Source organism: Coffea arabica, chromosome 11e (assembly GCF_036785885.1).
Source record: "Coffea arabica cultivar ET-39 chromosome 11e, Coffea Arabica ET-39 HiFi, whole genome shotgun sequence".
Lineage (NCBI taxonomy): Eukaryota > Viridiplantae > Streptophyta > Magnoliopsida > Gentianales > Rubiaceae > Coffea > Coffea arabica.
Genome location: NC_092331.1, coordinates 55,411,626 through 55,552,768, shown reverse-complemented (window position 1 = coordinate 55,552,768; position 141,143 = coordinate 55,411,626). Strand labels below are relative to the sequence as shown.

At 36.9% G+C, this 141,143-nt stretch overlaps 13 protein-coding genes across 21 annotated transcripts; 9 read left to right on the top strand and 4 right to left on the bottom strand.

Moving 5' to 3' along the window:
• Nucleotides 1–1,797: 1,797 nt before the first annotated feature.
• On the bottom strand, nt 1,798–10,969 carry LOC113719272 (ABC transporter G family member 7). Its single transcript, XM_027244447.2, has 12 exons — nt 10,565–10,969; nt 9,427–9,617; nt 9,194–9,344; nt 8,825–8,957; nt 8,330–8,531; nt 7,275–7,548; nt 5,968–6,099; nt 4,622–4,842; nt 3,202–3,414; nt 2,983–3,067; nt 2,270–2,507; nt 1,798–2,135 (listed from the first exon to the last, which is right to left on the bottom strand). The coding sequence occupies exons 1-12, from the start codon at nt 10,814–10,816 to the stop codon at nt 2,083–2,085; spliced, it is 2,145 nt and encodes a 714-aa protein (XP_027100248.1). The 5' UTR covers nt 10,817–10,969; the 3' UTR covers nt 1,798–2,082.
• A 12,776-nt stretch (nt 10,970–23,745) lies between these two features.
• On the top strand, nt 23,746–27,977 carry LOC113719604 (beta-glucuronosyltransferase GlcAT14A). The gene is made up of 4 exons (XM_027244846.2): nt 23,746–24,680; nt 26,635–26,710; nt 26,801–26,916; nt 27,011–27,977. Exons 1-4 carry the CDS (start codon nt 24,173–24,175, stop codon nt 27,523–27,525), a joined length of 1,215 nt encoding a protein of 404 aa, XP_027100647.1. The 5' UTR covers nt 23,746–24,172; the 3' UTR covers nt 27,526–27,977.
• Nucleotides 27,978–39,086: 11,109 nt separating this feature from the next.
• On the top strand, nt 39,087–41,799 carry LOC113717897 (isoeugenol synthase 1-like). Its single transcript, XM_027242740.2, has 5 exons — nt 39,087–39,416; nt 39,904–40,038; nt 40,173–40,401; nt 40,900–41,103; nt 41,362–41,799. Exons 1-5 carry the CDS (start codon nt 39,228–39,230, stop codon nt 41,559–41,561), a joined length of 957 nt encoding a protein of 318 aa, XP_027098541.1. The 5' UTR covers nt 39,087–39,227; the 3' UTR covers nt 41,562–41,799.
• A 1,315-nt stretch (nt 41,800–43,114) lies between these two features.
• On the bottom strand, nt 43,115–44,218 carry LOC113718567 (putative fasciclin-like arabinogalactan protein 20). Its single transcript, XM_027243463.2, has one exon. It carries the CDS (start codon nt 44,216–44,218, stop codon nt 43,115–43,117), a length of 1,104 nt encoding a protein of 367 aa, XP_027099264.1.
• A 9,248-nt stretch (nt 44,219–53,466) lies between these two features.
• LOC113718709 (uncharacterized) lies at nt 53,467–57,955 on the top strand. 6 transcript variants are annotated; one of them, XM_027243608.2, is made up of 5 exons: nt 53,467–53,688; nt 53,877–54,093; nt 54,621–54,715; nt 55,939–56,213; nt 56,810–57,955. In XM_027243608.2, exons 2-5 carry the CDS (start codon nt 54,064–54,066, stop codon nt 57,619–57,621), a joined length of 1,212 nt encoding a protein of 403 aa, XP_027099409.1. In that variant the 5' UTR covers nt 53,467–53,688; nt 53,877–54,063; the 3' UTR covers nt 57,622–57,955. The 6 variants fall into 6 exon arrangements, with proteins under 6 accessions (XP_027099409.1, XP_027099410.1, XP_027099411.1 ...); XM_027243609.2 differs by having other exon boundaries at nt 53,859–54,093; XM_027243610.2 differs by lacking the exon at nt 53,877–54,093 and adding an exon at nt 55,150–55,296 and having other exon boundaries at nt 53,468–53,688.
• A 7,833-nt stretch (nt 57,956–65,788) lies between these two features.
• LOC113717581 (heavy metal-associated isoprenylated plant protein 21-like) lies at nt 65,789–67,617 on the top strand. The gene is made up of 3 exons (XM_027242333.2): nt 65,789–66,014; nt 66,206–66,281; nt 66,920–67,617. Exons 1-3 carry the CDS (start codon nt 65,925–65,927, stop codon nt 67,210–67,212), a joined length of 459 nt encoding a protein of 152 aa, XP_027098134.1. The 5' UTR covers nt 65,789–65,924; the 3' UTR covers nt 67,213–67,617.
• An 11,219-nt stretch (nt 67,618–78,836) lies between these two features.
• Nucleotides 78,837–81,296, top strand: LOC113717725 (heavy metal-associated isoprenylated plant protein 37-like). The gene is made up of 4 exons (XM_027242521.2): nt 78,837–79,145; nt 79,244–79,317; nt 79,464–79,539; nt 79,966–81,296. The coding sequence occupies exons 2-4, from the start codon at nt 79,279–79,281 to the stop codon at nt 81,099–81,101; spliced, it is 1,251 nt and encodes a 416-aa protein (XP_027098322.1). The 5' UTR covers nt 78,837–79,145; nt 79,244–79,278; the 3' UTR covers nt 81,102–81,296.
• A 5,798-nt stretch (nt 81,297–87,094) lies between these two features.
• On the top strand, nt 87,095–92,645 carry LOC113717721 (multicopper oxidase LPR2-like). Its single transcript, XM_027242518.2, has 4 exons — nt 87,095–87,506; nt 89,856–91,313; nt 91,667–91,733; nt 92,461–92,645. The coding sequence occupies exons 1-3, from the start codon at nt 87,228–87,230 to the stop codon at nt 91,718–91,720; spliced, it is 1,791 nt and encodes a 596-aa protein (XP_027098319.1). The 5' UTR covers nt 87,095–87,227; the 3' UTR covers nt 91,721–91,733; nt 92,461–92,645.
• A 1,495-nt stretch (nt 92,646–94,140) lies between these two features.
• LOC113718029 (uncharacterized) lies at nt 94,141–100,919 on the top strand. Of its 4 annotated transcripts, XM_072071597.1 has the most exons (10): nt 94,161–94,371; nt 94,547–94,686; nt 95,425–95,541; nt 95,708–95,836; nt 96,336–96,512; nt 97,116–97,256; nt 98,362–98,547; nt 99,402–99,473; nt 99,988–100,074; nt 100,448–100,919. In XM_072071597.1, the coding sequence occupies exons 1-10, from the start codon at nt 94,323–94,325 to the stop codon at nt 100,643–100,645; spliced, it is 1,296 nt and encodes a 431-aa protein (XP_071927698.1). In that variant the 5' UTR covers nt 94,161–94,322; the 3' UTR covers nt 100,646–100,919. The 4 variants fall into 4 exon arrangements, with proteins under 4 accessions (XP_027098733.1, XP_071927698.1, XP_071927699.1 ...); XM_027242932.2 differs by lacking the exon at nt 100,448–100,919 and having other exon boundaries at nt 94,141–94,371; nt 94,552–94,686; nt 99,988–100,385; XM_072071598.1 differs by lacking the exon at nt 94,161–94,371 and having other exon boundaries at nt 94,546–94,686; nt 95,438–95,541.
• Nucleotides 100,920–104,820: 3,901 nt separating this feature from the next.
• LOC113718795 (transcription factor MYB3) lies at nt 104,821–107,031 on the bottom strand. Its single transcript, XM_027243709.2, has 3 exons — nt 106,805–107,031; nt 106,424–106,553; nt 104,821–105,538 (listed from the first exon to the last, which is right to left on the bottom strand). Exons 1-3 carry the CDS (start codon nt 106,932–106,934, stop codon nt 105,151–105,153), a joined length of 648 nt encoding a protein of 215 aa, XP_027099510.1. The 5' UTR covers nt 106,935–107,031; the 3' UTR covers nt 104,821–105,150.
• A 3,583-nt stretch (nt 107,032–110,614) lies between these two features.
• On the bottom strand, nt 110,615–112,343 carry LOC113718870 (transcription factor MYB3-like). The gene is made up of 3 exons (XM_027243795.2): nt 112,105–112,343; nt 111,671–111,800; nt 110,615–111,337 (listed from the first exon to the last, which is right to left on the bottom strand). Exons 1-3 carry the CDS (start codon nt 112,232–112,234, stop codon nt 110,851–110,853), a joined length of 747 nt encoding a protein of 248 aa, XP_027099596.1. The 5' UTR covers nt 112,235–112,343; the 3' UTR covers nt 110,615–110,850.
• Nucleotides 112,344–131,551: 19,208 nt separating this feature from the next.
• Nucleotides 131,552–135,132, top strand: LOC113719130 (U-box domain-containing protein 11-like). The gene is made up of 4 exons (XM_027244199.2): nt 131,552–131,981; nt 132,923–133,039; nt 133,115–133,573; nt 133,729–135,132. The coding sequence occupies exons 1-4, from the start codon at nt 131,658–131,660 to the stop codon at nt 134,797–134,799; spliced, it is 1,971 nt and encodes a 656-aa protein (XP_027100000.1). The 5' UTR covers nt 131,552–131,657; the 3' UTR covers nt 134,800–135,132.
• Nucleotides 135,133–137,287: 2,155 nt separating this feature from the next.
• Nucleotides 137,288–140,822, top strand: LOC113718786 (uncharacterized protein At1g66480-like). Its single transcript, XM_027243700.2, has 2 exons — nt 137,288–138,022; nt 140,523–140,822. The coding sequence occupies exons 1-2, from the start codon at nt 137,417–137,419 to the stop codon at nt 140,577–140,579; spliced, it is 663 nt and encodes a 220-aa protein (XP_027099501.1). The 5' UTR covers nt 137,288–137,416; the 3' UTR covers nt 140,580–140,822.
• The last annotated feature ends 321 nt before the right edge of the window (nt 140,823–141,143 follow it).

The window sequence follows — 141,143 nt, the reverse complement described above, 5'->3', positions numbered from 1 at the left end:
TTTGGACAAAGAGAATTGCAGCGCGCCATTGATGAATAAACTTGGACAGTAACATCTTTCAATTTGTTTTAGTTTATTTTGTTTTGTGTATCTCATTTCTCCGAAGAAATGGAAAAAGGACGCCACTCTCGTCGTATTTAACTTTCAAAAGTGGAGAATGATGTATCAATATAACTTTCAATTAATTAAAATTTCAAAGAAGAGGGAGCAAAAGAATTTGTAGAATTAAATGTCACTTATAGAAATTTATTTTGGAGAAAGGCGATATCAAAATCGAGCATTTTCTCAGGAAGGATTAAATTGGATGATAAGTTGAGAAGAACTATAAATAATAAGATATTGTTGATTTAAAACCTTCCACTTACCTTAAAAAAAAAAAAGGAGCATTTTCTTAAAAGAGCTAAAAGACTCTCTAGGCTTTGCATTTTCTGTTGATACAAGGATATATGGTTTCCTTTTTTCTATCATACGGGTTCTATCATATTTCACATCTACGGCTGCAGACACATGGACAAGCTGTTAAGAAAAGCAGAAGATCATATCTCCTAGGCTTCGGTTCCCCTATGATTGTGGCCGTTGAGATTGGCTCGACTGATTACGAGGACGGCGCATAGTTTAATCTCTATGCCTATTGTTTACGTTTTGGACAGTTGGGCGTAGCTGCAATCCTCTTCTAAGAATCAGACTTGGCTTATTACATGGAATTATTCAAGAAACGGTGCCACAAATACAGGAGAAGTCCTGCCAATCTCAGGACTGAACATTTTTTTTTTTTTTTTTATTGGTAGGAGGCTGAGTTGATTGTAGAAGCAATCCAGGAATTTCAGTAACGTGACAACAGCTTAATGTTAGTTGTGAAGCCATCGATAATCTCGGCTGTCAAAAGGAGAGAGGGGAAGTGAGACATTGCTTCTCCAAAACTTACAAATTGTTGGAGAGCATGCAGGAAAAAGTAGATGGTGAAAGAAATTTCTCCACTTAAATTTTGGAGGGTAGAGATTGATTCTTGGATAAATATTTTGACCAATTTAAAAGGTCTACAATTGTACAAACACACTCGTATTGTTGTATTAATGTCTAAATCTATTTGGGTATTTGCTTCTAAATTGTGCTTTCACAATTTAGAAGTTGGCAATATGGACATGGAATCTAGCTTTACCATATCCCAGGATGCTTTTATAGATGCCATGCATTAATCTCCTAATCCTATCAAATACTTGGTATGTAGTCAAAGCCCATCATTTTCACCTCTTTTCAAGAAAATTATGCTACTGACAGCTTAAGCTATTGACAGCACTTGCCGTGCCGTTGTCAAAGTGGATTAGCAGGTTTTTACACTTTGATGAACTTGGAACGTAATTAATTTGACATGTGTCAAAAATACTTGGGTTCATTTTTCTTTATATTTTTTTTTCTGTTTCCTTGTAAAGATTGTAAGGAGACTGTGTCCGGAAACGTTTAAAATTGGTAAGTATCAAAGGACTCGTTACTCAAGGCACCTTAAACAGCCAACAAATGGAACTGGTCAGGTTCTTTCATCACAGATGGAGGAGATTCTCAAGAAAGGAACAACATGGAGATTCCTTCTTGTTTTTGTGTTGGGCTCAATAGTTCCAAGCGTTAGTTTTGTTCAATCATATACCTGTGGGCCATAGTCATCAACCTCGTATTCTCAGGTTCTAACATCCTTTGCCATGAAGCTTGAACCAGAGACTTTCAATAAGAAAGCATCCACAGCAAAGACTGAGTGGTAGTAACAAATATGCAATGTCACAGAAGTAAATCAAGCGCAAAAGATTGTAAAATGCGCAAGCTACTGCATAAAATATTAAAGATAACTTTTCTTTCGTAGAGCCTTACATTCCATCCAATGAAGTCACTCGGGAAGTTAAAGAACACATCCATGAAAGAAATGCACAACTGGAAACATCATTTTGACACAGTAGATCTCAAAACGTATCCGATCTCCTAAAATTTGGAGCTCTTTGAACTATGAGGCCAGCCATTTGCATTGAATTTGTTGGCTATGAGCATTAAAAGTACAATAGCAACCACATTCTGTGTTATAATTAGCTGATTATGTCAAAATAAGCATGACCTCCTCCATGGCAGAGTCATCCCCTTAAGATTAGTACCTGTATGAGATAAATCAATAAAAATTTCCACACCTTATATTAACACCATGAATGTCCAAGTAACTAGAAACCTTCTAGTTCAAACATATTTAGAGGGCCAGGAGAAGAAGATTCTAGCCCCTGGTCGGGTATACCTTGGTCTAGAAGAGGAGATTCAATTTGCTCATATTGTTCTTCTGGATCACTGTCAAGTGGCTCTAGCTTTGGCTGTTTCTCAGTTTGATCCGCAGGTGGCTGCTCAAGTTGCTGGTATTTAGGTTTGTTTCTCTCGAGGAGAAGGTAAGTTGTATAATACCAAAATAGAAGTATTCTACTTTGAGCCACTACTGTTTCCTTGATAGTGCTGCCTCCAAAGGAGAATCGCTCCAGCGCCTGCATATTGGAATAAAAAAGTATTTAAGATTCAGCATTACATTTGGAGTACTCTTCTTTCCTTTTTCTCTTTTAAAGGAGGAATCGAGGTTTGTGACGTTACAGCTTTTGCTTTAGCAGCAGTAAACAAACATATGAAAACCAAGGAGGCATATGGAGGGAAACATAGATAGGACTCGATAACAAGTCATGGCCTCTTTTTATCAAGTAGATAGGTTCCTCCTGGCGCTTGACTTGTCAATCAGAGCTGCACTTGGTGCCCGTCTTACAACGTTACCACAAAATGAAAGTGATGGTTTAAGCACTTATAAAATAGGAGAAAATTCACAATCTGGCCTATTCATGAGACTCCTTATCAAGTAGTGAAAATCGCTTTCTTGGTTCAATCACGAACCTTTCACAATTCTGAAGCTCTTGTTGTTATACCTTTCGAAGATAGAACAGTGCTACAATATAGCAAAGAGAATTCACTCACTTGTTCACCAGATTGGATGTCAAATGGCTGCTGATGATCAAATGGAAGGCCTCTAAATTCATTGATGCATAGACCTTGAAATGCCCTGAAATTGATACACTACAAGTGTTACCATGGTTTGACAACCTAGGCACTGGGAAAACATTACATTTTCTATGATGTTTAACTTTCAGAAATCATAAAAGACATTAACACTCGATTGATATGACATGTTTTTACCATCTTATGAGAGAAACTCGAGGAATCCATCGAAACACGATTGGTGTATTCTTGGCGTTCACATAGTAACCTCCAAATACGAGAAAAACTGTCATAAGAGATGGCCCCAATGCCATTGCAGCTTCAGTTGTTGGAACCATGGCCCCCACTGTCAAACCCATGGCAGAAGCAGAAAAGGACTCCACAGTTACAATGCCACAGAACTTACCAAATCTACAAAGAATTAAGTTGTCAATCAGTGCACAGAACAATTTGAATAGGTATATTGGAACTTTTATAAGATCATTCTCTTCAATCATGTTCAAAGATGCAATAGATGAACTGGAACAGCACAGACTAGATTCTTCCATCAATGAGCATAACCAGATTCCAAAGATAAAAGATAAGTCCTAACATTTTGCAGCAACTCAAAGTGTATTGGTGCTTGGCTTGGTCCCTCCAGTGGCTATGGCTCTATGACTTCCTTTTATTTGAAATAAAAATCTTTGAAGCCAGAGTATGGAGGAAAAGTTATTATCATATTGTTGTAGTGACTCATACGATCTTCATCTTGGATCACTCTCTTGAACAAAGAACATGATCTATAGGAACTGATGTTTGGCATGTATAAGTGCCATGTCGTATTAACAAATAAAAGTAAAGTTTTGCCCCCCCCCCCTTGCTCCCCTTCTTGGGCTATAGGTCAAAATCAGATCAAGGGATTGAAGTTTCAGAATCCATTCTTTTATATGACCTTGAAGGATATTTAAGGAAAGATTCAGTTTTTCCCAACTTGTTTCCACAGTATAATGGAAAAGCAGAAAGAAAGCCACTTCCAGTGAACATCTGCCAGAAATCAGACAAAAAGATTTCTACTACCGCTCTAAAAGTTCTGTAGATTTTTATCTATCCTGTTACTTGTGCATGTGCACAGCTTCAGACCTTGATGCCTGTCAACAAATCTCATTTATAAGAACTTACGTAAATTGTGTCATGTTATGCAGCTTTGATTTTATTTATTCTTTCTCATTCTGCTATTACTCCAGGCAATTTGTCGAGAACGGCCATTTTTTAAACATCAATAAATTCTCAAAGTCCAAACAAATAATGATTTACACCCAGATCTTTCAAGAAAACAGAAATTGGTTCAATGCAGTCAGAACGGAGAACAAAAAGGGGTTCTTGCATTGTTCAGATTCTTAATATGGTTAACAACAAAAGCATTTTCTCAACCATTTCACTAGGTGCTGAGGAGATCCAACAAAAACTTCTCATCATTACGGTGAATCTTCCCAACAAAATAAAAAATTGTATCAAATAAGAACATACTTCAACTTTCTTGTGCTAAAACTTTGGCCTGAAAAAGCAAAATTCTGTGCATGCTCTCTTGGAAGAATTAGGATTACAGTTACAGTATAAATACTGGAAGCTAACAACTTACCTGGATAAAGTTGGATGCAGGCCAGCCATGGGGTATAGAATTGCACCAAATAGCAATGGAAATGAAGCCCCAACAGGAATCTCTGCCAACAACTTTGAAAGCAAATATGGCCCTAGTCCATAAGACCCCTTGGCACGCTCTCTATCAACAATTGCACGTTCCTTGGGGAATACGCCAACAGTTTTTGTGAGTGCAGCCATAGCAGTGTTTATTGCAGCAACCTGAGCAAGAGATGAGAGAGAAAAGAACTCAACTTAGAAATCCAGATACACACTCATTGCATTTTTTTACTAATCGCCATGTAACTGAAAGCTAATTTCCAATCTAACTATAAAATTCAAACTTTATTAGGGTAAATAAAACCATGACTAATAAAACAGAGTAGAAGCCGCAAAAACAAATGGCAATTTCTACAGATTACAGGAAAGTTTCTGAGAAATTCAGTTAAGTAAAATTTGCATGATCAGATGGAAGCCCCACATTCAAAAGAGAGACATTGAAGTTGTAGATCAGCATTCCCCTCTTTCCCAAATCTCCCCCCCAACCTAAATTATGAGGACAAGTAAAATTAAAAAAGAAGATAAGATGGACATGCATGTACAAGCTCCTTATAGAGAGATTAAAATTACAAAAGATGTATCCAGACTCTTAAAAGAATGTATCAAGAAACAGCGTAAAAAATGCATGTAAATCCCAACTTAAATCGTGTTGGACAAGAAAATCATGTGCGAAAGGAGGGACAACTGATAAAAACAAAAATTTACATGAAACAGAAAGAAAACCAAGGAAGTAGAATATCTATAACAAGTGAGGCCGTCAAAAAAAGTTACACAAGCAAGTATAAAATTTAGTTAGCCTGATAAAGTTATCGCTCCAGATTCAGTGGCAGAAAATGACATTATCTCAATTGTCAACTATTGATCAACATACTGATCTAACTTCTAGATCATCTTCATCCAAGAAAATTAGCTACAACCTGATACTCTGATACTAGATCACATTCAAGCTCTCAAATTTATATTTAAAGCAGAACCAGGAATAAGGGGTCTTAAAGAAAGCCACATGGATATCTAAACAGCACAGGCAGACTTCAATTCTAATGCACACATAATTCTTCAAATGCATGGTGCCCATAAAAACAATACATGTTTGAAAAACCAAATTTTTAAAGGGCTTTATGATCTTTTGTTCTTCTTCATAGGCTCCAATTATACAAATTTGAGAAAAACTAAGAAATCAACTATTCTACTCTTATCTCAAAAAAAAAAATTCACACATGGCTGCCTAATAAACAAATTTAAGATTTACAGAATATGAAAATTCCAGCCGAAAACAAAATTTAATACCTGAAGCAATCCCATTCTATCTTGAATTGATGTCTGTGATCGTCCCATCCTCCAGAAAACAGAACCAAAGATAACTGCTGATGCAATTGACATTCTTGCTCGAACTTTGTTTGTTGGGCCATCTCGCGAGGCCTGTTAACAAGTTTACAGTTATCAAACAACCAATATAAGAAAGAAATTTTTATCCCCTAGCTATGAGAAACAATTCTATGCATAAGTGCCACAATGCAACGGTCACAATTTTGAGGAGAGTAAGATGTCACATCAATCTCCTGAATCGTGTGCCATATGTAGGAAATTGAATTTCTAAACAAGAATGTTTTCTTAAGAAAAGTTCAGATATTAAGAAGTTTGATCCTAAAAGGTACATTCACCACAACAAATTCAGAAGCAAAAGCACCTAAAAGACCAGATGAAAGTGCAGATTGCATGTATAAATAAACTTTGACTGCCAGTTAGACAATGAGAAGCAAACAGGAGAGACCATCTAGACAATTTCGTTTGAGAGGTTTCAACCAATTCCAACCATAGTATTACACATGAACAATTTGATTTGCAAGGAAGTTCACTATCAGTTTGCATTCAAAAGAAGTAGAACAGGTTGCATTGGAAATAGATTTTTCTATAATAATAATCTTGTCTATCATGGACATCAGATCCCCCCCCTGATATAGAGTAAATGCATTGCCACGAAAGGAATTTTGAAAAGTCTTTATAAAAAGTCTATTAGATATGTACCAAGGCATGTCACATTAAAAGCTACAATGGACTGTAGTAATAAGAGTTCAATATCATATCACCATAAATCCTTATGGTTGAGGTATTTTTATTCAGGAGAGCAACCCAGGGCAGTAGAAGGCTGAAAATCAGCTTACAGAACAACTGTCAATTTCTACATATACATTTATATTTACCATTATTTTTTAAGAATAGAGATAATTTACAACTGCTTAGAATATGTGTATCAAGAGTGTATTCTCAAAGCAACTTTACAATCAAGCTGCACAATCCACTTTGATTACTATTCAAGTACACATTTGACATTCGTTACATATTAAAATATTCAAAGGCAAAACCAGCAAGTAAAGGTGCACTTGATTGATGCACTTCTTTTCAATAGGAATCATGTATTCTACCAAATATATAAACCCCAGCTATATGTCAAGCCAAAGAGAAAGTGTTAAGCCATATTATAAATCTACAACATCTGGACAAATAGCTCCTAAACCATATTTCAATATGAAACGAGGGATGCTGATAAAGTAGTAAGTTAGTGAAACAAGTAATAAGATGATTTAAGGAGTTACCTGCATCCATGCCCGCTTAAAGAGTAAACAAAACTGCCTCCACCAACCAACTTTTCTTTTAACTACAGATTTCTTCCTAATGTATGTGCTGCTCTTGTAGCCTTCACGTGTAAGAGGAGTCGCAGAAAGTGTCGATGATATCTGTTGGGAAAAAGACTCAACTAGAGCATCTACCCTTTTCTGGGAAGCAAAAACGCTCTTAGAGGAGCTATAATCTACAGATATCAGATCAGCCAGAAATTCAGCAGGATTTACATGATCTGGGCACAGATACCTATCATCACACAATCAGATCAGTCAGTAAAATACACAATATCAGTTCTAGAGGATCCTTTCAACGTAAAGTAAGTTCCGAGAAAAGAGAAGCATGTTGTCAATGCATGGAAGTCACTTTATGTTAAGCTATGTGCTTCTGCTGTTTAAGCATCTAATTTGTATGAATCATCTTTTATTCAGTTTTATGCAGAGACACATAAGAAACCAGACCTAGAGAAATTCATAATTGTGTGTATCAGGAAAATGCTTCAAGAGTCAACTTCTAATCTGTTGAACAAAATGCATCCATTTGTTCAAGAACCAGAGCAATTAGCATTGCATTTACCTTTTAATACAAAGCAACCATAGGCTAAAATTAAATGACTGGAATAATAAAATCAATCAGGCTTATCTTCTTGACTTCTTGAATGGTCGTTGTATGACTTTCAGTACAAAAAAAAAAAGAAAAGAAAGAAAGAAGGGCAAACAGATTTTTCATTGCTACTCACAGAAGCAGTTCAGAATCATCAAACATGGATGCGTGCACTTTAAAAATCTAAAAGAGCTTGCAAAATAAACCAAATCATCTGGAGTCAATCTTGCATTTATATGCATCTTTTGCTTTTCTTAGGTATTAATAACAAAGGATACTGGGGGAACAAACAATGCCTATACAGACTAAACAAGAAAAGGTATTGCATGCTTTAGCATTTAGAGTAATCATATGAAGTAGACAGTAATATCTCGATATTCTATTATCTAATTCTGAAATTCATAAGATCTTGTAAGTACCAACTGACCCAAATTTAGAGAAATAATCCAACACTGTCTCTTGTGCTGGACCAGCGTAAACAAGTGCACCTTCTGCCAGAAGAACAATGTCATCAAATTTTCCATACACTGATCCTCTTGGTTGGTGTATGGAGCAGATCACAGTATGTCCGTCTAGTGCAAGTTCTCGTAGAGTTTCCATAACTTTTTCTGCTTGGAAAGCATCAAGTCCTGAAGCACCAGCATGTTACCCACAGTAAGAGTTAGAAGTTATCTATCTCCATAGAAGATGAGAAAAAACCAGCCCGACAGAGGGGTATCAGTGAGAAAAAGCTCCCAATGTGAGTTAAATACCAAATAATCTAAGGAAGCACTATATCAGATGCCATTGAGCTCGGGGGAAAAAAATTTAGGAATCAGACAGGGAAAGCAGAAGAACCAAATAGTCACATGGAGCCCATTAGGATTTCACAAGGTCAGGAGTATGTCTTAATAAGAGACAATGGTCCAGATATGAAGAATACCAGTTGTTGGTTCATCAGCAAATATGACAGATGGACTGGCGATAAGCTCACAGGCTAGTGACAAACGCTTCTTTTCTCCACCACTGATTCCACGAACTTTTGCATCCCCCACACGGGAATCAGCACAACTGACCTTTTAAGAAAAGCTCATACAAACCATCAGAAGGTATCAAAGAAATTTGGTTCAAACCAAAGACAACTTTCAATTATTTCGGACAAGCATATTGACAATGTACACCACAATATAATTCATCCCAAATCACATTTAGAAATATGCAATTAGGTGTCACTTTTCACATATATGGATGTAAATATATGCATACCAGAGCACGTAAATTTATAAAGTATGGAAAAAAATGGCAGCCTTACCAAGCCTAGTTTGAATAACAGATTATTCACGTATTCATCTCTCTCCTCGACTGAGGATATCTCCTCCAGCTGCATTTCAGCTGCAAGAGACAATGTTTCTCGAACTGTCAACTGTGAAAAGAAAAGGTCTTCCTGCCTGATATAAGCAAACCTGTAACAGGAGATTCTTATTTAACATAATCTGAAACCAAATATATAAGTTACAGTGTCAAAAGGTTTTATGGCATGCTTACTTATAGGTTCTCTTTGAGATTTTCTGTCCATTAACCTCCAAAAGGCCAGACAAATGCAACCGAGGTGAAGCCATCACCTGACCCGCAAGTATGTTGAGTAGGGTTGTCTTTCCTGACCCAGAGGGACCCATTATTGCAAGGAGTCTACCAGGTCGTGCTTCTCCACTCGCACCTTTAAGTAAAAACCGTACCTGAAGTTCAGAAAAGAATGATAAGAGAAGAAGAATATGATGAACTCAACTACAAATAATGAATTAAAAGCAACAAATGATACGCCACTATTTCCAAGATATCTAGAAGCATCGAATGGCTTCATTGTTTTTGTATAATAATATTAAAGATCAAAGATATAGACAGCCATCTAAAAACCATAAGACACTGCAACGGTAACAGAGCACAATGTGTCGAAACTTCAAAATTGAAAACCAGTAAGGTGTCAAAGAGGCAGAATATTAGTTCTTAATCCCATATTAAACACAAGACCATGAAATGAAATAGGGTTACTAGGATGGTGAAAACATATTAGCAATAGTTCACTGCTCCTAAAGGTTTTTGCTCACTCAATTTGGGACGCAAATAAATGGTCCCTCAAGATAATGTTGGTTACATGTGGAAACTGGTGATTCCTTCAGCATTAATAATTTTATTTTCAAATTAATCTCACATGAATTCAAATCAAAAGTCAATACTGAAAATACATATACAGAAAATGAAAAGGAGAACAAAAAAAAAGGAAGAAGACCTTGTCACTTTCTCACTAGAGCAAGCACAAACTTCGAATTTCCGAAAGTTCTTGAGTAGACCACAGCTTCAAGTGCTTACACCTTACAAAAGGTACAAATACTGACGCACGTGGTACAATCACTTACAACCATGGTCTACTCGTTCACCCAAGATTTTTCCAATACAGTAAAACCATTAATTGGTGACAGTAAATGTTCCCTGCCTCTAAAAGCTGGAGGTAATCTACCTTGCTTCCCAGCTCCCATTATACTTAACAAAAAGGGACAAGTAAAATTAAGCTATCAATTACGGGAAAGAACTAATTGAGGTTAATAGTTCATTAATTAGTGCTAAAATCATCAATTAATTAATTATAAGGGTCATCTAAAGTAGCAACAAAAGTACAGGAAATTACTGATTTTGAAGCTTTATTGGAGAGAGAGCAGGTGATATTCGTCCACTTGATAGTAACTGGCGGAACTTTCCCAGTCACCGGAGCATCATCTTCTTCAGCATCCCCATTTTGCTCCTGGTCATCATCAAACTCACATTCCGGTAAGAGCTCAGGTCCAGGGGAGGATAACAAGCGGAGCAGCAAGGCCGCCGCCACCGCCACCAAAAGCTGGCCCACTCCACCGCCACCCTTCCCGCCAATTTTCAGCACCATTTCTTCTACTTCTTCTCAGTCTTCACTCTTCTTCGTAGATGAGAAGATATTTTATTATTTATCTTTTAAGGGGTGGAGGGATATAAAAGGAAGTGAGTGTCGGAGATACGGTGACGTTTTACTGAGGAAAGTGAAATGGACGGGTCGAATATAAAAAGGACCGTTTTGCAGAAAAGGAGAAAATTTACGGTTGAGAACTTGTGGTTAGTTGAAGTTTCATGTTTACTATTGCTTGGGTTGGTTTGGCTGTGCACACGTGTCCCCGGTGAGGATAAGATAAGGGGACTTCTACGCGGGACTTTTGGGCTGTGAGGTAGACTTTTTTGGGCTATTGGGTTGGACTTTTGAAGTACCAGGCATCACCTAGTAATCGTAGGGGTGATTGTTAGATCCCGAGCTAAGGGGCTGGTGCAATTTACTACATTGTCTCAATTTTAGCAAGAATGATAACGAGATTAGGGTTGAAAATGAATTAAATTACTCGATATTCGAATCGAATTCAGTTTAATAAGAATGATTGATTACGGATAATGTGATGGCAGCTATTGAGATGTTCCACTGGCTGGAGCATAGGAAAGAGAGACAAGATAGGTTTCTGACACTAAAACTCGATATGAGTAAAGCATATGATCGTGTTGAATGGAAGTTTCTTGAATATATGTTACATGCTACCGGTTTTCCTCAACATTGGTGGCATTTAATCATGGAGTGTGTATGCTCTGTTTCTTACTCGATTATCATTAATGGTAGCCAGACGGATTTCTTTGAGCCGAGGAGAGGATTGCGGTAGGGCGATCCCCTCTCACCTTACCTTTTTATTTTGTGTGCAGAAGGGCTCTCGTCACTTATCCGGAAGATAGAGAGGCAGGGCTTATGGAGTGGGATCCAAATGGGAAGAGCAGGCCCTTTAATTTCTCATCTTTTGTTCGCAGATGATAGCCTATTCTTTGCTAAAGCAGACGAGAGGAGTATCCAAGTTATCATGGAAGTATTGGAAATTTATGGGAAAGCATCAGGACCAAAGGTGAATTTTCAAAAATTCCAATTATACTGCAGTAGCAACATGTCCCAAGTAATACAAAGACGGATATGTGATCTGTTAGGGGTGCAAGTTGATGATGGGAAAGGGCTTTACTTGGGTTTACTATACATGATTGGTAGGTCCAAATCTGAGATTTTTGGTTTTGTTAAAGAAAGAGTTTGGAAGAAACTTAAAGGGTGGAAGGAAAAAACTTTAACACAAGCCGGGAAGGAGGTCCTAATCAAGGCAGTAGCCCAGGCTATCCCGACTTATGTGATGTCTTGCTTCAAACTCCCAAAATCACTATGCACTGACATTCAGTTCTTAATTCGAAACTTTTGGTGGGGCCAGAAAGGGAATAAAAGGAAGCTATGCTGGATGAAATGGGATCAATTATGTAAAAGGAAATCCAAAGGAGGACTGGGTTTTAGAGATATAGAGGCCTTTAATCTTGCTTTATTAGCAAAACAAGTTTGGAGGATAATAAAAAATCCTGCTTCGTTGGCAGCCAGAGTTTTAAAGGCCAAGTATTTTCCCAAAACAGATTTCTGGAACGCGAAATTAGGGAGCAATCCGTCTTATCTATGGAGAAGCATACTAGCTGGAAGAAGCTTATTGCAAAGAGGCATTGTATGGCGAGTGGGTGATGGTTCGGACATAAGGGTATGGAATGACCCTTGGCTACCCTGCCCCCCATCCTTCTGGGTGTCACAGTGCTCGAGGACGTTGTGGCCAGAGGCTATAGTATCTGATTTAATAGACGCTCAGTCTGGTGAATGGCGACTGGACATGCTTCACATCCTATTCTTGAAGCATGAGGTACAAATTATTTTGAAAATCCCTCGACCTTCATGGTGGGCTAAGGATGAGATCATATGGTTCTATACTAAAAATGGGACTTTTGACGTCCGATCCGCGTACCATTTGGCCAAAACACTGCAGAGGATGGAGGAAGGTAGGGAGGGAGCATCTTCCGATCGTAAGGAGAAGTCTTACTGGCTCAAAATCTGGAACTTAAACATTCCACCAAAGGTCAGAATTTTTGTTTGGCGTGCATGCTCCGGTATCTTGCCTACGGGGCAGAATTTATCACAGCGGATTCAAAAAGAGGAACTGAGGTGCAACTGGTGTGGTTGTGATAAAGAGACTGATAAGCATATATTTTTCAATTGTGGCTTTGCTCGGGAAGTTTGGGAGAGTATGGGGATGCTGAAAATGATTTGCAGGCCTGCTACATCAAATTTTAAGGACAGGTTTGATTGCTTTTTGAATGCTCATGGCAACGAGCTAACAGAACTCATTGTGGTGACCATGTGGATGATTTGAAAAAGCAGGAACCAGTCTTTATTCGCAGGCAAAGCTGGAGATGCAACTCAGGTGGGTGATTACGCTAAGGCATTCTTGCAAGAGTACTGGCATATCCATAAGAGGCAAGCATCACGTCATTGTAAGGAGCAAACCAAATGGGTAGCACCTGATGAGGGTTATCTAAAACTTAACGTCGACGGAGCTTTCGATGCAGACGCAGCTGGTGTTGGTGTGGTGGTGAGGAATCACTTGGGTCAAGTGGAGGCTGCAATGGCTTCAAGGGTTGAAAGAGCATGCAGTGTTGAACACGTAGAATGCGTGGCTTTTCTCACAGCTTGGAGTTTGCAAGAGACTTTGGCATCTCGCACTTCTTACTCGAAGGGGACGCTCTAAATATTGTACAAAAGATTAACAGCAGGGAACCCGACTTGTCGTTGATAGGCAACCTAATCCATGGCATAAGATCTAAGTTGCATACTTTTGATTTTGTCAAAGTCAGTCATGTATGGAAGACCAATAACGTCCCCGCCCACATCATGTCAAAGGTGGCGTTAACTCTTGAGGGAAGTAGCGTCTGATTTGTAAATTTCCCCAAACCTGTTGCGGATGCTGCTTTTGTTGACTTGCAATGATTGGAGGTTCACTTTTTCAAAAAAAAAAAAGAATTCATCCAAACTTGGTTCACCAACTTAGTCAAACTAAACTTGAACAGTATTTTATGTATAATAACTTTCAAACTCAATAAAAAGCTCATTCAAACTAGGTTCGATTTGATCTAGTAAAAGTTCATTCGAACTTGGTTTACAACCTAGTTAAGCTAAACTTGAATAGTATTTTATATTCGATAACTTTCAAACTCAATAAAACAAAGGGATAATTGCAGAAACCTCCCCTGAGGTTTCTGATATTTGCACTGACCTCCCCTGTGGTTTGAAAAATTACACTGACCTCCCTTGAGGTTACTAATCCTTTACAAATTTAGTCCAAACGATTAAAATATTATTTTTAGGAGTGAAATTAGAATTTTGTACCAGATTTGCCCTTTGTGCTACATATCCAATGAATGACAAAGTACTATAAATCAATTAATAATTAATAAATTTTAAGGAGTATAATTTATGGGTAAAAACGCATTACTCATTTAAAGTACCAGTTCTTTACGAGTATTTTACTTTCAAATATTTAATTTATGATAAATATATCAATATTTGTAAGTAAAATTCAAAAATTGTTATAGTAATATTCTTGCAAAAAGGAAATCGAAAGGTTATTTATTTAATTTTTTTAAAAAAATAAATGACCCATAGTATTAATTTTTTATGACTTTCATCCATTACACGAGTAAAGTATTCGCTCTTTATGTGCATTTTATTCTGAATCATTTAATTTATGTTAAATACATAAATGTTTGTAACTAAAATTGAAAAAGTGTTATATTAATATTTTTACGGAAGAGAGATTGGTAGGTTTTGTATTTAACAAAAATTAAATATTTGAAAGTAAATACAAATCTGTATTTGAGCGTAAACATTTGTATTAAATTAAATGTTTGAAAGTAAAATACCCTTAAAGAACCGGTACTTTAAATAGTTACCGACTCTTTATAGGCAAACACGTATTACTCATTTAAAGTATCGGTTTTTTACGGATATTTTACTTTCAAACATTTAATTTATGATAAATATATCAATGTTTGTTAGTAAATTTCAAAAAGTGTTACAGTAATATTCTTGCAAAAAGGAAATCGGTAGGTTATTTATTTAATATAAATTAAATATTTTTTTTAATAATGACCCATAAAGTATTAATTCTTTATGGCTTTCATCCATTACATGAGTAAAGTATTGGCTCTTTATGGATATTTTATTCTGAATCATTTAATTTATGTTAAATACATAAATGTTTGTAACTAAAATTGAAAAAGTATTATATTAATATTTTTACGGAAAAGAGATTGATAGTTTTTGTATTTAACAAAAATTAAATATTTGAAAGTAAATACAAATAAGTATTTGAGCGTAAATATTTGTATTAAATTAAATGTTTGAAAGTAAAATACCCATAAAGAGCCGGCACTTTAAATAGGTAATGCATATTTGCCTATAAACTATACTCCTTAAAATTTATTAATTGTTAATTGATTTGTAGTATTTTGTCATTCATTGGACATGTAGTACAAAGGACAAATTTGGTAAAAAATTCTAATTTCACTCCCTAAAACAATAGTTTAATCATTTGGACTGAATTTGCAAAGGATTAGTAACCTCATGGGAGGTCAGTGTAATTTTTCAAACTACAGGAGAGGTCAGTGCAAATGTCAGAACCCTCAGGGGTGATTTATGCAATTATCCCTAAAAAAAACTCATTCAAAACTCGGTTGGATAAATAAATACACCAAACTCGAATAAAATTTCAAGTTTGTTAAAATAATCAAATATATTTTGATTAAACTTTTAAATTTTTTTTTAATTAGGAAATTTTGAATCCAATATCTCTTACTAACAATCTCTCCCATCTTACCATCCAATCTAACCCTTCTCTAACTTGTTTACTCCCCCAAATGAGGTTTAGAATAATAACAACATTGAAGTAATTATACGATAATTATTATTTCCACAAGTAAACAACTACAGTATTAAAAATGAAATTAGTGTAGATTATACACACTTTTTTCATACCAACGATTGTAAAAATTCTTTTTTTTTTTGTTTTTAACCAGTACTTGATTTTCATTTTGAATATGTCATTATATAGTAGGCGATAACTGTAAGCTGTGCGATAATTATAAACTTCAAGAGCCTTAGAGGCAATGTAAAGGAAAAAGGAAAATTTAGAAATTTTAAAGGGTGCAATTATAGTGCAAGATTCCTTGTCTGGATTGTGGTTTCTGCAGAAATTTTTTTTACTTTTTCCATGAACATATTTTTTAATCACCTTTTTATCTCGTATACATCAAATTGTTAAAGTGCATTTTTCTATAAAAACTCCTAAAAGTAGCAATCCAAATGAAAAATTTTTCAAACCAATTTTAAGAGTTCTTTAAAGTTGTGGGGTTGAATGTGGCTTAGCCTGTGAGAACCCGTAACTTTTTCATTTTCTAGGTTTTATTATTTTTCTTGGTTTGTTTTCTGCATTTTCGTGATTAGGAAAAATTCTAGATACTTTTAAGGAGCAGATATAGTTTTTAGATGATTTTTCTAATATCGAATAGATTTTGAGAAATTAAGAGCGTATACCGGACGTGGGACCCACTAGTGCGAAAAGTTCAGAAAAATTCGGCCAACTAGGTTAAGTTTTGGATACTGTAATTAATTTATCGGGTGTTAAGAGATAAGTAGAGGATGCTAAGTGGATTGGTATGAGGGAGACAAAAGTTAGGCAAACATTAAATGAGGTGACAAGTGTCACCATAGGATTGGTTCTTACATAAGACCACTATTCACCTTTTTCTATTTGACCAAATAAATCACAAAATTAACCAAAATTTCACCATTTTCTCTTCTCTAGTGGCCGGCTCTTACTCTCAAGAAAGAAAGAAAGAAAACTCTCCAAGTTGCTTTAATCTTTGCTCCAATCTTCTAAATCAACCATTAGATTTTGTTTTTGCTCCATAGAAACACTTAAGGAAGTGATAGTGAGGTGTTGTGTGGAGTTATTTGGCAAGCTAAGAGGACTACTTGCTCTCTCTCTCTTGTTTCTAAGGTGAGTTGTGAAGAACCACCCTCCTCCCTTTATTGATGCTTAAATCATGATTAGTGGTAGCATGAGATGCAAGTTTATGGATTATTTCTTGATTTGTGATTGAAGTGATGAAGTTTTATTATTTTTTGGGATTTTCTGTTTTAATATGAACATGATTGTGTGGCTATATATGATGATTGGAAATGGTATATAATGACTCTAGAAGGTGGAAAAAGTGGATAATTGCAACCAATTTTTGATTTGGAAGAAATTGTAGAAAGTTAGGGTTTTATTGGGAACATTCTGCCCGGTTTTGTAGGAATGAGATTTTAGAGGTGCCTGCAAAATTTCAGGTCAATCGGAGTAGCGTAGCTTGAGAAAAGTCGAAATTACCCTTACTGTTTTGGTTTTACCCGAATTTGGGAATTGCTTCTGTAATTGGTTATTTTGGCTAGGAATGCTTCCGAATTGGTTGTCGAGGTCTTCTGATGAAATGTAGCCTTGTTTCTTAGCTTTCAGTTGGTTTGGGAATTTCTGGATTTGGACTTGGATAGCCTGATTTATGATGTTTCCGTTAGAATGCGTTCTGTGAATCTATTTTTGTGATTCTGGTGTAGTATCTTGCATTTTTGACCTGGTTACACTCGAAATTGGGTTGAGTGACCTTCTGTAATGTTGTAGCCCTATCTCTTAGCTTCGAAACGGTGGGTCTTGCACCTTCATCCGATAATCGTAGTGTCTTTGGTGCCATTATCGCAAAATGAGGTCGAAAACTATTTTTTTCAGGGTTACAACTAGTTTCATTTCCGGATTTTCTGGTTTTCCCTAATGCTTGTATATGCTTATGGAACCCTATTGGAGTAGTATTTGGCATTGGTTTATGATTTGTAATCGAGTCTTATTGTGTGTATTTGAATAGTTTAGGGCTCGACTTTCATATCCGGTTATTTCCTAGCTAAATTTTGTACTTGAATGCCATTAAGCCTAGTGAACGGCTTTTGGGAATGAGATTATTTTTGTACGAGATGTTGGGACTGATTTGAGGAAATAATGAAGCCATGATGGCTGGAAAATAGGTAAACACAAGGGATATGCTGCCGAAATTTTACTTGAAGGCTAGTTGGATTTACTTGTGATTTGAGTGAAGGGCTTTTGGGTTGTTTGAGCCTAGGTCTTCATGTTACCTTTTCGTTTCCAAAAAATCATGTTTTGCACCCTTGCTTTAGTAATTATTTGGCGAGGTATACGACTGGTAGTCAAGCCTCACATATACTCGATTTTTTAAAGTGGAACCTTCAATTGTTTTCCTTGGATTATTTTAGGGTTTCTTGGTGATTAAAACTCTCTTTTGGGAGGTATCTGTACTGACCCCGGTGAGTGTTCCACTACCTGCTACCCGTTATGTGAAATATCTGAATATCTGAAATACTTGATTTATGATTGTTGGAGCCAAATACTGTTTTGATAAAAGGGAGGCGAGGGTGTACTTTATCACACTCGTTCTCTTGTCTGTTCATATGCCAATTTTGAACGCGTATCTGAATCTGCTATATGTATCTGTATCTGTTATCTGTATCTGTTATCTGTATCTGTATCTGTTATCTGTATCTGTTATCTGTATCTGTTCTGACGTCGTTTGGAAGCTTGTATCCAACGACCTTTCTGTGACCTCTGAACTCAACACCTGTGGCCAGTTACTCGAGTCGGGCCGGCAAGGGCCTGGTCGATTAGATAACGAACCACGGTAGTCTGTTTTGGGATCTTTGGGTATTGAGACCCTTGATTCCGGTATACTCGAGTATTACCAATTCTGATCTGATTGGATTTCGGGCCCGGTGGGGGTATGTGAGGTGGAAGGAGTCGAAGAAAGTGGAGTCTACGGTATTGGTTACTTCTGTAACGTTGACGGAGTGTCAACTGTTATTTCGATCAAGTTTCGGTGAAGCGAATGGGAATTTGGCTCCTGAGAGCCACCCGTATCCTTTCTGTCTATGGTGTTGGTTCACTTCTTTATTTGATGCACATATATGATTAATTGAATATGAAGTTCCATGTTTCTTACCGCTATATGTCTGGTACCTCATTGAGCGCAAGCTCACCCCTTTCCGTTCTTTTTTGTTTTCCTTACAGGAAAATAAATACTTTTGGACTGGATTTGACAATTGGTTGCCGAATTGAGCTAGTTGGACATATCTTTTGTATAGCTCATTGATTGAAACCCTAAATGTATTTCTGGGTCCGTTTCCCTTTTGATTTGGCAAACCATACTTGTATCCACTTTTGAATCACTTTGGTATGCCACTTTGGATTGTATCTGCTAAATTTCAACATGTAAATATTTGTTTGATATTTGGTTGGATTTTGACGTGTCGGTTACTATTCATGACCGACTCCGGTTTCATTTTTTTTTATTTTGACATTTTGACTTGTTTACGCGCGTTTGTATGTTCCGGAACGTATTAGATCGCTTTAAACTGAAAGACTGAATCCCGGCGAGAGTTGGGCAGGCGGTCCGCCGAACCCTTTGGTTCGCCTTAAGGTGAGGTGGGGCTGTCACATAGCCACTGCTCCTAAGTGTGGTACTATATTGTTATGCCTGTCAATGGGTCGGGTTTGGGTCGGAATTGAAAATTTCGGATCTAAATCCGTTTTAATGTAGTAGGCCCGAATCCAACCCATATATCCGACGAGTCTTGAGGTTAAAGTCTTGAAACCGGATCCAACGTGTCCCAGATCGGGTCTAGGTCTACCCGAAAAGAAAAGCCCAAATAAAAATAAGATCCGGACCTACCTACATATTAAGAAGTTTGCAAAAATGAATTACAATCATTCCAAAATCAATCACAAATCAAATAACAAAACTAAATCACAAATAATTTGCAATAGTCATCCAAAATTAACCACAAATCAATTTACAAAGTCATTACTAAATTGTTAATTTGGTAAAAGAATGTATTTAGAAATATTTATATCTTACGATTATTAATATATTGTCCGGATACAAGTCACAATTCTATATTCCATATCCTACCCGCTATTTTGTTAGAGAAAATGGGGTACGGGTTCGAATTCGGGTATCAAAATTATTTTTTAACCTGTACCCAGAAAAAATTATCGAGCCGGGTTGGGTCCGGATCCAAACCTGATTTGTTGACAGCCCTATATATTTCCGGTGTAGGCAATGGTGAAATTCTGTCTGCACTATTCAAGTGAACAAATCAATATAAGGGAATTTTAGTTCTACTTCCGAGATCAACAATTTTGTACTCCTAAGTACTAATTCTCTGAGGTCCGATGCTACTCAACATTTTGGGCAACTAAGAATTTGCCAAAAGTTCTAATCTGAATTCCAACTGTAGGAACTGGATGATGCGGACCATTTTTGTGCAGAAAGTGAAAACTTGGTATTTGTCAGACACCTGTAGTAAAGAATACACTTGTTGTTTACGGATCCAAAGTTTGTTGTTCCATTATTGGTATTGTTTTGTATTGATTGACAACTATTGAGGTGCCTCTCCATACTAATCATATTTATCGCATGGCTTGAATGAGTAGTTCGAACACTTCAAGTAATATTTTCATGGATATTCTGAAACAAGACACGCAAGAAAGAAGACACTTCTGCAATATTTAGATACTTGAAGCGTGAAAGTTGGAATAAATGGGGTATGCAGATGAGTTCTTTCGTTTATTTAACTACACACATGCACAATATTCTTTTTCATTTTTTGTTTTTTGGTTAAGCACAATTAATCTCTTTAAAGTATATCTCATTTTCAATTTACTTCCTAATCTTTTTTCTATCTCGTTTTATTTCCTATTGGACAAAATTACCCTCTATTATTCTAAATTCTTAACTTTTGTTTTTTCTTTCCTTTTTGTCCCTCTTTTATTTTCTTTGTCTCTTTTTTCTTTGTTTACTTCTTCTTCGTTCCTGCAAGAAATTTCATTTTAGTTATTGAAACTAAAAAAGAGGGATTGTAAAGATTTATGTTTTCCTCAAATGATCACAAAATATTAAAACCCTTTCGTCAAAGTACCATTTTTTGACCCTTCAATTCTTTTGCTTTTTCCCTTCCTATCCCAGTTTCTCATTTTTTTTCAAGAAAACAGCACAAGATGAAATTATAACCTGATTAATGATCATTAATTACAATTTACGATACATGACATCATACAAAGATCGAAATTAGTTTTTAATGCCTTTTAAAGTTTCATGTAGAAACCCAATTACAAACTTTAGATAAAGTTTTCTATTTGGAAGCATGGGAGAGAGAAGAAAATAGAAAGAGAAAAAGAAATAATGGAGGGGAAAAAATGGAAAGAAAAAATCAATGAAAAGTCAAAATAACGGAAGGATAATTTTGTCCGAAAGGAAGTTAAGTGACAAAATTTTAAGGTTAGGGGTTAAGGTGAAAAATAGGATATATCTTAAGGGGATTATTTGTAATTAACTTCTTTTTTTTTTTACAAAATAAAGAAAAATTCTCAAGAGTAGTTTACTTCAAAAGATGGCTGTGAGAGTTTTATCCTTATTTTCCCACAAGGGAAAACATTTCAGTTTTATTTTCTTTATATACAAATAAGGAAATCACATAATTTGTATTCCCTACTCAAATTGTAATTGTTTTGTGTAAATCCATATGTAAGGCCATATGGCTATTCCACCCCTGTGCTACATAAAACACTCATTTTGTGTATATTATTGTATTGAAAATTACGTTTTACATATTTTGGATTTCATGGTGAGGTATGTTAAACTCTATGTGAGGATATTAACTTGTAAGATTAAGCACTCTTCCAATTATTATTATTTTTTTAAAAAATAAAATCAATGCGTTCTTCTGGTTTTAAAAATTAAGAGGTAATGTAAAAGTATTTAACAAAATACCGTTTTGATTTTTTAAGAATTCGAATCCTTTAATTATACACTAACAAATTATGTATCGATTAAGTCGTTCTTCAATGATAAAATTCTTTTCTAGATGGCTTATTCTGTTATCGGATAGTTTTACAACTTCATTTCAATCTTCAGTATGCTTCACAAAAAGTTAAAAAAATATATATATATCTTTAGCTCTACTAAAATAAGCGATTTGTTCACTATAGTCTACATGGTAACATGTAAGGAAAAAATGACTTCAAGTTTTCATTCAGGCACGAAAATTATAGAGCAAGAAATTCCTGTACTTCTGTTAAATTAATTTTTTAGAAAAATTGAAAGATTTTTTGTTCAAAATTTCTAGAAAATCTTTTATTTTTCTTGGTAGGAATCCAGAAAACTTTTGGTCTCTTTTCCTGTAAGAGAAAAATTGGAGAGTTCTGACTGATGGCGTTTAATCTTTGTCAAGTTTGAAAGGCCCAAAGAAATCATCCCGCTATGGTAGACCTAGTCAGCTTGCACTGCTGTATTTATCAATTTTATATATTATTTTTATTACTATTTTTTAGAGTTTTTTGATATATATAATATAAAAAAATAATTAAAATATATTCACTAAAAACTTAAAAAGTTTTGAATAAAAAAAATTAGAAAATTGAATTCTAAACTCATAATTAGAACCCATCATGAATTAATAGCTCTTCGCCAGTCTTGGTAAGCTATTGTGCTCATATAACATCGAACCCATGGTTAAATATGGATTTCTTGCTCCAATAACTAAGCAATTACGTCAAGAAAATATAACTTATCTTTGCTTCGATCATTGGTGAGATCAGAACATTTGGTATTAGTACATTATAGCAATAGAAAAGGATTATTATGGAAGATTGTGGGGACATAAATCTCGTTGTCCTCGTAAACCTAACATGCATTTAATCCAAAATCTACCTGGCACATGACCTCCCAACAGATTAAGAAATATTTTATCCAGATTAATCTTGATTAATGCTTTAAAATATAGGATTTTGGCAGGGAAGAATATTCCCTAAGGATGTTACACAACGTGAAATCAACACAAAAAACAAAATTCACTTTGCTTCAGAAATTTCTTTGGTGGAAAATGATAAGTAAACTGTGCCTGAAGAAATGGCATAATAGAGAGTTAATTATTTTGGGATTAGTTAGGACCTCAAAGTTTACACTTAAATAAACCTAGCTCCGGTACTTATCACTTATAACTACTTAAACATCTTTGAGTAGTAGTATTTTTAACGTAAGATTAGATATCACATTTCCTTGGTAATGGAAACTTGCCACTTTAATACGTTAAGAAAACATGCTACCAGGTAAAAAAAGAGTTCAACTTAGGATGGTCAGTTGGCTTTAGTGGAAAAGCATTTTTTGGGTAAATTTCTCCTTTTGGCAAATCTAATCCCTATCTTATTCTTAGAGGGGTGCTAAAATTTCATTAATTGGTAGTATTAATTTTCAACATAAAAACTCTTACTTTTCAAACATAGTGAAGATGAAATTCTTCTCTCTCGTCATAATCTTGAATGTTGGTGACACAAAAGAGGATTCCAAATCATTGACTTGCAAGGTTTTCAACTTTTATAGCTACTTATAGCAACATATGGCCCAACTTGTATCCTTTTTCTTTTTAAACCTCATAATCCTTTATTTTGAAGGGTTTTGTATATTAGTGTTTAACGAACGCTCGTTTAATACACCTAAATAACATCTAATTTATCATATAAATTCACACGTCCATAATTATCATCCTATCTTGCATTTTTACGCTTTCCTTAATTAACAACATTACGTCCAATGTTAATCTTATGATCCATATTAACCGCATTAATAGTTGCTTTTGAAAGAATATTTTTACTCTCTCTTTTTGCATATGTCCAAAACTTTTAATCCTTAAATCAATAATTATGCTGGCTTGGGACAAAAACTATAATACAGTCTTTGTAAAGTGTGAGTGAATGTGAAAACATTAATAAGTAGGTGCTTCCCCACAAGTAGTAAAGTTTCCGTTTTTATTACAAAACACGGTCACTCTTGCAAAATGCACAGATTTGGTGTGTTCATCTCTCCAACCACCTAAACTAAATCCCACCGCCAGCTCTGCTGCTCTCCTTCAAAGTTCAAACCCTAACCATTTACTTCTTCTTCAGAATCACACAGTAATCTACCCAGAAAAACACACACTACATTCCACGGGATCAGATTCCAAAAACTTAAAAATAGCACATCAGAATTCAAGGAGATCCTGCCCAAAAATGACATTCATGTCCTTAAAAATCCAAACTTTACCATCCCAGATTATAAAAATCCAATCTTTATCATCGCAGATAATCAAAATCCAATCCTTTTGCATTTCTGCTTAGCAATTCTCATCATCTCATTCCATGCTCCAAAGGGTTCTTCCAGATCTTTTTGACAGTTTTGTAGAATTATTATGGGTGTGGGGGCGGAAAAGAAATGGCTTTTTGCACTGTTTTCTGCTGCATTCCTATCATTCCTCATATTTATCTCATCAATTTGCGGTCTAAGCTCATCTTTCTACTCATATTCCTCTCAGAAACCTTATACTTTATCAGTCGACCGTGGCCCCGGCCATCCGCCTGCTTTTGCTTATTATATCTCCGGTGGCCGAGGCGATGCGAATCGGATTTTTAGGCTTTTTTTAGCTGTTTATCATCCCAGGAATAGGTACTTATTGCACATTGGTGCAGATGGGTCGGATATTGAAAGGAAAAAATTAGGGGCAATGGTGAATTCTGTTCCTGCTGTCAGGGCGTTTGGGAATGTAGATGTAATTGGGAAGCCTGATCCTGTTACTTACATGGGGTCTAGTAATATAGCTGCTGTTTTACGGGCTGCTGCGATTTTGTTGAAGGTGGATAAGGGATGGGATTGGTTTATTACCCTCAGTGCCTTGGATTATCCATTGATTACTCAAGATGGTATGATTTAGTTTTGCATTTCCGAATGCGTTTCATATTTGGCTTTTTCTTTTTTTGTTTGTCGAAAGATTTTTTGTTTTATTTCTTTGATTGGTAATGCTATGTTTGAATGAAAGGTGTGGTGAATTTTGCTATCTGTAGCTCAATAGGGATTCGTATCTGTTTGATCTGCTTGTAAACTCAAGGAAGTAACGGTTCCTTTGGGATAGAACTAGTTTTTGTTGTTGTAGTACAGTATGCTCAAATTGCAGAGCGACATTGTTTATAAATATCCCGAGGTTATGCTTTACATTGCTGGCCTGTTCGTATGGAACTTTGCTTGTACTTTAGTATCTAGGTCTAACAAGTTGTGATCTTTTTCTACTGCTCTTTTGTCTATCTGGACTTGCCTATGCCTTGATTATTTTTGAATTTGCTGTATATGATCTAACCTTGTAATAGATTCAAACATTGTGCATAAATGTCGAATGATCAGTGAGGTTACGAATTGGAGACAAATATTTTAATACATGGCTTGTCAGGATGGTTAGAATTTGTACTTGCTATTGCCTTCTTTTCTTTCTCATATTTTTTATGGTGCGGATAAATGAGACATGAATATTGAAATCGCTTTGTTTTTCAATGACGTTTAAACAATTGTCTATACTTGAACGGTTACAAAATTTAGGACATATAGATGTAGGCTTTTTGGATAACTGTTGATGCTAGAGAGTCGCATTTTTTTGGGTGAGATGAGCAGAATAATGCCATTTTTGCTTAAAGTGTAACTATGGGTTAGTCTGGACAAGTTGCTATTTTGCTTTGGCCTTTGTGGCAGTATGGACTTTTACACTTCTTAGGTGATCAGTTTTCCACTTGGTTTGCGTATCTGGTGCACAACTGATACATGAAGATTACTTTCTAAATTGGTCGTACCATGACCTGCTGTTACTTTCTAAATTGGTCGTACCATGACCTGCTGCTATGCCTCTTATACCATATCATACCTTTTGCATTTGGTTAATGTTCTTAGCTGCTGATTTAGATTATAACAACTTATATCACTGATTTAGTTTCAGATATATTTTTGGTGCTAGCATGAGGTAAGATGCATGTGGTGTATGCCATTCCTTTGCACTTTGGACTGAATTTGGAGTAGCTTCGTGATGATGCTGAAATGTATTAATTTAGTGATGATGGAATGGAAAAACCCATGCATTCAGTTGAGCCTTTTCTTTTGTCTTGATTGTCCTTTTTTTCACCCCTCCTGTTTTATTGTTATCTCTCTCTCTGTCTCTCTTTTGGGGTGGGGGTGAATGGCAAGCTTGGTGCTATTATAGCATAAGCCAGAAACCAGTGTGATTATTCATATAGGATGTGATGAGGGCTGTCCAAAGTGCTGCTCTGCATCTTGTTTTTCACTGGTGAAGGCTGTTATGCATGAGAGATGATGACTACCACTTGTGTAGAAGTTGGAAGCATTTTTGGACCTTCATGGTCCAATAGTATCTGGGTTATGGAGTGAAGATTTAGAAAGAAACAGATCAAGCATTGGGTACTTGTGCAGCAGGATAAAAGGCCCCTGCAGTTCTAACTGAGGACTTAGTGGTAGACATATTATGCTCTATATCTGATTGAAGTCCTAGTAATAGAGTTTCATTGTGACTGATAAGTCAGTCCTAGATGTCAAGAAAACTGCTGAGTACTAGCATGATAAAGTTGTTGCTGCTCTTTAGTTCCTTAGTGTCGTTGATTAGATGAAGTCCTGCTCCTGCACTTTGCTCTATGTCTTCTCTGGATGTTTGGTATTATTATTAATCATCTTCTTGGTCATAAATATCTTGATTGTCTTCATAACACCTTTTTACATGGTTATCAGGAATACCTTATCTTCTTATTTGCTTGTTCATTGTAGTAGGTTGTGTTTCTATTTACCTTGTGCTGATTATCAAATGCTTTTCTAATGTGCTTTCAGACTTATCCCATGTGTTCTCATCTGTTAGGAGAGACCTGAATTTCATTGACCACACCAGTGACCTCGGGTGGAAAGGGTAGGCAAACCCTTGTTGCTGTTTTTAGTCGTGAGAATATATTCGTTCCAACCAATGCCTAAACAATGTTTTTCAATGATGTTATCATAGGGGTCAAAGAATTGAGCCAATTGTGGTTGATCCAGGGATATACTTGGCAAGAAGGACACAGATCTTCCATGCAACCGAAAAGCGGCCAATGCCTGATGCTTTCCGAGTTTTTACAGGCAAGTTGCTGCTTGTGCATTTAATGGATAATGAGATTTCATAAAGAATGTAGATAGTAATCAATTACTCATTTAAAGCTCTTTTGTTTTCCAGGTTCACCATGGGTCATGTTGAGCAGATCTTTCCTTGAGTTCTGCATTTTTGGTTGGGATAATCTCCCTCGGACCATTTTAATGTATGTTACGAATACAATGTTGTCTGAAGAAGTCTACTTCCATACAGTTATTTGCAACTCACATGAATTCAAGAACACGACTGTCAATGGTGACCTAAGATATTTTGTTTGGGATGACCCACCTAAAATGGAGCCCCACTTCCTCAGCACATCAGATTATGAGGGGATGGTTCAGAGTGGTGCTGCTTTCGCCAGACAGTTTGCAAAAGATGACCCGGTGTTGGACATGGTTGATGAGAAGATCCTCAAACGTGGCAGTAACCGACCTACGCCTGGGGCGTGGTGCACAGGGCGGAACAAATGGTTGACGGATCCTTGCTCTCAATGGGGTAATGTCAATGTTTTGAAGCCAGGTCCTCATTTCAAGAAGCTATCAAAGTCTTTAAGTAAGCTTCTTGAAGAATGGAAATCAGAGTCAAATCAGTGCAGATAGCAGCATACGGGAAGGAAAACAATTGAAATTGACTAATCTTCAAATCCATCGGTTCAGAAGGAACCTTTATCTTCCTCATTTTTTGGGGATTCTTCTGATCAAAGGTTTCTTCATTGGTTATAGTGAGGGATAAAGATGAAGCAGACAGGCTAGCCAAATTCTTTCCTTAGTTTTAGGGCTCAGTTACAACTTTGGTGCCAGTTATGCCACAATGACAGAGTCACGCCAAAGTCCTTTGATCCATAAGAGGAATCCCCCAGTCTATTATCCATATATATCATGTTGTAACTTCTGCTAATTTTTGTCGGAATTTTGCAAGGGTCGAGGCACCAAACAAATTCATCATCTGAGCCATGTAATCTGTATGCTGTTTTTAGTTGGATTGCCTTAGTATCATAATGTTGAGCATAATCTTTATATTGCAATGAGAAAGTGACACCGGAATTCTGTTAGCAGATTGTATGGAACATTACGAGTTCAGTGCTGGGATGTTCATTTTAGTGAGTTTTTCTAGCATTAGTCCTTCATGCCTTCGATGTCGTGAGAATGAAGAATCAAAATTTCGTATCAAGAAATTGGAAATGATCAGATTCCACCGAGACAAAAGTTAGAAGCGAGGAGAAAAAGAATGTGTGCATACATTTGTCTTGCGAAAATAAGTAGCAGACATGTTGGTAAATCATATGCAGAAAGGCTCTCTAAAATAGCATTGAAGGTTGGGTATTCGCAATATGTGGAATCATTTACTACTAAACAGTTGCTTTGTGAAAGAGAGAGAACTTGCCGGACAAGAAATCCTTGTTTCAGTGCTCCGACAGGTAGGCATCATCAACCAATTTCCTCTAGAGGAGTTGGCCACCGCATAGATTTTGGAGGTAGAAGATTAAGGGTTTAAATCCTACCTCTCGTCAATGTGTCAGTATATGTGACTTCTTCTAAATTCATACGAGTGCGTGGGCCAAAGTTTTAATTTCGTCAAGTAGAATTTAGATCTAAATGTTAGATCCAAACTAAATATTAGTCGAATTTGGGTTTATTAGAGTCAGGTTCGATTAAGACTCCACCTGTATATGAATATAATTCTATAAATAAAATATATACTAATATTTATAATAATAATAAGTATACATATTATAATATAAAATGTTAATCATTTATATATAAATTTATAGTAATTCATAATTATTAAATATACATTATACATAATTATATATTTAATTATGAATTTGAATCGAGAGCGATTTAAGCCCAAAATTCATATAATAGTATGAGTTAAGGTTGAGCCTGTTAATTTAAGCTCAAAGTCCGAAAGTTCGAAACTCAAAAATTTGTATAATTTGTGAGCCTATAACTGAACTTGCCAAAATCCGACTCAGAAAGTGCAATTGATACTCCCGCCCTGAACATCTTTAACAATTCACACTAATTGATGTCATTAAAGTGGCAGGCAACACCAAGGCAACCAAAAACACTTACATGCTACTGTAGATTGTACGTGCTCAAGCACATAAATTTCTGTCCTCAATGGCCAATTTACCTTTGTTATTTGTCTTTTGCTCAGACAAAAAGTTTAAGACGACAGGAGACTTGTTCAAGGTCAAGCATGTCATCAATGCACTAGTCGACTCACCGTCACTTTTACCAGAGGAAACTTTTTGGCAGGCCCCTAAACTATTTATTTTGTGCGGCTTTGATTCCTCAATTATAAATTGTTGCAAATGAGCCCTTGAATAAAAAAAAAAAAAAGAGTTTAGTTTAAGTATTTTCGTCAATTTTAGGCATTAAATGTAATGGAATTAGGGGCAAAACTTACCAAGCAGACAAATCAATCCAGGAATTGATTAAAGATCAATTATATTAAGTCAACCAATTATATTAGGTCTAATCCCAATTTGATGAAATAATCAGCCAATGAAGCCTTGTAGGCTATTTTTGTAGGTTATTTTTTGTTTGGTCGACGTCACTTCTAATGGCCAAAAATGACGGAAATCTTTAAAGTAAGCATTTTGTTTTAATTTAAGAAGATTATTTGTGACAATTGATGGTTGAGGAGCCAAAACCGTACCGAAGGCGATAGTTCAGAGGCCTTGCAGAAAGTTTCCTCTTTTTACAATTTTCTCACCAATGGCCCATTTTATCTTGATGCAATTTGAAAATGACCAATAAGAGAGATGATTTTGACTGGCTGCGACTCGTGATCACATATTCACATTGTATTGGGTGGTACTCACGATATCAAACTTTCCTTTCTTGAAATCCAATGGAGGCTCTTTATTTTTTTTAATTTTAAATTTTTAAAAATATCATACCTAGACAGTTGACACATTTAATGCGTACTATTTCATATCATTTTTGCCTTTGCCGATAGATCGATGTAGATCATTTTCCATTACCCATGTTAATTTCACGTTCCCTAAAATAAGGTATTGATGTCAAGATCTCACGGAATTCTTTTGGGTTCTACAAAATTAAATCCACCAATCAAAACATTTATTTTCTTCCTTTTTCTTAGCTTTCCAGAGAATTGTTCCTTCAAAAATTGGAAATGAAGTTTCACTATTCGAAGCTACCGCTTGACAACAGGAGTTAGGTAGAAGAGGGCAACTCTCTTGACCTTTTCTAACAGAAGTTAGAAATTCGACTTTTATAAATTTAGATCCCAGAAGAAATCTCAAAAGTGCCGGTCCTCCCAGGGACTTATAAACCCAAACCCCCCACTCCCAGAACCGATCTAGGATGGCAACCTCACAAGGGCAAGCTAGTAGGCCCGCTGCTACTAAGAAGTAAAGACCCCCACGATACCCAGTATGCTACCCTTGCGGGAATTTGCCTCTTGACCTTTTCTAACAGAAGTTAGAAATTCGGCTTTTATAAACCTAGATCCGAGAAGAAACCTTAAAAGCCGGTACTTTTGAGATCCTCCCAGGGACTTATAAACCCAAACCCAAATCCCCCCAGAACCGATGTTATTATGGCAACCCCACGAGGGCAGGTAAAAGAGGGCAACTGAAGCGGCTGGAATATTGATTCGCACGTATGTTATGACTTGGTTTAAGGTCCGTGGGAGCATCCTCCTGTCACCAATTGGCTGGATGGATGTTTCTCGTGGATCCCACCTTAGATTGCTCGTTTGGGCCGGTGTGTTCGGTGTTACCTCTGCGTTCGTGTTAAATTAAGTGTGCGTGAGTTTATTCTGTCTATGGAAAAAACGTATGTTATGACTTGGTTCATCCCCATCATCTGTGGAAGTGGTCAAACAACTACTACAGATTAGAGTTTGTATCTATCTAGGATTAGACTTTTTCCTTAACAACAAATCTCCAATGATGAAAGCATATATTACAAGAAAATGCTTGGCACTTGGCAGACATATTAAATCACTAGTCGACTTTGACCAATCAAGAAAAGAGCCTCATTAAAGACAAATAGTATACACAATATGAATGACGTTGATTGTTAAAAGTCTAAGGTGGCAATAAGATTCGTAAGGCACACTTCTGAGTTAATGATGAATTGAATGACTATATCTATATGTATATCAAATTAATGCAGCTGTGTTGAACCATGCGAAGGATGTTCCAACCTATACTGCTGGTTCATTCTATTAAAATCACTTGGTCCACATTTTCTGTTATCAATCCTCAGAGAGAAAAATCCAAGGAATCAAAGAGATTTAACCACAGCTTTATTCTTCTAATTAATGCAGCTAATTGCTGGATATTATACTTGCCGGGCCTTGCAAGTTGCAGAGGTTGTGGCGGCTAGGCAAAACTCAAAAGTCGTTCGGCTGTTGTTGAACTGTAATGTCTATGCAGGAACTCAACCAATCCACAGGACCAACAGCATAAACAAGTCTCGCACTCAAGAGGTAACTTGGCGGCGGCAAAATGTATAAACAAACAAGTGGCGGCGCGGCTTAAGAAAGAAACGAAGAAAAACAAAAGTTTCAGGAGGCAAACTTCTCAATTCTTTATGTCTCACAACCTCTCGTCAATTCTTTATATCTCACAAACTCTCGGCACTTTCTCTACGTGTTTTTTTTTTTTTGGGTTGGGGTGGGGTGGTTTAAAACCCTGCCTAGTGCATGACAAGAAAGCACAATACTTCCTTGTTTATGAAAAATTCGGAGACATAGTGTAGAAGTAGGATAGGATGGATCGTTGTCATTACCCAAAAAAAGGAAAAAAAAAAAAAAGAGTACAGACATTGATCTATTTAACGGGTGTTCATTGAATACTTTGTAAGATATATTTCAGGTGTCATATATTTGAAAATATAAAATTAATTAGAAAAACTAAATAAATACAAAAGATAATTGTACTAATACGTGCATATACATGGTAGATTACGTAAATTTTAAATGTGTCAATGAGTGCCCTTACGTATATTAATAAGAGTAAATATTATATACACCGACGCTGTATACACAATCATCGTTTGATACCTAACTTGCCTGATACCTAAACATTGGACATCGAATTATGGAAAAGATAACACAATTGGACTTGGACATTTAACCAACGTAAGCGGAAGGAAACTAGCAAATATGACTTGGACGCCACCCCACTAATTTTGGACATTGAACTAAATAATTAAATAAGACTGGTTTAACTTCCTACAGTATCTCCCCTAAATCAAGATCTTCAAACTTCAATTTCAAAAAAAAATCTAATGTCAATCCCAAATCTGTCATCTCAAAATTGATTGATCATGGTCTCCCTAAATTCAGAAATTAATTTGAAATTGTTGCTTGTAAATATTAAGTCATTCACATGCAAGTATACAATAAGAACATCTCCTCCAAAGTTGAATTTGATGTACAAACTATGTCATATGGGTTGCCGCATGTAAAAATGGAATTAAAGACCAATTACAAGTTGGTGTTCCACATTGTTTGTACAGCGATTAAGTTTTCCATGGAAACTCGAGATCGAGATTGCATTAGACATGACCACAATGAAGATTTTAGTTTGACAACGGCAATGATGGAATTAAACTAAACTATTCTATTTGCTTATTTCCTAATTCTTTTTTTTTTTTTGGTTGTGGTTCCTATTTGTTTAGATTCCATATTAGAGTAGGAAATCTCAAATCAATTCCAAATAAGTTTTGGTTTGCAAATGTGTTTTGTTTAGGAAATTTTGCAATCTATAAATACTAGTAGTGTAGTGAGTCGTTATTTGAAAAATTGAATCGAGTCGAGTCTTGAAAAGTAGGCATGAGAGAAAGTCTCTAAGTTGAGATTTGTGAGTTATGAAAGGTTACGACTTAATATTTTTATTATTGAGTTTTAAATTAATAAAATTGTTGAGTATTTATTGTACATTTATTCTCTTCCTCTTCCCATACTTCTCATATAATTTTTAATATGCAATGAAATAACTTTTGCTCTGCGCTTTTTTTTTTTTTTCCAACAGTCTGTACATGGGTTTGTCTTCGTATAGCATGTACATACTATAAGTAACTTTTTTTTTTTTTTTTCATTTTTTTAGTAGAGAAGAGATAAAGTTAAAAAAACGAAAATGGGGAAGAAGACTTGAACCCAAAATCTTTAATTGCTTGGATTTTAACCTTAATCATTACACTAAAACCTCTTTGGTAATACGAATAAGTATTTACTCAACCGACACATGATTATACTTCAATTCAGCAGGCCTGAATAATTAATCAGATGCTTTATTTTTTGGGAGGAGTTCGGTTTAAACCAAAAAAAAAAAAAAATTTGGAGGGATGGAACTAAGTGGAAAGCCAATATAGTGAAGTTTTGACTTCTACTGAGTAAGCATCTTGAAACAAAGTGAAAGACAAAATAATGAAACCAAAAAATGATTTAAAAAGCACATGTGGAGGGATGTGATTCCATCCTCCATGTGAATAGATGCTACTTTGTTTCCTCACCTAATAAACATTTTGCTGTCAATATTGTCCCCTTTCGGTTTGAAGGTTTTTATTTTCGCATTGTTGCAACTTGCAATGCACTAATATAAGAGATTGTACTTTATGCATCATTACCTTTTCCAACGTACCTACCAATTACCATCCTCTATTCTTCATAATATTATCATCAAAGGTGATCAAGTGAGTTTTAAGTTAAAAACTGATGATTTGTTAGTATTCAAGCTCTGTCATGATCACAAGTTGGCTGCATTTTTTTTTCGCAACCATAGAATTCCTATAATTTAATATAACCTAATTTAAGGGAGAGGGAGAGGGAGAGGGGAGGGGGATTCGATGTGAGTACAAACTCCATCGAAAGAAACCAATTAAGACCGTCACATATTGTGGCAAATTTTAGTGGGGTGACCACCGGCCAAAGGCCTAGTGGCCAAGTTGGCTGCATTTGCCTAGCTAGAATTCGCTGTATCCCAATCTTTAATTTGATAGTTCTTTTTTTAGCTTTGCTTATTTGTTCTTCTTTTTCCTTATTTATGCTAAGTAATTATTTGGTATCAGATTTGTATCATGATAGAGGGCACTGAAAACGAAAGTAGAATTTGTACACAAATTATGTGTTCAGTCGCTTTTTCTATTTTATTTGCTTTTGATTTATGGTGGTTGAAACGCAATAAAGATAGTCATATGTGTAATGGTACAAGCCTAGTCTTGTTTTCAAAGCTTATGATAATGGAAGTAACGAGAAGAGAAGAGGGGGAGAGGGGAGCGGGGGGGGGGGTGGGGATGGTGGTGGGCAACATTACGGTCAAAACCTCAAAACCTTATCCTCTATGTCTGTAAACATTTTCAGCAAACACAAGATGAGTAAAATTCAGTGCAATTTTTATTCTACTTAAAATTATATCCTTACATATACATAAGAAGCACTTTGTGTTTCTACGGTGGAGCTATTTTCAAGTGCAACTTTGCTTCCATGTGTTGTACTTTTGAGTGCTCAAATTCTTGGTAAAGCTCTTGTACCTTGAGGTCGGCGTTCAAGTGCACTGGACCTTTTTTTCTTTTTTTGGATTGTGTTTTTTGCTCCTGGCACTTATGTGATGCGATTTTTCATTTGCAACAAAGCTATCGTTTATGCTGAAGCTTTTGCTTATATCTTTTATTGAATAGCTGTAATATAATATGTAAATATATACGTATATATGTGATATATCTATATATAGATATATAAAATAGAGATATATGTAAGATCAAACAATTCAATCACATGTTCCCCTAATCCTTTATGTTATTTTCTTTATATATAAAATTTAACTGAAATTTAACTACAATTTAACTAAAATTCAATTACTGTTTAACTAAAATTTAAGTAAGTACGTAGGTATACAAAAAAATATATACATGTAAGATAAAAAATTCAATTACATGTTCTCCTAATCCTTTATTATTTTATTTTCTTCATATTTTTTAATCCTCAAATTTGAGTAAGTGCGCAGGTTCCTTGTCATCATCTCAAAAGATACGTGTCATTTAACATTCAACTCTTGCTTACAATTGATGGCCAGCTTTTATTAATTGTCGGCCATTAACCTTTGTTATTTACCAAATTCTTTCGGGAGATATCTCTTTTGTGCACCACTCCATGCCACCGCTTGGCTGTATTTGTAATTCCGCGTTTCTTTCATTGACTTCTAAGATGCAAACAGTCTTCATGCAAAATCGACTGCGGACTCCACTTCTCAGTTGTATGTAAACCTTCTTCTCAGTTGTTGTGAATCCAGAAACTCATACACAAGGTATTTTTGTATTATCTGATATTTGATATTCGATGAAAATCTGTTCCCTTCTCTGTTATCATCTTATGCTTACTGCCTTAACATCTTTTATTCAGGTTTCCAACAGATTTGCTGCACTGGTTTCTGTCTTACCCATCGATGGAGATATTATTTTGCTGCACTGATTTAGTTGATAGTTTGTCTCTATCGTCTTTCCTGTTGTTGCTATCAGTGTTCTTTGCTTATTACGCTTAGGAAGCTTCTGTTTTATCTACTGTGTAATTATATTAAAAAAATCTCCTGGGTTATAATACGGACAACATGAGTTCCTCTGAGTAACATCCACCTGACAATGCTCTGAATGTTCGGGAGAAAAAAAAATGAGAGGAATTGAAAAAAAAAAAAAAAAAGAGAACAATTTGCTGCTCTTTCGGTAGAACAAAAAGAGGCTCATCGAAGGAAAAATAGAGATGCGCATCACAAAAGAAAGTTAACGAAACTCTTGTCCAAGCCTCTTGGTGAACAATCTCAGCGGATTTCTGAACTATCAGATTCTTTAGGCTCTGTTATACTGGCTACTTCTAACAATTGTGCTGCTGGTACGTATCCATTGCACAATTTTTGCTTTCTCATTTATTCATAACCTTTCTAAGTATACCCCTGCAGCTGTTAAATATACTGTTGTTTTATGTTTCTGTTATTAGTCATGACCGAGGCTTGAACACTTCTTACTTTGTAGCTTTTGGCAGTAAAAAATTTTAGCAGTGCAGTAAACTGTTGCCACAGACGAAAATGTTAATGTCACAATTAACGAAACAGGGTCCACTTGTGATATGTATGTTTTGCAGCCTTCATTCATCCTTTTTTTTGATCCTGTTGTGTGCACCCTGACTTTCTATCTACCGTGTATTGCAGCTGAAAAAGTTCATGAAAATACACTTGCTCAGACAGTTGATGCATGTGTCAACAGAGCTACCTCTTCTAACCCTCGGCTATCTGCATGCAACCATCAGTGTGACAATGGTAAAGTTAAATGAAGTATTACTATTCGTCATTATTTTATTACAGATTTCTTTTCTATGCTTTCCAACGGTTATCTGACTGTTTGTCTTACAATCTCTTGATGCCGGCTCCCAGTTATTTGGCTTCAAATGTGCTCCGTCTCTCCTGCTTTCCATATACATCAAATCATCTTCGACATTCGCACATTTCATCGCTTGACTATGCCACCATACGTGATTATGGTAGATGCCTAATGCCTATACTTACTACTATGAGGAACTGCCACAATTGTTTGTTTGTTTTGATTGGTGTCCTCAACTCTGTGTTTCTGTGTACTTAGTAGAGAATGAGGTTCCTATACCTGACGCTGTATGAAGATTGAAGAATGGTGTCTCCTACTTTTCCACTTCTGAACAAGGTCTTTGTTCATGTTACTTTTATACAAGTATTACTATCATTAACATAACTGTTGCTTCAGAATACCATTGTATTGTTCTAAATTTCTTCAACCGCAGGTAGTTGGTCAGGCACCATCCACAAGCATGCCTGCTCACATTATACTACTCCATATACTGCAGGTCTACTACTACTTCAACTAACTTTGTATTAAATATTTCCACGTTTTATTCATCATAGAAATCTATTTTCCAACATGTGACTCCCTACCACATTCTTCATACTTATCCATTTATTGTTTATCTTAAATCAACAGTTGACTCACTTGTCTGTATGAGTTGCTACAACTTATTTCCAGAAAGTATTGAACAAGTTCCAGGTATTTGATATTTCAGTATCGTCATACATGGTGTTTCTTGTTAAATTACATTAAATTTGTGTACTGTAACTGACACAAGGGGTACCTCTTTATAGAACTGTCATCACTTGTTACACGATATCAGGCTACTCGACAGTTCCTAGGATCTACTGCTAACAAAAATGGAGGAATAACTTATCCCCTGTTACCAACTTTTATTATTGTAATAGCCACTATACCATCAATGTATTTCTCAACGTTCACAATGTCTTCTTAACAAATGTACAGCCAAAAGAAAATCAATGCTGCAAAAAGCTTAGACCGTTCATAAGACAACTAAGAGACCAAAAGGTATTGTGAACATAGTTCACTGTACACCCACAGTTTTGTTCTAAACTTCTATTATTCTGTTCAATAATTACAATTACATTGAATGTATTGTAGGGAGAAAAAATCCAGATGGAATTGGAGCATTGAAGTTCATTAACGATGAACCAGACATATTGCCTTCAAAACCACATTGCAGTTACTATGAAGCAAAAAAGTTCCATTCTGAAACACCAAATTTCTGTTGTTCTGACGGCGAAGTAGTTCTCCAGCAAAAAAAACTTCCAGATATTCTGATAGAATTATATACTGGTCGTTCCGATGAAGCTGCCTCTTTCAGAACATATGTCAGGACGTACAACAATATGTTTGGCTTCACATTTTTTGGAGTGCATTATGATAAATCCCTCTGCAAAAGAACTAATGGCATTTATACATTCAAAGTCCAAGGACAGACTTATCACTTCATCAAAGATCTCATTCCATCTGGTGGTTCTGGCCTTTATTTGTAGCTGTATTTCCATGACACAGACCATTAAACTCCACAAACCAGCTCATACTTATACTCCACGTTTCATTTTCAAACAAATATGAACTATACGCATGTGAATAGCAGAAAAAATTCTCTGCTGCTAAAGAATATCACGTAGACTTACTACGCACACGTAAACCAAACAATAAATTCCGAATTAAAGAATGATAAACTCAAACCAAAAAAAATAAGCTACAACTCTTATTTACCTATTAATGAAAACAACTACTGTTACTTAATAAAGACAACAAAAAAATACTAACGAAATTAAATACAACAACTGCAACCAGAAAAAAAAGAAGCAAAAAAATAAATACAATTGCAAAAAAAAAAAAAACTAAATGTAACCCCAAAAACAAAAAACAATAAATACACCAAAAAATTTAACACAATAATTAAATAAATAATATCACTACATAAGTATATCAGTGTACATTCCAAACACTGGTAAAAAAGTTTAAAGTCATAGATTTTAAATACTAAGACTAACCAGTATTAAATTGCACTAACCTGGCGCCCGCGCGTCGCGTGGGCAAACACACCTAGTAGAGTCAGAAGAAGAACACGTTTAGTTGCATGACTAATAAATAAGAACAAAAACATAAGTGAAAAATTCTTCCTTTGGATAATTACTTTTACTAGTTTCGATTATGGACCGTCTTTTGGCAATGGCTACTAGAGAAGAAATATCGAGGAAATCCACTTGAGGGTTGATTTGATAAATATGGAACTTAATTAACGTACCATAATAGGATTCTAGATCCTTTATTGATTTTCACTTCTTGACTCGATCCACATTAAAAATACTCGTCATAGCGCAGACTCTTCAACAGATAATGACATTGAAAAAGATTATATTATTTGTATAAATACTCTTAAATACAAATTTCCTCCCACATATTACAAGTAATCTATCATAAACTTTAAATCATGTAACAAGATATTGCATATAACTACTCCTTGTAACTGCCCTTTTAATATTATAGATAGAAAAGAGTTATTATGATTGAAGTATAAGAGCAAAAATAAAAGCTTAAAATGGCTGACAAGTGAGATCAATGTGATTTTAACGGAAGGGTTGGGTTGAACGGCAAGGAAGATGAATTATAAATAGGAAGTTTTGACTTCAAGACTCCCCACTTATCAAAAAAAAAAAAGAAGTGATTTTAAAAGTTAGGGGTGCATTAATTAAATATGAAATCATAGAGTAGGTAAGTATAATTTCCTGAAAAGTAAGTGTCAGAGACTTGTTATCACAGCCACCACAAATGTAACATATTCAGCCGACCAGTCTTGGATGAGCAGTGGAGTCAACAAACTGTTGGTTACAAAAGGGCTTATGCTCTGAAGATTGAAGAGCAACGCAAGATACTGCTTAGAAGTGAGGAAGGAAAAACAGAGGAAAGATATTTTAGAGAAAATGGCTCCTATGAAGAGCAAGATATTGATATTTGCAGCCACAGGTTATCTTGGAAAATATATGGTGGATGCAAGCGTTTCTCTTGGCCATCCAACCTATGTCTATATCCGTCCAGTCAAGCCAACTACTGATTCCACAAAGCTTCAACTGCTCAAAGAATTCGAATCAATGGGAGTCACCATTTTCCAAGTAATTGAATTTATCGTCTTGACTTATTTTTTTACATCGTCTTGAATTTTCAGTGTTATTGTAGACAAAAAAAAAAAAAAAACTGTATCTTTATTTGCATATCAAACTTACGTGCATCAACAATTAGTAGTAATTTCTGTTTGAGGAGTTCTTTTGCCTTTTTTTAAAACCAACTATCAAAATGAATTTTTTTTTTTTTAAGTGTGTTGCACTTAAAAAGAAAGCGCCCTTAAGGACTATTTCTTGATTTCTATTGCAGTCTCCAGCTTCTCAAAAGATTAACAACTGCAATAGACAACAAGACATTACCTCTGTTGTGCAAAAATTTGATCGATTATGACCTTCTTATTTTGTTGTTATCTTTACTTGTATTCTTCCACATAATTTACTTGCAACCGTACACTTGGCCGTAGGATGAGTGGCTTTCTTCCACATGCTACAGCGATTCAACAAAACCATGCACTGATCAATTGCTTTTGGGATACAGGGAGAACTTGATGAACATGAGAAGCTGGTTTCTGTGCTTCGACAAGTAGATGTGGTCATATCAACTCTAGCCGTCCCACAACATCTTGAACAATTCAAAATCATTAATGCCATGAAAGAGGCAGGCAACATCAAGGTAAAACTCACTGAGTTTCCATGCTAAACCAAATAGGTTCAAAGAGGAAAGATTTGTTTAATTTGGTGGCTCGTACTACTAGTTAGTACCATCTAGAATTAAGCAGTGTGCGATTTCTCTTTTTTGGGTTGCAGAGATTTGTTCCTTCAGAATTTGGTAATGAAGTTGATAGAGTGAGTGGACTTCCACCGTTTGAAGCTTTACTTGATAACAAGAGGAAGGTGAGGAGGGCAATTGAAGCAGCTGGAATTCCATTTACATACGTGTCTGCAAATTCATTTGCAGCTTACTTCGTAGATTACTTGCTTCATCCACATCAAAAGACAGATGAAGTTACTGTATATGGGAGCGGTGAAGCCAAGGGTACGTGCCCTAAGATGATACTAATATTTTACATTTCAAGAAAATATGCACAAATTTTTTTTCCAACGAGTACCCAAGAGGTATCAGTAATATAGATAGTTTACACCTAATTTATGATTTACTTAAAGAATGCTATATACCAATTGAACTTCCCTGGTTCAACATTAAAGAATGATTAATGAACAAATTGTTGAAAGTAAATTGGATGACTTTGGCCAATTGAAAAATGAATCTTCCCTAACACATGCACGCGAGGCCACATTCACAGCATGCAGACAAGATGAATTAAAGATGCCATCGCTATGGTAGTTGCCAAATTAAAAAACTTCAAATACAACGAATTCAATGTAGTTGCCAAATTAAATATGCAGAAATGCTAAGCTCATTACTTGGAATAATTAATTCACTGAAAAGCAAATGACTACTGCACTTACTAATTGCTTAATGGATAATTATTTCCAATTATGGTTGTAATCGGAAGTTTCTTATTGGATGCAGCCGTGTTGAACTACGAGGAGGATGTTGCAATCTATACAATCAGGGCAGCAACAGATCCAAGAGTAGAAAAGCGTGTCATCATCTACAGACCTCCTAAAAATATTGTCTCGCAGCTGGATTTGATTTCTTCATGGGAGAAAAAGACTGGACGTACAATGAAAATAACCCATCTTCCCGAGGAAGAAGTGGTCAAGCTCACTGAAAGTAAGAATACTATTTTCATCTTTTTTTCTCACGAAAAAACCCTCTCAAGTATGGCAAAATTTAGTTGAAGTTTTAACGTTTTCTAACAGTTCAATCTACTAATACTTGTAGGAGTTTGTGTTCATCATGCATATTAGAGATGTGTTTTCATAGCTATAGATGGACAGAAAAGTTAGGCATTGATTTGATCCCTTCATCGTTATGACACAATTTCATGCACTAAATGAGTAACATCAGAGACTGTTGGTTTTTCTGCAGCGTTACCTGTTCCAGACAATATATCAGTGGCCATTCTTCATAATATATACATCAAAGGTGATCAAACGAGCTTTGAGTTAACAGAGAATGACTTGGAAGCCTCCAAGCTTTATCCTGATCACAACTACACCTCAGTTGATGATCTTCTCAACCGGTGTCTGGTTGACCCTCCCAAACCCAAGTTGGCTGCATTTGTTTAAACTGCTTTTTCTAATCCCATTTGTCCAATTTGGTGTTTCCTTTAGCTTTGTTTTCTTCCTTTCTTTCTCTCTCTCTCTCTCTCTCTCTTTTATCCTCTTTTAATCGTTTTCTCATGATTATCTGGTGCTACTTGTATTTCTAAGTCAATTATCTATGACTTGCACGACAGGTACTAATATGTTATCCCAACTTCTGGCCCTTGTATTAAAAAGTTCTTCTCTACTTCATTTTCAGCAATTCACAGATTCTACTATTTCTTTGAACTTTATTCTCAATACAAGAATGCTACTTCGATCAGTTGGAATTTTTAACGGAAACAAAAATCAAGGTTTAGGGCATCAAAATCTTGAGAAGCATCAAACACAATGAGTAGTCCACACATTTCTAGCTCAAATATCAACGTTTGATCCAACTGCATATCAGAAAAAAGAACACAGACCAAGAAAATGAAATCATCAAGACCAAAAATCTCAAGATTCAGAGCAGAAACTCGGGCATTTCGGCGAACACAAGACAGCTGAGAGCATCACGGTTAAAGAAAACATGCACACTTTAAAACAGGGAGAATTGCAGAAAAGTGCTCAACCTTTTAAAACCTGATTCTGCATTATTATTCCTGTTTAGAACCAGTTCAACCCTCAGTTGGCCAGAGTTTAGATATTTATGTGCCTATGCTCAATTATGGACTCGACAGAATCAAGCTCTTAAGTCAAACCATTATAAAATTTTGAAAGCATTAATATGGGATGCTTGACAAGTACAGTTAAGAATATATTATACATTTGTTTGCACATTTACTCAAAGTCAATAAGAATATATATACACTTAATTTGCTTATTTATTCAAAATAAAAAAAATAGAAATTTTCCTTAATGCAATTTCTGCGAAAGAGTCGGTATCTCAGCCCACTCAATTCTCAAAACTTTACCCAAAGCCAAAAAGCCTTTGTAAGACCCTTTACTAAACAACTTAAGCCCACTAATCAACACCAATGCCCGTTCTTCTCCAACCCAAAGTCCCACCCACTTTTCTATTCTTTTGACCTTTTTGGGGAGACAAGTTTGGCCTAAAGATTGTAAGGAAATTCATTTATTTATTCTTGGTGCATTTTTCTTACATTGATTTTATCCAAGTGATTTTATTTATCAAAATTTTGGGACATTCATAGTATAGCATCTAAACAAGAAACCAAAGATGAGATAAAGCTCCACCTCCATTTAACTACAGATCCACGAGAAGTTCATTCAAAAATTTACTTATCTAAACAGCAGCCAAGATCAAGAAATTCAATCAAGAAGAAAACAAAGATTTATTTTTCATATCCTGATTAATCCTTTCAACTTTCGCAGCACAAAACTCTCCAATTCCCTTTTGATATCGTGATTGATCCTTTCAACTTTTACAGCATAAGCTCTCCATTTTTCACAAATATTGAATACAAAAAAAAAAAAAAATCAATCAAAAGTAATAAGGGAAAGCGAGGAAGTCTATGCCCATCTTTCAACACCTCCTGAGTTTACAATCGACAACAAGAAACAGAAAAACAGAGAGCTCAGAATTCACTACGATCGGGGGAAGGACAATTTCCCTCAACATTCTTCTTCTCAACTTTCATGAAAGATGTCTCTGCAGTATCCTCATCTGCATCATCCAATACTGGTATCATCTCCCTCACACCGTGAATTGCAATCCCTTCATTCTCGTATAATCCTGGAGCAGTAATCTCAACCCCATTAATCATCACTTTATCACCAGATTTCTGGATTTTCATGCTAAGCTCCTCAACATAGTTTCTGAAAACAGTCTCATTTGCAATCCCATTGAGCTCATTCCAATTAAGCTTACAGGGTAACAAATGCCTCAAGAAAATGGATGAATACTCAAGAAAATTCCCGGAATCCCCAATCAAAGCCTCATCCACAGGGGCAAAAATAGTTAGTTTTGTCTCATTCTCAGAAGGGATTTTATCGGAATCCACAAAGCCCATCAATTGCAAGTCCAGAAAAGTGGCAAAAATTGAATAACCCCTTGATTTTAGTACCCCTGATGCCTCCTTATACCGTGAAAAAGTACTGAATTTCACGCATTCTGGGTTGGGGTTTATGACTGACTGAGGAGCGGGAAGAGCGAAATTAGGCTCAAAGAAATTTTCCACTGCAAAAACCACAACAGAGCCATCATCATAGACGGGTGAGCCGGAAATTTCAACATTGTTGATGGAAATTTTGGTGGGGTTTTCGGATGAGGTGGTGATAAAGACGGAAGCATGGGTTCTTGACAGGGTTGGGATGGGGGAAGAAAATGGCAGAGAACTGAGTGATTCGAGGGAAAGAGAAAGTGGCGAGAAGTGGAGGAGGAGCAGGGAGAGTGAAGGCTGGCCTGCAGCAGCAAAGGCGGAATCAGGCGGAGTAAATATGGTCAGCGAAGATGGAAAGCTGATGAAACGGGGTTGATCAAGGAGGAGATTTAAAGTGAGGGACATGGCGTTGTAGCCTGAATTCGATAGGGTCTCCGCTGCATTCAAAAGAGACTGTGGCGGCGACGGTGGTGGAGGCTGTGGTTGTGGGGAAGTTGATGGCGGCGGGGATTGGAGTTGGGCGAGGGAGAGGAGGGAAAAGAGAGTGAGGAGAGAGAGGAAAACAGTGAGGGAAGCCATGTTTTCTCGACTGTGTGAGTGTGTGTTCTGCGTGTAGGGAGGGACGACAAATGCCACTGTTTACGGTTTGGTGATGGTTTTATTCAGGTATGTTGGGCGGCGGAGGGGATTTGGAGGGAAAAGATTGTGGGGACACGTGTTCAAAGGCTATTGAGTCTGTTACTGGTTAGTTACCTTTTTTTTTTTTACAAATTATTTTTCTTCACATTGAATAGTTACCCATGCATTTTCACCTCTTTTTTTTGGGCAAATATAGGATTTGTCCATGTAATAGTTTCATTTTTTTTCTTTCTTGAAATGAGCTATAGAATTAGTTATCTTGGATATATTTTTGAGAAAATGACATCAATTTTTTCTCACATTTTATCTATGTTAAAATTTAGTTTCTCACATACAAAATAAAGCATATTATCCTCTCACAAATCCAATATATATATATATATATATATATGTCTTTAAGCACATATTCGCTGTAAAAATCGTGTGTATCGGATTTTAGGAATTTAAAGGGCAAAATTAGAACTTAATCAGATTCTCTCTCTCTCTCTCTCTCTCTACTAGTCTATGACTTCTTTAAGCCATTTTTACCATTATTTTTTCCTCATAAAAATTTAAAAATCCTCATGATATTGAAGAAAACCTCTACAGTCCAAATATTTGTCAAACAAACCAAAACCTTGATAAGAAGAAATATGAATATGATAATTGGTATAGTAGTTGAATATTTAGAGTCCAAATATTTTCTAAAACAAATATGAATTTGTAAGAAAATACTTATTATTTCTTTATTTCTTTATTCATGCTTAGTGAACCTATACAAGTAAATAGTTATTAAATAAATAATAATCTATAGTTCCTTCTTCTTTCTTCTATATTTACCATCACACGAATTTAGTAATCATGAGTAAAAAATAAATAGTTTTTCCATTTTCGAGCCTTTACCGATAAGCACAAGTGCTTTTCACTGCTATGCACCGCCTTAGTATTTTTGTTACTCCACTGATATGCTGATCATTCTCTTCTTATCAGTTATTACTCCTACACTTATCAACTCCTTTCGTAAACTGCATGGTTTTGTATAGAGTTACTGTAAATTCATGCAAAGAAACTTACTACTACTAGTTCTCAAGTCCTAAACAAACATTTTTACTAAGCTGAACTACCAAACAACGTTGTAGTTAAGCACTCTAATCCTTTGTGAACGCTTCCACTTTCCAAATCTCTAATAGGTTTCCCTGATCTTTAGCATAACCACCACTATTTATAGTCATGTAGATTAATGCCCTAACCTTACATATTTTCTTCCGGCATTCAAAACTTCAGGTATTTATCTAAGTGCTCTCGTTCTTTCTTTTTTTTTTCCCCTTTTCCAAGTTCTTCAGCTAGGATTACATAAATAGTAGTGCTAGATTCAATATATTTGAATAAGATATCGATTGGTAAACTTTAGATATTTATTGGATTTGCAGCAAGATATTGGTAGTGGTTGATTAATGGCTCGAGATTGTTGTCAGGAATCATAAGTGATGCGACGTAGTTTTGGAAAATTGCGGCGTCATTTTGGAGATTGCCAGGGGAAATAAGTAGTGCGACGTAGTTTTGGCTGTGAGTTCAGATTCTTGCGCGAAAAGGTGCCGTTGCACTGAAAGTTAGTTAGGAAATCTGTTATGCTTGTTTCAGTTAGTTACAAGTCGGTTAGCACTAATGCAGTGTAAATAATGCTATAAATAGCAAAAGGAGTGTAGTAGGCGGCAGTCAGATTCATAATCAGAATTTTCAAATGAAAATATCTTCTCATTCTTCTCAATTCTCTCTCAGCTCATGAACACCCCTTCCTCTTTTTCTTCTTTTGCAATCTATCAGGTTAAATCCTGACAAGTGGTAATCAGAGCGTTCAATCCTTGGTGGAATTCGCATACCTTTCGATGGCAGATGGTACTAGACTCAAGAATTTGGATGAACAACTCAAGAAACTTGAGACTAGGGTTTAAATTCAAGTTGATTCCATGCAAGCAGAGCTACAGGAAACTCGAACACATGTAGATACCAAAATGGAGGAGCTCGATAAGAAGATTGATGCATTAATGGCAGGAATGGAGACGAAGTTGACTTCATTTCTGCAAGCTCTCAACACAGACAGAGCAGCTGCACCAGGGGAATCTCCTCCACAAGAGAAGACTCCTTTATTGTCCAATCCTACAGAGAATAGGTTGATCAGTCAGCTGCAAGCAAGGAGCGCAAGGTTACAGTTCCAAATCCTCCTAAGGTAGATCTTCATTTCTTTGAAGGAGACAGACCTCAGGGTGGATCCGGAAATGTGAGAAATACTTTCTCATTCATCAACTTCCTGAGGACCAGAAATTGGAAGTAATGGAGATGCATCCGGTAGGGAAAGCAGAAATATGATTTCAAGGAGTCAAGAGGAGCAAGGGAAGAATTCTGTGAATTATTGAAGAGGAGGTTTGGAGATCGAAGAAGAAGAGATGAGGTGGAGGAATTCAATAAACTCCACCAAACCAGCACTGTCAAGGACTACCAGGAAAGATTTGAAGAATTGAACTCTTTGATGTTAGTAAGGGACCCTCATCTCTCTGAATCTTACTTTGTTTTCAGTTTCATCAGTGGCATTAAAGAGGAAATCAGACCTATGGTTAAGATGTTGAAGCCTAATACCTTAATTGAGGCTTTTGAGATTGCAGAATGGCAGGAACAATCACTGGCATTGAATGGTAGGTATGCCAAAAACACTGGGAACTGGGAGCATGGGGAAAACTCAAGGCCCTCCAGTGCCTTGTCAACAGCCAACACAGGGGGAAAGGTTTCAGAACCACTTGGCCAAAAGAAGGTAATTTCTGAAAGCACTAACATAGACAGTAGGAAGATCTCTCCTCAGGAGATCTTGCGCAGAAGGAACAATCACCTGTGTTTTAAGTGTGGGGAGAAGTTCAGTCCTGGTCATCAGTGCAAGTATAGGCATCTGAATTTCATTCTGGAAGAAGATGAAGAACTTGAATTTCTTGATGCCATTGGGGAGCAGGATGAGTATACAGGCCACCCAGGGGAATTAGTAGATGTGTCCTTGCATGCATTGACCACCTCGATCAAGAGAAAAACTCTAAAATTGCAAGGGGTGTTGAAGGGCAAAACTATATTTGTTCTGGTTGACACTGGCAGCACTAATAGTTTTCTGAATTCCACAGTACTGAATATCATGACCTTAAGAACAGCTAAGATGACACCACTAAGGGCCACCATTGCTGATGGAACCACCATTTCCAGTGAGCTGTTTTGCCCCAATGTGACATGGAGCATCCAGGGGTATAACTTCAGCTTTCCTTTGGTAATCATGGAACTAGGGACATGGGATATGATACTTGGAGTAGATTGGATGGTGCAGTACAGTCCTATCACATTCGATTTCAAACAGCTGAGGATTAAACTCTCAGAAGAAGATGGGGGAATTGTGTTGAAAGGAGCAGCTGAGCAACCCTCAGTGAAGCTAATCAGAGGAAAGGCAATAAAGAAATTCATGCAGCAGAAACACAGAACCTTGGCATCAATCTGTTCAATGCCTGAGAATAGCAACTCAGATGATGTAAGTCCACTTCCTAGTGAAATCTCAGAATTACTGCACCAGTTATCTGATGTGTTTGCTGAACCTACACAATTACCACCTGAAAGAGCTCATGACCATACCATACCTTTGAAACCAAGGGCTCAACCCTTTAAACTCAGACCTTATAGGTATCCACACTCCCAGAAAACAGAAATTGAAAACCAAGTGTCTAACATGCTTCAAACTGGGATCATTAAGCCCAGTACTAGCCCATTTTCTTCTCCTGTCCTACTAGTCAAAAAAAAAAAAGAAAGTACCTGGCGTTTCTGTGTAGATTACAGGTTTCTAATAGCTCACCATCAAGGATAGGTACCCTATTCCCAATATTGAAGAGCTCTTAGATGAACTATTTGTCTCTAAGTTCTTTAGCAAGATTGACCTTAGATCTGGTTATCACCAAATCAGAGTCAAGGCTTGTGACATCCATAAGACAGCATTTCAAATCCACCAAGGCCATTATGAATTCCTAGTTATGCCTTTTGACCTCACTAATGCCCCTGCTTCTTTCCAATCCCTCATGAATGAGATCTTCCAGCCTTACCTCAGAAAATTCATACTTGTTTTCTTTGATGACATACTCATCTACAGTCCAGACCTGCAATCACATGTAAGCCATCTGAGAACAGTGTTGAAAATTCTGAGATCTCACCAGTTGCATGCAAAGATGTTCAAGTGCATGTTTGCTCAACTGAGAGTGGAGTACTTGGGCCATATCATATCCTACAATGGGGTTGAAATGGATGCTACTAAGGTTAAGTACATAAGAGCCTGGCCAGTGCCTGAGACTGTTAAGGCTTTGAGGGGATTTTTGGGCCTTACAGGCTATTACAGGAGGTTTGTACAAGGTTATGGGCAGATCTGCAAGCCCTTGATTGAACTGTTGAGGAAGGACTCCTTTGGTTGGAATGAATCAGCAGCCACAACCTTCCAGAATCTGAAGGATATCATGAGTACCACTCCTGTGTCGAGAATGCCAGATTTTTCTAAGCCATTTGTAGTGGAAACTGATGCTTGTAGTGAAGGCATAGGTGCTGTGCTGATGCAAGAGGGGCAACCCATAGCTTACCTCAGCAAAGCCTTAAGTCCTAAGAACTTGGGGCTATCCATATATGAGAAGGAGTTGTTGGCCGTGGTAATGGCAGTGACAAAGTGGAAACACTATTTGCTGGGATATCATTTCATCATAAAAACTGATCACCAGAACTTGAGATTCTTGTTGGAGCAAAGGCTGAATACACCCCTGCAGCATAAGTGTTTAACAAAACTCTTAGGCTTGGATTATGAAATCCAATACAAGAAGGGAGCTGAGAACAAAGCTACTGATGCCTTGTCCAGGAGGGGATTTCAGGAGAAGGATTCTGCAGGAGGAGCCTGTGACAGTGAAGATCCTGAAAGGGTAGTCTGTGTCATCTCTTGCATTAAGCCCTAATGGTTGGTAGATGTATCTGAGAGTTATGAGGGTGACTCATCATGCCAAGAGAAGATTGCTCAATTGCTGATAGATCCTACTTCTGTTGCTGACTATGCGTATTCAGATGGTATCTTAAGGGTCAAAGGAAAGATTTATGTTGGGGATCAGGGTAATTTGAGGAACCAAATCCTTCAACAGTTGCATTCTTCTGCAGTAGGAGGCCATTCTGGCCAGCTGGGGTGCCTGAAGAGACTAGGCACAATCTTCTACTGGCCTAGGATGAAGAAAGATGTAGTTAAATTTGTCAAACAGTGTGATATCTGTCAAAGGAACAATCATGAGAATGTTCCTTATCCTGACTTATTGCAACCTCTGCCAGTACCCAACCAAGCATGGTCGCCGATCAGTATGGATTTTATTGAGAGTTTGCCAAATTCTGAAGGTGCTGACACTATATTGGTGGTTGTGGACAGGTTCACAAAATTCTCTCATTTCATTCCCCTCAAGCATCTCTTCTCAGCAGTGGAGGTTGCCAAGCTATTCTTAACACATGTTTTCAGACTCCATGGATTACCAGATGTGATAGTCTCAGATAGGGACAAGCTCCTCACCAGTCTTTTTTGGCAGGAGTTGTTTAGACTGGTGGGAACTCGCTTAAATCTCAGCTCAGCCTACCATCCCCAAACAGACGGTCAAAGTGAATGTGTTAATCAGTGTGTGGAGACATACTTAAGGTATATGAGTAGTGATAGACCTCAGAAGTGGAAGTCATGGCTGCCTATGGCTGAGTGGTGGTATAACACTAACTATCACACTAGCCTTAAAATGACCCCATTTGAGGCCCTCTATGGTTACACACCTAACCAGCTGCATTTGGGGTGCATTTCTGATACTATCGTTCCTGCAGCTAGTGATCTTGTTCGTGATAGGCAGGCTGTGTTGCAAATTCTTCGCCAGAACCTGACTCAAGCACAGCAGCGAATGAAATTTTTCGCAGATAAGAAGAGGAGTGAAAGAGCTTTGGAAGTGGGCGACATGGTTTATTTGAAGCTTCAACCTTACCGCCAACAGTCTGTGGAAGCTAGGCATTCCTTGAAGCTTGCCTCTAAGTATTATGGTTATTTTCCTGTCCTTGCTCGTGTGGGAGAAGTGGCTTACAGACTGGGGTTACCTCAGGGTTCCAGAATCCACCATGTGTTCCACATTTCTATGTTGAAGAAGAAGTTGGGAGGTTCTCAAGTAGTCATGCCTGCATTGCCATTAGTGGGTCCGGATGATCAGATTCAGGTTGCTCCTGAAATGGTACTCAAGAGAAGGGCCATACTGCGAAACCACCAACTAGTGTCACAAGTCTTGATCAAATGGATCAATCTGGGATTCAAAGAAGCCACTTGGGAGGACCTTGATTTCATCAAACACCAGTTTCCAAACTTCCATCCTTGAGGACAAGGATGCTCTGAAGGTGAGGGTATTGTCAGGAATCATAAGTGATGCGACGTAGTTTTGGGACATTGCGGCGTCGTTTTGGAGATTGCCAGGGGAAATAAGTAGTGCGACGTAGTTTTGGCTGTGAGTTCAGATTCTTGCGCGAAATGGTGCTGTTGCATTGAAAGTTAGTTAGGAAATCTGTTATGTTTGTTTCAGTTAGTTACAAGTCGGTTAGCACTGATACAGTGTAAATAATGCTATAAATAGCAAAAAGAGTGTAGTAGACGGCAGTCAGATTCATAATCAGAATTTTCAAATGAAAATATCTTCTCATTCTTCTCAATTCTCTCTCAGCCCATGAACACCCCTCCCTCTTTTTCTTCTTCTGCAATCTATCAGGTTAAATCTTGACAATTGTCCATTAGGGTTTCGTTTTAGGCCAACAGAGGAAGAATTAATAACCCTTCTCTGGTTCAAGGCTACAAACCAGCAGCAGCATATCACGGATGTTATCCCGGAGAAGAAACTCTACAGTGTTGATGCCTGCCCTGGAATATTTTTGCCGAAGATGATGTTCGCTGGGAATTGTCTGATGACAGTGGAAAGAAGCGTATGAAAAGGGTGACATACGCGGTTACTAAGCTATCCAAGATGAGTCCCAACAAGGTTGCAAGAACTGCTGGAAGCGGAACGTGGGAGGGCCAATCTAAGGGCAAAGATGTTCTTAACTCTAGAGGAGAGACCATCGGTTTGATGAAGATGTTGAGCTATGTCCTGAATTCTGGTTCTCCTCGAGAAGGCGGATGGATCATGCATGAATATTCACTCGCTGACTCTCTGTTGGATCGTATAGGCGGCACCGATTATGTTGTTTGCAGGATCACAAAAGATGATGAAAAATACACTAACGTGAAAAAGGTGGCGGCGGCCAAACAAGGAGTTAGTCAAACTAGCTCCATGCGAAACACCAAGAAGCCTAAAGTTTTAGGCAAGAGATCAAAGCCAAGTTTCGTACAACAAAGTTCCGAGCCAAGTAAGATGCTAAGGAGTGGTGGAGTAGAAGAAGAAATATCAATTTGCAATGGGGATTGATACTGATGGAGCAATTGAGACCCCCAATTCTTTGAATAACTATGAGGAAATTGTTATTGGTCCTCAAGAAGTTAGGTCTGATGAATTAATTGGTATAGACGGACAAACTTCCCGCAGAGGTGTGTCGCTTGAGGAGGGTTCTCAATCCGTGAATTTGATGGGTGGCAATGGTGATGATTTTGGGTTGGATGATAATGATATGGTGGAATTTACAGCTCGGTTGGATGGGATATTGGAAGAAGATGACGGATTAGTCCAACCGGAAGTAGCATCTCAAGAGTCCATTCATCAATATCAGCAAGTGGGACAGACTTCATCAGACTATCCAAGCTCTCATATGGTATTGGCTGAGGAAGCACAGACACAATTTCACGATACAATTGATTGTAGTGTACAAGTGATGGCATGCGAAGGAAGTGGAGAAGAGGAGAGTTTGCAACCCGTAGGATCAAGCGGCGAATGCGGACCAACCTACTGAAGCTGAAATTTTGCAGGAACAGTTTGAAGTAGCCTCTGAACCAACACCTCCAAATTTTGATATTGGCGATGACACGGTTACATGTCAAGCAGAGGTGGATGATTTCTTCCACGACGAATTCCTACCAATCTCTGGAGCAGATGATGTAGACTTATATGCACAACCCATGTCAGTAACGGATGAATTGTTCCAAGACGCCATGCAATGTGGGGGACTTGTGCGTTGATCAGGTCTCGGGAGATAAACGGGAAGACTAGCAATTGACTACAGATGGAATATATTGTTTCTGTGAAATTGCCCTTCTTTGTTAACAATGGATATTGTAAAATACTGCAGCTTTGAGCATTAATATATAAATACTCATCCAATTTATTTATGGGTTGATCTTTTCAGTTAATTCAAGTGCTTAAGGTCCTTCCCAATTAATACTGTAACTGCAATTGTATTCTTGGAAAATATGTTTTGGAGGTAAAATTAGATGCTTTGCATTCACAAAGAACAGAAAAGGTTGTAAGTTTACTTATCCTAAGGATACTGGCCGATCCGTTCGTGGTTAGCTGTACTTTTATGATGCCATTCTTTTTCTCAAGTAATTTGTATTGACTGGTTAATTACCAATGCATTTTCATGTTATTTTTTCTTCCTTTCTTTTTTGGTAAGTATAGGATACTTTCGATTTTTTTCTTGAAAATTTTAAAACAAGTTGTCTTGGGTATATTCTTCTGTTTTGTTATTATTATTCTTTTTAGAAGTCCGCTATTGGGTTTAGTGATAGGTTAATGGCCATAAATTCTGGTTTCAAGAGAGAATATGATTTCAGCGAAAAAGAAAATGTGGTAACAAACTAAGACTATTGGGTATCCTTAAGTGTTGTGCCAAAAGCTAATGCTGTGCCACGTTAAGTTACAATTTCTTTTTACCCCCCCCCCCCCCCCCCCTTCTCTCCACTAAATATCTTGTAGTGTCTCAATAACGAAAAATTGTTAACTTACAAGTTGATTTATATTTCTGATTTGAGTAAGACTAGAAATCAACCAAGTCTTCGAGTTCAAAAGTTGAATTGGTTCTTTGGATTTTTTCTCCCTCTTTTGTGTTTTTTTTTTTTTTTGGGTGGTTGGGTTTTCAATAGTTGTTCTTCTTAATTTGAGTCATACTTGAATTTGAGTTCTAGTCCCAACACTTTTAAAATAAAATGAAAATGATAAAGTTCGACTACCCAATTGTGACCTTACACTTACAGTAGCAAGTTTTAACTGAATTTGCTTCCCAGTGCTAGGAGGACTCGCACCACCACTGTGTCATGCTTGTTATCATAGACCATTTCATGTAGTATAAATTTAGAATTCTTTTGCCAATAAAATTGTTTCAGTTAGTAAGGAGGACTGCTTCTTCATAGAAGATGGTGTCTTCGAATTCTGCTGTGGATGTGAGAATTATGTTAGCCGGTAATCTATTAGAACTTCTGTTTCAATTTTGTTGATTGTCGGATACAAAAATTGTGTTATGAAAATTATATTGATGCGTGATTTATAAAAATCTTATAAAAAAACCTATAATTTGTAGTGGTAATTTTCTCTTGCCAAAAAATTAAAATTACAAATTTTTATGCTCACAGCTTATGGTAACAAATCAGGTTTTGCAAACTCCAAACTGATGAGCGCCCAAAAACAAGCGGAAATTGACCCCTTCAGTGATCTCCGTTTGAATCATTTCTAACCTTCACAAATTGTCTGCACCAGTGACAAATTGTCTACACTGGTGTAGTCACGTGCCGCAAGATTTCAACTTGAGCGAAAAGAAATAGCTAACTCTTCTCTCACATGGCCTTCCTATTTCAGAAGTTTCAGGAGGTATACTTTCTGTGGCTCTCTCTGTCTCGACGCTCTAATACAGAAAACATTAGATTCCTGTTATGGCTCATCCATGATTTCTACGTTTAGTGTTAGTATTCAACCTCGTAGGTCAATGGCCATCACCTGTTTGACGGAATGCCCGTATGAAACTGGTATTCATGAGGTTGTTAGTTAATTTCAGAATACAAAAGTAGGTTCAGATGCTGCTTTTGGGATTTCTTCAGAAGGTTAATGCAAAAAAAAAAGGGTTGCCCTTGTCAAGCTTCTATTTATGTCTAACACTGGTAAATGAGCATCATTATGACTTGAACTTCGGCCCTTTGATAGTTTCAACTCTAGGCGGTTCCACATTGTCACTTTAACTTGCTGACCAGATTCTTTACCTTCTTCAGAATGAATTCACTGATGAATTTCATAGCTTTTGTTAACTTTAGTGTCCTTTTTTTTCTTCTTCTCTTTGGCACTGAAGTAACTAATTGTCTTATGCAATTTCCATATTGTTGGAATGCTAATTCTGCTTCTAGGCTGTGAAAGTTCTCGCTAGAAGTCCCACATTTGCTAGGGAGCCAAGGCACCTTCAATTTGAAGCGGATATAAACCGCCTCTTCCTTTACACGAGGTGAGGAACTTTTTGAGCATTGCTGAGTTAAAATTTCATATTTTTTTGAATAAAAGCAAATGTGCAGATCATTTGCAATACATGATGAACGTTTCGTGCTTTTGTCAAGTTATTTTTGTCATGTGAAATATCACAATGATGTTCGGCCAACTTGATGTGGTTGCGATGGCACCGTCAATTTTGGTTGACAATATCCTTGCTCCGCACATATTCCTCCTATGGGTTTCATTACTTCGTGTATTCTGTTGATTCTTTCTGCTCCTTGCTTTTGATTGTCCATGACCATAGATAGTCATAGTCATGGGATGCATCCAATCTTTAATCATCAATGGACTTGGATATTTTTACCCGGCTTTTGTTGTGGTACCACTATGTGGTATAAAAGTGTCAATTCTGTTTGAGATGTCATCTTCATTGATATTCCTTTGTTTCAGTTGGATTTGACTCAGTTTATGAGATTTAGATCTCTAGTTTTATTGCTTTGTCTCCTCGGTTGATGCTGTATGGAACCCATGGAAAGAACAAGCAAAGCAAAAAATCAGATGAAGTATATTATTCAAAGAATGGGCCGATATAATAAGGTAAAGTCTCAAGGATATGACTTTGTTGTTAGGTGTTATCACGCAAGGTTTGTAAAGTTTGTTCTAATTAACTAGAGTAAAGGCTGTAGATAACTTGAGTTATGCCTTCTAAGCTAGACTGAGTGAATATTGTGTGATGAGAACAGGGCATTGCAGCATGCATTTTACACCAAAAACTATATAATGATTATATAGTGACAATTGAAAAGTCTGGAGCACTCCACAAAGTTGTAGTGAAACAGCTCTGTTTAGTTTTTAGTTGTACAGTTTTATATGTTTGGGTATTTCAAGATTGAGTATGCTGTAAATGAGAAATTGATGTTGAACAGGGTTGTCTGTTTTCACTTCTGTATTTTTTATGATAGTAGGGAAGTTGCTAAATCTTTTAGTTACTATGTTACTTCGCAGAAATAAGTGGACCTTTGAATTGCAAACTGCATTAACATCAAAATGGTTGAAAGTTGCATCCAAAGATGAAAGTTTCTATCAGAGGAAACAACTTATCTTTGTTGCAAGAGAGAGAACAGTATCTTGTACCTTGCCTTTTATTTTCATATTGTGGATTTGAAACAATTAATTCACTTTCTCCTGTTGTTACAGTAATTCAGTTTCGAACTTCTTATAAAAATCTTCTATTTTCAGCTACAAGCTTTTGGGAAAGGATGCTGATGAAGCAGATGCTGAGGAGATCATTGACATGGCTAGTAAAGCATCACTTACCAATCAGCAAAAGCAGGTCCAAGAAAATATCCATTCTCAAATAGAAACCTTCTGCACAACTATGGATGATATTGTCCTTCCAAATTTGCAAAGTACAGAGAAGGCACATGAACCGATTGAGGAAAAGAATAGTACTTCTCGACGAAGTGGCCTTAGTCTTGCTGTTGGTCGGAGTAGTCCACTGAACGAACATCTTGGTAAGGAGCAAGGGCCCATGAGGCTCAAGTACTTGAGAAAAGTTTAGATTATGTCATATCAACTTCATGTTACCGATAAAATGTATGACTTGTCACATGGATAAAACTTGAAATGATACCCCACTTTTACTCTGTCCAGCTCTGGAGTTTTTCATAATCAAGTAAGTCTTAAAAGTTTCAGGAAAGACTTCAGAAACTTATTGGAGTTTAAACTTACCTGACCAATTGACGAGATATGAACTGATTTTACAACTACAATGCAAAGCGTGAAAGTACTAATAGTCCGTTTGACATGTTATGTGTAACATGACAAATGCTGACTAACGGGCTCTTGCCCTTTAACTAATTAACAGGTCACAAATCCAAAATATGTCAGATGACCATCTGGCTCCATTTGTATAGAACTCTCTCTTTGATTTTTTTCCCCTTTTTGGTTTGGTTTTTGTCCAAAATATGTGGTTTAGATTGAAATGATAACTTTGTTTTGAAGTCTTTTAATCTGCTGCTTTAGAAGCTGATTAAGGTTAATTTATTCTTTTCACCAATTCAAGATAGTGTATGTTCTGAAATCTGATTTCCGATAATTTTTCTAACAGTTGGTTCAGAAACAAAGCCATTAAGCCAATTGGAGGTGTCACAAAGGTTGAAGGACCTCATGGGTTACACCCTTGAGGTCAAGCCATCTGAAATTCCACACAAGGATGCTGGAAAAGGCTTATTCTTAAATGGTGAAGCTGATGTAGGCACTGTTATAGCATTTTATCCTGGTGTAGTGTACTCGCCAGCATATTACCAGTATATTCCTGGCTATCCAAGAGTTGATGCACAAAATTCTTACTTAATCACTAGGTATGATGGCACTATAATTAATGCTCAGCCATGGGGTGCTGGGGGTGAATCTCATGAAGTGTGGAATGGTTCTAGTGTTTCTGAATCTAGGCCTAAAGTTGAAGTTACTGGAAAGGGTTCAGATAGAATGTGGCAGTTGCTTAGTAAGCCTTTGGATGGTTCCAAGATAGGGATGAAAGGTGAAATCTTGGAAAGGAGGAATCCTCTGGCCTTTGCTCATTATGCCAATCACCCAGCTAAGGATATGGTTCCCAATGTAATGGTCAGCCCCTATGACTTTCCACTTACTGAGAAGAACATGAGAGTGTATATACCTAATATCTCATTTGGAAATGGAGAGGAAGTGAACATGAAAAGGTTTGGCAGTTTTTGGTTCAAATCTTGGAAATCGGGTAGCCATGTGTCTGATGTACCTATTTTGAAGACTCTTGTACTTGTGGCCACTAGACCGCTCTGTGATGAAGAGTTGCTCTTGAACTACAGGCTGAGCAACTCAAAACAACGGCCATCATGGTATACTCCTGTGGATGAGGAAGAGGATCGAAGAAGGTGGAGCTAATATTTGGACCAATTTTGCTGCAAGCGTCTTCACCAAAAAATATTTTTCTCTTTATGGTTCAAGTTCACTTCATAGGTTTGAACACGAATCTTGTGACCTGATACTCCTTCTAAATTTACCGGTATAGTTTTTTTTCCCCCCAATTTTCAGTATGTTTAGACTACGACAAGCAGTTTTATTTAGCTGACTCTTGTGAAGAATGTCTCCTTCTTGGGTCATTGAAAGGTGTTTTGAGAGCACAAATAAAAGAACGGAGAGCATTGTTGTAAAATGGATGTACGTTTAGTGAGATCGATTAATGGAATTGTCATATTCAATCTCTCTCGTAGGTAAACTGAAGTTTCATTTACCATATGTTTATTCATTAAAAATGCATCAAAACCTATCGATTTATTTTTTCTTTTCAGGTCAGTTATGTATTACAACTCAGGGATCAATGGAAAAAATTAGGCATTGATTTTTCCCATCAAAATCAAAAAAGCAATATGAAGTTTAGGCCTATGTAGTTCTCGGACGGATTAATCTTAATGTGTTACGCCCTGTCATATATGACCTTGGAGGAAATGATCATCAAGGGATAGATTCGGGTTAATGGTAAAACATCAATTCCCATGAAATAATTTTCTATAACTTTCGACAAATCAAAGTGACTTTTTTTCCCCAATAAAACAAAATTATTAATGGACTTTAAGTCTTTAAAACGTGAACTTTTACATGTACTAGCTATCTACAAAGTTGATTTTTTTCTTTCTTGATCAATTGATATTCAATTATTATGGTAAACGTGTGTATATATATTGAAGTTCTAGAACTAAGTGGTTAAGGTTAAATAAAAATTTTTCCAAAACCCCATATCTACCATACATATTTTCCTAGGCAGTGGAGGAACGTGCACCGCATCGTTGTCATGAGATCTTAACCTTAATCACTAAATCAGGGCATCATTGGCTAGACATAAGTTTCTTTGCATGCATATCAAAACATTGTTTAGAGTCCTAAACAGGTTTAGGGTTACGAAAACCATACAAGTTTTGCATCTTATTAATGCAAATAGACTAGCGCTTAAATATTATTAGGAGGAAAGCTGATCGAGGTCGGTGATCCTCAAAGCGGTAAAGCAGTGATATTTAACTTCAATCCGCCAAGGCAGTAACTAGGTTCAGCAGTGAAGTAGAACTGCCCAGCTTGGAGTAATGGGTAGATGCATTCAGTGCCCCCAGCTTGCTTAACAAGAAGCTCGCCTTGCCCAGTGCAGTAAAGGAAGGCATTAAAATCTCCGTTGATCACATCATCAAGTAATTGTTCCAAAGCTTCAGGCACGAAATCTAGCAAGATAAGGTGAATGATTCAGTAATATCTAACTTTCGTCTGCAATGTTGGTTCCTTTTAAAAGAACCAAATCAGATCTAGGATAGTCATCATGAGATAAACCGATTGAGACATGCAATATGTTAGTAATGCTTTCCGCACATACTTTAAAAAGATAACGTAATCGCAGATTCAAAACGACAATGGTTGCCTAATGCAAGGTAAATGCATGCCCGACACTTCGAAAGATTGGGAGAATGTTCAGTTTTCTGGGGCTGGGCACATTTAAAAAATAGAGATGTCTACCTGATCGCATGAATCCTTTTGTAGATTAGATTGAGAGATTAATTTATATTGAAACACTATCAATAATTAACATCTATAAGTCTCAAAGTTACGACGTCTCTATATTCTTGATGTTTTCCTATTCAAAATAGAACTGGATGCACAATTTTATGTGTTGCAGTTGAGGTAACTAAAATTTATGCGTGGAATCACTGCCATCTGCGATAGTAATCCTTCCGTGTGATGGAATTTTTTCAGAAATAGTTACGTAGTGCAATTTTCCAAAAGTATACCACTGATAAACGCCAGACTGGTTCTTCATCTATGCTGTTATCTCACAAATATGGTTTAACAAATTAGAGGCAGTAACTTACGAAGGATATCGCCAACGTGGAAGATCTTGTCCGTTTTCCATAGATCAAGATTTGCAGTTGGCCATCAGGGAACATCGTAATCAGTGGCCAAACTTGGCACAACAAGGCCAATGATGATGAATAAACACATGAACTTGACAGAAGAACTCGCCATATTGGCTTAATTAGGAGCCAAATATAATTCTAAAAAGATGTGACAAATTAAAGTAAGATTTCTAGAGGTAGGGGTACATTAGCAGGGAAGTATTTGAACCCTTAAATAGACGAGCAAGGGTTTCCGCTGTCTTAACTTGCATGCATGTGGTTTTCTTCGATTTGTACGAGGCATCATTTCCAAGTTCTAATTTTCACGAATACCTGGAGGAAACTTCCCTATCATGATGCCACCGCCCACCGGCCCATGTGTCCACTAGGAATTTTTCTAATATTGTTCAAGTTCCTGGCTTCACAAAATGGAAACAGTTGTAGCATAGAGTTTATTTATCAAGAATTTGTTTACAGACTGGTCCAGTATTTCTATTCCATTTCCAAGCAATGCGGAAGCTGACAAATTTTACGCACAACCCGATTACAAGCTACTAGTCAACTCTGAAAAAATTATAAACGAGTTTTAGATCTCGACTATTTCAGCGTTTCTATTGCCACTTGACATTCTATAGTAAGCTCGTCAAGTTTCTTGCTTCATTCGTTGCTGTACCAATCTAATAAATTGCTTGGAGTAATGGAGAACACTGAAGACATTAAAAAATAAAAACCCATGTAAACGGCAAGCCCATCTTCAACTATTAGAGAATGGCAAGTAGAGTAGAAATAGGCCTTTTTGAACAATTAGTTGTGCTTGGATAATAACTTGGCTAATTATAGTTAATTTCTTGCTAAAAATCAATCCATCTTGATTGTTAGAACTCTAACTTCTTTTAACTACCCAAAATAAGAGTTCAGACACTCCATACTCTAACTTTGTTCAGGACTAATAGTTTGAGATTTTTAATCTGCATTTTATCTCAAAAAATTAAAGATTATTAGTAGCCATAACAGTTAGTGATGAAGACAAGACATAAGAGTGCAAGTATCTAAATCTTGTATGTCCTTCGAACAATGATTATGGAATAAATGAAGGGTCTGTCTAATGGGTGTTCATTAGGCACTCATTAAGGTATACTTCAAGAGTCATATTTACAAGAAAGGGTTGATCAGATCAAATAAGAAAAGTATATAGATACAAGGGAGGGTAATAATAGTTAGTATGTGTAGATACATGATAAGTTATGTGAATTTTAATTTTATTAACTAGTGCTCGTTGGGCATCTGTTAAAAAATCCATAAATGAAATAATTAAGGTTCTAGTTATCTCATCCGTCCTCTCTCAAAGTGCACATGGTTTCGAATTTCATGGAAATAACACAAGTACGGTTGCTACATGAAACTTACCATGCTTTACCAACTAGTATTAAATCAGTACCAATCTAGATCAATTCTCAGAAGTAATAATATATATATATATATATTCTTGGGTTATTTTTACTATTATAGCATGAAAACTTGTCATCGGATTTATGGGCTTGTACATGCTGAAGTGTGCTTCACGGTAGGTGCTGCAAAACCACAAGTTTGAGTCCAGGTGGCTTATCGTAATCATAGCAATCAGTTCATTAGTTTTCAGATTGGCAATCAGTTCATGAAAAAGGCCAATATGCAGCTTTGCTGTCTAGAATCGTGTATCCCTGGTTCATAGAGAAGAAAAAAATTGAGAAAACAAAAGAATCGTGTAGCCCTGGGAAAGATGGACGGCCCTTCTTTAATTTTTTTTATTCTTCTTTGATAAGTAGTATCGTTTTCAATTTTGCCGGAGAAATCTTTCATGTATGTAAAGTCAAAATGTGACAGTTCTGGCATCTTCATTAAGTTGTCCAACTTCAAGACTTGAAAATTGAGAAATTCCCCATAAAACTACAAGAGCAGCTTGGCTTAAATGAGAGTAATTATACGTGATTTTTCTGTAGCAATTATATGCCAAATTGGAAGTTTCACAACTTGAACTTGTAAAGAAGTTTCGCCATAGACTGTTAATTGCCAAATGAGTCATGAACTTATATATTACTAGTATATTGCAACAAACCCCCCCTTCCCCCCCCCCCCTCCCCCAACAAAAAAAAAAAACAGAATAGAGGAAGTGGAAGATGTTCAACTTGAGGTTTACGAATTAAATGATTTATCTGAGGGTTACAATCAATACCATTCATTAGAATTAAAAAATTGACGTTTGAACACCAAGAAAACTCATGCATGGTCAATCAAGTTACGCCGCGTAAAAGGACGTTTACCAAAAGTCTTAACTATTGAGTAAGCCGTGTGAGGGCCAAGTTGGCCTCCAATTCGTAGCAGAGTCGTCATGGGCAGGGACTATACTGCGGGCTTGCATAGAGCCGGCCGGTTTCAATTGTTATTTTCTGAAGTTTTTTTTTAGAGAAATGTATTATAGTGAAGTTCTATACAGGAATTAAAAAATATGTCCACAAAAAATATAAAATTTTTTTGAAGCAAAATGACAATTCAAGTTAGTTTTTTTTTTTTTTATTGGTGCATGCATGTCAATAAACCCCGGAACAAGTTTCCATGAATTAGGAGGAAAATGAGATTCCTGACCTTAAATATCTTTGCCTCAATGATTGTTGAATGGGTTATATAATTATGATGTAATTAGCAACATAATCTACTTTCCGTTCGATTGGATTCCTTTTCCTAAAATCTGGGGGTAATGGATTGGTACGTAGTAGGTGGGATCAAAATTTTGATTTGACACGAAAACTATATATATATATAGTGTGCAAACAAACGGAGTAGGTCATGATTCAGAGCTGGTCACATCTCATGCTTGTCGATCTAAGCCAAAAAACATCAAACATTCCAATGATTATACAGAAGGACAACGTACGTGTGTATTTTCTACTTGCTCTTTCCTATTCCTTCAATTGGCCTTTGTCCCTCCCGACCCTAATTCTGAAAATCAAATTCTGAATATTGGTAATACAAGAAAGGATTGTCCAATTGAAGGGGTAAGAGGAGAAGAAAGGGAGCCAGCTGATATTTTCAAGATTAGAATGCGCGTATATATATATATATATATATATATATATATATATATATATATATATATATATATATATATATATATGGTTATTAGGTTGTGTCGATCAATCATGAACTTCCATGGATTTATATATATGTATGTATATTAATCAAAGTGAAATGACAGAATTTCGATTGTGAAAGCATAAGCAATTTAGTCCATAAGATCTTCGTGTGCAGTTGCAGGAGGGAAAGGACGGAAATGATCTGGCTACATGAGGATGATAGCTAGTGCCCATGGAAATTTCTGCACCTAGGAATTTAAATGATGCATGCAGCTCAATAATGTATGTTCCGTTCCCCTCATAAAAGGATACTCTAAATAGCAGATACCAGTGGCATAACAAAAAAGTAACAGAAGAAATGTTTTGGCTAGCAGAAGATGTGGCTTGTAACTCTCATATTTTATTTTGATATTAGGGTCTGTCTAATGAATCTGTTTAACGGGTATTCATTAGACACTTGTTAAGATGTATTTCAGATTTAGATTTTTGAAAAAATAAAGTCAATTTTAGAAGATATATAAAGATAAAGGAGAGTGTTAATTATTAATGTGTGCATGTACATGATAGATTGTGTAGAATTTAGATGCGTTAACAAGTACTCATTGACCATCTATTAGAAAAACCATTTATTTTATTTTATGAGGAATGTGCACTTCAATATTTGATGTTAACTTGTGTTGTGAATAACGGCTTCATTTAATGTGCCATGACAAATTTTTATAGCTATTTTTTTATATGTTTGTTGTGACTTTTGTTATATGTTTAGGAGACTCCGTTTCTCTTCAATTGCTCAGTGCGTATGTAGAGAACAGCTTGTGGTGTAGATCGTGTCAAATTTCAATCATCAATTTTCAATACAAATTTTTCTAAGAAAAAAAATTGAAATGAATTATTGAAATCTACTGACTTGATGTGCTTCAATTTTGAGCAAAAAAAACTTGCACTTTGCAATTGCCACTGAATTGCATATGCCTAAATTTTTTTCCCTCTAGACCTTATAGGGGAAAAGGAGAAAGAAAATGATGATTTTTCCAGACAGAAGTGGTGAACTTTGGCCATGGGATATACATGGAGGTCACAATCTGTTAATAATGGTGAAGGGGTTGCCTGGACTATGAAAGCTAGCTAATATCAACATTGGGCAGCCAACTCTTCCAGACAATAATGCAACAAAATTGGGCTCCAGATCATTAATTATTTGATGCAGTGACCTTTCTGAAACTTAAATATGAAAATATTTATAACGTCTTTTGCTAAATACAGGAAATTAACTAGTTCTTCTTGCAAGAATATTTCTCCAAGTTGCTGTGGCTCGAGTCATAGCTAATGTTCAGATCAAAAAGTTTTCGAAGATGGGAAATTTTCAAGATCAAGCATCATATAGGTTATACTCCCAAGATGTAGCATATGCAAGTTAGATAAAGGTTTTCATTTTTGTGTCCTCAAAGTAAAACATGAATTTTGTACCTCTTTTTATTTTATTTTTTTTATTTTTTATTTTTTGGACAAATTGTGTCGCCTTTTCTTGCAAAAATATAGATTTTTTTTTTCACTTGCAAGGTGCAATACTGCGGTAAAAAGCAGGAAGCCTATAACTTTAATTGCAAATTTGTTTTTTATTTCTCCTTTTTTTTTATGTTGATCCATGATTATCAAAGTTTGAGATTCACACACTTCACATCCTGAATATTTCCCTCCACCAAGTTGTTCCAAAGAAAATTAAAAGAAGAATATAAATATTTGGGGACATATTGACCAAATTTCTGTTGGCAGGCCTAGCATCGATGATTCGATTCTGTCACATCCCTAGTTAAAATAGAAATATTAAGGCAGAAATCATTTTATTTTCTTAATTAAGATGACAGCTCGTAGACTATTTCCTTTTTTTTCTCTCTCCATTTATTAGCTTCTAATATTTAACTTCACTCATATCTTCAGCCGCCTCAGGTATTCCCTTGGATTTCTTATTATTTCTTGTTTTGAAATCTCAATCTAATCAAATTAATTAATTATTATCTGCTTAATTGATGAGAACATCTATAGTAATGAATATACTAAAAGACAATTTAACGTCACTATGAATCCCCCTATCATTTCTTATAAAAAAAAAAAAAAAAAAACGTGCCTTTTGGTTGAGACAATGATCAGCATCGTTCCTTCAGAAACGATTCTGCTTCGAAATCAAAAGAGAAAGGTTCATCAACTATTATAAGAATAAGCGTTTTGATATTTAGTCATTTCAGTTATTTAGAGGTCGTTTAGCTAGGGTGCAGCCTCTTTCTTCTATCTTTTATTTCTCTTTTATCTTCCTTTCTTTTTTTTCCCCTTGTTTCTTTTTTGTAATCACATTGAAAACTGCCCTTCTAGGTAGAAACAAGAGCATGAAAACAGAAGTATTTTCCTTCAGCGTTTTTCTCTTGTCAGTTGTGTAAAATTTAATGGCTTAACCGATTGGCATCCTATATAAAGCTCTGTTGGATTTTTTCTACAAAGCCTTTCCTCGTACGTACCCACTATATTGTATATATTTTTGTGTTGGTCTTGTTTGCTGTAGTAAGCCTGCTTTTTTCATCTATTTAACAGTTAAGACGAGAATAATGCAGGAACAAGTGAAAAATCACTGTTGATTCTCTTTTATTTTAAAAAAATAGAAGAAAAAAAAGATGAGAATAATGCATTAATTAGCCGTAAGATAGATGAAATTTTTCTAAACTTACTGAAATTTCAACTGTTCATGAGACCGTAGTTTCTTCACAAAATGACTGCCAGGAGTGATTCTACTAAAAAAAGCAACTAGCTATACCAGCCCACAAAAGCCAAAATAAATTACTCTATTATACAACTGTTAATTGATTGAGCCCTCAAGTAATACAGAAGTTCCCAGTTGTCCGGCCTGATATTTTGGGTGTTCATGGCATGATTAGCTGACACAAGTCATTTTCTTGATTTCTTTAGTTTCAAATTACTGTTTAGCGCATATTCAAAGGACCAGCTTGTGTACAACTATTACTCGTTCACAATCTTCCATATATTCACTTACTTTCTCTTCATATAAATAGGCACCTACACAACCAAATCGTACCTACACACGCATCAAAAACTTGCAGCAGTCCTGCTTCTGGCTGGCTCTTCTAGCTCTTTTTCTTAGCAAACCACACGGAAAAATAACACCAGAATTTGGATTTTCCTCTAAAATAAAATCATGGGTTTTCTTGATCACATAGCAGACGTATGCTCTGATGCAGCTGACGATGTGAGCCACAACGTAAAGCGTAAACGCAGGCCATTGCAGGTATCTATGCCAAAGCCACTTATTGGTTCTTTTTTTTAAAAAAAAAAAAAAATTCTTACTTGTAGACTTGAAATTTTTCAATATGCATGTGGTAGCTTTTTTTTTTCCTTTCTTGTCGGAGTTGTTTCTTGTTGCATCAGATGTTAATTGGTCCATGGTTAACATGCTTGTGCTTCTTTATATTCTTTCAGACTGTTGAAATCAAGGTAAAGATGGACTGTGATGGCTGTGAAAGAAGAGTTAAGAATGCTGTTTCCCACATGAAAGGTATTCATCTCTGTCTATTCTTTGCGGAATATGTTGCCTACTTGTACAGGATATATTACATCTCTCGAACAAAGTAAAACTTAATATAGTTGTCAAATTCTTAGTTTTTTCTCTAGAGGTTTACAACCTTTAGTAGTTTCAATTATCAAGATTTTGCAGCAAATAGATCACAAAAACCCCTTATTTGAGCCAAGAGAAAAGCTAAAATGTACACTATTCGGTTTTATCATTTTTAGTGTTGGAACATCATTGTTTTCTATGAATAAAAACAAAGAAGAAAGCACTTTACTTAGCAAATCTTGTCAGGATTGAACATGTTCCTGTTTGTTGCCTACCATACACAGATATGTTGAAAGCAAAAAGTTTTCTTGTAGATGGAGCATGTTTGATTCTTCGGAACTTAGTATTTACACCATGGAAACTATATTAGAATAATTGTCATAGTAAAGGAAATAGCTGCGTGGTAGAAAAGCTTGAGCAAGGTATCTTTCCTTTATTACTTGCTTCTTGGACAGTATGTATAATTTTGACACTGAATACATATATGTAAAATATGCTATATTGACTATAAATATTTATACGGAATTTTTTCTTTTTTTTTTTAATTAGTGAATAATAGTTTTGGGCTTTGTTGTTAGGTGTGAAATCAGTGGACGTGAGCAGAAAGGATAGCCGGGTGACTGTGACTGGAAATGTTGAGCCGACTAAAGTCTTGAGCAAAGTGAAAGGCACAGGAAAGAGGGCTGAGTTTTGGCCATATGTTAGATACAATCTGGTGTCTTATCCATATGCTCCTCAGGCTTATGACAAAAAGGCACCAACTGGTTATGTGAGGAATGTTGTTCAAGCAATGCCAAGCCCAAATACTCCTACTGAACGCTACGCTTCACTTTTCAGTGATGATAACCCTAATGCTTGTTCAATTATGTGAAGAAAATTAAGGGGAAAAAAAAGTGTGGCACAATGGTGACCTGCTGGATGTTGATCCCTTGCAAAATTGAGGTTGGAGAAACTGGCATTTGTTGACACCTTGCCGTTTGGAGACACTAGAAGAAAAACATTGAAAAAGGGCCATGGCCTTTCTTGTCAATATCGGTTATGTGCTTTTCTATCTTGTCTATTGCAGATAGGAATAAATGCAAGATACATGAAGAAGATCTAGCAGCATCCTTTTTTCTTTTTTTTTTTTAGGAGGGGTGGGGGTTGAAGTGGAGGGAAAGGGAAAAGGGAATTAATTTTGGTGTAATATACATCTTGTATGATATGGTTTGGACCTTGGAGTAAGCTTATTATCAAAAACAGGAAAATGCAAAAAAAAAAAAAATTTGGAGTAGTATTTGAATTATTTGCTATCCTGAAATGATCGTTTTGCCTTTGAGCTAAAAACAAGAGCTAAGATTAAAAAGAGGTTGGAAAAAATAGAATATGACATTTGGAATGGCTTTTTTTTTTAGCGCAACTGGAAGCTTTCGAATCCAAAATCTCTCATTTATATTCTTTCTTCTCAGACCACCCAACCCATCCATATATAGAATCGCAACGGATCTTCTGTCCCATATCCTGTGCCACTCTCTGTCCCACTTTTTATTATATTGCTATTTCTCCTTTATAAATATCATGTTTTAATTCTTTTTTTTTCCTTAAGATCCAATAACTATTAATTGAGTAATACACAAAATTTAACAAGCTCAAAAAGTCAAAATGCATAAAAAGATGAGATTTTTTATGAATTTTCTGCTGTATTTTTTAATTTTCTATTATATATTACTTTTTTGAAGCTGTTGTATTTATTTTTTACTCAATTAATAGTTATTGGATCTTAAGGAAACAAAAAAGAATTAAAACATGATATTTATGAAGGAGAAATAGCAATATAATAAAAAGTGGGACAGAGAGTGGCACAAGATGTGGGACAGAAGATCCGTTGCGATATAGAATGGTATAGTTACTCCTATTACATGCACAGAGGTTTTATTTTCCCCATCAAATTTTAAGAGAGATATGGTTTGCCTTGTATGCATTCCGCAGCATTTTGAATTGCATTATTGTATTTTCTCTATTCGTAGAAATAAATTAATCTATCGTTTCTGGAAAAAAAAAAAATTCTCAACTTGTATTCGTCATTTGCTATTTAAAAGTTAAGTGAAGCCATCCATGCATGGCAAGTCTCAACATTTTATTAAAGAATTTCTTGAAGTGGCTTGTGAGATACATATGATTCTAAAGTTTTGAGATAGGAGATGATGTGGGATAAGCTACACAGTATTATACAAGAATTGAAAAATTTTTTTTTTTGGGGTAGAAATACTACAATAATTGATGATTGAGGTATGGTTAGCAAAAGTGATTGACTGAGTTTTTGAAAGGAAAAGGTCAATTGAGGTAGAAATTTGGAACAAACAATTGGTTTAAAACATGAATATGCCCATAGGACAAATAATTGACCTCACTCCGCTAAAGATAAGATTTACTAGGAAGCTAGGCAACCTATTAGTTAAATCTGATCCAATTGTATCTTTGAAAAAATGTTCTGAGAGAAGGGTGGGTTTTGGTTGGGGGAGGGGGAGGGGGGTTCCATTTTCCTTTCTTGGGTGTGAATCTGATAGATGATACTCATTTCCTCACTTCTCAAGTTCTCTCCTCAAAGAGGATGAATATACAAAATTATTTAAAAAAGAAAGAAAGACAAAAAGATGATAGATATCCTGTACTGGGATTAGTCTTCACCACCCACTGGTAGTGTTATGTAAAAGGTTATACCATTAATTTCATACTAAGCCATTTCCCCTAACAGTTTTCTAAACAATTTTATTTTTTAATTTTGAAAAGTAAGAAAGGAAATGGATGCCCAAGTACCTCAAACAATTGCCTAGAATACTTAACCGTTTACTCTATGTGTCAAAATATCACTTGTTTTCTCAATCAAACTTTGGTCTATAACACTACAAAAAACTGTTTTCACACAAATAATTGGCGCTTTAGATATTCAATCTTTGCCTACAATAATCTCCAATATGATGACAAAATGATGATTTATCCAAGTTTTCCATGGAATGAACATTGAGTTGACATATTCACATCTTGTCGCCTAAAGCAATGGAGAATTGGTTAAGAAAAGGAAATAAAATACAATGTGCTTTTATCTTGAATTGCATTACCTAAGATGTGGGAGAATAATTTATTGGAGCATAATCCTTAGATTGAATATACTTTTTTAGGTCATGGGAAAGAAACTTCTTAGTTGGATCCTTGATGTCTGTCACCATTAACATACTTTTGGCAATTATATTTGGTTCATGATTAAGACCACTAATCAACTATCAATTGTTAAATGTAATAGATAGCTATCACTTAGAAAAAAAATGAGATACCCTGAGATTCAAAATCAACTTTTTGGTAAACTTTAAGGTCATTAGTAAATTAAAAACATTTTATAGTGGCTCAATAATTTTGGGTTTTAAGAAGCATGAAAGACTGCAAACTCAATCCTATCCGTTCCCTTGGCTTGAATCAAGAGAGAGTCCAATATCCCAAAAAATCTTTTAATGAAAAAGGAAATTGAGTGTCTGGTTTTTTTTTAAAAAAACGATCAAGAGTGGTTCTTTACTTCTCCTCTTACCTTGAGCCCGTGATCTATTGGTTATTGGTGAAACGTCTTATTAATTAGACTACACTTCGTTGTCAAATTGATTACCTAACTTATTTATATGTGGATTTTGTCCAATGCTGAATGAAATTAAGCATAAAACTAGTAATTCCATGTAACAAGAAGATTCACATCGACAGCCTCCATGGAAGAATTTCATAAGAGATAAGTTAAATTTTGGCCAAATTTCATGCATTGTTGTGGTAGGTACTCTCTATAGAAGTCGAAGATGGAAAAGAAAAGTCACAAATATTATGGAGAAGAAATTATTAATTACCCAATAATTAGTTAATTAAATCAGCACGTCAATTAGTGGAGCTGAATATTAGCTAAGACAGCTGATGCCTCTAAACAACTTATCTTTACATAGGGAAAAGTGTCCAAAACAGGTTGCCCATAAAATGTTAGAATGATCCAGATACTGAGAGAATCGAGTGGTCGACATCAAACAAACTCTCAAAGTTACACAAAAGATGGGCTCAATATGATCAGCCCATTTAAAAATGTACTCATTAGAGTTTCAGAGCCCAAAGAATTGTTATGTAAGAAAAAATATCCACAAACGTACAAGTAACGGAGGGAAGCTCAAAATTTTGTCCAATTGCCCAATTCAGGGGATAATAACAATAATAATGATATATCTATAATCAACCTTTTTTCTTACCTCCCACTCCCAATTGCAAAATTTTGTCCAATTGTGCCCAATTCATGGGATTGGATAGCACTATTATCTCAAATAATATTTCGCTTATATTATAAACACATTTCTCAATCTACCTTTTTATCTCACATATAGCACATCACAAAAAGTGCTACAGTAATTATTCCAAATAATATTTCAAATAATACCCTATCCAAACAAACCCAATTGATCTATAATCAATAACTTTTTTTAACCTCCCACCCTTCTCTACCCCCAACTACCAAATGCAGGACAATGGAGAGAATTCTAACAGCTCTTCTCGGACCATTGAGCAATATTAGTTGTATATAATCAAGAATTATTCAGCTATATTGCAAGTATAATGACTTTTTCCATTTTAATTTTGGTATCTCTGAATAACAAAAGATTTTCATTAACTTCAACTCTAGTGACTAGATCATTATGTGCTTCATTAAAAAGTCATAAGGAGATTTCCCTCTTCTTCTCGTTGTTTTCGGTATGTCTTTTTTTTCTTTGGGAAGCTCTCTCTGACTTTCATTGATATGCAAGAAATAATACACGAAAGGAGGTGTATGCGCTCAAACTATTACAGAAAAATGAGCAAGGTAACTATAAAATCTACAAATATCAACTAGGTAAAATAGGAAGCACTCTCAAGCAATCTATAATGGTTAATTTGATTATAAAGGAAAAAAAGATACAAAGCTTAAAAATCTGAGCTCTCGAACCCTCTATCACTGCATATAAATGCTTTAAATATGCATTTGAAAATTTTCAAATTTCAATTAGCACCCCAAAAAGAAGAAAGAGAAGTCCCCAAAAGGATCCCATTTCGTCCTAGCTTTAGTCGATGTTTATTGTGTAGTTGTAAATAAAGCAGTAATTTCACCAAATTGAGTAGGTGAAAGGGTTGACAATCATCATCTCTGCAGCCAAAAGAGCAGTTAAAAGAGAGGCTTGTCTCATTTGATCAGTAGTGTCCTCCTTGTCATCCCAAATCCTTCAAAAATATTGGTGCATGCATGGGCTCATTGGAACTTTGCTAGTTGTTTTTTTCCTGCCTGTGAATAAGCGAAAACGACACTGACATGTGAGAAAATAGTGCAACATCTTAACAGGAATGTACCACTAATTGGAGTGTCTTGGCCTACTTAGCTTTAAGGTACAAATAGGTAACTTTTTGTGATTAATAAAGAGTGGGGTGAAGGAGAAAGACAGAAGAGGTGTTGAGTCGTACGTTTGATGGAGATTTGAGAGTCAAATTGTTGTGTGTCAAAAGTTTTTCGGTTGTGCTGAAAGTGAAAGTGTCCAAATATGAAGAACAATCACGGAAATTTTTTACTGGAGTCAATGGAAACATATACATAATACATCCATGGGTCACATTTTAACCTCAAGCGCTTGTCTTCATCTATGTATTCTTTGCATTTTTTGTCTACCTATTTGCATTGTAATTTCCTTGTTTTTAAATTTGGTTTAGAACCCAACATAATAACTATAGTGTGTTATTGACAATCTAAAGGTTCGTCTGAAATGTAATTTTTAGGAGTTTTTAAGAGTGTTGAGAAAATGACACTACTGTAATATATTTGAAATGTAGCAAATGTGAGATAGAAGTATACATAAGAAATAGAGCCCTATTATAATATGGAATTTGGCTATGTTAAAAACTATTCTGCACTTATCAACTCACCATTAGGTAAATATCGAATTTACTCCTAAAGAGTACCTTGTACGATATTAGATACTCATACATTTAGGCCATGTTTGGATTGTTACCTTCTGTAGATATTCCTCCTTTTATGCATTTCTCAATTATCTTCTGTCTCACATACATCATATTCTAAAAAGTGTTATAATACTTTTTTTTCAAAAAACTCTTGAAAAATTATAATCCAAACAACCTAATTATTACTTGTAATAACAAATTGTACAAAATATAGAAATAAATAAAGAATAAGTTTAAAAACATTAAAAACAATATATAGATAATAATAGCAAAGAGAAGAAAGCAATCCGTCATATGAAAGAAGGGATAAAAATTAAAAATCTAAAGAAGAGGGACAAGTAGAAAAATGGTATAAAAGGAGAAAAAAAATAAAAAGGTAATCAGTGGGAGGCACTAATGTCTTAAAACATCAACTAAGGGCAGAAAGTGCCCATTTGTTGAGATGAGGGAGGTAGCCTTGTTTGGAAAGGGATTTTTTCTCAAAAAATTTTACGTTTTTCGTAAATATATTTTTCAATTATTTTTTTATCTAATATATATCAAATCGTTATAATATATTTTCTATAAAAACTCCAAAAAAATTACAATCCAAACATGACTTAGACTTCAAGGGATTTAGTGCACTTAACCCTCCTTTTTTTTTTAAACTATGGGGAAGGAGTAGCCAAGGGCGACTTCACAGGTATTTATGTTGGTGGGCAGAATAGACCCCTCAACCGAGCACTTACTGGCGGTCAATTCACTAACTTAAAATAAATGGTTTCTCGGTACTCTTATGTAGTGTCAAAAGTACCTTTTTGACACTTAAAGGATCCGTTTGTCAAGTGAATTTTTTGAGTATTTATTTAAAATTTTATTATCGCTTACTGTAGGAGTTTTTAAAAAAAATTTTGAAGTGGGTAAATATTTGAATATTTTGAAGTGTATAGCTAAAAAATTTTAAAAAGTTTTTTAAAATTACTGTAGGTAAAATTTTTAAAAAACTTATAACAGACTAATTTGGCAAAAAATTCAAGTACCAAACAGGGATTTTGTGAGAAAATTGCCATATATCGAAAAAAGCTCTTAGGTGTGGCCTCTTTTACAAGCCATGCATCCGGTTAGACTTTCGAATGGTGTAACATGCCTTTTCTTGCCCTTTTCAAGAGTACTGGTAGTAGTATAACTATATTTAGTTCCCTCCCATTAACGTACTTCGATCTACTTTTGATGAAGAGCTGCTGTGATAGGAAAACTAGAAATAATAAATTCCACGCTTATTCCGCAATTGGATTTGGTAGTACAAACATGTCAGCCATAGTACCTCTTAACAAATCCAAAGAAGATCACTTTGATTCCCAACTTAAGACCACCAGATGGACCATTTATAGCTGTGGAAATGAAGATCCACCATGCCAATAAAAAGTACTAGTAGCTGTTGGTGGGATTCATCGAATTGCACATAGTAGATGTGACGAAACAGAGAGATTCTTTTGGAATGCTCTTTCGGAACGACAGGTAAATACATCCAATTAGATTAGTAATACTCGTAAAGTTAACGGCTAAACGATCCAGAAGAGAATCTAAGAAACCAGGAGAAACCCACATCCATTTCATGGTTTTGTAATGAGTTTGAATAGCAAATCGTTAAAAAAAAACATGTTGATCAAGAACTTCTCCTATAAGAAATTTTGTGGAATGACTCGTGTAGCTGAAAATATCCGTAACTAGAAAACGGCAATCGATTATAACGGTGCCCCTTCTATACTGCAAACAAATTGCCACAAAATCCTTGGATTGATAAACCATTACATTCATTCATTTCATGCCAAGACATTGTGTGGAAGGGCTGCAGTTGCTTCATATTGGCTGGAGGGTTGGGGAAAGTGATACTTTGGGAAGTGGAAACAAATTGGACAAAGGAATCAGTGACAGTTAAAGGTAATTATGGAGGAGTTGAAAGTTGAAAACAAAAGAGAGACTTGAAGATTAAGCCAAGTTAAAGTGAAGGGGAAAAGGAAAACTGGGACAGCATGCAGCAGAGAAGACTTGCAGGTCCTGTTTGGGTGGGAGGAAGTAATGATGGACCTAACACTCTTTCTCTTCTCTACTACTGGCCTCTACACTACTACTCTACTGTGTATGTATGTATGAGTATGACTCCTACAAAACAAGTGATCAAAGAGTACTGTTGGTTTTCATCCCTTTTTCTGTGTGTTTGCGTGCAGCCCAGTGCTGGGATGCTGCCTCCCAACTCCCAAGTCTTTAATCCTCAGAAAGTAAAACAAGCCCCTTGGGACAGGGGAGTAAAGTTATGCCCTCAAGTCACATATCCCCCCCCATCCCCCCAAACAAGTGAGCCTTGGGGTTGGAGAGTATGTACAAATAGGGTTAGAATATTGGGAGCATGTTTGGGAACAGTAGTGAACTATGTCAAAACATGTGTGGACTTTTTGCATTCTTTTCTTGCTTTGAACTTTTTACCCTTTTTTTTTCCCTCTTTTTGGATCAAAGTAATGTGAAACTGGCACTAAAACTCAATCCAACTAGTAAGACTCTATTATGCACTCAAGTCGTCAAGAATAAGTAAAAAATTATTGTCTATAAATTAAAGATAAAAATAAAAGATTATGAACCTATAATGATTATTTAGTTGATTATCTTTGGATTGGACAATCATTTTGGAGGAGTTTATAAAATTGTAGTAAATAATTTAGGAGAGTTTATGCTTACAATTTCTTTATATAGCTCAAACTTGCTACACTTATTCATTAGGTTGTTGATGCCCTTTTCAATACTCTACCTTGTTTTATACTACAAAAACTGAGCTCCCTCTTGGTTCTACACTAGGCTATACATAAAGGGGTTGATAGTTACTTAAAGTTGACCAGTAGACTGTCCATGCTCAAGCACGAATAAATTGCACAGTTTACAAAGTAATGTGCTTCTTTTTACGTGGATTGTTGGATTATTTCAAATAATTTTCTGACTGAATTAAATTGCACAATTTACCAAGTAACGTGCTCAAACATGATAGTAAGTAGGTGTGTTTGGATTGCTTAAATAATATTTTTTTATTATAAATATATTTTTTAATTTATTTTTTTATATTTTTAATTACTTTTTTATCTAATATACATCAGATCACAAAAAATGTCACAGTGTAATTATTCTAAATTACAATGTAACTTATTTAAGATTAAGTTATAGAAATCTTATTCCTATACAGTGTAAGATATCTAAGATTATATGATATATGTACAGTAGAAAGATATCTTATATGATATAATTTAGGAATCTTATTTCCCTCCTCCTAGATTAAGTTAAAAGAATCTTATTGTTGTGATAAAAAAAAAACTTTTATCTTTTTATTTAAATAAGCCTAATCCTCACTGTATAAAGAATGTTGCTGTTCATAATTGAATATCCTGCAGACAATGTACTCAGTTGTCAGTCGCAACTGCCATGCATTAAAAGTGCTCAGTCTGCTTTCAATGCATTATCACCACGTATGGAGCCAAGCTCTAAGCCAGTCTTTAATTTCAATGCTCAAATGGAACTTTAATTTGGGTATATGGTCTTGAAATATGTATTTCTTGTCATAAAAAAAAGGGAAATTTGTCAAATTGGTCCCTAACATTTATCAAAAATACTTTTTTAGTCCCTAACATATAAAATCAGCCAAAATTGTCCTTCACATTTAAATTGTGATCCAATTTGGTCCTAATGCTCGTTTTTGCTCTTTTTTCCGGCTAAAAATAGCACGCCCCTCTCACGTGGTCATATTTTCAAGGGCAAAAATTGGAAAACACAAATCCCAGATCCACTGGGGACGATCCCTGACCTCACCATCTTTATCTTGCTTCGACTCTCTAAGGACAGGTTCACCACAACGGTGACTGAGTTCACCTGAACAGAAGCATATTTGGAGGTGATCAGAAGAGGTGCCGCGTGTCGCTGGTGGAGGCGCGAGGAGAGAGAAGAGGGAGTGAAGTAAGGTGAGGTGAGGTACGCGACGCACGCCAGTGACGTCGAGCAGCGGCGGCGGCTGCTTCTCGTGGATGCGGGCTGCGGCGTCGGGGCAGGCGGAGGATGAAAGAGAGCCGCGCAATGGCGGCGCGCTGAGCAGCGGGCGGCGTGCGCTGGGGTCGCGGGTGAGCTGGTGGAAGGATGCGGTCGACTAGAGAGAGAGACGAGGGCAGTGCGCAGGGCAGCGGAGCAGAGATCGCGCGACAGTTGAGAGAGGCGGCGGACCGGCGGCGTGCGCTGGGTCGCGGGTGAGCTGGTGGAAGGATGCGGTTGACTAGAGAGAGAGACGAGGGCAGTGCGCAGGGCAGCGGAGCAGAGATCGCGCGACAATGGAGGGAGGCGGCGGACAAGCGAGGTTGGAGGGGCGCAGGATGCGGCGGCGGTGATGAGGGCTCTCGGTCGCGATGGAGAAGAAGAAACAGGGGAAAAGAAGAAAGAAGAAGAAAGCTTTTGTTTTCCAATTTTGCCCTTGAAAATATGACCACGTGAGAGGGGCGTGCTATTTTTAGCCGGAGAAAGGAGCAAAAACGAGTATTAGGACCAAATTGGATCACAATTTAAATGTGAAGGACAATTTTGGCTGATTTTATATGTTATGGACTAAAAAAGTGTTTTTGGTAAATGTTAGGGACCAATTTGACAAATTTCCCTAAAAAAAAATGTATTTCTTACAGGGGTCTGTCTGGATTCATGTTCTGTGTGAAAGAAACCTAGTCAACCCGTTTTTGAAGCTGAGTTTTTTTGGGTGTTTATCTAAAATTTTACTGTAATTTATTATAGAAGTTTTTAAAAAAATTTTTGAAGTGTATTTTTTTTTTTGAATATTTTAAAGTGTATAGTTTAAAAAGGTTGAAAGGTTTTTTGAGATTACTGTAGTTAAAATTTTTAAAAATTTTGTAGCAACAAACTTGACAAAAATTAGACTTCCAAACAAGGCCCTTATTCTAGGTGTTGTAAGATGTAAAGACTGACTTTAAATGCTTGTTTAAAGATAGGTTGCACTGCAAATTGTACAGAAGTTTGCTAACATGTTTCTCTGCAACTACTAACATACTCCCTCCGTTCCTTATTAGATGTTCTAATCCATTGTTTCTTTTTATCTGTCATTTTATGATATCAAGAAAGCATTTATGAACTTTTTTCCAAATTTACCCTTGCTTATCCTTTCAACTTTCTTGAATTGGAACTCTAAATAATTAAATGACAGGTAGTATTAATTAGGTATAGATGAAGAGAGATAAAGGGTAATTTTGAGAAGTAAAGTAAAACTTTTGTTGACTTTTAGAAAATAACCAACTTTCTTAATCTAAAAGAATTGTTATTCAGGCCGTCTAATGAGGAACGGAGGGAGTACTATATTACTAAAATGCTAAATCTGAAGCTTACCGAAAATTATACCCAATCAGTCACTATCCAAAACATGAAATTTTGGACGATCACAAACTGAAGAGGCCTAGTAGCTGCTCTCCCATTACCTTTTCCGTTGTCCCACATCGCTTCCAAGGTCTTCTAGGGTCGGATAGTTAAGTTCTCAGGTTTGCCTCAAGAGTTGTCGATTTTTGGGGTTAAATCTGGGATTAGGTTTAATTATCAGTTCTGAAAAAGTCTGACAAAAAAACAAACTGAAGAGCCATACTTATGCAAATGCTCCATGGTAAATGTTAGGATACTACAATTGTTTGGATTGTGATTTTTTGTAAATATTTGTACGTTTTTCGTGAACATATTTTTCAATCAATTTTTTACTTCAGATACATCAAATTATTATAGTACATTTTTTTACAAAAAATTCTTAAAAATAGCAATCCAAACAGTATTGTGATACCCCTATTTTTACTTAGGGAGGTGAGCTAAATCTACATTCAAATGATTCACGGCATGCTAGAAGCTTAGGTTAGTTCATTCTCCGAGAAAATTTCCAAATTTTTAACCAACAAAAGAAGGAGGGAGGAAGAAAAAAACCGTCTAAAAATTGAAGAGAAATGAAAAGAGAGAAAAGCAAAAAAAAAAAAAAAAAAAAGCGAAGGGGGTGGAAATTATAAAGAAAGAAAGAAACCTTCCACATTTATTTTTGCGCATATTAAATGCAGCCAAGTCGCTGACTCCCAAAAACACACTACATACAGAAGAAAGGAGCGTAGGAAGAGAAGAGAGCCGTTAGGCTCAAAAAATGCACAGCCAATCATCCAAAAATTACACACACTCACACACTAATCAAAACAAGAAGAACCAGAAACACATAATGCATCATTTCTACTTAAGACTTAAGAGATGGGTTTTAGTGAAATTTGATGGTATTTGACCGTTAATATTTCACAGAAGAGAATTTCAGCAAAACAAAAAATTTGGTTAAGTTTTTTTGGAGGGAGGGAAACGAGAGAAGTACAAAGAGGCATGTGACAACAAAGACAGAGACAGAGGCATAGAAGAAGTCGGCTTGTCAAGTCGCTGTTCTTCTTTTATTGTTTTTCTCAGTATTTAACGTTAAATCACATCACTTCAGAACTCAGACTCCCAACACATATACAAACACTTCACTCCTCCACCTCCAACTTCACTTCCCCCAACTCTACTCTCCCTCCCCCTACTGCTTCTCTGTTCCTCCTTCTGACTTTCTTGCTCACCTCTTTTTCCTCTGTATCTTCCTATTGGCTCGTTTTATCATCTTTTTCATTTACTTTTTATTTGCATTGTACCCTTTAGTCCTTTCTTTTTTGTGTAAGGCTTTTCTAAGGCACCAATCCCCCCATGTGCTCTTTATTTGTTTGTTCTTGACACAACCTCAACAGCAACAATAAGAAGGAAGGGAGAAGAGGGGTCAAGAATCTCTGCTCTTTTCCTCTGTTTCTTCACAAAAAAAGGAACATTTAAGGTCCTTTTTTTTTTTAAAAAAATTTCCTTTCCTTTTCTAGCAGGAAGATCTTTCATTCCAAAAACCAGGGAAGAAGATATGAGTAAAGATGAGGACTTTAAGCTCCTGAAGATCCAGGTAATTCTATTTTCCATTTTTTGGGTCTTAAGATGCCACTACATTTTTTATTGTCTACAAATGTAGTAAAAGTTGAATTGTGCCATTTCCTAAAATTATCTTGTGACCCTTTTCATTTTTTCATGTTCTTTTATCTTTTTCTATAGACTTGTGCCCTCAGAGTGAACATACATTGTGATGGGTGCAAGCAGAAAGTTAAAAAACTTCTCCAGAGAATTGAAGGTACGCCAATGTATATTTTTGACCTTTTTCTACCTTTTACATATTTCAATACTGTTGTCCCATTATTCGGGTTAGCGTGACAAATTTTTACTTCCTGGACTTAGCTTTGGCCTGGAATTACTGTGTACCTTGGGTCGTTTGAAAAGGTTAAGGTAATTTTAGTGATTATTCTATGATTATGGGATGGAAAGTTTGGGACTTTATGCCTATACTGACACTGTCTGAGGTTAATATGATGAAGTTCACTATGAAGTATAGTTCTTTTAAGGTCCATGGATATTTGGGATTACTTTTTCCTGTTGAACTAGAGAAGTGGAGGCATTCTCTTTATTGCTCTGCTTCTTAGTCCAAAAATGGATCTTTTTGCAGCCTTGGGCTTGTCCATTTATATCTTCTTTCTTTCTGAGCCTTTTTAATTTTCTACAGGAGTCTACCAAGTGAGCATAGATGCAGAGCAACAGAAAGTTACTGTTTCAGGAGGTGTAGATTCTGCAACACTGATAAAAAAATTGGTTAGAGCTGGGAAACATGCTGAGCTTTGGTCACAGACAACTAACCAAAACCAGAAACAACAAAAGGCTAATTGTAATAAAGATGACAAGAACAACAACAAAGGTCAGAAGCAGCAACAAGGCCTAATAAAAGGTCTCGAAGCTCTAAAAAACCAGCAGAAGTTTGCTTTTAACCTAGAAGAGGACGAGGATTTTCTTGATGAGGAGGAGGATGAAGATGAGGAAGAAGAGGAGCTGAGGTTTCTGAGGGAGAAAGCTAACCAGATAAATCTGCTGCGGCAACAAACAGCTGCGATGCAAGTGAAGAATGCAAAGAATGGTTTTGGACAAGCCATGGCTGCTGCAGCAGCAGCTTCTAGTAATGGTAAAATGCCGAACAATTCTGGACATGTGAATGCTGGAAAGAAAGCGAATCATCAGCCTAATCAGAATATGGGAATGAAGGGAAATCCTGGTGGGATTGATCAGAAAACAATGCAAGCTCTGAAGATGAATAATGCGCAGTTTGCAGGTGGTGGAAATATCATCAATCCAGGGGAGGCGAAGATGGGGAATGACATTAGTTCCATGATGAATCTTGCTGGTTTTCATGGTGAAGGTGGGGCTAATAATTTTGCTTCTGTTTTGGGAGGCAATGCTGCTAGTACTGGCTCCGGAGCAGTTTATCACCATCAAGTTCAGCCAAACAACCAAGCATTTATGAATTCTTCTCCTGCTGGATTCCCTACTGCTGGGATGGCTGCAGGGCATCATCCTTCAGCCATGATGGTGAATATGAATGGTAATGGTGTGTACAACCAGCCCTCCTCACAATCAATGCTGATGAACTTGCAAAACAGGCATGCTATGCAACAGCCTCAGATGATGTACAACAGATCTCCCTACATTCCCACCAGCACTGGCTACTACTACGGTTATGGTCCTGCAGCAGTTCTTCCTCCATATCATTCCTACATGGGTAGTGACCCTAGTTACTACAACACTGCTGATCAATCTGCATCAGCTCATATGTTCAGTGACGAGAACACCAGTAGCTGTTCAATTATGTAATATGATGGAGAAACAATCCAGTGGCCTCGTTTTGTTTTTTATGACTAAATATTCTGTAATTGGCAGGAGCCATGGCTGGCCAATGGACCTGTATGAAATCTCCCATCTTTCAGACTTCTACTTTCCCTTTTACTACTACTAGTTGTTGTGTATTTGTTAAGATATAATTTACTTCTGTTTCTTGATTATCACTCATCAGTTGTCTTTGGCTCCTCGGGACTGACTGACTTTGATCATTTCAGCTTTTGTTAACTCTCAGTTCTTGTAATGTAATCAATTGAAGAGTGATTAGTACTAGTTGTGTGCTTAATTTGTAAATGTGGGGTTCATGGATTTGAGAGGAGCAATTTGCATAGTAAACTTTGGATTTTCAATATCTTTTGTTGCAGACAAGGTGTGAGTGAGTGACATTGGTTACTGTAATGATACAGAAACATGATAGCATGGATGGATGCAGAGTGGGGTAGGAGGAAGGAACAGTTTGTGTTGAAACTTGTCACATTTATGCGGTAAAAAAAATAGTAAATTAATAGTAGTAAAAGGTTGTAGTACATGTTAGGTAGATTATCACGCGTGCATCACGTGCTCTCTGTCAACTATTGTCACCCCTTAGGAGTTAGGACCACAGTAGGTACAAAAGGTAAGTAGAGTAGACACAAGGAATGGCCTTAGAATTGGAAAAATATATTTTGTTAGGTTAGGTCCTGAAGGATAAGGACCAAAATAACATAACACGCTACTGGTTGGTTTTTTTTTAAGGGCATTTGCTTGAATTGGAGTCGGATTGCCAAATTGACTTCTTATTTTTAGGCACATTCTTCGAGATGTCAACTCTTTAAAGGATATGCATTACTCAATGAAAATGTTTAATAATCCACACATAGAAGAATGGTTTTACAGATAAGGGCATGGCTTAATATTATCTTAATGACAAAAAGTTCAACAACAAAAGTTGGATGGTTGATTCTATAGCAAAATCAAGTTATTATTTTTCAACTCTCTTTTTTAACCGTATTTGTATTTTTACGTACATCATATTATGGAGAGTTAAAAGGAAATGACAACCACAAAAATTCAAATAATCTTCACTCCAAATGCACATATTTTTATGTGAAAATCATGAAGAAAAAAACGTGAAATAATTTAATGCTGTGGATTGCAAAAATTTTTTTTATCTAATAAGAAATTGAGATAAATACAAGCATGAATCTAGCAGTCTAATCAAAGCGAACATCCTAGTGCTCAAATTTATTTTATTATTTTAACGAATTTGAAATTTTGTTCACTTTTGCCTTGTTTATTTGTCAAATCGAACTTGAACGAAATTTTTTTTTCATTGAGTTTGAAGATTATCAAATATAAAATATGGGTCAAATTTAACTTGACTAATCAGCGAACCAATCTAGAATCGAGAGTACTGATTACCTTGATTCGTCTTTCAATGCTATACGAACCGCCAAATTTATTACTCCCTCCGTTCCTTATTAGATGGCCTGAATAACTAATTCTCTTAGATTAAGAAAGTTGTTTATTTTCTAAAAGTCAACAAAAGTTTTACTTTACTTCTCAAAATTACCCTTTATCTCTCGTCAACTATACCTAATTAATACTACCTGTCATTTAATTATTTACAGTTCCAATTCAAGAAAATTGAAAGGGTAAGCAAGGGTAAATTTGGAAAAAAGTTCATAAATGCTTTCTTGATATCATAAACTGACAGATAAAAAGAAACAATGGATTAGGACATCTAATAAGGAACGGAGGGAGTAGATTATAGCAGGTTAGAAGCATTTCAGTTCCAACATTTGGTTGAATCCATTCAGTCCAGTCCTTTGGATTTTGTACAGACCCGAGACAGAAAGGTGGAGAGAGGAGTGCAGGCCTATCTTGCTGAGACAAATCTTGAACTTGATCCAAAAACTCCATTCATGGGCCCATTTTCGATTGATCAGCAGAAAAAGGTTGACTAGTCCATTTGAAGTAGTATCGGATTTTAATGATGGGCGGGATGGACTTGTACTGGTCGTGGAATTCCAAAGGTGCCTCATCCGTGGCAAACTTCTTCAAGAGTCAGAGAACTTTGCAGAAAAATTATCCGTTATTTTTGTCTTCTAATATAAAATAATTTACGCTGAAATCATTCGAATTTAGTTATTTCTTTGCAGCAGAAATGCCTTCAAAAATTCCAAAGTGAACAAATACAAACTCAAGCATCATTTATCACCTCTTCAACTTTAGGAAACAGTGGATGTGTTTAGATGGGAGATTGTTTGGAAAAGATTATTTAGAATAATAGTATAGAGGAAATTTGCCAATTTGGTGCCTCACATTTCCAAAATAAAAAATTTATAGTCTCTAACACTCAAAATCAGCCAAAATAGTCCATCAAATATGAAAAAGTCTACCCGTTTGATCCCAAAACTCTTTTTTGCTTACTTCTTAGATCAAAATACGCACGCCTCCCTTACTTATTCATGATTTCAAACACAGGCCATGCTCACAAAGATGAGCACATGAGGCACACATGCGGTTTTTGTTCGCAGAAGTGAACAAAAATAAGCTTTAGGATCAAATAGGCAGACTTTTTTTTTCAATATTTGAGAGATTATTTTGGCCGATTTTGAATGCAAAGAATTAAAAAAAGTTTTTTTTTTTTAATCTGAGGGACCAAATGAGCAAATTTTTCAATATTATAGTATTTTTTATGATGCGATATGTATAAGATAAAAAAATCAATAAAAATTGTGTTTATGATGCAAGTTGAATAATATTTTAAATACTTTTTTTTTTGTTGCAAATTCTGCTAACCAAACTGGCCTAATTATTCCTTGGCTCCTGGATCAACTGGTCTCCATTCATAATTTGGTGCATGCATGGCCCGCTCAGATCATGGACACAAGAATGGCGGGCTTTCTGGTCATCACTCATCATCCAGATAAGCTCCCAAAAACAGAAAAAGGTAAAAAAAAGTGTAGCAAGGACTCGCAGAAAACTGCAATTATGATTCCCAATTGATTGGTTTAGTTCATGAGAAAGTAGATGTATATATGACGGTGGATTGTTCTTTTTTTTTTTTTTGGGAAAACAAAATGGTATAGACAGAAACAGGAGTTCCTACTTCATTTCTTTGTCAAATTTAAGTATTGGAAATATGCAGAACATCTAGAGCTATGTTTTTATTTTTATTTTTATTTTTTTGCTTTTGGTAGTGTTCAATGATGATAAGTATTGGTCTGGAATGTGTTACCTCTCCAATTAGCATCATTTTTTTCTTGAAGACCATGGAAATTTGTCTTTCTTTTCCCTCCCTGTTTCCTGATCATCTCATTGTTACGTTATCCTGCAAAAGCTTCTTATTGCTTCCAATATCCCGTAATTCATATGTCGGCAATTAGTCAAATGAATTTCTAACATTGTGGGACGAACCTGAACTTATTTAATCCTTAGCCTTTCCTATGAAACCAAACATTTATTTTTTTGATGTAATAGATGTTAGATAAAAAGATAGTTAAAAAATATATTCATGATGCAAATAGATAAGATGAATTTGTGTAAATAATTTTTCATTGCATAGAATTTAGAAGAAAGAAAGAGCAAATTATCCAAATAATCACTAAACTTTTCGAATAGTCAAGTTTTGGCCACTCAGCTATTATTAGTATATTTTCACTCACTGAATTATCAAAAGTGTAAATATTGATCCCGTCCGTCTAATCTCATCGTTAACTTTGCCAAATTTAACTATTAATAATATGTCTCATGAATTGTGTGAATGCCTAAATTTGATGGAGTTAACGGTGAAATTAGACGGAATGATTTAAAATTTACACGCTTAATAGTTTAATAAATAAAAAAAAATACTATTAATAATTAAGTAGCTAAATTTTAGTTATTTAAAAAGTTCAATGACTGTCGAGAGGTAATTTGCTTCGAAAGATATGGAGCCTAAGTTGACTGACCATTGGCCCAAGATTTGGCCGCCAATGGCTGTTATGTGGATGAGAATCGCCAACGTCTGTCGTTGGAAAAAGTTACGAACCATTGCTATCAGTACTTCGTCATGCCTTCGATGTTTTCTTCCTTGGAAAGCCCAATGCGTTTTCTTTCGTTCCTGCGCCCGTTTAACCAGCAGTTTCCAATTGCTAAGAAGATTTTGTTGATCATCTTTGAAACATGTTTAGTGAAACAGATCCCTAGATTTTAGTCCCTAAATTTCACAAACTTCGATCATTTAATCCTAGGACTTTTATGTTTAGTGACTGTATTCATGTTTTCTTTGATGAAATGTACCATGAAAGAAGATTTTACTATTGACCAAGAAACCAAAACCTTCGGGCATCCAAACTCTTATAAGTATAATGGACCACAAGAAAGAGAATACTAGAAAGAGAGGAAAAGAGAGCCAGTTGATTTCCAAGTAGGAATAGATTAGATGATAGATAAGTCTGTTTGGGTGCTGCTGCTGCCTCTCAAATGCGCATCACTCTCAACAACTTCTTGACCAGCTCTAAGCTCTTCAGTCTTCACTTTGGATTGGAATCTTAATTGCAAGTTTGAAAGTTTATAACTTTGATCAGCAATGGATTAGCATTAGATAATGCACTGCGGTGGTACTCTAATATAAGAAAAGACTTAAGGACAATGAAGTAATTCCAAAATTGATTTAAAAAAAAAAAAGACTAACACAATGATTAAAGTTTCAGTACACTTGGATCCTGTGCAGTTAATTTTTCGTAATTGACAGTGATAGCAGATTTAAACATATATATACTGCACCTGCGGAAAAAAAAAAAGAATTCAATATTTGAATAAAATTTGTCATAAAAATATTTAAAAATTATGTCTAGCATCCAAAATTGGTATAGTTAAAAAAATTTTATGCTATCGATTAGCGAAATATTAACCCATTTTATAATATGCAAGTAAGGAAAAGTTTGAGTCATTTGACATCTGAGGTGTGTTCATGAATTTGACGCCATTCGTTCTCTATCGTTCTATGTACCTAATACTGAGATTTTACCTGTTGGGACAAAATCTTACACCTTTTCTATGTTAACTTGTTCAGGGGTAATGAACCCACAAAGCATTTTTTATTCACTTTCTCTTTGAAGAAAATTAGAAGTTGAGAACTCCCCTTTTTCTGGATGGGTGCTAAAAACTATACGTATTAATTACTTATGTTCTAGACCATAAATACAGTAATTAATTAATTATTCATAACGAGTGCTTAATGAGCACCCGTTAAACAGAACTTATAGAATTACTAAATTAAAATGCTATATAACAAATCTCTCTATTTGTTTCCTCACTATGAGTCCATGCTGCAAATCATTATCAAAATGTACATCCATTTTCACTTCTCAAGAGTGAAATTAATGTGTATACTATTTTGACAACCCAAACTCCAAACAGGAATGATGAGTATGTTGTCCTAGCTATACTTTTTTTTTTGTCGACACAGGGGTGTCCGGGTCAATCCTTACGGGCCCAACTAATTCCCTGCGGCCCGGGCCCGGCGCCCCAACGCGGCCCGAACGCGGTAAGTGCGCGGAGGAATCCAGCGAAGCGGAGATTCGAACTTGTGACCTCAAGGTTCACTGGTTGTCCTAGCTATACAATCAACAACTTTTTAAGCTACTTTACAACTCTACAAATTAATTTTCGTTAGCTTGCTGTGGGACAAAGGTAAAAAAATGCTTCTAACATTGATGATCTCTATAATGATTTCATTTTGCTGGACAAGTATAAAAAGATCTACTACTTAATTACTCACCTTTAATTCCATATATACCTTAGTATATTAGATTTTAACTACTTAAGGGATAATTTCATCTAGACAACCAATCAGAAAGATCAAAGGAAATGGACAAGCATGTGCCATAAAAGTCACGGAAGGACCATGCATATATGGCCTAGATCCGCCAACGCTAGTTTTCTTTTCATTTCATCTATAAATATTCCTTTGCTTTTGTTTTATGCCTTTCTGGAACCATCACAGCCAGTCAGGCTTTCATTCTCACACCCCCAAGTATTCTCTTTGGTTGTGTCAATCTTAAAGAGCAAATGACTGTCTCATTATCATCACCAACAAAATACACGCACAACACACACTAAAACATAATATACATGTTCCCCAGTCCAACCTTCTTTTTTTTTTTTGTCTTTGTTGAGTTTGTGAACTCAAGAAAACTGAAGATGGTGGGACTGGAGAGGTTCTTGATAACTTTTCTTGCTTTGCTGGCAATCTGCAAAACTCCATGGGCAGATGAGAAGCTATTAGATGCATCCCAGTTGAAAATGTTCGTTGATGAGCTTCCTGATATGCCCAAGATCAAAGGATATGATGTTGTCAATGGCGATCATGTTCCTAAATCACTGATTATTGGCATGTTTCACAAGAAATGGGTAAGTTAACACTTCCCTTCTTTTTGTTTGTCCCTTTTTTGAGTGATTAATCGTCCTAGACAGATTTTAGTTTCACATATTTGTCAATTGTCGGTTACGTTTTCTCCTGTTTTTTGGACTTTTGAGGGCATCATTGCTAGCAATTTTGCAGTTACTTCTGCAAAAACTGCTTCTCTTCCGGCTTCTTTTGGTAGGTAGCATCAGAGTATGTGACTGTTTGTCAAATTAGTGATTTATTTATTTATTTTTTTTGGGTAATGATGAAAAATTGGTCCGCCCTATGATTTCCTTATGAATATTGTTACGTAATTTGATATTCTGATTAAGATATTGTCTAAGTGTGCATTAAAGGAAAATAGATATGCTTTACGGCTTTGAAGACTTGGACAGCTTCTTGTCTGCCGCAAACATGTACAGATTGAATTGCTTTTGCATTATTTCCCCCTAAAATTTCTCTTATGCAATGCAATATTTGCCTGTTTGAGTTATTTTATCTCCTCCCTTTCCTTTGCTTATATATTGCTTTTTGCAAATCTGTTTTGTAACTTTACTTTTCAGAAGACCTGTTAAAAATTTCAATCTTATACTTACAGGCATCCTCATCCTAATTACTAGGTTAATCACTGATTATTGTGCAGTGTGAATATGTTGATACAAAAATTAGGATTAAAGGTAACTAATTTGGCCATTCTTGAACAGTCAAAACAGGTCTAATTGTACCTAGTTGAGACTTGAGATACTTGATAATAATTGTACGCATACTTGATAATTGTACCTGTTGGTGAGGTTTAAAGACCAGAGTGAATGAGTGTTATTTAGCACTTAGTAGAGGTTCCCTGCTCCCTTGCCCTGAGTCCCACATTGGTTAGTTAGAGTATGCGTGAGTTCCACTTAAGTTCTATGGGTGCAGCTAGAAGTCAGCAATTGACTTTTAATTGTACTTGTGAGGTTCGCTTAGGTGTAGTTTGTGAAAATTCTTGCTAAAAGATACTTGATAAGAGCACTGCTTTACTGGTTGAGTTTTTTTGCAGCCTTTTTTTCTTCTTTTTGTTTTGGGAGTTTGAACTTTCATACATTACGATAACGGTCACTTTCATGTCCAATAATTCTCTCTGGTTCTTTTGTTTTTGTTTGTGTTTGATATCAAAGTCAGGAATAGGCCCCAGTTAATTAATTGCCTCCTAAGACCAAAATGTTCCATATTTCTGATCAAAGAATTGGTCATTTTACCAACCACTAACGTTTCTATTATACTTTTCTTGACTAACCTTTCATTACTTTTCATTTGAAGAATGGATTGTCTACTCATCTTCACATTTTTGTCTTTGACAGAAACCTGAATCAATATCTTATTCCAGACAAAGCCACTTTAGTTTTTTTTTTTTTTCCTGTTCTTGAAACTCTTGTGAACCTGTGAATTTTCCCATAAGGGCCAACAAAAAGATTGTACTTCTATATAGATTTCTCCAAACTCAGGATCATGTTACCAACCACCAACAACATATGTGATTGCTTTGGGATAAGCACTGCTTTTTTGTTTCTTTACTATCTTTATTGCTTTTGCAATAAAAGATTAGGGGTAAAAGTTGGCACCTCTAAGAGATGATGGACAAATGCCTTCCATGCACTCACTATAAAACAATCATTTCTCTCAAAAGGTACAAAGCGAATTTCTTATACAAAAGATCATAGTTGTTCCTTTTTTTTTTTTTTTGGGGATGGGTGTGACCCTTCTAATAATTTAATTTATCCCCTTTTGGTCATTTCTTTCAAAAATTAACCATATTTATTCAAAATTTTACTATGCTAGCTTTAAATCATGTATAAGGTTCTTCCCCCCCTCCCCCCCAAAAAAAAAACCACAAAAAACAAGGCCCCGGTCGATATGTTTTGATTTATTCCTGTTTGGATTGTCATTTTCTTAAGAAAAATATATTTTTAATCACTTTTTTATCTTATATATATCAAATCTTTATAGTATATTTTTCTATAAAAACTTCAGAAAATAATAATCCAATTTGGTTTAGCTTCTTTCTTTTACCTATACCTCATAAAAACAGATGGCACTAACTTATAGAAGAATATGTTTGAAATCATGGACGATGACAACGAAAAATCACTTTCAAATCAGCAAATGTCTTAAACATGTACACCTTGATTGTACAACCTGTTTTATTAAACATGTGTACCCTTTGAATAAGATTAGACTTTAAACTATTTGTGCAATATGAAACTTTCTTATTTATTAACAGAGTTTATTTCTGTATAATTTCTCTGGTATTAGCAATTAATTATCGAGGAAAACTTCTGGGGAAATAATTACCAACAATGCTCGTGAATTTGCTGCAGAAATTCCATAGGGATATCCCTGCAACACCAGTGTTTGCATATGGTACATCGAGACATACAGCCACAGTCCCTGGACCAACAATCGAGGCCGTTCACGGGATCGGTACGCATGTGAGTTGGCGAAATCACCTCCCTTCAAAGCACATACTCCCATGGGATCCAACAATTCCAACGGCTATACCTTCTACGAAGGAGGGAGTTCCTACAGTGGTGCACCTTCATGGTGGCATTCATGAACCTGAGAGTGATGGGCATTCAGAATCATGGTTCACTAGGAATTTTAAACAGAGAGGACCCACTTGGACTAAGAAAAAGTTCCATTATCGTAACATCCAACACCCTGGAACCCTATGGTACCATGATCATGCAATGGGGTTGACTAGAGTCAACCTCTTGGCTGGCTTGATTGGGGCCTACGTCATCCGCCAACCGGATTTAGAGGTCCCACTTGGCCTACCGTATGATGATGAATTTGATCGGCCGTTGGTCGTATTTGATCGTGGCTTCCGTGTTGACGGTTCGATTTTCATGAATTCCACCGGAAATAACCCTACCATACACCCGCAATGGCAGCCAGAGTACTTTGGCGACGCGATCATAGTCAACGGTAAAGCGTGGCCCTACATGATCGTACGGCGGAGAAAGTACCGATTCAGGATCATCAACGCAAGTAACGCTCGATTCTTTAAGTTCTATTTCACTAATAATTTGACGTTCATCCACGTGGCATCTGACTCAGCGTATCACGAACGGCCGGTGATCCTTAAAGAAATGTTATTGGCCCCGTCCGAGATTGCTAACGTGGTGGTTGACTTTTCAAAGTCAAAATCCAATTCAGCAATCCTAGCCAATGATGCACCATATCCCTACCCATCAGGAGATCCTGTTAATGATGCTAATAGTAAGGTGATGAAATTCATCATTAGCACACATCACGAAGTCGACGAATCAAGAATCCCGGAAAAATTGATCAAGTATCCGTCGTCCGATGCATCTCCGGTGTCCCACACAAGGTACATTGCCATGTATGAGTACACTAGCAACATTGATGAGCCTACACACTTGTACATCAATGGAAAACCATACGAGGCACCCGTAACTGAGATGCCAAAAGTTGGGAGCAGTGAAATTTGGTATGTGATCAATCTGACGGAGGATAATCACCCATTGCACATCCATTTGGGGCTTTTCGTAGTGTTGGATCAGACAGAGTTGGCTAAGGAAGATGAATTTAAGGATTGCATGCTGAAGTACAATGATGCAATTAAGTGCCATGTCAGCAAATACGCACGTGGCAAAAAGGTGTTGGTGCCAGCTCATGAAAGAGGGTGGAAGAATGTGTACAAGATGATGCCTGGATATGTTACAAAGATACTAGTGAGATTTTCTTTCATACACTCGAATGAATCCTACCCTTTTGATGCAACTTCAAAGCCTGGCTATGTCTACCATTGCCATGTGAGTTTATGCCATCCTTTTCTCATTTATTGCAAACAAATCTTTGCTCATTAATTTGATGATTATAAGGTCTAATTTCTGGGATCAGCTGTGACATGGTTTCTTTGTCTTTTAAACTTTTGGTAAAGGTCACATTGTAAGAAAGTGTTGGCTTGTGTTTGTCATTTAGTTATGCTTCCAGCTAATGAATGGAATTATGGAAGGAAGAAAAGGATGGATGTACCTTTTTTTTTCTTTTAATTTCATCACTTCACCATTTTCCTCTGGTAGAATCTACATTCTTGTTTGTTCTTGTACAGTTAGGTTTTAGTCTCTTGATTCATTTTCCTCTTGATTTGGGTTTAATTCTTCAGATCTTGGACCACGAAGATAATGTGATGATGAGGCCCTTGAAGCTTATTGCTTGACGAGTCAAAGCAGGTACAGAATAAATTGGAAGATCAAAATTTTCAAATGAGGAACCTTGGCTTCACCTCAAATCTTTGCTCTTTCTTTAATTCTTTTCCATTAGAATATCACTGTAGAAGAAGTTGCTTCTATCAAGTTAGGATGTAGGCCTGTCAATGGGTGAGGTCTAGACCCGGATCCGGATCGGATCCGTGAAATTATTGCGGGTACGGGTAGGGATTTAATTCCGTTTCCCGGATCCAGATCCGTTTTGTCAAACAAAAAAACGGGTCGGATATGGAATATAGTATTCCGACCCGTATTAGACTCGGATCCGGATATAAATGAATTAATAATTTAAAAAAAATATATTTATCAATATAATTTGATTAGGGTGATGTATTTGAGTAAAGTCAATTTGATTTCTTTTCTTATTTGGTTTTTTCTTTGCATTAGTTAGAAATTAGTTTACAAATATATTTTTTTCTCATTTTTATTAGAAATTATAAATTTTGCTAAATTTGTTCGGGTAGATCCTACTCGGATCCGGGACCTGCCGGATCCGGATCCGGAACATAGAATAAAAGATCCGTCGGGTAAACGGGTCGGATCCGGGTCCAGTATAGTAATTCGGGTCCGGGTCCGGAATAATAAATTTCGGCCCGTTGACAGCCCTATTAGGATGTGATGATATACTTTAAGCATTTTATTCTTATTATTGATTCCTTGAATTTTTCTTGTTCATTTTCTTTTCATGCAGGATATATGAATGATGTATGGACCTGTGCAGGCTGTATTGAGAGCTAAATACGTACGTAAATATTAGGATGGGAAAAAGAAGGAAAAGAAGTTACAGAAAAGTTTTGTACTTCCATACTAAGTTGATTGGTAGTACGTAAATTTTCTGTAACTTCCATACTAAATACGTACGTAAATTTTCCCCCACCTCCTCCCCCCAAACACAAAAAAAAAAAAAGGGTTGATTGGTAGCAGAGGAATCATTCTGCAGGAGGTATTTCATGTAACAAGCCAGTTTGGGTGGGAGATTATTTGGAAAAAAAAATTGAATAATACTGTAACACTTTTTGTAATGTGATGCATATGAAATAAAAAGGTGATTAAAATTAGTGTTTATGATGTAAGTAAAGCAAAATTTGAATTTTTTTTTTGGCAAATCTTGATTATTCTATAGTATTAAAGATATATAAAATTGTCTATCCCCGATTAAAATATGCAAGCGACATTTAATTACCATTAGAATGAGATGGCGCTACTACTCTATTTAGGTTAGGTTAGTTTTAATCACACTTTAAGAATTAAACACAATATGACACATTTGATGTTCTGCAATTTAGAAAAAAAGGGTCTATTTGAAATAAATATAATTAAAGAACTTACATTTTGGAAAAAAAAAACTTTTTCATGTGTAAAACTCAATATGTTTCATGGTCATGAATTTAATTACGATAATCTTTGAATATGAAAGATATCCTCAAATATTTATATGCATGTAGATTCTTTGAAAGAGAAAATTCTTATACCAAGATCAATTTAATATCTGCTCATACGCCATTAGGATAGAATCCCGAAAAATGTATGCGTTTATGTCTCATATTCCTTGTGAAGTCGGCAAAATCTTTGATTAGAAAAAATAAATCTACTGCTCATAAATGAGCATCAATGAAAATCTAATAGCAAATTTATCAGCACATAGAGACGAAGAAAATTAAGGTCAATAATTGCTTTACACTGAAAGTTTGAATATAGTAAAATCAATTGTAGTAAAAGACCAAAAAATCTCATTTCAAAGATCAATTTTGTTAAAATTATATTTAAACTCGAGTTTGAAAATAACTAGTATAAAATAAAAAATGAACCAAGTTACTTAATATTTAAATCAAACTTGACTAAAGAAAATAATTCATTTTTCACTTGATCAAACTAAATCCCACAAAGATTTTGCACTTCATAAATTTAACTAAGACCTTACTTGTAGTAAAGCATAACATAAGATATTTACATACTAATATATATGAGTTTGGTACGAGCTATGCCTACTAAGCACTTATTTGAGCTTGTTTAGAACTTAGAATTATCAAACAAAACTCAAACAAGTTTAAACTCACTAAAACAAACAAGATTGAGTTTCTCTAATATTGAACCTAATATCAAAATATTTACACCTCCATTGGGTTGAACATATGCAAACTCAATTGAATTGACTTTGAGTAGAGCACTTTGGATCATCCCTAACTACTAGTTATTTCTAGTGTGATATCTTTTATTTATCTAGTCTATAATAAAAATTCTCAATCTGTAATCACATTCATAATTTCTAGTACCAATATGCAATCTACCCTTTCTTCTTCTTTTTTTTTTGTATTTTTATTTCCCACAATTTGAACAAAATGTTAAGAGTTTTGATTAATTATCTCTTTTTCAAATAACTCCTTCATCCTCCTCCTCCCCCTCCCAGGAGCGCGGGGACACAATCTTGAAGACCAAAGCAGCTATGACACTGCTATATCCCAGCCGTCCATTCTTCTCTATTGGCACCTCCACCTCCACCGCCGGCCATACTCTTCCTCTCCTCCGCCAATCCCACCGCCCTTCCTTCCCAAAATGCAGCAAATTCTCATGTTCCAACTCACTCCATCTTCCCAACAACAAGGTCAGTCCAATTTTTCTTCTTCTCCTGCTTTCTTTTTCCGTTAAAGTTTGCATTTTTATGTTTAATTAGGCTGTTTTCAGTGGTCTGTTGATGTTAATTTTTCGTTTCCTTTGGTGGGTTGATGTTGAATTTTCCATTAATTTCAATTATTGTTCTTTGGGGTTGGTTTCTGTAGAACAGTTCAAGAGGGCATACACAAGTGTGATGATAGTGCCGACTGGAGTAGGTGCAGCCATTGGTGGCTATGCTGGCGATGCCTTGCCTGTGGCTCGAGCTCTTTCCACTGTTGTTGATTGCCTCATCACGCATCCTAATGTATCTTCTTCTTCTTGAACTTTATGTGCAATTTTTTTTCTTTCTTTTTTAAACACACATTCTTATATCTCAGCTCAATGGTTTAAAATTTTTATCCTTAGTGGTGCAATGTTTTGCAGAATATGCTAAAATATCCTTTTTGGTAATTGATTAAACAAGAGGCGCATTATTTTTTATGGAACCTTTTCGGTCTGTACCAATGAGCTTAATTCAAGAATTAAGCATGGTGCAAACTATCAAACTATGTCTGAAGGATAATCTTGGATTGGTTATCCCAAAGTCAGTTCCTTTACATCTGAATTCGGATAGCCTAGTTGATGGGTTATTTACAAGATAATGATCGTATCATTTATCTAAATTATAGAAATTTGATAGTTTTATTTGGTTGCCATAAATTTATGGAAGTCGATTTTAAGGAGGTGGACTTTAAAGTGGATTTTGGAAGATGACTTTAAAGTCCTTGCCCAGTCTACTTTTCTTGTTCTTCCATTTTCTACTTACGTTTCTTCTTCTTCAACATACAGCTCGACTAATCTGATATTCAAATTGTTGCTAATAATGTCTTATTGTTTCACTTATGTCCTCAGCTGTGATCTTAGTATTAACTTACGTAAATATGCTATAGAAAACTTTGTGATGGTGCAACTGAATGTTGATACAGGATTACGTTTGAACCAATGTGCAGACCTTTGGGTCTGCATCACCACTTTTCTGCTGGTAAATCTGTAATTCTTCCAGGTTCTTAATGCAGCAATGCTTTACTGGCCGATGTCAAATGTACTATATGTTGAGGGATATGCTCTTGATCGGTTTGCTGAGGGGCTCTGGGCTCTACAACCAGTTCACCAGAACAGGGTATGCTTGAAATTCCCTGTTAACATTTCATTGTTGAATGATTTGGTTAGATCATCTTGTCTGGTGATTCTGATGAGAGCTAATAAATGTATTATTCTCTGACACTTTGTACAGGATGCTTAGCATTTAAATTTAAACATATGATGCTATTTGTCATGTGAACCAGGTTGGATTGATTCTTGATGCTGGATTGGAGGAAGATCTCCGTCTTCGCCATCTGCAAGTAGCTGACGCAACAAGGGCTTCCCTGGGCTTGCCAATTGTGGAATGCATGGTAACTGACACTCCCTTAAAGGTAATATATGGTATCTGGTAACATAATTACCAGTAATGATCCATGAAATTGAATTAGTTCAAAGGGGCTCTAATTTTACCTTTGGAGATAATTTTCCAAGCTACTAGGTCATTGTTTCTATAATTTCAAATGCACTTCAAAGCATAATAAGAAACTTTAAACAGTGGAGTTATTAATATGTTTTACTTACTTGGACCAACAAAACTTGATGAGCACGTATCACCGCTACAGCAATCTAGCAGTCCCAAATTTTCATTTCCTTGCTCTTATATTTGGGTTTATCCTGTACAAAGCACTAGTGTGAGTTCATTTAATCGACTTTATTATTGGGCCATTGTTGAGCAATTGCCCATGCTCTCCCCATTCTCCCACCACCCCCTTCCTGCACGGGTGGGCCCCTGGGAACCCCAACCAAAAAAGGGAAAAAGAATTCATTGGGTTTTGACCCATTACGTAAGATGCCAGGATTGCTTTGAGTAAGTTATGTGAAATCTTACAGGTGGAGATATGGATTGATCCAGAGAGTGGACAATCAACTGGAAGGATAAAACATCCTGATTCACTATTGAGAGCTGTAGAGACATTAATTACAAGGTCCAGAGTGACTGCAGTTGCAGTTGTGGCACGTTTCCCTGATGATGACATTGGAGATATTGATGCTTATCGACAAGGAAAGGTATGCAATTTTCTGATTATCATGGTGCTTTTATTTAAGGAAAATCTTTTGAAACATCAGTTTCTACATACTTGAGGTTTTTCCAGTTATTTCTCAATTGTAGAAGTGTTTTATCTCTAGTGAGTTCTTGTTATTATCATTTTATGGTTGGGAGGACATAAGTGGAATCTATAACACCAAATAAACTATATTCTGTGTGTTTGTAGTGTTCGAAAGAGGTTTTATTCCAGTGTGATCTTTCACACTTCATGATTTATAAGTATCAATGCAATTGGTGGTTAGACTTCCTGCAGTATTCTGTGTCTGTCACAGACAACACATTTTACAGAACCCCAGTAATTGCTGCATGTTATGAAAGAAAAGCAGATGAGATGCATCTAATGGATTGGGTGGATGCTGCTGTATTGTCAGCTATACATTTTTGCATGGAACTCCTATCAGATGAACTTCTAAGCATTTTTGTTTTTCTTCTATTTTATGAATTTAATATCTACTAAAAATTGTACTATGTCCACCAGCTGAAAAAGAAAAATGAAAGTCTCATTTTTGAGTATTCTAAACATCATAACTCCTACTCAAGCTTTCTTCTCATAATGTGTGTAGGGAATAGATATTTTAGCAGGAGTCGAGGCAATCATAAGCCACTTAGTCGTCAAGAATTTCAATATTCCTTGTGCCCATTCTCCTGCAGTATCTCCTGCTCCAGTAAGCTATCCACTATGTCCAAAATCAGCTGCAGAAGAGGTTGGTAGAAAATCTGCTAAGTGGATGCCATACATGATTACCTATTGTGTCTGATTGATAAACATTTTTGAGAACAAATTTGAGCCTACATAGTGCTTTACAGCTCAATCTTGTGGTAGTTTTCTTTTATAGCGCTCGTATAACAATTTGATCTTCTGGTTAATTCCATGAGGGAAAACTGAATGAAAAATGAATATAACTTTTAGAAATGCCTTTGTGGAAATATATCTGAGTACATAATGTGGATGTGTTTCTAGACCTAAATGATAATTGTGTTTCAATTCAGCCAATAAGCTATTCAAGAATAAAATGAAACGTACAATGGGCTCAATGTGCTGATAATCTAGTAAAAACTGGGTCATAGAAATCAAATGGGGATTAGACTTTTTGGTTACATAGCTTTTGGATTGTGTTATGTAGTTTTTAATCTTGGCTGATCTGAAGGCCTTTGTGTGCACTATGCTGATTTTAATAGCAACAAGGGATTAAGCAAAAGTTGGTTCCTATTACTTTGGGTGGAACACATAGCGCGATAGATGTAATAGATTTGAAACTTTGCACTAATGTTGCATGTTAAGATTTAGTTTGAGAAGAAGAAGAAGAATATCTTGTTATTCTACCTGGATTTTCAAAGAAATGAACCTCCTAAAATAGGCTGCTTATAATACCCTAGTGATTTAAATAGTAATATCTAACAGTACAGATCATGATATTCTTCACTTATCCTAGAAAAGGAAAGATTGATATTCTTTGCTCTCTAGAATGGAAAGATCGATTACGCATTTTTAAACTTGCTGATCATACTCCCAGTTGGCAATACCACTGGAACTACGAGTTGTGTCAACTTATGGTTGTAAATTAATGTAACTTTATCTATAGGCATAGCACATAAAAGGTTCAATCTTTCAGATGCAGACTTGAGTAAGTTAAGAGAATTGTGGGCTCACAAACTATATAGGATAAAAAAGTGTGTAATGTGAGCTTTTTCTGTAAACATCTGCTTTTCCCTTTTGTTGTATATTTCTTCTTGATTTCCTTCTCCTTGCTCCCGTGCCCCCGCCACCCCTTCTTTAATTGACTACTCCTTATTCTGAATGTCTAACAGATAGGATACACTTTCTTGCCATGTGTGCTTGCTGGGTTGAGTGGTGCCCCACAGTACCTAGTCAAGACCTCTGAGTTCCTTGAAAGAGGTTGCATAACATCAAGGGATGTTGATAGTGTGATTCTACCTATCAATGCATGTGGAGGAGATGGTGCACGTGCATTTGCAAGCAATCAGAAAATCAAGGTATCTCCTTTATTTCATCCAAATGATTTTAAATGTCTGAGCAAGGATCCTTTACTAAACAAAAAACTGACTTGCTTCAAATGTTATCTTCTACGGAGCTGCAGTGGTCAAAGACCTAGGCTAGTATTTGTTCTACTTGTGGACTTCTGACTACAGCTAGCAAGTACCCCTGAAACATTTGATTGGACAAAAAGCATTTTCTGTCACGCAAACCAACCTATGATGTTTTTGGGCTTAGATTGTTTCTTCATCTTCCCATTTTGATTCTTTACCGAAAATTTTTGAAAGATGATTGAGTCCATAAGGTATTTTGGAGGATAACCCAAAAGTATCACTTATGTACATATACCAAGTTTTGCAGCTGCGTTTACCAAGTTTATTCCCATTTGGTTCCTCCCTTCTTTGTTTAAAGCCCACATCTCAAAAAATGTGTAGATATTTTGGTATCATATCTTACTGCATAGTATAATTACATTTGATTTTTTCCTTCCATTATCACTTGTCAAATTCTTAGTTTCTTCTAGTCAATAATATCTTGTACCATAAATTTCAGAAAGGATTAGTAACAATTTTAGTAGTGGCTGGTGTAGTCAAACACCAGAAGTTGGTTAGAAAGCTGACTTATTCTGCATTCGATGTTGTCCACAAAATCAATTTTCTTGTGTAAAGCATTTTACATCTGACAAAATGGGTGTAAAATGAAGTAGCAATAAAACAATAACTCGATTCACCAAGTTAAAAGACTAGAAATGAGGAAACCATACAAGGTTCTGAATGGAAACAGATTATTTTAAGAATAGCAATTTCTGTGAATACCATAGATGTTTTTGCTACTAACACTATGTTTATTGCAGCCACTTATTATAGCCGTGAAAGAGAATGAAACTGTTCTGAGTGATACACCCACTAAACTCGGAATTGAAGCGGTAAGCTCATCATCTCAAGAACTTGGCTTCATTTTATTTGTGTTTTTCATTGTTTTTTATTATTGTCGTGTACAAGGCTATGATATGATTAATGTCTCAAATTGAATATCCCTGTGAACTTTCCCATGTATGTGGTTATTTTTTCGTTACATTCCCCTGTATGTGGTTATCTTTTCGCCTGTAATGTTAAGTGGGGCCATAAACCTTTTGCGAAACTAGAATTCTTAGGATGGTACAGTCCAGGAGAGAGAGAGGGATGGATAAAAGTATAAGCTTTGAAGGATTCTTGGAATTCATTTACTTAAGGCGGTTGAATGCTGGAGCTCATTTTCCATTTCTTTATTTTCTTTCTAGGCTTTCTGAAATCTGCACTACTTCTTGACACACGTGTTCGTGAAATTTTCAATGATCAAGGAAGTGGCAAAACAATCAAATATGGGCTATGCCCATTGTAGTTCAATTTTGGATTTGTGCATCATATTGGAGCTCATCTTGTATCGATTTTGTCTTGCAGGTTACTGTCTCCAATTATTGGGAAGCCATAGGTGTTATTGCAGCTCATAAGGCGGGAGTGGACCCAATTTCGCTTAGAAAAAACAGAGTTAAGAACATTCAGTGCACTTCTTTAGAATCTTCAAATCGCTATGCTGCTTTAGGTGTCAGATAATTATCTAAGCAAAGCATTCATTTTTTTTAATTATTATTATTATTTTTTATAATTTTCCCCTCTTTGCTTGATTTGTTTTGAGAGAGGAGGAGGTGCTACTGTAAGGGAATATGTTTTGCCAAAGAAGGATCATGATTCCTTGTATTCCAGTGCTGCAAATTCTATGCCATAGTTTGAAATATAAAGTAAACAGCATACACTGATCTGCATTTTGGCTAATTAAAGGAAAATCTTTATTCCTGGTATGTTTTTATGGCATTTTCTTGCTATTTGACACACTAATGCTGGGAACTATATATGCATATAGTCTTCAATTATGGCACAGATGGAACTCCCACTTGAAAATGCTCATCAGAGTATGGATATTGTCGTTGAATTGCTCAAAACAGGAATTTGTTTTCAAATAGCCATTTCAAGCTTGTACAGAAAGCGCTGGAGGGGTAAAGACCAATTATGGTATGCTGCATTGCCGCTTTTCCTTTCACTAGACATCGTAGCTGTATAACAGTAGTATCCAATGTTGGGACAGGAAGTTGCAAGTCAAAACTCTGTACAATTCCATTGTGGCTGTGACAGTGTCAATTTGTCAGCTCAAAATGGTTTCCATTTTGTAAGATGCTTGTGCACCAATTGTAGATACTAATGAACCACCCAGACTCTTCGGTGACTTGGCCACTGCATGGCAATTAAATTAAGTGTCTTGCCGGTGCAGGTCAAGAATTCAAATCTCGCCTCTCATACTTCTTCTTGCTATTCATTTGACTTTTTGAAGATTTAAATCTAGTAGATGTAATATGCATCCTTCGAGTCTAATTTGAATCTAATTTGAAGGTGGTTTAGTCTTTCCAACTTAGCTATCGCATGGCAATACGTGCAATTAAGTGCTTTTCAGATCAGAAATTCCCAGCCACGAACTCTCGGTTGCGTTTGCGCCTGACATTTGTGACGAATCCTCCCTTTGTATCAAAAGATTTATCGGATAAAAAGTCGAAATGGTCTTCAAGTGTTTGTTTCCACGCGTTTACGTGTCAGATGATTGGGCACAGTGCGACCGGGCAATCCTTTTCGTAACTTTTTGCTACAAAAAAGAATGGCATTTCTTGCAAAGAAAAAAATGCAACGCTAATTTCATTTTCCTTTTCTCATATAAAAATAAACCATCTAGTCTTTTTGGTGCAAGGCTTGACCTGATTTCTACTGGCATTGTGCCCAAAAATAAATAATTTTTTTTTTGTATACTGACAACATATACATTAGTTGATTTGCACATATGTTGCATGTGTAAAATTCAGAATTCAAACTCAGATCGAACTAACGTGAAATGTATCCAAACTCGTTATTGTATACACTGTCAAATGTAGTAAAGATTAATTTACAAAATTATTGTTCGTGTAACAAGTAACATTAAATACTTTTTGGCACCTAGATTTCTAGATTGTAGTTGAAGAATTAAAAATCTTCTTTGGAAATGTAATAAAGCACTGAGGATTAGATGCACGAATTAAAGAGGTACAAGGACCACAAGTTAATGTGATCTAAAGTTAAGTTTAATGTGATCTAAAGCTAAGTTTAAGGATTTCTGGTGTAAATACTCCAGTAAATTTTTGCTACGGAACATGGCTATAGTAATTCAAGTCTGAAACAGCTTAATTAGATATTCATGACTAAATACTCAAATTAAAAGTTAAGGTTAATTTCGTGATAATTTTGGGCTGAACCCGTGCCATTAGATACCTTAGTAAAACAGTAGACCCCAAAAAAAAACATAAATTTAAAGAACAAGAAACAATTTCATCATAATGCTCAAAAACTTCTCGCAAGATGTTCATCCAATCAGTTGGCTGGCTGGTGATAGTCTCACAAAAATATGCGGTCCATGTACTTGAACTGAGTGGATAGGGTAGGCGTATCTGATTGAGAAAGGCTGCTTCGTTCTTGAATTCTGCATGCATCTGCATGGTTTGGCTGCGAAAGACTGCTTGGTGAGCATGAGCTGTCACTGAACCAAAATAATTCTAGTGAGAAAGATGGGTGTGAAGCTACTTCATGTATTGATAGTTTTTTTCTTGAATTACACAAGAAAGTTATCAAACAATTGTTAACTTGACGGATCAAATATTACAAATTTGGGCCAATCAAAGTTGAATATGAAATAATTAAAAAGGACAAAGAATCCAATGTTGGAATCAAGACTACTAGCTAATAGGGACTTTACTGTTCGATTACTGAAGTAGGGTGGAACATGAAAAAATAGTCCAATTCACCACTTAAATTCAATGGATTGAGATTTTAATATGTTTATGTATGTTTGATAACAAAAAATAGAACGTCTTAATTAATTAAATGGTTTTAAATTGTTCAGGTAAAAATTACTCAAAATAATAAGTGATAAGCTGTTCATTTATCACTTAATGCAAAATAGGCTCAAATATTAAGATTTTAGTACTTAATAATTTAGTAACTTAACAAATTCATATTTCAATTTTATCAAACGTAACCTAAAAAAAAAAAGCACTTTCATGATGATCTCACTGACAGTCACTACAACAACGTTAATTCTAATGGAAACATGATTAATCCATCATACGTTAATCTTGGAATTTTCCAGCATAAGGTTTAATTGTACTGCTGATTTGTTAGTTCATGAAATTGTGGGAACTGTCCCATCATGTAGCTAACTCGACAAGAAATCAATGGACTCGGGAAAACTAGGAGTTTTCTGTGGATTCGGGATTTTCCATGAAGCTTTTTTGTATAGTTCACTTTTTGTCTAGTTCTTAGAGTTCGTATACTACTTGTGCAGCAGTTTTGCTTCTTGTGACTATTTCATGCTTATTAGTAAAAGTTATAATTTACATGAAAAAGAAAAAGAAAAATAACATCATACGTTAGCCCTTCTGACATTCAAATGACTCATTAACTGCAATAGTTCCTTTATATGACTCGAAACGAAAGTTCCCCAAAATGACTCTTAGTGCTTTAATTAGAACAAAAGAAATCACATTGTCTAATGACTAATTATGCGAAAATTACATATTCTCACGTGAGATGGAGAAAGTAAAAGAAAAGAAAAGGCTTTCGTGCCATTTGTTAAATCATCTAATGCCGCTTTACCATCTAAATACGTGACTATCATTTTCTTTAGTGGTTAATCGACCATCACAGAAGCAAATGGCTTTGCCAAATGAAAACAAATGTATATGTATTTGCCAGTACACTGAACGTGGATGAGAAAACATACTTCTTGACATTTTTTTTTCCTAACTTTTTCACGTCTAAATAGCCAAACCAGTGGACGCATTGATCAATGTATTTTATTGAAATTAAGGGCAGTTAACTTGTAACCTTTATGTGGTTTCACACATTACTACATGACCCTCTCAACGTTTCAAAATTTTCATACAAAACTCTTATAATTTTATATAAAGTGAAAATTTGATGAAAACCAACTTCTATAATGTCATTAGTTAAAATACTAGTATTAAGCTAAATAGTATGAGGGTCTAACAACTTTGCATGAAACTATAAGAAAATTATGTGGACATATTTAGGTGGATATTAGTGCAAAACCATAGAGAAATTAGGTAGATATTTATGGAATATTGTTAGGGAGAGAGGGTTAAGTGGACATTGTAATTTCGTCACATGCATATTTGAACTGCGTCTAGATCAATTGTTGTAATATGAGCTACTTTCATCCTTTTTTCACATTACATAAAACTACGTGCTAGTTACCGTGGATATTTTAAAATGTTAGGAGATTATGTAACAATATGCATAACCACAATGCAGTTATTAGTAATACCCTAAAATTAAAGGGCTCGGCTCTTTAAATGATCATTTCTATTTAGTCACAAAAGTTCTTCTTATGCTTGTTAAAGCAGTCATAAGACAAGGGTAACAGAGAATAACCCATCTACTGTACTTTTACAACTTTTTGATCTCAAGTGTTCAATGGTAACTAATTTACTTTTTATAATTCTAATTCTTTCTGATATTGAGTATCTTAATTATAATCCTGAAAAGATGTAGATGATCTCAAGTTTGACACCTATTCTCGTACAGGCAAATTGGTTACAACACAATGTTTGCTTACTTAGTAACTGTCCTTCAACGGACGGCATGAGATGAGTTAGGATAGCACAAAACCTCTAAACTCTGGTTCTATATATTGTACTAACAACGTTCCTGGCACAGTTATATGCAGCATAGGCATAGCAGATAATGTAACTCTTTCATCTACAAGAAATTCTTAAGATTTTGAATGTCGCATTTGGTAAATGCAAACTCAATATAGAGCTCCCATTCGGTAAATTCGAGATTAGGAAAACTCAAAGTTTCATCAAATTCTATTTACCTTGAAAGAATCCCATTCAACGAGATTTGCTAAATGCAAGGACCCTCGGACCCAAAACAAGCAACAAAAAGCGCCCCTGCAGCTATGACATTCTGGTTTTATAGTCAATGCATGACTATAGGCTAAGATGTTTGTTTCATTGGTAAAGATTATGTAGCTAATGTATTGCAACGCAAATGTTACAAAACCAATCTATGTCGAAAGTCACGTCCATAATACGAATTGCTCGTCCCAAGAATGGTTAATGTTTTATTTTTTCTTTGCCTGGATTCGTCATACATATAGATACTACCTAAAAGAGAGAGAAGAAAAGGGAAGCAATGTTTTGCAATTGAATAATGAAAATAACCTCAGATAAAAATAGGAGGTGAAACTTGTTCAACTCCACTGGGAATCACTCGAAAGTGTACAGGTCTTATGCATACATGTTTGCTTCATAGCACAGGAATTTGGCTTGGCAACCCCTTCCCAGATAATTCGAAAAGAAAAATAAAGGCAATAATTACTCAACCAACAATAGTTATATCTTTCATATTATAGCTAGCAATTTTGGTCATCTAGATAGTGGAAGTTTGGGAGATAAAGGATCGATGTTCAGGTTCTCTAAATGTTAAACACTGATTATACTTAATATTCTCTTCCATTTGATCTCCTTAAAGAAGAGACATTTTATCTTCAGTCGTAGTTCCTGAAGGAAGAGAAGAATCGGATGCCATATCCACATTCAGATCGGGCAATAAGGAACTTGAATCATCATCGTCATTGATGCCATCTCCAGCATCGGACGCCTGGTAATGATCACTTGCACTCGAAGATTTTATTTGATCATGATCAAGTGGAAAGGGTTGGTGATGTTCTAAGGCTGATGAAGTTTCACCTGCCGCAATGCTATTGATTAGATTCCTGGCAAGATGATGACTTAGACGATGATGCTTTGGATCAATCCCCATACTGGCTAGTTTTTTACTCAAATGGGAATTCCAGTAGTTTTTCACTTCATTGTCAGTGCGGCCTGGCAATCTTCCGGCAATCAATGACCACCTGAGTTACCGAAAATTTCAATTTTCTTTGTTTAGTGAGTGCACATACAACATTTTGTACAAGGGATTTTGGTATGACTGGAAAAAAGTAGGTACAGATCCATAATAGGCTTATAGCTCAATATTTTTTTTAAATTATATGAACACTTCAAAACCCCTTTTCATTTATGTAACAGAAAAAAATTATAAATGCTAGGTGCAAATTATAGGCTTATAGCTTCATATATACTAGTTTACTCTTGTTTCCTAGCTAGACCAGAAAATTTTAAAAGATAAAAAATATTAAAAAAAAAAAGAGTAAATTGCCCAATTAGCCCCTGAACTACTACTTTTGTACACTTTTGGCCCTAAACTGTATTATCTATAATTTAACCCTTAAACAAGTTAATGCAAAAGTTTTTAGTCCTTTTGTCAATTTTTTTTCTGCTTGAGTTAATGGAATGGAAGGACAATTCTATCCATCCACCAAAAAGAAGAAGAAGAAGAGATGACGACAAACTTTTGACTTTTCTTTTTCGTGATACCTCAGAAAGGACAATGAATTTTTGATTTTTTTCCTCAAGGAATCTCCTATTCTTTAGTCCTAATTTTCATGAGATTCAGTAAGAACCATAGTATGAATTTTTTTTCTCACCTTCTCATTGTTACCTTCATCTTTATTTCTTTTTTTTTTTCTTTTGTGGATGAATAGAATTGTCCCTCCATTCTTATAGCTGAAATAGCAAAAATTGATAGAATGACCAAAAAGCTTTCACATTAACTTGGTTAAGGATTCATATGATGCACAGTATAGTTTAGGGCCAAAAGTGTATAAAAATACTAATAGTTTAGGCCGGCTCGACAATTTACTCAAAAAAAAAAAATTTTTGTGGAACCATATTCATACCGGTTGCCTAAGAGGGCATGAAGCCTGATGATAAGGTCTTCTTCATCTTCAGCGAAGTCTCCTCTTTTAAGGTCTGGCCTTAGATAGTTTACCCATCTTAGCCTACAACTTTTGCCACAACGAAGCAGGCCTGATCAAAAGAAAGAACAAAGTTGAGAAACATAAATCAATATGGATTCATTTTATTTTGTTTCAATTGTCTGCTCAGCTGGTTAATAAAATCTTAAAGAGTACTTGAGTTAATGTTATTTTGTGCTGCAATATGATGCATTTTGGAGTCTAGACAAGATTAACCACGTTCCTTCCCAAAGAACTTTCTCTTGTTCTTTTATTTCATATAAATTAAAACATTTAGATGGAAGAATGAGTACGTAAAAACACCTGTAGCTTTGGGTATGTTTCGCCAATGACCTTCACCATGTTTCTTGATATAATCCATGAGCTCCTGATCTTCTTGCGGGGACCAAGATCGTTTATTCATGCCTTCCTTATCACAGCAAGGCTTCCTCATTGTATTACTCTATCTGTCTAGACTTGTGCATTTGTTAAGGAGAACGAGTGGTTGGTGGAAGGGAAGGGTGGAATAGATCGAAAAGGTGATATGCCTAATAGACGATGTACACTTTATACTAGTAAAGGAGCCATTTTTCTTGGTATTAGGGTTGTGAAAAAGTTGACTTGGACTGGTGGTTTGCTGTTGCTTTCCAGAGTATCTATGGAAAGTAGCATAGGACAAGGTTGCCTATACAACTCTCCTTCGGTCTTCTGGCTGCTAATTTGCTATCTGTGCAAAGACCCTATCAACCCTCCCAAAACAAACACACATGCCCCACCCAAACATGTTCGCAAGGGCAATCACAATAGTATCTAGGGTTGCTTGAGCTGCCACCTTACCAAGAGAATCGAAGTACATCATGAGTTTGCTAGCTGGTGAGAGCTTCTCATATATATCATACTATATGGTCCACTCACTTGAACTGAGTGGATAAGGTAGGCGTATCTAATTGAGGGGTCTGCTTCGTATTTAATTCAGTTTGCATGCATTTGCATGGTTTGGCTTAGAAGACTGCTTGGTGAGCATGAGTTGCCACTGAATCAAAATAAGCTTAGGTAGAATGGTGAATGTGAACTGTGAAGGTGAAGATATCTTGACATTGATGCTCTTTTCACGGATTACTTCAAGAAGGTAATTGACCAACTGTCAGTTAGTAGTTGAAGGATCAAATATTAGCTATTTTAGCCAATCAAAAACTAAAATGAAAAAAGTAAAAGATAAGGAATTCGATGTTGAAATTGAAACCACTGGACCCATATGATTAAACACTTTAACAAGAATAGTACTAGTAGGAAATGATAATCTACATGACACACGATTTTATTTTCATCTATATTTTTTCAATCACTTTTTTAGCTGAATTATAAGAAGAAAAATTAGAAAAGTACTTACAGAACCCTTTTTTTTTTTTTTTCAGGATCATACTACTTATAATGATCGGTCACTACAACAACATTCTAAGTAAATTAAATGCATGATTAATACATCATATTTTAGCCCTATGACATTTTAATGATTCAAAAAAACTGCAATCAGGAATTAGTTCTAGTTTGGTTCCTTTACGTGTACCGATATGTGTAACCCCAACATGATTCTTAGTGCTTTGGACTGAGTTTATCATAAGTAATCAATTGGTTATTTAATTATTTATTAAAAAAAAATACAAGTTCTCACACTTGAAATGATCAAATAGGCTTTTGTTTCATTACTTAAGTCATCTAATGCTTCTCTTCGAAAAATAGATAACACATATACATACCTATCATTTTCTTTAGTAGATTGTTCGACTATGATCAGAGTATTAGCAGCCAAAAGAAAAGACAACAAACGTATACATTTGCCAGGCCATCTGGAGCTTGAATCTGGATGAGGACAGTCAAGTCCTGTTGGCATTCTTCTTTTTTTTTTTTTTCTTTTTCATGAATAAATATTCAACCCATTGCATATTAATCAATCCATTTGATTGAAACTGAAGAATTAATTCTTTGAAGGGACACTTTCTATTGATAACAAAAGTTCTCATGTTTGGTAAAGCAGTCATAACTGAAGGGTGACAAAGAAAAACCCATCTATTGAGTATATTGAACTTTTAAACTTTTTGATCGCAGAGGTTGAACAGTAATTTTATATTTTTGCTGTTTGCTCCTGAATCCTGATGTTTTACCATCTTAGGTAGGAAAAATTTTGATGATTCCAATGTCGCTTTAAGCTACAGTTAGAATAGTTAAAAAGAGACGAGGTTACCTTATTGGTAACTGTTCTTCAACTGACCATGTAAGGTTTGCTTATTGGTAACTGTTTTTCAAGTGACCACATATAGTTTTGGACTGGCCGAAAACCTTAAAAAGCTAGTAGTATGTCCTGTACTGGCACCATTTTCTTCCAGTTCCATGTTCCATGTCGGATGCCAACGGTCTTTTAAGTTGTTGGTAATCATCAAAACTTTAAGTTTTGGTCTTAACCTCTCATTATATACTTATCATTTAATTGCGACTGTCACTTTCAAGTGATTTCCTTCTGACGGAATCCTGTTAGTTAGTTTTTTCCTCTTCTTAAATTAGATTAAAGTAAGTTATACAAATGTTATCGTTGTAATAAAAAAAAAAAATCATGCTACATAATGCAAATGATCAGTCATCTATTGTTGAACATAATTCATGCAAAACTTTTCGCCTCAATTAGGGTTTATCTTTTTTTTTTTTTCTCATCCTTTTGCCTGGATTCCTCCTGCATATATACGATGCTTTCTATTCCTAGGATTGGTTTCACATTCTTGACTTCTGCTTGCTGTTGAAAAGACGGGCATGAGGTTCATTTCTTGGTCGGTTCCGGGGAGCTGCTTCCCGTGACTTCAGTTGTGGCGTTTACAAACTAGAAATTCATTCTTATCATATCTGGCGAACATAAATACTTGCTCCCAAATGAAAGTGTATGGCCAACATGAAAGGAGCCGGCTAACCACTCTTTCACCCTCCCGTAAGAATTTTTAAAAAAATTCCATTGACCCCATGCTCCTAAATTTTACCTTATGAACAACGTTAAAATTTTATCCAAATTATGTTGGTAAATTATTATTCACCCTTTACAATTTTGGACGTTAGCACATGATCTTCTTAAGCTTCAAAGTTTTTTTGTAACTCTCCTGTAATTTTATGCAAAGTGATAAATGGACGGAAATTGGTTGACCCAAACACATTCCAAAAAAATGCTTGCTAAAATTAATTATGATATACACTTGTGATTTTACATATTTCTACATAATCTCTTCATGATTTTAAGTAAAGTAGTTAATTTCGACCTATTTAGTACTTACCTAAGAACAATACTGACATTTTCACTAACAGGTTATAGATGTTTTTTCATCAATTATTCACTTTACGTAAATCTACATGGAGTTATATGGATACTTGAAAGTGTTATTGAATAGTCTAGTAATCAATGAAACCACGGGACTATGTAGTAATTTAACAAAAAAAATTTTAATCTGCTTTAGTTGATATACAAAATTTAACTTCTCATTAAATGCTTTAGTATCACATATGATCTTCTTAGAATTCTATATATTGCCTCAAAAAAAGAGTTTTCATGAAAATGTAAAATGAACATTTGAAGGTTCGCTATTTTGTTTGTGTACTTTCAACTTGAAACTTGGAATGTGTTTGTTTTCTAAAATTTGGTAATGAAGCATAGTGTTTCATTTTCTTTCTTTTTCCCCAGCAAGATAGTAAGAAAGAGAAGAAACAGAAGTGAGTAGCTATGTTGATTCAATTTTGACGCATACTTTGATCCATTGTTGGGTGGATAGTTTCTAAATTATTATATGTTTTATGGACTTGATTTTTACTATAATTTTATTAAAATCATCCTGTAATCATAAATGACTCGTTCATACCGAAATCTGGATTTAAAATGTTTTCACGTTAACATGATATTAACTATCAAGAAGGGCTTAAGAAGGATACCAAACTAACTAACTGCAAATCATCATTTTTCAAAATTACGCTAGTAGAATGTCATTTCTCAAAATCAATTTTGCACCCCTATCCAAAATCCCTGGCTCACAATATGCCACTAGTTTTGCTTTGTATGCGGATGTTATTATGTCATGCAATCAAATTATACTAATAACGAAAAAATAGCCAAACTCTTCTCAATTAAACTGACAAACACCAAAACATAGATAGGTTTTTACATATACTCAACTAAAAGGGAGCCAAATGAGAATTGCAATTACGGCTTCTTTACTGGGAGATGCCTGTTCCCTAACACAGGGGTTCGGCTTGGTTAGTCTAAGCGGAGATGCTTGCTCCATAATCAGGAGTTCGGCCCTGTAACCAAAAAAGAAAATAGGCAACAATTCCTCAGCCAACAATCATCTAAAAAGTGGCAGGGTAGGAGATAAAGGTTGTTCAGGTTGTCTAGATGTTAAATATTGTTCATCCTTGGTTTTCTCGTTAACTGCATCTTCTGATGGAAGAGAAGTCGATGCTTTTTTTTCTTCAGTAGCAGCTCCTGAAGGAAGACAAGAGTCAGATGCCATATCCACGTTCAGATCAGGCAATATGGTACTTGAATCATCATCATCTACACAACTTCCGGCATCAGAAACTTGGTGATGATCACTTGCAATTCCTGAAGATTTTATTTGATCATGAGGAGAGGGTTGGTAATTTTTTATGGCTGATGAAGTTTCACCTGCCGTAAAGCCATGGATGCGATGCCTGGCAAGATAATGACTCAGACGAAGGTGCTTTGGATCAATTCCCATGCTTTTTAGCTTTTTACTCAAATGGGAATTCCAATAGTTTTTCACTTCATTGTCTGTACGTCCTGGCAATCTCCCAGCAATCAATGACCACCTGATTTCGCGAATTCTCATCTTTCAATATCGTTGAATGATTGCATAAAACAAATATTTTGCAACAGGTCTTATGGTGTCATTTTTGGAAAAGGAGAAAATTGGTATAATGCTACTGTCGTAAAAAGAATTAGGTAGAAACTACAATATGCATCTAGCTCAATAGTGTATTAGTGTCTAATTTCAGAACAATCTGTGATCCTAAAAAACTCCTTTTCTTTTGTGTAACCGAAGAAATCTTAAGTACAATTATGAGATTATACCTCAATCTTAAGTGCAATTTTGGAAGCAAAATGTAAAACAAGAAAAAAATATTGGGAAATCATATTTATACCGATTGCCTAGGAGTGCATGAAGCTTGATGATAAGGTCTTCTTCATCTTCAGCGAAGTTGCCTCTTTTAAGGTCTGGCCTTAGATAGTTTATCCATCTCAGCCTACAACTTTTGCCGCAACGAAGCAGGCCTGATCAAAAGAAAGAACAAATATTTGGGGATGAGAAACATAAATAAAAAATGGTTTTCTCATTTTACTCTTTCTGTATTTTGTCTTTTCTATGGTTAAATACAAACATTAAAAAAAACAGTCGAATTGCTAGTATCTTGTTTGCAGCGGTGCTTTCTGGAGTTCAGACAAGACTAACAAAGATGGAGGGATATTTAAAAAAAAAAAAAAAACGACAGAAGAGATGGAGAAATTGTTCTATTTTGTTCTTCTTGTTATTTGGAGATTGTAACACAAACAGACAAAAATGAGTAATTGAAAACACCTGCAGCTTTGGGGATGTTTCGCCAATGACCTTCACCATGTTTCTTGATATAATCTGTAAGCATCTGATCCTCTTGCTGGGACCAAGCTCCTTTATTCATGTCTTCCTTATCACAGCAAGGCTTCCTCATTGAATTACTATATCTATCTGTTTGGAGAGTGATGGAGTGGATGGATGGGGAAGGGTTGAAATAGAGAGAGCCAATGGTATGATGCTGAATAGATGTTGTACGCCTTTTATGCTGGTAATGGAGGTATTTCTCTCGAAATTAGGGTTGTGAAGAAGTTGACTTGGACTGGTGGTTTGGTTTTGCATGTCACAGTATGTTTAGCAAGCTGCACAGGAAATAGTATTGTGGCATAAGGCTGTTAGTTTGCTATGGATCGGTATGAGGACCATATCAACAACCCCCCACCCCAAAAAAAAAAAAAGAAAAAAAAAACCATAAACACACATTCCTCAACCAAATCATACAGGCAAAATTCCCATTTTTATTTTTCACTTCATAAAGAAAAAGTCCATAACTCCATTGTAGACCTATCTTTTACAATAGCTTATTGTAATAGCATATATTCATTCATTTAGCCTTTTTGTGAAACTTTCAATCTCCAATTTTAAAACTTTTTCCCGAGTGAAATATCTTCTCTATCCTATTGGTACTAAACTAGTAGCACAACAAAATGCTATCCCTTTTTTTCTTTTTTGTTAATTTTATTGTCAGAATGGAGATTTCTTATATTTGTTTTCTTAGATATAGAAACTTTAGAAATACACTTTTTTTTAATGGGTTTGAAATAGTTTTATATTAGATTTGACTGTTCAAGACAAGAGCAGCTTGGAACTACAGTGATTCATCCGATGTTGGAAGATTTTTGGAGTCTCGTAGTATTAGTTTTGTTGATTTTTCAAATGTGATGCACCAATCGATATTGAGATCTTTTTGTATCTATTGTATCTGTTCTATATATGATGTATTTTTTGCCATTAGTGCACATTTACAACAACAAATTTATTTTGTTTATTTCAAAAGAAGTTACCCAAAATTTCTGTCTGCATGTCTTGCAAGCAGACGAGCAAATAGGCTAATTTTCTATCAAATTAATGACTTACGTGCTATCTTTAAATCTCTACCAGAGTTCAATACAAAATAGAATTATTGTTACAGAATATCCTATTCCACAACAATCCAGTTAGACGTTTAGGAGGTTAACAGTTATAATCAACATCACAACTGGCTCTAACCTGTGCAAAAGCCTGTCTCTCTTACACACACAATTTTTAGTGTACGGACAACCTTATTCCTGGACCCTCGCCCCCACAATCCTTTTCTCTATACTATGTTTTTGCATGAACTATGAGTTTCTTTATTTTTGGTGATACTTTGGAAGACTACTGTGCCTAAGATAATCTAGTCAATTCGGTTGAGGACCACATAACCACAAAGAATGCATCCCACAATAACAACACCAAATTCCAAAATCTGCAGAAAACCACCAATTCTATTTAATCAACAAGATTTATGGGATCTGGGATATACTAGTTCAAGAACCGGGATAAGAAAATGGTAAAAGAAAAAAAAAAGAAAGGAAATCATGGGCGTTGACTGACAGTTTAAGATAATATTCATCACACAAAGGACAATTACAGACAACTAACACAGAGTCAATGGAGTTGCAGCTTGGCTTCTTTTTTCGTTCTAATCTTGCAGCAGAGATAAGGTCTTGTATAGTCATTTTCTCTCTATTGTACCGGTTTTCTTCTTTGGCCTTAAAGATGATTCGACGATAAGCCGATAAGGTTTACAATCACTTTACAGGTTCAAATTCTTAGGCTTGAGATAGACTGAATTCCAATGTTGATAATTCAGCACCAATAACTTTTCTTTTTCTATTTTCTTCTTCTGCTGCTATTCTTCCCCAGTTAGCCGTTGATTTTTTCGTGAATTTTCTGAGGTCAAGAAAAATAAACAGATAACAGTAAAAGGGAGGACCAGTTTACTTGATTTGCAGACGATGAGGAGAACTCCATGACATAGGCCATTAGATAACTTGGATGAAAAATGAGAAATAAAATATAGCGCAGATGGAGTTATTCGGTGATAATACTCTCTGTTTAATGTGTATATGTGTAATGGTAAATCACATTTTCATGGCAAAACAAGTTACTCTTGGTTTAGTTGGTTGAACTATTTTTCTGTTTATCTCTCTTCTCTCTCTCTCTCTCTCTCTCTCTCTCTCTCTCTCTCTCTCTCTTCAAAATAGGCAAACACTCTTCGATTCAGAAAGTTAAGGAAACTTTTGGATGTACAATAGTTTGAAGGAAAACGACCAATCAATCCTATAAACCAAGAATTCAAGTTTATCTAAAGTTAATAAGTAAACAAACAACTGTGTAGGGCTACATATTTTTCTGTTGCACAGGACAGATAAAAGGAAGTAAATATTCATTCAAGAAAAGTAGACATACAAACTTTTGGCAACTGACGAAAATGAAAAACTGCAAAGCATTCCGTCTAAGTACCAAAAGTACAATAAGAAATAATCAAGATGCTCGTCTTTAATGTTAACACTTTGTACTTCAACTTGATCAATTTGCCAAGAAAAAAGCTTTACTTGCCCCCTTCTTTATGTATATATTTTAAGCATTTTTAGGAGTGGATCTTGACAAGCAGGCTGTACTTGGTGAATCCATGGCTTGTCTCTGATTGTGCCTAAATTAGCCTATTAGGTGGCCACTCGTGTTACCATACGGATTTAGTGGTAGTTGAAAGATAAGTTCATTCCTTCCGAGATGCGACATTTTAATTTGGAAATATTCTCTATCGCTTTACTCATTCTGGTTAACTATTTTATTTGACATACTTCCCAGTTTGGATCTGTTTGCCTTGCTGAACCAACTTTTTCTCATAATTTAACTCTAGCCCATTTTCTCAGAGAATTCAAAGACAAAAACAATAAAAATCTCTATCATTTGTTCAACTTTTCATCCAGATACCCTAGTCTGGATTCTCAACTAAACCCCAGAGTTAATCCAGTCTCCATCATCAACCGGATTGTTGGTGGAAGAAACTGAAGAGGTGAATTCTGTACCGCTGGAGTAGATCTTCCGAGTATTCTGGGTGGTCCACTAGGACGAGGTCACCTGCTTAAGTTTCAAGAGGGGTTGAATCCCCCGGTAGAACTCCGAAGCTTAAGTCAGTTCGGGAATAAGAGAATATGTGAGTTGAAGAGAGTATCAGTATGTCTTTACCAGATAATTGGTCATCCCCCCTTCTTAGTAGATACTCGGGGGTATTTATAGGGGGTTCTTTGGGAAGAGGGACTGGCATCACGGGTCCCTCAAGATCTGAGACGGTCAGTGCATCTGGTGGATTGGACGGCTCTTTACGAAAAGGTTCGATGGGACATCCGCCAGTTTCAGGCGGCGTGTCAGAGTAGCTGTCCATCAGATGTCAGGCGTATCAAGTATCAGTTCCCATCATTCGTAGGCGTCCATCAATCAGGTGTCACCTCGGCTAATGACCTGAAGACTTAGGCCGAAGTGGTACACAGGCTTTGACGTCCTCGATGAGCAATGTGCCGAGGTGGGACCTTGGGATGAATCAGAGTACGAGTACTCTGGTTATCCGAGCCGAAATGACCATCCTCACTAAGCCCCCCAAGCTTCGAGAAGGGCGAGGTCGTGGTTTCCCGAGGTTGTTCCTTCCCAAGGCTGACGAACGTGTAAACACGCAACAGTAAGGGCACGTCATCTATATGGATGGGACTAATAGAAAGGTGAAACGATGGCTGTCAGTTTTGACGTCGGGTCCGTAAAATCAGCCGTCAGAGAGAGTGGGCGCTCCTGGGAATCCCAAAGGTGCCGTCTCTTCGGTTTCCCCCAATTGCCTATAAATAGGGGCCCTTTTTACCGTTTCATTTTTCAGCAAAAATTGTAAATCACCTCAGAGCTCTGTTCCTGCGCTTATTCACTTCGGCAATTATCCAAACAGCTTCAAAGTAAGTCCACTTCATTCTTCCTCGTAGTAATGGCCAGAACGGCCCGTACACACAAGGAAACGGTGAGGCCTGACTTTACCGAGGCGGAGAGGCCTGACCCCACCGAGGAGAGAACTGCTGACGTCGGGGATGGGGGTGCCGAGGCGTCTCACCAAGCCGGGGCAGCTCAAGGGCAGCGGGATGCCGGAACAGAGCAGCAAGAGGAGATCGAGATCGAATCCGAGGTCCTGTACAACGATGACCTCGGGAATGAGGTCCCTAGGGATGCAGGCGTACAAGAACCATCCACCCCTCCAAACGTGTCGACACTAAACTACGGCCAGATGCCTGCCTTTAGAAGCATCATGGGGCGCGACTCCGTCGCCGAGGTGGTCCGCAGGTATCCCTGGAGGAAGGACTACAGCATTTATATACCTGAGCCACACCAGTCCGCCGCGCTGCCTCCGAAGGGGAGAGTGGCAATTTTTGTAGAGCAACTGGAGGCCGGGCTCAGGGTGCCCACGACAAGATTCCTCCGAGACTGCCTAAGGTACTGGGGAGTGAGAATCACTCAGCTCACCCCAAATGCCATTCGCGTCCTCGTCGGCTTCCAGCTGCTTTGCCGACATCAAGAGATAGAGCCCACTGTCAATCTCTTCCGCCGTTGCTACTCGCTCAAAAACAGCGGGAGTGAAAAGGGCTGGTTCTACTTCGGGAACAAAGTTCCCAAATTAGTAGTGGACGCTCCGAGCTCAATAAAGGAGTGGAAAAGAAATTTCTTTTTCATCCCGGCCGAGGACTTCCCCAGGGGGTTCTGGTGGAGGCCTCCCACCCCGGTTAAAGAGACGTCTCCAGGCAAATTGGAAGAGCGCAACCTCCAAAAGTTAACGGGGTCGGGCCTCAGAATTAACTGCTGGGATTTTCCCGAAGTGGTACTCGTGAAAGGCGGCCTCAGCCGAGCCTTGATCAGCTCGAATCACCCCGTCCTCCTTTCGACTAGGCTGAAAAGACCTTGTACTTTTTCATTTCCCTTCTTTATGTATTCATGTTGAGTTCTAACTAACTCTCTTTCACTTGTTACAGTGACGAAGATTTCCGACCTGATAACCTCGGGAGACGTCGAGGTAGCAAAGAGGGCACCAAAGAAACGCAAGGATGCGGCTGAGCCCTCTACCAGGCCAAGTAAGAAGACCACCACGGCGACGCAGAAGTCCACCGCGGCAATGAGCAGCCGCGAGCCTGCCGTGGTGATTGTAGGTGAAGGCTCACACACCTCGGCCATGCCTGGGAAGTCCAAGGCCTCTGCCATCCCGGTAGGGATTCCTATCCGAGGTGTGACGATAGCCAATCCACCTCGAGGTCAAGGCGTGACCGTGATCCCGGAGAAACCTGTCACGGGGTCATCACTGTTCAACCTCCATCACGTACCCTCGAAAGAGGCCGGGGATGACAAGAGGCACCCCGGGGCGCACTGGTGCCCGGAGTGGGACATCAATGTCAACGACCGCTGCAAAAATCCCTTGGTCGCGCACGAGCTTCTGGTGCACTCCGTGCTGCCTAGGGATAATACCTATGCGAGGAAGCTCACTCCTGCCGAGCTGATGCAGAGCGCCTCGGTCTCCTGGGCCTCTACCTCGGCTTTCTTTGTCGAGATGCTCCAGCGTTATGGGCATTTCATGCAGACTTACGAGCCACCCGCCGAGCTTCAGAAAAGGATCACCGATCTGGAAGAGAAGCTAAGGGCCACTGAGTTGGAGCGAGACAAGGCCGAGAAGGGAAGGAAGAAGGCCAAAATCGCCAACAACTCCCTGATCACTGCCCTTGATGAAGAAAAAGAAAGAAAGGCCCAGGAAGAGCAGTCGAACAAAGAGGCCATGGACAAAGCCGGGGTCACTGCTGTGGAGGCCTTCCGGAAGTCGGAGTCCTTCACTCGCGACCTCGGCGAACTCACACGCCCATCCTTTATGCTTGGCTACACTTCGGCTGTTAATGATGCAATGCCTTTCATTTCTTCTGAGCAGCTGGAGTCCCTTCAAAGCGCTTCTCACTACAATGAAGATGCCAAGGAGCTGTGCGACCGTATGGCCGCGGGCATCCAGGCCGGGAGAGACTTAGCCGAGGTTCGAGCTGAGTTCAATAAATGGCTTCAGGAATTTGAACTAGATGGCGAGGGTAGTGAAAGAAGTCAATCCGGCGGCGGGGCTGAAGGGCAACAGGATGCCGAGGTAGGTGGAGAAACCATAGGGGAGCAAGGCTCCGGGGCAGGGAATGCTTAGAAGCATCCCTTTTTGTTTTTGTAGGCAGAGGTCATAGATGACCTCACAGGGAATGCTTAGAAGCACCCCCTTTTTTGTACTTGTAGGCGCGACCTCGGTCTTCTACTTCAATTCAATAGACTTCCATGTTTTTGCAATCTTCATACTTCAGTTCGGTTTTATTTTCTTTACTGCTGCTTTGTCCCCTTATTTTTCACTTATAACGAAATAAGAAGAAGTGAAAAATAACTCAAGACTTAAAATTAAAAACACGTACCCCTCAAGGGTAATACAGTTTAAGATTTTCGACATGCCAAGTTCGAGGCACCCGAGACCCATCTCGGTACGCTAATTTACAGTATCCATTTTGGCTGGACTCGACAACGCGATAGGGTCCCTCCCACTTAGGATTCAGTTTGCCCTGAGGTTCAGCTCGGCTGACCGAGTTCTTCCGGAGCACGAGGTCTCCTGGGCTGAACCGTAGGTGTTTGACCCGAGTATTGTAGTAACCAACTAGGATATTTTTATAGATAGCAACTTTGGCCGCGGCCATATCACGTTTCTCCTCGGCGAGGTCGAGGTCAACTCGCCGTTATTCCTCGTTGACTTCGGCAGCATATGCGGCCATCCGCGGGCTCGGCGTTATGAACTCGGCTGGAACCACAGCTTCTGACCCATACGTCAAAAAGAACGGGGTCTCTTGGGTTGCCAATCTCGGGGTGGTCCTGTAAGACCACAAGACGCTGGGGAGTTCTTCCACCCATGACGATCCAGCTCGGTGTAGTCTGGTTTTGAGGCCATGGAGGAGAGTGCGGTTGAAATTTTCGGCCTGTCCGTTAGCCTGAGGGTGTCCTATCGAGGTGAAATGCTGTTTGATTCCCAGGTTTTGACACCACGTCTTGAAAGGGTTATCAGCAAACTGCCTTCCATTATCCGAGATGATCACCCGGGGTAGGCCGAAGCGACAAACGACGCTCTTCCAGAAGAATTTTTGAACTGCTGATCCAGTGATGCTCCTTAAAGGCTCAGCCTCAACCCATTTGGTGAAGTAGTCTACCGCCACCACCGCGTATGCAAAATTGCCTGGGGCCCTGGGGAATGGTCCGATTATATCAGTCCCCCACTGTTCGAATGGCCATGGCGAAGTGATGGGGATCATAAGATTGGTTGGCTGGTGATGCTCTGGAGCATGATGCTGACAAGAAGGACAGCTAAGGACCATGACCTGGGCATCCACCCTCAGGGTGGGCCAGAAATATCCGAGCAGCAAAGCTTTTTTAACGAGCATCCTGTAGCCGACGTGAGCACCACAAAGTCCTTCATGAATGTCTTGCAGGATCTTCTCCCCTTCTTCCGGAGTGATACATCGCAGCCATGGGCCAAGGTATGACCTCTTGTACAGGAGATCGTCCCGAAGAGCGTACCGAGCTGCTTTTCGTTGCAGTTTCCGGGACTCGGCTCGGTCTTCAGGAAGTTTACCCCGGCTGAGAAATCGGAATAGCGGTCCCATCCAGGTGTCCCCTGGATAGATGGGACATACAACTTCCCCCACATATCCTGGCTCGGCCAAGACTTCCACAAGAACCGTCTTGTTCAGGTCAGAGAAGGAGGTAGAAGCGAGCCGTGAGAGGGCATCTGCCCTCCTGTTCTGTGACCGCGGTATTCTTTGGATTTCAAAAGACTCGAAGTGTGCCACCAGCTGGAGGACTTTGGAGAGGTAGTGATGCATCACCTCTTCCCTAGCCTCGTATTCGCCTAGTATTTGGCACACAACGAATTGGAAGTCACTATAGGCCAAGATGTGCGCGGCCCCTAGCTTACGAGCTAGTTGCAGGCCGGCAATAACAGCTTCGTACTCTGCCTCATTGTTAGAAGTGGCGAAGTCAAATCTCAAAGCGTATGAACATATTTCTCCTTGAGGGTCTTCGAGGAGCAAACCTGCTACACTACCCTTACTGTTAGATGAGCCATCCACATGTAGAATCCATCGCTGAGGCTCGGCAGTAGGAGAAATGTTAGCCGAGGTACTGTCCTTCACCTCATCAAAGGTGAGCTCGGCTAAAAAGTCTGCGAGGGCCTGAGCCTTAATTGCTGTACGAGGCTCGTAAGACAAGTCATACTCCCCCAGCTCAATAGCCCACTTGGTGAGGCCTCCAGAGGCCTCTGGCTGTGATAAGATTTGCCGAAGTGGTTAGTCAGTTCTTAGGCAAATGTGGTGGGCTAAAAAGTAGGGCTTAAGCCTACGAGCTGCATGGATTAAGGCCAGCACGAGCTTCTCCGCCAGAGTGTATCTGGTCTCCGGACCTCGGAGGACTCGGCTGACATAATAAACGGGCATCTGTATACCTTCCTCCCTTATCAACACGGCACTTATCGCTTCGGCTGCAGCAGATAAGTACAAGAATAACTTGTCCCCTGGACGAGGTGAGGTGAGTGTTGGGAGGTGGTGGAGATATTCTTTCAATTGTTCGAAGGCCTGTTGACATTCCCCGGTCCAGGAGAAGCCGTCGGCCTTTTTTAAGACCTTGAAAAATGGCAATGCCTTGGAAGCTGATTGCGATAAGAACCGATTCAGGGCGGCCAACCGCCCCGTTAGCCTCTGGACATCACGGATGCACCGAGGTGACGACATTTCTTGAATGGCTTTCACCTTGTCTGGGTTTGCTTCGATACCCCGTCTCGAGACGAGGTAACCCAGAAATTTTCCCGAAGTGACACCGAAGACGCATTTCTTGGGGTTCAGCATCATCCGCGTCTTCCTTAGGACCTCAAAGACTTCTCTCAGGTCAGAGAGGAAGGAAGAGGTCGTCTGGCTTTTGAGGAGAATGTCGTCCACGTAGGCTTCGACGTTTCGCCCGATCTGAGATTTGAAGGCTTGGTTGACCAAGCGTTGGTACGTGGCCCCTGCATTCTTTAGCCCAAAGGGCATGGTGGTGTAGCAGTAGGTGCCTCGGTCAGTGTAGAAGGCAGTCTTCTCCTGGTCTTCCGGACTCATGCCTATCTGATGGTACCCCTTAAAGGCGTCAAGAAAGCAGAGGACCTCATAACCCATTGATGAGTCCACCAAGGTGTCGACCTTGGGCAGTGGGTAGCAATCCTTGGGACAAGCTTTATTGAGGTCGGTGAAGTCAACGCACATCCTCCAAGCCCCGGTGTCTTTCTTGACCATGATCGAGTTGGATAACCAGGTCGGATATTGGACTTCTCGGATTATTTTTACGGGCAAGAGCTTGTCCACCTCTTCTCCGACAGCCCGGCTTCGCTCTGGGCCGAGGTGCCTCCTTTTTTGTTTGACAGGGCGTGCCTATGGGTCAACATTGAGCTCGTGTATCATGAGGTGATGCGGGACTCCTTGGACCTCTTCTGCGGCCCAAGCAAAGACGTCCCGGTATTCTCGGAGGAGGTTCACCATTCCTTTCTTAACTAAGTTGGGCAAACAGGTGCCGACACGGATCGTTTGGTCCGGATTTATGGGGTTCAGGGGAATCTCCTCCACCTCATCTCCGGCTTCCAGCCTTTGGAGCTTCACCGTTTTCTGAGGATCGATGCAATCAATCGAGAGAATGTCTGACCTCTTTTCAGACCTCGCATTGGAGGTGGATGGGGAGGCTGCTTGTAGAGTGGCGAGGTAACACTCCCGGGCTGCGCAAACGTCGCTGCTGACCTCGGCAACCCCCGCGGGAGTAGGGAACTTAAAGCTCAGGTGATAAGTGGAATATACCGCCCGCAAAGCATTAAGCGTGGGCCGACCTAAGAGAAGGTTGTATGGGGAGTCGGCCCTTACCACGGCGAAGTTGACCGGGATGGTCCGGCATCGGGGGTGGCACCCCACGGTTACCGTCAGGATCACCATTCTTTCGGGATGAACAACATGTCCCCCGAAGCCTATAAGAGGAGTCCTTACCGGGGTCATGCTTTCCCTGGCCAGTTTGAGGTTATCAAACGTGCGAAGGTACATGACGTCCACTGAACTCCCTGGGTCAATATAGACCTTCTTTACGATATAGTTATTGGTGAGCACCTCAATCACCAAAGCTTCGTGACTGCTCGAAGCAGCTGGGACGGGGTCGCTAGGCCCGTAAGTAATCACTTCGGACAGGCGGGAGCTGGACTCGGCCTGATCCGGGTTAGCTTGCCTGTAGGTCCTCTTTCGGGAGTTTTGGCTGTCTCCTCCAGTCGGACCCCCGGCAATGGTATTGATGACCCCGGCTATGTTGGGTCCGTACCCTAATCCTTGTCCTGAGGATCCGTCTCGGGGAGGCCTTTTTGTCTCCCTAGGATCCTCTGGAGGCCTGCAACTGCTCCTGGAGGGCCGCCTTTCGTCTCGGCGTTGATCACCCCGGTTATCCCGTCGGGGTTCGTTTCCTTGCTGACCTCCACCTCGGCGGATGAACTGCTTCAGGTGCCCCTGTCTAATGAGGTTCTCGATCTCCTTCTTGAGATCGTTGCAGTTCTCAGTTTCATGCCCGATATCCCGGTGATACAGACAGTAGAGGTTCGACTTCCTCTTATCTCTGCTGCTGAACATTTTGGGAGGAGCCTTCCCGAGGTTGTTTTGTTCCATTACAGACAGTACGCGAGATCGGGAGGTGTTCAGGGGGGTCAGTTCGGAATCAGGGATGGGCGACTTCCCCTTGAAAATCCTATCGAACACACTACGACGATCTCGGCCGGGACTCTGGAAGCCGCTTCCAGTCCCCGTTTCACTTCGGCCAAGCTCCTTCCCTTTTCGGAGGTCGGCCTTCGGGCGAGCAGCTTGGACTTCTTTTTTCATGCGGTTGAGGTCCTCGGCTTGTATGCCCTTTTCGACCTTCGACCATAGTTCATGGAGTGTGCGGGGATACTTCTTGTGGATCCCAGTGTTGAATACCCCGGACACGAGTCCATGGGTGAAAGCAGCAATGGTGACCTGCTCATTAGGATCAGGTATTTGGACGCTTTCTTCATTGAACCTCTGGACGTACGACCGAAGTGATTCTCCCGGGTTCTGCTGCATGTTCAGCAGGTAAGCCGAGGTCCTGGTCGTAGGCCGGGAAGAGATGAATCGGTGGAGAAATCTTTCCACCAGTTCCCCCAGGGTGGAGATGCTCCTAGGTTCTAATCCCCAGAACCATTTTCGAGCAGTGCCCTGGAGGAACACTGGAAAAGCTCGGCATATGACTGGGTCAGGGATGCAGTATAAACGGAAAGCCGAGATGAAGGCGTGGATGTGATCCTCGGGATCACCTCGGCCGTCATAAGATGGTATCGCGGGAAGCTTGAAGTTTGGAGGAAGCCTTTCCTCGTTAATGTCGTCAGTGAAGGGCGGGGCCCTCATATAATTCACCCCGGGTGTTCCCAGGGGTCGAGGTTCCTCCTCAGGTCGTCGCCCTAGGAGTCCTCGGGAAAATGCCTTGGTCATGGAAGCTACCTTAGAAGTGGCCTTAGAAAATGCCCGCTTCGAAGCACTTCGGCTGAGGCGTCTCCTATCAGATTCCTCGTCAGATGAACCTTCAGGGGATCCATCTGACTTCCTTTTGGAGGACTCAGCTTTCTGTTTGCCCTGCCTTTTTAGGTACCTCCCCAACTCCTCAAAGATGTTGGGGTTTTCGGTTACAAACTCGGCCATACGTGCTACGGCCTCTTCGTTTGCGGGCTGAGTCCTTGGGGGCTCTTGCCCTTCTGAAATATCCTCCGGTTGGGTTGCATTGCTTTGCTCAGCACCAATGGTGAGAGCTTTTCTGCTCTTCGAACGCGTAGGCTTCATATTTTGGTATTTTCACGCTTCCCACAGACGGCGCCAATTGAAGAGGTGAATTCTGTACCGCTGGAGTAGATCTTCCGAGTATTCTGGGTGGTCCACTGGGACGAGGTCACCTGCTTAAGTTTCAAGAGGGGCTGAATCCCCCGGTAGAACTCCGAAACTTAAGTCAGTTCGGGAATAAGAGAATATGTGAGTTGAAGAGAGTATCAGTATGTCTTTACCAGATAATTGGTCATCCCCCCTTCTTAGTAGATACTCGGGGGTATTTATAGGGGGTTCTTTGGGAAGAGGGACTGGCATCACGGGTCCCTCAAGATCTGAGACGGTCAGTGCATCTGGTGGATTGGACGGCTCTTTACGAAAAGGTTCGATGGGACATCCGCCAGTTTCAGGCGGCGTGTCAGAGTAGCTGTCCATCAGATGTCAGGCGTATCAAGTGTCAGTTCCCATCATTCGTAGGCGTCCATCAATCAGGTGTCACCTTGGCTAATGACCTGAAGACTTAGGCCGAAGTGGTACACAGGCTTTGACGTCCTCGATGAGCAATGTGCCGAGGTAGGACCTCGGGAGGAATCAGAGTACGAGTACTCTGGTTATCCGAGCCGAAATGACCATCCTCAGAAACCAATAAAAGAAATTGTCAATGGAGATTTGATTTGGTGAGTAGTTTAACTGTACATAAGTTGGATGTTATTTGATTAGTATGAAAATGTATACGACACTTTTTTTTTTTTTGCCCGAAAATGGGATTTCCTCAATGTTTAGCTAATTAATCCATTAAGTTATAAAATTGATGTCGTTTTGAATTAGTTTTTAATATTAACCTACAGCAGGTGGCGGATTAGGTTAGATGATAAAGTGGTAGGGATTCAAGATCTCACACTTATTTTTTAAAAAAAATTAACTTGTAGCAAAAGGAAACATGTTAAAATTGTTCGGTGCAGAAAGACTTGATCACTCGGGAAGTTATAGACGAAGGATAAGGTTGAGAGACAAGTAGAAGATAGTTCAAAAATCCAATTATAAAGCAGATGGGAGAGCAATTGAGACTCAATTTTCGTAGAGAAAAAACTATTCCTGAACGTGAGAACTGCCATAAACAAAGCAGAATTATTCATATACAGATAGGAAAGAGCTGCTAGGAACAGGTACATCGACATGGATGAGGAATGGAAAGCTTGACTGAAGAAGAATGGGAAGTGAAGAGTGAATATACAGTTTTAAAGCACCGGTCCCGTTGAATAGTGGCTTATTCACGTTGTTACCTTATCTTTTTTTTTTGTTTTTCTTTTATGTGTTAAAAATGCTGTCAATTTCAACTCTTCTTTTTTAATTTTTAATTTTTGGAAAACCCCATTTTTTTTCAAGTTTAACGACAACGTGAAACAGCAATCAAACAAATTTTTCTGTCTTTTGTTTTCATCAATTTGAAAGCAAATATAGAAAAAGTCCTGCTATATAGAATCCCACAAACTCCCAGGCATCTAATTTCTGCATTTTATTTTCGTATTATAGTTGACATAAATAAATAAGGTTTCTCCTCTTTCTTTTTTTTTCTTTTTTTTTGGCTGCCAAAGTACTTACACATCAGGGAATGAAATATACAGTCATGCAATAAAAGTACAAGCACTGCTCTTAATATATTTTTTTTATCGCACTAAAGGGCATGGTAGTCATAAATTAACTGCTGCCGCTAAAACTTATGCTCGAGCCCATCTTGCTATCATCGAATTCTTCCCGGATTTCATTAAAATTTCCCAAAGTTAAGTATGACTAAGAAGACGTGCTCTCGGATAAGGGAAAGGTGAAAGCCAGCAGCCTCTTAGACTATTAGTCACTTTAAATCTTGGCAGGGGTAGAAGATCAAGGTTCAACTTTCCTCCTAAATTAGACTAGAGTAAAAAAGAAAAAGAAATGGGGAATCTAAAAAGTAAGGAGAGGCAAAGAGAGAGTTGAATTTAGAACTTCTAATTCTTGAAATTTCAATATTAACAGCTAAATCAAAATCTTCCCAACACATGTTTTATTTACATACACACATACATATGTATATGTAAGACATAAAAATTAATTTTTTTACCTTGACAATGTATTTGTTAACAAAACTACATGCATGAGAACTTTCATTCCAAGTTTTATATGTGTCATATATCTAAAGATTCATCCCAAAAAAAAAAGAGATGTTTTAAATCACTTAAATGAAGTATAAGTTATGAAAATATGAATAGATAATATCAAAAAAAATTCACAACCATATTTCTCCTTCCTGGCGGCTAGTACTCGTGAACCACATGCTTACCAAGCATTCTTGATTTGGAGATATGCATTGGTCAAAATATTAGTACAAACTACAAACAAATGACATCTTTGCAGTTAAGAGATTTCGGAATTACGAGTAAGGATGAGTTGGGCGGTTCAGTAGGAGGGAGTGTAGGTAGTTCGAGTCCTCCTACTTACACATAAAAAAAAAGTGTAAAAAAAAAAGAGAGAAAGATTTTGGAATTAAACAATGGTAAAATGATAATAGCATTAATCAATAAATATTGGATATAATTTCGGTCGAAAAAGCAAAAGTAGGGCTTTTTGTAGCAAAAATGGATAGTCTATTGACCGTTGCATGGAGCCCCGTATGAGTTGGGCAACACCCTTTGTGGGCCAATGAATTCTAACTAAGGCCGTCTATAGAATAGAAAGAATTGAAATTTTTATGGGCCCAACTGATTAGTTTGTCATGTCTCAAAGCCTAAGCATAGTGTGTTTGGGTAGTAGATAATTTTATTTTTAAAAAAATACATTAACACTTTTTTTGATGTGATATATTTAGATAACAAAAGTGGTTATAAAATGTGTTGATGATGCAAGTAAATAAAATTTGACAAATAATCTCCATCCAAATAAATCCACACCATAGTCGTTTATATTTTCATTTTATTTTTATTTTTATATCTTCTATATCTTTATCCAAATGTTCATTTTATTTTCGATTGATCCATATGACACTCACCAAATTTAAAGAGAGAGAGAGAGAGAGAGAGAGAGAGAGAGAGAGAGAGAGATGTCGGTAGTTGACTCATATTATCTATTTAAAATTGTACAATTAAGCTCAACTTTTGGAACGTATTATATTAAGTGATTAAATTTGAAGTTCTTACCAACCTAAAGATAATAAAATGCTAGTATTTCTTGTCAAACAATATTCAAGAAAGTAAGCAGAATTTTAAATGACATAATTATACTTCTTATCATTTAATTATGACCTGTTCAAATCCCTCCGAATTTCCAGTTTTGACACCTCTAGTACTAAGTACTCGTGCTTTTCTTCACCGCATGCAATCTCAATATGGTATACGCTCCAACTCTTAAGTTATGATAAAAACTAAACATAATTACAAATGGTAACTAAGCAATTCAAAGGAATCGCACATTCTATTGTGTCAGAGTGATGAAAGGCATAATAATCATGCCTCTAGAAGTTAAATGACAAGGTCCAAGTGCAAGTCAAATTTGTTTTCCTTGCTTTGAAACTCTCCAACTGTTTAGTTATAAGCAACTCTATTCCCATAGCTCTATATATATTATGATGTTGATTTGTACTTTTGTACTTTGTATTGATGTGAGTTTCATCTTACCATTCAAACCCTCGTTTTTTGTTTCTGCATCTTTAAGTCGGTTACGTTCCCACAGAGTCCTACTAAATACCGACCTTAGCAGATTTGTTATAAGTTGTTGTTTTTTCCTTTTTATCTAAGATTAGTGGTCAATAATGAATGAATGACTTATTGATGCACAAACTCAATACCTATGTTTAGCTCATTGGCAAGCATATGATCCTAGCGAATTTGTGCACATATGATCTTTAGGTGTAAAATAAGCTGGTGATTATCCTTTTTCACTTCTCCTGTTGACGAAATTTGTTCCCATGCATCGAACAATTTAGCATAAATCCTGCAGGATATATGTCGTCGTATACCATTCAACTCTCTTTAAAGTATCCCTTGAGTTCTTTTATTAACATTTTAACTTGGAGATATTGAACTTTGCCTATTAGTTTACTAGATGTTTGCATCAGTTATTTGGTTGTATATTTCGGAAACCATTTTCTTTGTTATAATAAAAAAAACGGCATTATATTTCCAAACACATATTTCCAAGAATGACTACTCTTGTTGAAAAAATAAAAGACAATTCTTGACGACACATTTTCTTATTGTCATGTTCCCATTTCACTTTCCATTTGTTTGTTGAAATACTGGGAAGAACTGGTGTTGCTCAGATGTACGAAAATTTGGGATACTTTCATCACAAGAAAACAAGTTTGATACGGAGATACCAAGTCAAAAAAAAATCAGACATGGTCAATATCAAATCGCATAAACGTACAGCCACCCAAAAAAAATATTGTACTGAGGCAGGAATTATTATCGCCGGGCTGCAGGAGATTAGTCGGGCCCCGTAAGAATTGATCCGGACATCCCTGTGTAGAAAAAAAAAAAGGCAGGAATTATTATCTATCAGTTCCAACAAAAAAAAAAAATGCAAACCCAAATATTAGTGGAAAGTATATAAATCGCATCTTTTGTTAATCAGTTTGGATTATGTTGATTACAATAGAATTTGGATGTTTCTTAGTTTTTTTTTTTTTTGTGTGTTCTCATTGATTTAAACCTTGTTAATCTGCTGGAATTACGTGATTGAAAATTAACAATAGAATTTGGATAACAATAGCAGCCGTGAAGCCTAGTCTGCTAATGATAACACAACCCAAAAGAAGTGAGGTTTTGTTTTTTAATTTGGTTGATACAAATAATATAGGAGTAAATAAGAATTCCAGTCTTCTAGAACCATGTGTAACCTAAGAGTTAGCAACTGAACGGGGTTCCGACCAAACTGATCTTGGTCTAATGGTGAAAGTTGAGGTTTCAAAATTTTAAAGTTATAGGTTTTAATCCCTCCTCCCCCCTCTCACAATAGTTCTTAAATCCCACTCCTTCTCTGTTATTTAAAAAAAAAAAATCAAATGTTGCTTTGATTTCTTATATGCTCTATGTGTAACCAATGATCAGTTCATATCATTAATAAGTAGTTATTTAAAAAAAAAAAAAAAGAAAAAAGAAAAAGAATGCCAGTCTCCTTCGAAAAAGGAAAAAAAAGAATTGCAAGACTAAAACTATCATATGACAATTGTATGTTTATTTACCAGGAAAAGGGCGAAAGGCGAAAATATATGTCTAATTCACTGGAATTATTAACTAATCCTTGCAGATAAAGCATTAACAAGCAGGATGATTCAAGTTGAATACCACATCTTCAGCTTCAAATTGTGTTTGCATATATATTATAGGATTAGGACTTGAGGCTCTTTGCATATTATTAAATGAGCAATTATTTGGATCTCTCTCCTTGACAATAACAACCGAGAAATGTTATTTACACTCCTCCTTTTGTTATTTGCACTTTCACTATTATTTTTATTATATAGTTTTCATTTATTAGACTATATGATATAACAGATGGTAAAAATGCAAATAACAAAATATGGAGTGCAAATAAAAATATTTTCCTGACAATATACAGTTCTTTTGAGTAGACAAATATTATGAAAAAGTAAGGATCAACTTACATCAAACACAAAGGAGGAACGTACGCTGGCGGTTGGTTTAGAACATTGATCCCACTTACATCTAAGGCCATCATCAAGAAATCCCTTTGTATCCCTTATCTTATAAAAAAGTATATTATCTACCAAGCCGTACACATGGCCATGTTAAGGAAAAACATGGACAATGATTGTCCTTAACTGCTGATGATCTCAATTTCTCCCCAATGGAACAGCATCTTGCCTGCTCAGCCAACAGGAAAAACCAACGACTTTGATGTCTTTTTAACCTTAAAAAATTCAGCAATCATTGACAAAAAGAAAGGAAAGGAAAAATGTGTCTTTACAGCCTAGGAATTCTTCAGGGCTTAACAGCTGCCAATCAAGATATTCTTCTTCCAACTGTAATCCTTTGTTTTCTTTTCCTACATAAACCGAATTTCCAGCTTTCCTCACTCGGTTCCGAGAATCTCGGCTCTTTTCCCTCCCCTTTACCTTCCAACTTCCTTCACCTATGACTTTCATATTGCACTCTTGAGATATATATCTATATATTTTTTTTTTTCTCCATCCACTGTGGTTTGGAGAATATTTAAAACTTTCCAAATTTAGAAATTTTGCTAAAACATTTTGAAGTTCTCAACTATTGACATGTTCTCAACCAGTCTAGTCTCCTGCACATTTCTTGCAATCATGTCCATTTCCCTTTACCTTCCAACTTCCTTCACCTATGACTTTCATATTGCACTCTTGAGATATATATATATATATATTTCTCCATCCACTGTGGTTTGGAGGAGAATATTTAAAACTTTCCAAATTTAGAAATTTTGCTAAAACATTTTGAAGTTCTCAACTATTGACATGTTCTCAGCCAGTCTAGTCTCCTGCACATTTCTTGCAATCATGTCCATTGTCTAGTTTTTCTGTATCATTTCTCTATAATGTTGATTAAGTCAACTAATTTCAGCACCCACCGTTGATTATGGCTTACAAGTTGTAAATATAATGGATTGTGTTATAGATTCAACGGTGATAGTGTATACTGTATACAGTGTCAGTGTATATAAGATTTACTATTATAATTTTTGTGTTCAATAATGTTTGGTCTTTGTAGATAAAAAGTGGACTATTAATTTTGTGAGACTAAGCTAAATATGGAACTGTTAAATAATGAACTTGTAAGATGTCATAATTTATAATCAGTTTAAAATGGTAAAAAAAATGTTTAAAATCATATATGTTTGAACAATTAAACGGAAAATGCCTTTAGTCGACCTTATTGATTTCTCATAGCAATAGTCATCGATAAAAGAACATAAAAACATTTAGTCAATTTAAAATTTCAAGGTGAAAAACTTTACCGTCTAAACAATAAAAGTAAGCGTACTAGAATAAAATTATTTTATAAACATATGTAACCTAAAATATTCACAATTTCGTATAAATCACTTCCAATCTAGATGTTTTCAACAATTTTACATTTTGCAATCAATTTTCTTCATCATTACCAATAAACACAATCAAAATAAAAGAACAAAATTATGACATAAAATCTATTCATATAATAAGTATCACGAAAATTGGCAACAATATTATTTATCCAAGTAAGCAAAAACGATTTTTTTTTTTTTTTAAAAAAAAGAGGAGCTATATTTTACTCATTAATGTACCTTCCAATTTCCCTTGTTTAGCAATAAAGCTCCGGGATAACCTTGTAAAATAAATAAATAAATAAATGAACAAATAAAATACCGTTTCGAATCTCCCTCCATTTTTTAAATAAAAAAAATTTTAATGCCAGAAGAATTTTATCAAATTATTAAAATAATCCGAAGCTGTCCAAAGTCCTTACCAAACGTTTACAAAGATCAGCTGTCCCATACTCTCTATCAGTTATCACACATTGTGGTCGACAATACAACACACACTAAGTGGTGGAGCCAATACAACTTGCATCCCCGGCCCCCACCCACCACCCCATGGCCGGCGGAGACGCCACCACCGCCGTGGCAGGCGACCGCCCTTTACAGGCACCACTTCGGCTGGTTCACGACGTTGTGAGGATCTCCCAGGCCGGCTTCTCAGGTTCTTTTCAGAAAGACTGTACTAATTTGGCTAGGAGAGTCTCGCTCTTGGCTCATTTGCTTGAAGAAATCAAGGAGTTTAAAGGCTATGATGACAATGGTCATGCGGGCTCCTCTTCTTCTTCCTCCAATTCTTCCCTTTTCGATCTCTCTTTGGCACTTGAATCTGCTAAAAGGTTGCTTCTTGCTGCGAACACTTTTGATCCCGAGATTTCTTCAGTAAGTAGTTGCAAATCATTTCACTTTTACGTTAGTATTTGTATGAGGATTTTCTTTTTTCATTCTGAAATTCGCTTGAGATTATAATCTTGGGTTGTTTTTATTGCATGAATTTAGTTAGTGCTTCCGAGTCTTAACAAATTGTGAAGTTTGCACATTCTTGCTTTTTGGGTCGGAGTAACGACTGCTGGCTGTTTCTTTATACTGATTGTTTTAGACTTTAACTTTATGCTGATCTGACCCCATGAAAGTTCAATGGTAGGTAGCCTAATTTCTTTTGTTATGAAAATTTGGTGGCTTAATGGGATTACATAGATTGGTATATCTTGAATTATCTGGAAAAGTCTCAGGAGATGAAATCTAATAATCTGTCTGTTTGGGCGAAATCAAGATCCTTGGTTGGTTAGTTTAGGTGAGACATTGTTTGAAGTTTTTGTCCAATTCACTTCTTGGCTGAAATGCGGTATGTGTTGACATCGAGTCATAAATTAAGGTATTGGTTTTCCTAAATCCTCCATGGTTAGGATCATTTTGTTTGCTAATTTTTGAAGCTTTTCAGAGTTGAAACTTGTTAAGTTGTGTATATAATGGCACTGAAGCATAACAGATTGGTTGTTCAGTTCAAATTCGAGGTAAATTTCCAGTGTTTCTATATAGAATGGATAGTGTAGGTAAAAAGTCACAAACCACTCATGTCAATGGGGCTTCTGTTGCTCTCTTTCTTTTGACTTGCTCCAAAATTATTACTACTTCCAGGCAATAAAAGTTATGAACTTTGCACCTTTGCAACTAGTCATCACAATGTGGTAATCGTTTTACATAAGTATTGGATATATTTGAAGTGTATTTTTCCTATGCTTGAAGTTAGTGCTGTATTTTGTTCTATTTGTGATAAAGAATTTGGGATGCCTTCCTCAACTTTAGTTTTTCCTTGATTGAAGGCTGAGTTGGCAAAGAAATTCTCTTTTCAATTCCAATGTGTGACGTGGAAATTGGAAAAAGCTCTAGCAAGCATACCATATGATCATTTTGATATTTCGGAAGAAGTTCAAGAGCAGGTTAGTTACGCTCAGTTTTCTATGCTTTTGTTCATCTCTCCTGGATTTTGTTGTAATATTTGTTTGTTCTGTCAGGTTGAATTGGTTAGGTCGCAGCTGAGAAGAGCCACTGATAGATATGGTGGGCCTTTAAATTCAAATATGTTATCACGGGCATTATCACAACCCTTGAACAGAGATGTTGATCCATTTCATCTAAGGAATAGATTAATTGGAAGCCTTCACATAGCTAATATAGGTAATATTGATCATGTGCGAGAAAAGGTTGGGTCTGTTGCAAACATTAAGGACTCAGAAGGCGATGATGGTTCAGTTCAAATTGTTCAGGAGCAGGGAAGGCGCAAGAGTCTTTCCAGATCATCTAAGATTTGTCAGCCAAAGGATTCCGAGACTAATGGCATTGATGAATCTTGCTGTTCCACCAAGAGCCCAGAAGAGAACAAGAAATCTGATTCTTCTATAGTTCCTGATGATTTCCTATGCCCTATATCTCTTGAGTTAATGAGGGATCCTGTTATTGTGGCTACAGGACAGGTACTGTTCAAACTTTGAGACATGCATTTGTATATATCTCTATGTCCATGTGTTGGACGGAAAAATGGTGAGGAGAATTAATTATGTATGCTACTGTTGTTCGTTTTCTGTTTGCAGTTGCTTGTTTTTCTACTTATAGTTCTTTTATTTTTCAGACTTATGAGAGATCATACATCCAAAGATGGATAGATTGCGGAAACACAACTTGTCCAAAAACTCAGCAGAAGCTTGAAAATCTCAAACTTACACCAAACTATGCTTTAAGAAGCCTGATAAGTCAATGGTGTACAGAGCACAATGTAGAGCAACCAACAGCGTTAACAAATGGGAGGATCAAAAAGAGTGATGGGTCATTTCGTGATGTTAGTGGGGACATTGCAGCTATTGAAGCACTTGTCCGCAAGCTCTCAAGCAGGTCCATTGAGGAACGCAGGGCTGCTGTAGTAGAGATTCGATCACTTTCTAAAAGAAGCACAGATAATCGGATCTTGATTGCTGATGCTGGAGCTATTCCTGTCCTTGTTAGTCTGTTGGCATGTGAAGATAATCAAACTCAGGAGCATGCTGTCACTTCTATTCTCAACCTCTCCATATTTGAAAATAACAAGGGGCTTATAATGCTTGCGGGTGCTGTTCCTTCTATTGTTCAGATCCTTAGAGCTGGAAGCATGGAAGCAAGAGAGAATGCAGCAGCAACCCTCTTTAGCTTGTCCCTTGCAGATGAGAATAAAATTATAATTGGCGCATCAGGGGCAATACCGGCTTTGGTAGATTTGCTCCAAAATGGGAGCACCAGAGGAAGGAAAGATGCTGCCACAGCATTGTTTAATCTGTGTATTTATCAAGGAAATAAAGGCAGGGCTGTTAGGGCTGGCATCATTACAGCATTGCTAAAAATGCTGTCTGACAGGAGCAGTGGCATGATTGATGAAGCTCTGACTATTCTTTCAGTTCTTGCTGGCAACCAAGAAGCTAAGGCTGCCATTGTGAAAGCTAGCACAATTCCTGTGTTGATCGATCTGATGAGGACAGGTCTGCCGCGTAACAAGGAAAATGCAGCTGCTATTCTACTTTGCTTGTGCAAAAGGGATCAAGATAATCTTGCTTGTCTAAGCAGACTTGGCGCGGTTATTCCTCTTACAGAGCTTACCAAGAATGGCACAGAGAGGGCTAAGCGGAAGGCTAATTCATTATTGGAGCACCTTCGCAAGTCTAATCATCTGTAACAAGTGCTATAGAGGTGAAGATCCTCCCAATTATTTTTTTTTCTTTGATTCTTATATTACATAATTTTACACGTTCTCTTTTTGAAGTGTGAAAAGAGAAAGAGCTATTACAGATGAGAAGATGAAGCCATTCTCATCACTTGCATTGTATTTATCTATTGTTTGTGAGTGTATCTCTTTCTTGTATGACGAGTGTGCGAAAGAAATCTCTGGACATTTTTTTTTTTAAATTCATTTATTGAGACTAATCAGACTGCTGGATTTGAATTCCATTGGAAAATTACATTATCTGCAAAGAAATGTACAATAATAGTTTTTCTTTTCCCTGCATAATGTTTCCTCTCTTCTCTCTTTAATACATGCAAAAGATATCAGGAAGGCCTTCGTATGGGAAATATAAGTACTCCCTCAATCCCATAAAGAAAGGCTTATTCTCCCTCAGTCCCATGATGAAAAAAGGAGTAATAGAAACTGTTTCATGCGAACCTTATTCATCTGATATTTTTACTAGGTGAAGCTAAGAATCCCAAGGGCCTTTAGTCTTTTGCAAGTTTCCTAAGTCGACCCTTTTCGTCTACACTGATAAATCAAGAGGACAACCCCCCCTTTAAAAAAGAAAAGTACCCCACAAAAGTATGAGAGATTCAAAGGAGTCGGTTAGCCACCCTTAGTTCTTTCTTTAATGGAGTTCCAGCTGTAGGTTTAAATAAGTATCAATCCATCGAGATTGGGCTTAAAAGGAGATAAAGTTCAGCTGTTCAGCTCCCACGTATACTTCTTTAGCTGGCAAAGGTGAACCTTTGGGTTGTTAGATCATCCTTTTCAATCAAAAATAAAATAAAATAAAGCTGTAATACCAATGGCAGAATGGTCCCATGAAACTCATCTGCCTTGTCTACTGTTTTAATGTTTTATGGTACAGTGTATTAATTATTTTTGACTAAAAACGAAGAGATCCATTTTATAAAAGCTTTGAAGCTACGTGCAACATGTCACGGGTTTGCTTCTTTTTCATTTCGATAGTTATCCTCAAAGGCAGTGAACGTAGACTTGCGAAGCTGGCTAGTTTCCAAGTGCTCATTTCCTTTCATTCTACATTTTCTTTTTCTTTGTCTGGATGTAGTACTGATTAGAGAAGAGTTAAATGCAAAAATACGTAAAACTTGAGCATCCATTGATTCATTAATTCTCTTCGATTAAGTATACCACTCAAGAAAGAAAAAATAGTTTTTTAAAATAAGTCATTGATTACGTGCAACTGCACGAGGGATTGGCTGCGAAAAATATCCACAAGAAGAAAAAATACATTTTTTTTATTAAAAATCATGTTTATATGCAATTGCATATAGATTTTTTTGATTCAAAGGGAGACTTTAAACCCGACAAAGAATTGCATATAGACTTTGATTTATACATCGAATAGGAAAAGAGAGAGAAGGAAAAGAAAGAAGACGTACATTTGTCGTTTAACTGTTTGTGATCTACTTCCAAACTCTATCGTTTATAGCTAATTTTTTTGCATGATAGGTCTCAGTAAAAAGAAAGAATTGTGTACCGTACTTGAGAAAATCAAGGTTGTACACGGAAGACTGAGAAGTTTACAAGTCGAAGAGTTGAAAATCAAATTTGGCCCTTAATTTAAGAACAAGTCTATCATGCACGTTCTTGTAGTAATTCCACATTTTACTTTTTCAAGGCAACTAGAAGAATTATAACAATATATTCTACGTGAGAGCAGTTCTTGCATGAAAAAACCATCAGATTTGGTAGTGACTCGTACTTTTCATGGAAAAAAGAGCTTCATCCTCACGAAATATGATGAGAATTTCCAAGTTTCTAAGAGTTAAGTCAAAAAGCCCCCATGATTAATGGAATCCCCCAAAAACTCTTGGATCCACACCGTGATTAACGTAGGTCATTTTCATGGAATAGTTTAGTGATATTTCATCTCTCCCCACGATTGTCACGGCCATTTTGTAACAAAGAATTTTTGGGATTATTTTGTCCAACTTAAACATGTGAACGTGGTTGTTTCCATGCAGATAAATTTTACTTCCTAAATCAATATTTCAATAGCTAAGTAAACAACTGAATAAAGAATAACATTTGAACACGTCATGATTTTTAATGACTTTTTATAGATAAATTCATCGTAAAACATTAAAAATAAGCTTTTAAATTTAACGTTTGTAAATCGATGCACATTATTTTCCGAACTCGAATTGAAAAATATGATGGGTGATCAAATCATAAACGTTAATTGCTCCAAGTTATTCGTGGCGAATTTGTCAAGACTTCAAATCTGAATGACTAATGACTTGTAGCTTGTACTAATCAAATCTCAATTCTCATGGATTTGTCAAAGGGATCTCCAAATTTCAAAATTTGCGCTCTTTCTTTGACCAAAATCCCAAACGACGACAACAACAACTACCAATACATATAACAATATGTCTTCATCTAACAACTGCGTACCATGCTAATTGGGGTCGAGGGTCCCAAACAAGATAGCAACATCCCTACTTTTATGCTTTGTGCTCATTTGAAATAAGTACAATCACGAGAGAACCCCCATACTAAAGAGAGTGAGAAAAGAGAAAACGTATACTCAAGAAACATGGGCAACAGTTTGGGGGGCAAAAGGGTTGCAAAGGTGATGAAAATCAATGGTGAAACCATCAAGTTGAAGACACCAATCTATGCTGGTGAAGTAGTGAAAGATTATCCAGGCTTTGTTTTACTAGAATCCGAAGCTGTAAAGCATTTTGGTATTCGAGCAAAGCCCTTGGAACCCCAACAAGAGCTGAAACCAAAAGGGCTCTATTTTCTAGTGGAATTGCCCAAGTTTCCTGAAGAGAATACCAAAGGCCCGAGGAGGGTTCGTTCAGGGATTCAAATGAGTGCGAAAGATCGACTCGAAAGCCTGATGTTGGCCAGAAGATCAGTCTCGGATCTCTCACACTTGAAACCAGCCAGCATTGTGCTTGATGAACAGAGTCAAGAAAGCTCACCCAATGGTGCAATGAGGCTAAAAATGAGGCTTCCCAAGGCTCAAGTGGAGAAAATGATGATGGAGAGCAAGGATGAAGCCGAGGCGGCCGCGAAAATCATGGAATTTTGCATGGCAAACACAGCCACTGCTGCTGGCGGAGCTGCATCTAGCAAGGTGCATCATTGGAAGAATGAACATGGAATTGTTAAACAAGGTCTAAAACCGCGTGAGGTATTTTTCTTTTCTTGCTCCCCTTAACATTGATCCAAATTTTATGCCATGTTTAATGGGTTTTTTTAACACTCTTTACCTTAATTTGCTATACAGAAACCGTGCCTGTACATTACAAAATTGAGCTTAGAAAGATTAGTTATTATTTTAGTTGTACGTAATTGTGATAAGTTATTTGAGGTTAGCTATCATTGAAGCCCTTGAATAATGGAGAAGAAACTGATTAAAAATTTGACTGAGGAATTCATTTTCTAATAGCCATTTGAAGTTGGCTAGAGCTTTCTTGAGATCTACACGATTCCTCAACCTTTCACATTCTTAAAAATATGCAATCGTTTTCACGGTAACATTAGAAAAGTCAAACGCATTAATAGTGATGGTTGAAGTTGTTGAGATGTTGGATGTTTTCTATACATCAGATTTAATTCCAATGTCAAAATGCATTTTACTACCTTCTTTTTTTCTTTTTCTTTTTTTCTTTTTGCATTTTTGCTTGGATTAGGCCCTGCATGTAAAGTTACTATTGGTATACTCTAGCTAGGAATTAAATTTGTACATTATGTCTGCAGAAAGTAAGGATGACCAGAATTTCATGTCATTGGAATTGTAAAATACCAAGCCAACACGGACATCCAGATGTGAACCAAGTCTATATATACTAGTAATAGTTGATATTTCAGAATAAGATTATCTCTTAACTCGTTTATTTCATTGACATAGTAAAGGTCAAGAAAATTTATATATAGTTTTAGTGAGTCCAAGAGGTTAAAATATTCTGTATTAGGGAAAGAAGACTAGCAATAGTAAGTTATTGAATCCAGGGCATTGTTGGATGTATCAAATACCAACAAACAACTAGGCTAATTAGAACATCATTTTACAGAATAGGAACACAACCGCCATGTAATTTCAGCGCAGACTTTCTTGCTTTTACACTGATCATCTTGCATGACTTCAAACCTCTTTTGCATCTATAAAGGTTTCTGGAAGATTGTCAAATCGCAGCTGCTTCGTCCTTCAATTCTTGAAGAACAAGTAGCAAACTAATCAGTTGACATTTTCCTCATTTGGCTATTTTAATCACCCAACCTCTGAAATCTGCCCAAAAAATAATTTTGCATAGCATGAAACCTAAAGAAATGAAAACCTACCCTCCTCCCCCCTCCCCCCCAAACAAAAAAAATAAGTGAGTTTATGCATTTGATAACAAGTTTTTATTTGAAAAACAATGGACAAAAGAAGTAGATGGACCCCTGTGCAGTTGGGCTGAATCTATTGGTTATTTTATTTTCTTTCGGTTTTCTGTACTTTTTTCTACTTTGGAAAGGGGTCTACATGACCATGGCGGCTTGTCCAATTTGATTGGTCAAGCTGACTGTTACAGCCATATTTCGGAGACTTGTTATTTTCTTACCACTTAATTTGTAGACCTCAATATCCATTATCCACGTACACTAGCAACCTTTTTTGTTTCTTTCACGTACAAGAGCATGGTTTCACTAAATATATGGTTTCTGTGTTGATCTTTAGTTTCATTTCATTCTTTGAATCCATGTGAAAACTAAAAAAAAAAAAAAAAAAAACCTATGTGAAACGATAATGACGAGTAAGAGAGATTTCTTTTTGTTATCTCATTCATGATCTTTTCATTACAGATATATATATAAGCCAATGAAAACAAAATATGATTTGTAATTAAGTTAATGCTTTTTTTTTGTGGGGGGGGGGGGTGTGTGTGTGTGTGGGTGGGGGATTATTGCTGATTCTTCTTCTAATCTTTCTTCAAAAAGGCAAAAGAGAAATTACGTTTCTCACAAGTTTTATTTTAGAAACTAAAACTTAGCCCTCATCATTTTTTGTTAATGAAAGATAGCAAAAATTAGACATTTAGAAGTTCCAAAACACCTTTGCAAGAAAAAGAAAATTGGTTTCCTAGGTTCATAAGAAGTAACAACCAAAAGAAGAGAAAAAAAAAAAGAAGAAGAAGAAGTTCCCCAAACCCCAAAACAATACAACTATTAAAACAAAGAGGAAAAAAGAGTTGGGGATGAAGTGTTAGAATCAGCATGCAGGTACACCAACCAAACCAAACAGATTGCTTGTCTGGTACCCTGCCAACAAAATTGGGCTGTATAATTTAGCACCTTCTATTTGATAAGCGAGTATACGATCCATCTGATCTCATACAATATGGGGTTTGAATCCTTCAAGCTTCCCTTATTATTACTTCAATAACCAAAACAGTATCAACTTTGGTGCACGTACGGATTCTTTATTCAAAACACCAGTCCTTATCAATCACCCCAACCACAGTTATTATCTTGTTTTTGGGTAGGTGCACTTGTTATCTTGTTTATCACAATTTGCTGGGAAATTTTCCACCATTTTTCTTAAGTTCCTCGAATGATGATGCAAATCATCTTGTAGAATTTACATCCGTTTTTTCAAGTCATCAATTGGAAAGCCCTACTAAAGCTATTATGTTGTTTGTAATATGCAGAAACGTGTGGGATTCTTGCCATTCACAGAAGGGGAAATCCAATTGGCAGTGTCTTAATTAGCCACCCCAAAAGCAAGCAGATATTGAAGTGCATCCGCAGCCAAATTCTGTCTAAATGTTATCTCCAAATTCCCCAGCAAAGTTCTCGGCAACCAACTACTCAGTCTAGCTAGTTTTGTATATTGTAACTGCTTAGGGAGCTGAGCATATTGGACATCATTTTTGCTTGAGGAGAATAATGAGAGAAGCAGTTTTGCGTTTTGAAATTTTCTTTCAAAAACAATCTTCCAAGTTTATCCACCAGTACATAGACTTTTAGTGCTTCAATACTTTCTTCTAATCCAAATATTTCACCGAAGATGTGAGAAACTCTAGGAGAATAAGAGCGCAGAACCCTGGATAAAAACTCGTTGGAGGCAGCTCCAAAAAAAAAAAAAAAAGGGGCCATAAGAACAAGCTAGGAATATGCATTTGAGTGAAGGATATAAGATAGATAACAAGCTGGGAAAGATCGCAAAAAATGCATGGAACAAAATAATATACGAAAGTGTCCTACTTGAGTTGAAAGGTTTTCTTTCTTCTTTTTTTTTCTTTTTTTTTTTTTCCCCCCCACTGGAAAGA

Coding starts and splice junctions, on each gene's coding strand:
- LOC113717581 (XM_027242333.2), top strand. CDS start 65,925: ATGGGTTTTCTTGATCACATAGCAGACGTATGCTCTGATGCAGCTGAC. Junction 66,015..66,205: donor GTAAACGCAGGCCATTGCAG/GTATCTATGCCA, acceptor ATATTCTTTCAG/ACTGTTGAAATCAAGGTAAA. Junction 66,282..66,919: donor TGCTGTTTCCCACATGAAAG/GTATTCATCTCT, acceptor CTTTGTTGTTAG/GTGTGAAATCAGTGGACGTG.
- LOC113718870 (XM_027243795.2), bottom strand. CDS start 112,234: ATGAGGAAGCCTTGCTGTGATAAGGAAGACATGAATAAAGGAGCTTGG. Junction 111,801..112,104: donor AAACATCCCCAAAGCTGCAG/GTGTTTTCAATT, acceptor TCTTTTGATCAG/GCCTGCTTCGTTGCGGCAAA. Junction 111,338..111,670: donor CATGCACTCCTAGGCAATCG/GTATAAATATGA, acceptor TCGCGAAATCAG/GTGGTCATTGATTGCTGGGA.
- LOC113718029 (XM_072071597.1), top strand. CDS start 94,323: ATGCAGCAAATTCTCATGTTCCAACTCACTCCATCTTCCCAACAACAA. Junction 94,687..95,424: donor GCCTCATCACGCATCCTAAT/GTATCTTCTTCT, acceptor TAATTCTTCCAG/GTTCTTAATGCAGCAATGCT. Junction 100,075..100,447: donor TTTCGCTTAGAAAAAACAGA/GTTAAGAACATT, acceptor ATATGCATATAG/TCTTCAATTATGGCACAGAT.
- LOC113719604 (XM_027244846.2), top strand. CDS start 24,173: ATGGGTGTGGGGGCGGAAAAGAAATGGCTTTTTGCACTGTTTTCTGCT. Junction 24,681..26,634: donor TCCATTGATTACTCAAGATG/GTATGATTTAGT, acceptor ATGTGCTTTCAG/ACTTATCCCATGTGTTCTCA. Junction 26,711..26,800: donor AGTGACCTCGGGTGGAAAGG/GTAGGCAAACCC, acceptor ATGTTATCATAG/GGGTCAAAGAATTGAGCCAA.
- LOC113718795 (XM_027243709.2), bottom strand. CDS start 106,934: ATGAGGAAGCCTTGCTGTGATAAGGAAGGCATGAATAAACGATCTTGG. Junction 106,554..106,804: donor AAACATACCCAAAGCTACAG/GTGTTTTTACGT, acceptor TCTTTTGATCAG/GCCTGCTTCGTTGTGGCAAA. Junction 105,539..106,423: donor CATGCCCTCTTAGGCAACCG/GTATGAATATGG, acceptor TCGGTAACTCAG/GTGGTCATTGATTGCCGGAA.
- LOC113717897 (XM_027242740.2), top strand. CDS start 39,228: ATGGCTCCTATGAAGAGCAAGATATTGATATTTGCAGCCACAGGTTAT. Junction 39,417..39,903: donor TGGGAGTCACCATTTTCCAA/GTAATTGAATTT, acceptor TTTGGGATACAG/GGAGAACTTGATGAACATGA. Junction 40,039..40,172: donor AAGAGGCAGGCAACATCAAG/GTAAAACTCACT, acceptor TTTGGGTTGCAG/AGATTTGTTCCTTCAGAATT.
- LOC113719130 (XM_027244199.2), top strand. CDS start 131,658: ATGGCCGGCGGAGACGCCACCACCGCCGTGGCAGGCGACCGCCCTTTA. Junction 131,982..132,922: donor TTGATCCCGAGATTTCTTCA/GTAAGTAGTTGC, acceptor CCTTGATTGAAG/GCTGAGTTGGCAAAGAAATT. Junction 133,040..133,114: donor CGGAAGAAGTTCAAGAGCAG/GTTAGTTACGCT, acceptor TTGTTCTGTCAG/GTTGAATTGGTTAGGTCGCA.
- LOC113718786 (XM_027243700.2), top strand. CDS start 137,417: ATGGGCAACAGTTTGGGGGGCAAAAGGGTTGCAAAGGTGATGAAAATC. Junction 138,023..140,522: donor AAGGTCTAAAACCGCGTGAG/GTATTTTTCTTT, acceptor TGTAATATGCAG/AAACGTGTGGGATTCTTGCC.
- LOC113718567 (XM_027243463.2), bottom strand. CDS start 44,218: ATGGCTTCCCTCACTGTTTTCCTCTCTCTCCTCACTCTCTTTTCCCTC.
- LOC113717721 (XM_027242518.2), top strand. CDS start 87,228: ATGTTCCCCAGTCCAACCTTCTTTTTTTTTTTTGTCTTTGTTGAGTTT. Junction 87,507..89,855: donor GCATGTTTCACAAGAAATGG/GTAAGTTAACAC, acceptor AATTTGCTGCAG/AAATTCCATAGGGATATCCC. Junction 91,314..91,666: donor GCTATGTCTACCATTGCCAT/GTGAGTTTATGC, acceptor TTAATTCTTCAG/ATCTTGGACCACGAAGATAA.
- LOC113719272 (XM_027244447.2), bottom strand. CDS start 10,816: ATGGTGCTGAAAATTGGCGGGAAGGGTGGCGGTGGAGTGGGCCAGCTT. Junction 8,532..8,824: donor TGCTGATGAACCAACAACTG/GTATTCTTCATA, acceptor CTGGTGCTTCAG/GACTTGATGCTTTCCAAGCA. Junction 6,100..7,274: donor TTAAGCGGGCATGGATGCAG/GTAACTCCTTAA, acceptor ACTTGTTAACAG/GCCTCGCGAGATGGCCCAAC.
- LOC113718709 (XM_027243607.2), top strand. CDS start 54,297: ATGCTGCTTTTGGGATTTCTTCAGAAGGTTAATGCAAAAAAAAAAGGG. Junction 54,716..55,938: donor CGCCTCTTCCTTTACACGAG/GTGAGGAACTTT, acceptor TTCTATTTTCAG/CTACAAGCTTTTGGGAAAGG. Junction 56,214..56,809: donor TCCACTGAACGAACATCTTG/GTAAGGAGCAAG, acceptor TTTTTCTAACAG/TTGGTTCAGAAACAAAGCCA.
- LOC113717725 (XM_027242521.2), top strand. CDS start 79,279: ATGAGTAAAGATGAGGACTTTAAGCTCCTGAAGATCCAG. Junction 79,318..79,463: donor TTAAGCTCCTGAAGATCCAG/GTAATTCTATTT, acceptor CTTTTTCTATAG/ACTTGTGCCCTCAGAGTGAA. Junction 79,540..79,965: donor ACTTCTCCAGAGAATTGAAG/GTACGCCAATGT, acceptor AATTTTCTACAG/GAGTCTACCAAGTGAGCATA.